Source organism: Lissotriton helveticus, chromosome 7 (genome assembly GCF_964261635.1).
Source record: "Lissotriton helveticus chromosome 7, aLisHel1.1, whole genome shotgun sequence".
Taxonomy (NCBI): domain Eukaryota; kingdom Metazoa; phylum Chordata; class Amphibia; order Caudata; family Salamandridae; genus Lissotriton; species Lissotriton helveticus.
The window spans coordinates 255,455,935-255,600,113 of NC_136068.1; the positions used below are offsets into that span (position 1 = coordinate 255,455,935).

The window sequence follows — 144,179 nt, forward strand, 5'->3', positions numbered from 1 at the left end:
TTTGGTATTAAAGAAAAGCATAGGTGGTTGCATGGGAATGCCTATGTACCACCCATGGAATGCTCCCTTGATGCAGGGTAATGCTTTGCTTTACTTTGGGGTAACTTTCCAGAGCAAAACAAGTTTTGGCTGGAAAGTAAATACAAATAAAAATAATTTTGTGCTTGGTTTGTGTCAGCATTGTGACACAAACACTGTACAAATTGTTTGTTAATCTGGGCCTGCCTCTCTATGACCCACAAAAGGGAGGGAACACATCAGGCCCTCAGATGAAGGAGTCTCAGCTCTATCTGGCAAGGTGTCAATGATAATTGAGGTCTAATTTTGATGGTCGTTTTGTATGAGAAATCAGAAGCCACCTCAGAGAACATCCAGTATTCATTGGCAGTGAATCAGTAGTTTAATCTATCAGACTTTAACACAGCAAAACAGACAGGCAGAAGGGAGGAAAGGAGGAATCATAGAAAGCTAGGAAAACAGTGGGAAAGAAAGGAACAAGGATGAAGAAAAAGTTACAAAGTGAGATGGAGAGACAGGAAGTGGAAGGTGGTGGAAGAACTCCAAGCTAGGTAGCCTTGGTATCTAGCAACTCTGGCATTCATCAGCACCCACAGTGGACTTCTGATAAGAACTTTCAATCCCTGAACTGACTTTTGTTTGGAAACAAAATACAATTTTTGTACATCATTTGGGTACTACTGGTGATCTAGGTTTGAAATGACACCCACATTCCACACTCTGCTAAGAATACTGCAAAAGAGCACTGAGTGCAGCTGTATTGGTTTCCCGTTTCCATCAAATCACTGCAACATCTCTGGAGCTCAAAATGAGGATTTAAATTAATTGGTTCCTACCTTTCAATGGAAAACTAAGTGCCGGAACCCACTATTCCCTTGTGCCAGGGGGTATCACTTGTTTTCTTCTGATAGGACAACCAACGTTCAAAGAGGCGATATCCGTAGAATTGTTGAAAATAGCATGAACTGTTTTTAATTGACTCTTTATTGCATTCAGTAGTGTACTACCTAGCAAAACATTTAGGGCCTGATTCAGACCCCACCACAACTGAGGTTCATCCACCACGATTGCAGGGGCCCTTTGTGAATCAGGCTCTGAGTCTGTATGAAGGATCAAGACAAGACATATAGGTCAACATAGACAGAGGAACCACCTGGGCCCAAAAATATAATACATTTTCCATTGAATGTAATTATCAAATTGCAAGGGTGGAAAAGACTATATCAGATATGCTTTTGATTCAGGGTTGAATTTTAAGGTAGGTCCTTCTTCCTGGATACAAAGTTGTGCACAAAATATGACCATTCCATGTAAGGTACTTTTTTTGCTTTGCAGGAAAAGGAGACCAGTATATTTAAGAAATAACATTATAACTCCGTTAGGCTTAACATTTTGTATGAGAAGGCAAAAGTTTTGTTGAGATGGTAGACTCTTGGTGTATTATTTTGAAAATAAGAGTCAGAGTTATTTTCTTTAAAATGCCATTATGCATGGTTTGCTCAATAGACTCTAACTCTATCAAAACCTCATGGGATATGAAACGAAATGAATGGGTCTTGCCGCTTTCAACTTCAGGCTGGCCGCCACAGAGGACCACCTGACACAGGCTTAACAGGCTTAATTCTAATACCGACTGGGAACAAGACCACTGGCACATGCAGTCTACCATTACGAAACTCGAAGACAGGAATAGGAGGGACAATCTGTGGCTTTCTGGCATACCTGAAAACTCTGATGAGCATGCTATTATAGCCAGAAACATAAACTGGAGCATGGTCCTAGACCCCTGGCTGGATAAGTCAGATAGACACATGGCTTCTGCTCATAAGGACAGGCATATCCTCAGAGACCTCCTGACTGATCACTCCCTGATGGACTCCTGGAGACTGACCCACCCCACGGCCCATGACTACACCCTCACCTCATGTGTCCATGGCACCAGAACTACAATTGATTACTATCTTTCCTCACTGGCTCTTGTCCCCTTCATAGAAGATGTAGATATTATCCGAAATACCATCTCGTAGCCTGATCTTTTCCAGCGCCATACCATGATGTTTGGCAGCTCCCCCTTGCGCTCGGTCTCATAATCCCCCATCAAAGTCACTGTTTTAATACATCCAGGTTCCGCAGCCCAGAGGCAAAATCCAGACTGCAACAAATTACCACTACATACCTTAGAGAGACCGCTAATATAGTGGCTTAATCCCATTCCTTGTGGGAAGTGGGTATAGCGGTCATACAAAGAGAGCTGGGACGGAGTCAGCCATTTTCAAATGGCAAGCCTAATCTACAGAACACTCATTAGAGCGCCAGATACACCATCTTACGGCTACATGCAGTAGAATTCACTCCCTTGACAATCTAAGTGACGCGCCTAGCAAGAAAGATGTAAATAAATAGCATATTTACAATTCAAGCAGAAACATCTATTTTCAGTCTGAAACAAAGGCACTGAAAATAAATGGGGAGAGAAAGTCAGATGCCTACTGGCTTTCCAATTGCAACAACAAGAAGTCTTTCATTCACACCCCACCATTAGAACCTCTGCAGGGCAGATGCTGACTCACCCCTCCGATATCTTGCAGGCCTCCGCCTCATCTATGACAAACTTTGCATGGCGGAAAGCCGTGAATGAATCCAAGTGGAAGAGGAATTCTTCATGAATATAACTCTCTCTAGTATATCTACAAGCAAATGATGGCAGTGGAGTTTCTACGATGGCCAGCACCTCTGTTATGTTCGCACATAGGTTAACTAACTGTAATCTTTTTCAAGGCGTGCTCTATGTCTTTGCACCGTGCCACCCACAGTGCTTATACCTATATACAGAAGCCTCCATATATATGAACAATACAAAACAGGGACAGAGCACAGCACAAACAAGTATACAACTGACTATCCCCAGTCAGAAAAGGTTATTCATTACAATAACGATTGTCCAAATCCCTATTGCGCCCTCAGCAAGTATCGATACTTGCTTAGGGCTAGCGATCGTCTGGAGGAGCTATCGTACTCTTTCATTAGGTGGACAATTAGCGGGCCAACGGCGGCTGATCCCTGCCGCATTTACTTATTCTGAAGAATTGCTCAAATACTAGAACCCGCTGGGCATAGTGCTGGTCTACTATAGGACGTCGCAATAGGGATTTGGACAATCGTTATACTTATCCCTACATGGTGAATGATCGTGGTTCTTAACAAAAGACCCTTTTTACGTAGAAGCCTTGAAAAAGTCGGGAATGGTGACGAAACACATGTCGGCTGTACCATTGCTGTAAAAAATCTAACTACAGTGGTGAAGATCATTTGCTGGATACAGTGTTCCTATGTTCTATGTATTAAATACACTTTCCTGACTGGGGATAGTCAGTTGTATACTTGTTTGTGCTGTGCTCTGTCCCTGTTTTGTATAACTCTCCCTAGACTGAGTCCTGAATTGACAGCCTGACTGGCGGAGAACTTAACCGAAGAGGAAGTAAGCCAGGAGATAGATGGGCTCCCAACTTCTAAAGTCAACTGAGGTCGATGGTTACCCAGCGGAGCTCCATAAGATAAACAGGACTACGACAGTCCCTTTAATATCCAAGATGTACAATGAGATCTGGGATGAGGCTGCCCTGCTTTAGGGCGCAATCCAGATGAGGAAGTGGTATTGCGGAAACTGGTTAAGAACCCATTAGAGTGCGCAAGCTATAGACCAATCTCTTTGCTCAACTCAAACCTTAAGATCTTATCCAACCAATTGAAAGAACTCTCACCAATACTAATCCACAAGGATCCAGTGGGTTATATTCCTCACCAATCCTTGGAATTCCACCTGGGAACAATGAAACACGTACTCTGGCAAATGCTAGATGAAACCGAGTACAAAGTGCTGGTCTTGCTTGACGCCGTAAAGGCCCTTTACCAGGTGGTATGGAGGTACCTTTTCCATCGACTCACCTCGATAGGGCTATAGTACAGGGGGCATATTTATGAGCCCCTTCTGCATCACTCTTGCACCACGCAACATGGTGCAGGAAGGACACAACTTAGAAATTAGATTTATGAAGCCACGCAAGATCACCTTGTGATGCCCTTAGTGGCTTCACAAATCTTGAGTAATGCAACGTAGAGCAAATCAATGCATTGCATTACTCTGCACCAGGGAGGCACTTCTCATGGGTGTTTCAACGCGACACCCATTGATTTTGTCACATTCCCAGATTTACCAGAAGATGTAGACCTTGGAATGCGCCAAAAACCTTCACCTCCCCAGGTGATGCGTATGAGGAGAAATACATTAATTTCTCCTACATTGATCCTCCTTCTTATTGTGCTGTCTTGCACTTAATTCCCACAATCCTAGGTTATAGTATGACAAACAGAGCTGCAGCCGTCATTAGCCCAGGAGGATTGGTGGCTCCAGGACCTAGGGGTATGGGAGCAATGACTCCCCAATTATGGCTGCCTTTTACTACCCTGAGCTACAGGAGGTTCAATAATCCAATCTGGCATTAGCAGCAATGACACCCTTAGTGCATCAATGAGTGTGTAGGTTTAGTGTGGTAGTTGCATTTTTAGTTTACACATATAAATTGCTTGCTAGATGTATTTATCACCTTAAGAATCAATTTGAAGGGCCTAATAGATTTTTACGGCATTTGCAATTACCCCACCTCTAAGTTTTTCAGATACCAACAAACTGCAGAGTTGTGCAAGAACGGGGCACACACAGGTGAGCTGGTAACACACATTTTATTCCACAGTGACAGGGGCGAGCAAACAAACAATACAGCCTGCATGAGCAAGCCATTACCTGCCTGATACAACTGTAACACTAACAATTCTATCCCCTTCAATTTCTTCATTTTCCAGATTCATACCCATATCCGTTGGGCGGTATGCAAACCCCAAAGAAAGATCGCACCACTATCTCCTCTGAAAAGAAAGATTCTGCAGCATACATAGAAAGAGGAAAAAGCCTCAGGGGATTGTTTTTGAGCAGAAAGGGTCTCATTCCTGCACAAAAACAATCCTTCTTACAACTCCGGCACCCTTGCACCATGGAGCAAGGGAGCCTCCTGCGTTGCTGCTAGGTAACAAGAGGGCACCAGTCCAGGGGAAAAGACAAGAATGAATCTTATTGACTTAAATACAGTGTTTTCCTGTCCTTTCCCTTTCAAACAACGTAGCAATGTGACTTTTTGTGCTTCACTGCTTGAAGGTTTATATCCAAGACTAAATGGCTGCATGACTCACCATCTGCAGTGTTCTCCTGTAACAGCCATAAGCACAACCCTTTGACATCTTCAAGCGAATGAGGCAACGGTGTCCACTCTCTCCCCTGATCTTTTTCTTGTCCTTGGAACCACTGGCCAATGCTATCCACCAACACGGGAGATTCTTGGCATACACACCCAAGCGGGGTACCTAAAAGTGCGCTCTGCTGGGATGATATCTTGCTAATTCTATTCACCAAGAAGCATCTTTGACACACCTCACATCCTTAATCTCCAAATTCGCATCCTTCACGGGATACTGCATCAATCCGGGGAAGTAAGTGGCCTTGCCTTTGTCCCTGCCTCTCCATTTGAATTGCTTTGGGCCACTTCCCATTCTGATGGAAACTTAAAGTACTTAGGAGTCCTCTTAAACCCAGATCTTTCTAATGTTGTGAAAGACAACCTCCGCCTGAACTCTCAAGACTTCAGCTAGACATGGAGAGATGGCCACTTGTGCCCTCTGCTAGAGCGAGATGCCCAAGAAGTGGACCCTTGGTGTGACATCAGTTGAATTCCTCCATGAAGAAAAGGAGAAATCCTAAAGTTTTGGGCTCTTCGCAAATGGGCCCATTTGAGCCAAGAATTAGCTGTCTGTTCTGCCCACCAACGCGGGGCTCCAGTGAACCCAACTCTTTGTGTTACAGCAACCTCCAGCACTTTGTAGTACTGCATTGACAGCCAGGCGTGATGGCCAAAGTCAATCTCTAGCAACAATCATCGGCGACGTCCGACAGGATGGTGGTTCTATAGCGCAGACTGCCTTCGATGCTCTTCCTGCTCTTTGCGCTAAAGCACCAATCAGCCTTGAATTTCTCCTTGCTAATCGCTGTCTCCTCCACTGTGAACTGGTCTCTTTGAGCTAGACTTTAGAAGGTAACTTTTTCAGCATGACTAACCTGGTCCCTGCAGCCGGCCCGTGCTCCACCGTGGTCAGACTGAACTTGAGATTTTCACTCTGTCTCGCACGACCAGCAAGTGGGGCTTTGTGCTTTTAGGCACTATACTTACCTTAACTTTTTCAAATGAACTCTCAGCTTCTAATTATTAGATTTTTGCCATTTTGTTGTCAAATAATTGATTATATTTTCTAAATTGGTGTGCTGCATAAATACTTTACACATGTTTTCCTCTAAGTTAAGCTTGACTGCTTGTGTGCCAATGTACCAGTGGGTTAAGCACAGGCTAAATATACTGACTTTTTGTGGTTCAACATGACAAGGACAGTGGCTGATGCTTGAGTAGGGCTTCACCCCCTCCCCCAACAACCATATTTCTCACATCGGTGTTCATTGGTAGGATTCAGTACTTGTGTTTGGGCAGTGCCAACCAGTGGTTTTGTGTAACACTAAAGTCCCATATTAATAATTTTATATTGTATTCAACATCTTTATAATTTCTCCTTGATTGACTCTTTTTTGCTTTTTCTAAATGTACTCTCATTCTGCCTCTCTGAGGTAGTGACAATACCTGAACAATTAGGATTTAAGCTCATCAATCTGGAGAGCTACACTATGGCGGAGCGCAAGGAGTTCTGTACAGAAAGGGGACTTCAAACCAAGATGAGCACAAAGAAAATGGAGCTCCAAAAGGCTCTGCTGGCATGGACGGAGGCTCACCAGTTACTGGAAACAAAAGAGGACCAGGATGAGGAGGAGGCTATGGGGATGCAAAAGGTGGACTTGGACACAGATCCTGAGCTGAGCACTCGGAGAAGGAGGACAACTCACTCCCAGGAGTGGAGCCCACCCCATTGTCAGGGCAAACAGCACTGTGTCTTCCAGTGGGCTGTCCTCAGAAGAGCTAGAGGACAGAAAGACTGAGAGAAGACTCAAAAAGCAGCTGGCCACGTTAAAATTGGAGGCAGAGGAGAGAAAGGCAGAGAAAGACTTCTCAAGCAAGAAGGTTGAGAGGGTCATGGCTGAAAATAAACTATTACTGGCTCATGAGGTGAACATGACAGAGCTTGACCTAAAGCAAAACAAGCCTCAGAGTCCAGCAAAAATGGTGGCAGCAATAACCTAGTGCCCATTTGAAAAAAAAAGAATCCACATTCTCAAGGATCTGGTGCCTTACTTTAATGTGGAGGATAGCACAAATAAATGATTTGAGGCCTATGAGGTTGCCATAGAAAGGCACAGCGTCCCCAAGGAGGATTGGGTGGCAATCTCTGGAGGTACATTCCCAGTAGTAAAGTGAGGGATGCCCTGTTAGCTCTCGGGAAAGAAGACAGGATGAGGTAACCCTCATGATGGACACTCTCATCAGGAAGTATGGGCCTCAGAAAAGTATAAGCAGATGTTTAGGGACAACCAGAAATTGACACATCAATCCTGAGAGTATTTTGTGGATGTACCAGGCACTGGATGGGTGGGTGAAGGGCAATGACATGAGTGATTACAAGGGCCTGTACAATTTGTTTACTAAAGAGCACATGTTCACCAATTGTTATCCAGTGATGCACCACTTACTGATAGTAAGCTCTCTGACCTCAGGTAGCTTACAAAGGAGGCGGAACATTGGGTCAGCACCAGGGTCCACGAGAAGGTAACCAGAGGGGGACTCCCAAAAGGGTGGTCAGAGGTCCCACAAGATGAAAGAAGGGGAGAGAAAAACGTAAAAATAAGGAGTTCTTTAAAGACACCCAAAATAATTCCTGGAACAGTATACAGCCCCAATCTGAACCAAAGGAGAAGGGCTTCTATGAGAAGTGGAGGGGTGTTTTGCCCCCCAGTGTACTTAGTTTTACAAATATAGGCAAGCCAAGGGGGACAACAAGGATCATGGGCAAGTATTTTTGCTGTGCTGCTCTATGCCCTATGCTAATTTGAAAGGGCAGGATTGCACCGTACTTACAAGATACAGTGCATTCCTGTCTTTCCTGCTTGCACCAGCGCTCAATTTGGTGGCTAGCACCATCAACGTCATTTGGGAGTAGTCAAGGGTCACACAGGAAACATTTACCTTCTCTGAGGCCAGGGGTCACAAAAAATTTAAAAAGAAAAATGCGAAAATGCAAAAAGAACAAATGATGGACAGAATGCAGAACAATTTCATACATTCACCCGAGTACAGCGACCTGGGTCTAAATCCATAGTTTTTTTGCTCACCATGCCATTCCAGTTTGAAGCCAGCAATATGCAAATTAGTCTTCACCCTGTGCCCAATGGGTACAGTCCAGCCCGAACTGCCAGGCCAGGTCCTCCCTGGGCTGGAAACAAGCATACTAGGACCGGTTTCAGGTTTTTAGAAGAAAGTGCCAGGAGCAACTGGGACCAGACTAAAGGTCACAGCTGTGACCCATGACTACTCCCGAATGACATTGATGCCTAGCGTCCAATGTAGGCACTCCTGCACTATGGTGTAAGGGTGTCTGCATTGCCAACAGGATTGTTTTTGTCCAGGAAAGAACACCTTCCTGCACAAAAACAATCAATGGAGGCTTTTTCCTCTTTTTATGTGTAAAAGGATGAGGGAAAATAAAGATATTTCTCCTCGCTACACCTCCTCTGGGGAAGCATACAGTTTTGGCGCATTCAAAGTTTTACAGATCCTTGTAAATCTGAGAATGTGTCAAAGCCCATGGGTGTTGCATGGGAACACTGACTGCAGCAGCCATGGAATGCCCCCCTGACGAAGTGTAAGTTAACTCAGTGACTTGCGCTGTGTTGCCTTACACCTTATCTACGAGGCCATGAAAAGCCCCGCAAAGTGGCTTTGCATGGCCTCGTGGAGATGGGTCTGCACTCTGCGCCACTGGAGCGTCATAATAACTGATGCACCGGCAGAGCAAGGGGCTTGTATATATGGCTCCACTGGTGTGCAGGCTCCTGGATTGGCAAATACGGCCCTTGGGTAGAAGGAGCAGTTAGCTTGAGAGAGAGAGAGAGCAGGCAGAGGTTACCTAGTTTCCCTAGCAGATAGAGAGATGGTGCTAAAAACACGCATGCCTTCAAATACTTCCAATTATAGACAGTGGGTCACCATCAATGGGCAAAGGGTGGAGGCTCAGAGAGACACAGGAGCCAGTTAGACTACTGTGAGCTGTCATCTGGTGTCCTCAGGCCAGGTGATCTCAAATACATTCAACCAGGTTATAGTCGTAGACAACCGTGAGAGCCACTACCCAGGGGCTCTGGCTCCCTTAGAGTGAGGGGGAATCTCAGGTTCTCTAAAAGTTGATGTGAGCCATGCCATGCCTGCAGATTGTCTGTTGGGAACAAACTGAAGCACGCTGCCTGGAAGGGGATTGGAGCTCAGGTCACACCTGGAGATGTTCGGATTGGTTGAGTGGGTCTGTATGACCATAGGGTCCATGGTTGCCCTAGAAAGAAATCAAGGAAGCCTGAAGCCTGGATGAGTGGCCCAGGCAGCTGCCCAGGAGGGGAAAAGCAGGAGGCATGGGATATGTGCTTCTGAAACTCCCACAGTGACAGTTTATGGGGCATCTGAGAAAGCCATCCCAGAGTCTACCAAGTGGGGAGGACATTTCTGCCCTAGGAGACCTGCCTGAGCTTGCTGGTTGGCAAGATTAGGGTGGGCCCAGCAGGGAGTAATTCTGTAAGGCACAAAAGGAGTACCCAACACTGGAGGGCTTGAGACGGCAAGCTGGGGCCCGGGCAGCAAGTAACACCTCTGGAAATCACCTTATGTCTTTGGAGAATAACCTCCTGTATAGTGAGCCTAAGATTTCTTGACCTGGGGCAACCCAAAGGTTGGTGGTCCTCCATATTTAGAGTGCCTTCCTACTTTGACTGGCTCATGATTTACCCATGTCAGGACATCTGGTGTAGGGTAAGAACTTTCCTAGGCCTATTCACCACTTCTTTTTGCCCCTGATTAAGGCACCCTCAGATACGTTCTGTAGGTCGTGTTTCACTAGTGGCGAAACAGGGAAAAAGCCAAAGGCTCCCCTATTTCCATCACCCCTCATTGGCACCCACTTTGAAAGGGTGAGCATTGACATTTTTGGGCTCCCAGACCCCAAGAACTGCTTTGGGAAACAAATGTATCCTGGTTTTGGTGGGACATGCCACTAGGTACCCAGAAGCCATCCCTGTGATGATGGTGACTGCACCTGCAGTGGCCAGGACCCTGATGGGGACTTTTACCCAAGTTGGGTTCCCATAAGAAGGGGTGTCTGAGAGAGGCACGTCTGTGTGCATGAAGTCAATGTGCGATGATTGTGGGATAACCGATGATTTCTCTAAACCCTAACACCCCAAACCAATGGATTTGTTGAGCGAGTCAACAAGATCCTCAAAGGCATGAGTAGGGCAATACCTAAGCCCATGAGGCTGAGGTGGGATGTCCTCTTTTCATGCCTACTCTTCACCTACAGGGAATTAATACAGAAAGGAGTTGGGTTTAGCCCATTTGAACTCCTCTATGGTCACATTGGAGGGGACCTCTCCATCTGGTAAAAAAGAAGTGGGAGCAAGCTCCCAGGAAATTCTCCTCAGGAAGTGGTTAGCTACATTCTGGCCCTCAGAAAGTAGACTTAGATATTCTGGAGGAAGGCTTCTGAGAATTTAGAGAGCAGCCAGGAAGTCATGCAACTCTGGTACAACCAGAAGGCCACTCTTGTATAGTTGCAGCCTGGCCAGAAAGTGTGGGAGATGGAGCAAGAGGAGGCCACTTGCCTTGTGGACCACAAAACCCCTTTAAGCCCCCTAAGGGGGCTCCATATCAATTACCTCAAGCCACCTTGAAGAGGTCTGAGGTCAATATGCTCCTGGTGACAGATGATGGGATGGAAGAGGGAAGGGAACCCCTCCCTTAACTCCTATCCTCCCAGGAACACAACGGGTCAGTTGAGGATGTCAACCTCTCCTCTACTCTATCTCCAGCAGAGGGACTGCCAGCAGTTGTTGGGTTAGTTTGCTTTCCTGTTCTCCTCCACCCCTGGGCTTACACATGGGCCTGGTGCAACCTCTCCAGGCCAAGATTGAGACTATCCTGGCAACTCATCAAAACTCAGACGGAGGTGAGGGCATTCCTAAGCCTCACCGGCTATTACAGGATGTTTGTTTAGGGATATTGCACCATTGTTGCCCCCTTAACTGAACTGACTTCCAAGAAGCAGCCTAAAAAGGTGATCTAGACAGAGGGCTGTCACCAAGCCTTCGACACCCTTAAGGATGCCAGACTCAAGATCAGTACTCTAGGCTCCTGACTTCTCAAAGAAATGTATTGTGTAGACAGACGCTTCAGAGCATGGCATATGGGTACTCTTAGCACAGTTGAATGGCGAGGGCCTTGACCAACCTGTAATCTTCATCAGTATTAGGTTACTTTCTCGGTAACAGAGGTGGAGTACTATTCAGAGGGAGGCGATTGCAGTGGTCTGGGCACTATAGAAGCTGAGACCATAAATGTTTGGAACTCACTCCTAGGTACAGACATACTACAGACTCCCTCATATGGCTCATGAAAATGATGGGTGAAAATACCAAACTGTTAAGGTGATGCATCTCCCTACAGGGAATGGACTTTACAGTGGAACACCACCCCGGGTCAGACCATGCCAATGCTGATGGTCTATCCAGGTTCTTCTGCCTTGGTGATGAGAACTCCTAATAGGTTGGGTAGTCCTACCCACTTCCAGCTGAAGGGACATGTGTTAGACTTGTCAGTCTTAAGGTGGTCTTCCCACAAACATTTTTGCCTTCAACCCTCCTGTTTTGCTAACTTAGATGTTGTTGGCTTTATGACTCAGTACATTTGCATATTTGCACATTTTACCCATGCTAAAGTGCTAAAGAGCTAAAGTGCTTGCACTCTTTCCTTTAAACATGGTGAAATCAGCTTACACCCAATTAGCATATTTAATGTGCTTGTCAGTCCCTAGTAAAGTGGTACTACAGGTACCCAGGGTCTATACATTAAATGCTGCTAGTGGGCCTGCAGCACTATTTTGCCGCCCACTCAAGTAGACCTTTTAAACCTGTCTCAGGCCTGCCATTCAGCCTGTGTGTGTAGTTTTAAACTGTCATTTTTGACCTAGCAAAATAAACCTTTCATCAGGCCTATACCTCCTTTGTTAATACACATAAGTCACCCCTAGGGCAGGTCTTAAATGGCCCATAGGGCAGGGTCCAGTGTATTTAAAAAGTTGGAGATGTAGTTTTAGGTATAACATGTGCTGGTAGTGAAAAACTCCTAAATCTGTTTTCACTACTGTGAGACCTACCTCTCCCATAGGATAACCTTGGGTTTCCTTATTGCATTTAATAAGTGTAACCTTTGATTGAGAGCAAGTAGGAAATTCATATTTAGTGTCTGAGAAATCGTAATTTAAAACCCTCTTAATGGTAAAGTTGGATTTTAAGTCACAATTCTGAAAATGCAACTTTTAGAAAGTTGGCATTTTCTTTTCCTAACCTTTTGGTACCTGTGGCCGGTTACAGGGTCACATCACATGGGGTGGTTGGCATTTGGCCAATGTGTATTCTGCCTAGACAGTATCACAAAGGAGGGTCTGGGTTTTGGCAGGGTGGGCCATCTTTGACTTGATATGGGGCGCAGATTTTACCTACCACACTTGCACTTAAAAGACACTGGCTCAGCTCACACAAAAAAGGACTTTCCACTAGCCTATTGTGCCCCCGTAACAGACTGGAACCAGGGCAGGGAGGCAGGAAATTCCAGAGACCTCTGTAGGGGGAAACGCAAGAAACCTCTACCACTTCAAAGTGGGTACCAGGTATAGAAAAGGCACCCTAAGACCCACTCTTCAGTGTGCTTCTAGACCTATGGAGACTACAGTAGATGGAAGCACTGCTGCCATGTCACTTGAGGCCTGCCAAGCTTGAGAAGGAAGACTGGACCTGTACCCTTCATCCCAGGCTGAAGTGACTACAAGGGTCAGCCGACTGACCTCATGTTTATGGTATTGGGACATACCAACATCCAAAGGACTCTCTGCAACTGCTCAGCTGACATGCTGTGCTGGACCTGTCTGGACCTGCAACTGGTCCTGCTTGAGCCCTGCTGTTCTCTGCTGGAGTGAGTTTCTGATCCCCAAGATGTATACCTCAGGTCCTGGACCCTTTTGTGTGTCATCAGTTAAACTCCTCCTTGAAGGAAAGGAGTAATCCTGAGGTTTTGGGCTGTTTACGACCACAAACAGGCCTGTTTGCGCAAAGATCGTGCCACCTACTCCAACTGCCAACACAAAGCTCTGGTGAACCTGAGCCTTCATGCTACAGCAACCATCAATGATCCCCGGCAACAAGAGAGCTGCACTTCACGCTACATTGTTGACAACTGGCAATGCAAATCTCCAACAACAGCAGTCCTTGATGAACAACAGGATCTTCGCTCTAAAGTGACGACCCTCCCAAATATGTGGCCTGCTCTTCAAATTACAAAAATTACCATCCACAGTGCTCTCCCTGCTCCTCTTGGCCGTCTCCACCGTGAACTGGACTCTTTGCGCTAGACTTTACAAGGTAACTTTTACAGCTGGACTAACGTTGTCCCTGTTCCGGCCAGCGATCTAGCATGGTAAGCCTGAACTTGTGACTTTCACCAGGTCTTGCACAGCCAGATAATGAGGAGTGGCACTTTATGCTTTTAGGCACCATACTTACCTTAAATCTTTGAAACTGGATATCTCCTGTTCTACATGTTTAACAGATAAAGAGATATGCACTATGGACCACCTCCTGTTAAATGGTAGACTCCAGATTTATCAAGAGGCAGGCATGGCTTATCCTCTTACGCTGCACACATTTAGAAACACCGCCAAGTGATACACTGTTTAAGGTTGACTCTAAGTCTCCAATCCATGACTTTTGCACAATCTTCAATACACTCCGATGGGGCACCCTTAAAGGAGTGGTTTCGGGACTGTACCAGACAATTATCAGTGGGATACCATCATACCCATTGCGGTCCCACCTGCGGGAATGGTGATCTGCCAGATTGGGCATTGCTGATTATGCTGAGGAAGATTGAGCTGAACACCTTTAGCACCAGGACAAACAACTGGGGGAAGCACCGCTTAAATTGGGTATTACAAAGCACTACACCAGTGGCACTGGTCTTCTTCCAGGTCACACCAAGCAAAGATTTTGGGAGACTCCACAAGTACATATCCTATTGGAGTGCCTGAAAATTCGATCTCACCGGGCGAGTGTATGGAATGAAATGCAGCATCAGTTCAAGATTGGGGGAGACCTAGGAGCTCTGACGGTGTTTCTCCATGGTTGCTCACAATAGCGAGAACTCACCCTTGACACAGGTAATTGTTCACCACAGCACTGTTGTTGCTAAGCTCTGTATCCTACAGCACTGGAAAAAAGGCACTGTCCTCGTGGTAGAGATGTGGCTATGAAAAATGTTCTAAATGGCCTCCTAAGGGAAAATGATATACAAGTTAGAAGAACAACTTCAAGTGTTTGATCTGATGTGGTGCAATTTCGTTCTTTGAGGATGAGTTCTAAGGCTTCAGATAGTGAGGGTTGACATAACCTTGTCACTGTATAATTTGAGGATAACCAAAGTCATGATAGCCTGAACACCAGCTTACTCTCTGTCTCTCATGCCAGTAGGTTTCAACTCCTACCGTACTCCTCTTTGGTTCTATAGTATCACGTCTCTTCACAAATGCAACTTTCGGACAATTAGCCCAGTCAATCTTTTGGATGAAGTTTGTCAAGGGGAGAGGGAGGAATAATGGGATTACCAGGAGGTATCCAGGTTGCAGTTTTTTACTTTTGTGGGGGATTCAGCTGTAGTTTTTTTTATGTCTATTCTGCATAAGGAACAGCGCGTAATGTTTTTCAATTATCAAGATATATATGTCTACTGCTGAATAGTTCTGTATATTTGACGAAGTCCTTTATCTGCAGTTGTGACGTACACTCTTGTATTATATGCTTTATAATTTTGGAAAGGGAGATATACCATTGTCTTTTTGTGCTTGGTGAATATTTCCACGGAAAATCCAATACAAAGTAACTATAAAAAAATGCTATTTTGACATCACATTCTGCACCCTCTGGTAAGCATTAGGCTAGGATGACTATCTCTATTCTTTAGATCTACTGCTTGTTTTTTTAACTGAGAAATGCCCATTCTAGCCTGGATGCTTTACAGGATAAATATATTACATAAATGAAGGGGGTGGCTGAGAGGGCCAAAATGGTGAACGTCTCTTCATGAGCTCCCGGCTCTCTGGATCTAGCATCTGCTGTAATTCTGTTGTTTGCAGACAATCTGGTCCTTCAAACACCCTATTATATAGCATGCACCTCAGGAGACCTCTGTGGAACTGGTCTGGGCCCCAGCTGTGCCCCCACAAACAATTGACAATTGATGGACTGCCTGGCGAACACACCTAAGATGACATTCGTGTTGTAAGAGGTGTGAGCTGTAGGCCTGAAATGGATTAGAGCGGGGATCCTGGGAAATCGGAGGTTCCCTGTGACAGCACTGCGGGGACAGGAGGTATCTGCCGCTCAGCACTAGGGCTTTGGCGCAACCGAGGCTGGGACGCAAGGCCTGCCAGGGGAGTCCTGCAGGCTGGAGGCAGGGTGGTAATAAAGTGCTATGGCCCGATCGGCAGATGTGAACTGTAAGGATGGCCTGAGACTGGTAGTGCGGTGAAGGTGCCTATTGGGGGCACCACTTGAGTAGGCAAAATCATTGGCCATGTATGCAGCCTGCATTTATAGCCTCCAGAGAATTAAAGCAGTGGGAGATGTATGGTGTCTGACTGCTCGTGCGGCCTTCTGGGCTAGCGGGTCAGAGCCCTGTCCCACGTTCAAAGACATCTGAGCTAGCAATAGCCCTGAGACATGTATGACAGCACATACAACCAGGTTATGCATTGATCTCTTTTTGCCCGCCGCAACTATGTCCGCCACAACATGAGCTTTTATTTTATTTTACCCAGCAGGATCTCGGGCCACTCGCCAATGGGGCTACTAATGGGAGGCCCGGACACTGTGGAAGAAAGTTCGGAATATGTTCATGTATAGGCCTGGATGGGTAATACATAGAAACAGTTACACGCCAAAAATATGTAACGAACTTAACCGCTTTTGACGTGATGAAAAAGATGTGAAAAATTATGATGAAAAGTGAAGAAAAATAAACGGACTAAAATTGATTACTTGGGTGAAATTGTGTTATGTTGAGACACAAACGTGCATACGGCTGTGCAACCCGCTGCGACCTGCTAAACCAGCAGGCCAACACAGTTGATCGAAAGATACCTTGGTGCAAAAGGAACGGCGCACTGAAACGGGTGCATGCACGCCAAACAAGGAAAAGGTTGACAAAACTATCTGTATCGGAGAACATCAAGGGTGTGCTTCAGGAACATTCTACAGTGAGTTATAATACAAGCCGTTTCACCTCCCGGCAGCACACTGACAAAAAGCATGACAAGCCATTGAGTTTCAAATACGACAGCGCGTTTCACGTCAAAAGTAGTTTTTTCACGTTTTGATCAAGGAACATTATGAGGATGGACTGTTTACTTCACAGATCGTGGATGTGACACACACAATAGATGCTTATTTATTCATTTACTCGTTTAAAAGATGCACTGTTTTACTATGGGATATTTATTTTGAAGCAACATTTTGCACAGGATTGTGGGTAATTGAGTCTGTACATGCAAACGGTAGTAAGGATATACAGCCTGATTCATCAAGAAAGGAAACTGCGACTCTCAACTCGCGATTCACAGCGAATCGCAAATGGAAAGGCGCAGATCGGAATTCATCATAGTTAGCGAGTAATTAAAGCGAATCGCACACGGGCGCAAAAATCGATAGCGAGAAAATAAAATCGCCGAAAATTCGCTATTACCCAGATATTCCGTCTCTATTTAGCGCTATCGCAAATCCCCATTAGCGACATCTCGCCAGTAGCGAGATCGCACCAACGGGAAGTCGCTTTTCGAGCGCCGTGATGACATCACAACCAGGAAGCAGGCAGTTCCCACCCCCATTCTGAACAGCGAGGCTGATCGCGAGGCTGCAGCTAAACAGAGAGCTCCTACCGGGACACCTCCAAAGTAGCGCAATTCACCCATTAGCGACAGTAGCAATGTCAGAGGAGTCTGCACCAGGGCCCAGTGACACCGGGCGCAAGAGAAAGCTCAAGTTTTCCGAGCAGGAGTTGGAGCAGCTCATCGAGGGAGTGGTTGAAAACCACGCAAAACTTTTTGGAAAGGACTCCCGGAGGGTGCCAGAGATAGGGAGACGTCGCATCTGGCTAGGAATCTCAGCTAAAGTGAACGCTGTGGGCGTGACACACAGGTCACTGGACGAGCTCAAGAAGAGGTGGTACGACCTCAGAGGTCGTGCCAAGGAGAGGGTAGCAGAGAGGCTGGGCGAGACATCTGGTACTGGGGGCGGAGAACCTACTGTCCCTCCCAATACCCCCATGGAGGACCGCGTGGAGGACACCCTTGAGACAGAGGCGTGCATAGGTGTCACCAACCTGGACTCATCCCGACCCAGCCAAGACAGCCAAGGTAAGTGGCATGCGACTGCGACCCTGTCCCCTACCATTGGTCATGGCCCTATAGCCTCCCATATACATTCCAAGTCATACAAACAATGCACATAAGATCATGGCCACAAGCATTGTGGGACATGTAGTCTGCCCATAATGTAAAAGAACCCCAATGCAGCCTCACATATCCCAAAATAAGCTATCGCTAAGCCAGGCAGGGAATGTCAACCAGCATGCATGTAGCAACTGTACGTGTGACAGATACATGCTATTAATGTAAGTCCAATTCCCCTCACAGGTGGCGCCGACTACAGCAGCGACAGCGACATGCTGCAGATCGATGAGTCAGAAGAGGATGCGGAGGAGGTGCCAACACCAACACCTCCTGCACCATCAGGCGTAGCACCACACACCGCAGCCAGGCCAACACCAACAGCTCCAGCACCATCATTGGCAGCACCTAACCCTGCAGCCAGGGCAAGACAAACAGCGCCAGCACCATCATTGGCAGCACCTAACCCTGCAGCCAGGGCAAGACAAACAGCACCAGCACCATCATTGGCAGCACCTAACCCTGCAGCCAGGGCAAGACAAACAGCGCCAGCACCATCCGGCGCAGCACCTAACCCTGCAGGCAGGGCACCACCAACAGCGCCAGCACCATCCGGCGCAGCACCTAACCCTGCAGGCAGGGCAACACCAACAGCACCATCATCGGCAGCACCTAACCCTGCAGGCAGGGCAAGACCAACAGCTTCAGCACCATCAGGTGCTGCACCTTTGCCAACCACAACTCCACCACCAGCGGCACCATCTACTTCTGGTGCATCAACTGCGGTGACTGTGCACACACCCACTGTGGGCAGCCAGCAGAGCAGGCATGTCAGGGCTCGCCACCGTGACACATCACACAGCGGCAGGAGGGGGATGGCTGTGCGCATGCCAGGCATGAGCACTGAGCGCCGGATGCTACGCATTCACCAACAGCAGGCACGACGGCAAGGGGCCATTCAGCTGCAGCTACACAAAATTGGCCGCAATGTGGCCAATGTGGGTGATAGGATTGAGCGCATGACGGCAGCCATGGAGGCCAACACTGCTGCACTCATATCGCAGCGCAACTCCGCCCGCCGACGCCACCGGCAGCTCCTTACGCGCCTGACAGCCTACACCCGCTCAAACTACATAATGGGGAATGCCACCTCCCAGCTCTCACGACGGTGCCTGGCGCAGCAGCAGCAGCTAATACAATGTGTCGAGGATGTTGGACGGGTGTTGGAGCAGGTCACCACTGCCGTACTGGCACTCCATCCTACTGGTGAAGGCAATGTGGGGAGGGACGACACCAGTGAGTGCGCCTCCAGTGTCAGCAGCCTGTCTGCCTCAATGGTTGGCGTGTTACGCCGCAGCACCAGGCCCACTGCAGGGACACGTGCCGTCCCAGAGGAAGAGCCAGAGCGTCGTTTGGGGGCTGCGCGCCGGAGGCGCAATTGAGTTACTAGAACATTTCCTAGATAATGCTGATGATACAAGCATGTCCAGTGGCTAGTTAGGAGCAGTATGGCGCAATACTGCTGCAATATTATGAATGTAGACATTACGTTATTATTGTGGATTTAACAATAATATTTATTCATGCAACATACATGGGCCTCCAGTCATTATTTACATTGCCATGCTGGAGTGATTGTTGGGTGAGTGGATTGTGGGCTTCAGAAACTGTTCATAGTGATGTGGTTGCGCCGTCTGTGTCCTTCAGCAGGGTTCTCCCCGCGTGCATGACGCACATGTGCTGGTGGACGGTCGTCCCCTTCAGACTCACTGCCAGAGATCTCTACTGGTATCCGGCGCTTGGTTGCAATGTTGTGTAACATTGCGCAGACAGCCACAATGCGGCAGCACACATCAGGACTGTAGTACATGGCCCCACCTGTCTTGTGCAGTATGCGGAACCGGCTCTTGAGTAGCCCGAATGTCCGTTCGATACAATTCCTTGTCCGTATGTGAGAAACATTGTACCGCCGTTGCTGTGGAGTAGCCGGGTTGAGGTATGGGTGAGGAGGTATTCCCGGAGGGCGTAGCCACTGTCTCCTGAATGAGAGGAGCAGAGGGTGAGTGCCTGTGCTGCGCAGCTACATCATTGCAATGTGTAATTGTTGACAATGTGTACTTACCAAGTAGGTGTCCTTCCCCAAATTCTCCCCTGGCCAGTCGTGTGTGGAGGCCGCTGTGCCGGAATATAAAAGAGTCATGGGTACTCCCTGGGTACTGGGCCACGATGTCAGTAATGATAGTCTTGGCATTGCAGACCATCTGTATGTTTAGGGAGTGGTATGACTTCCGATTCCGGTACATGTACTCCGTCGCAGCTGGTGGGCAGATGGCAATGTGGGTGCAGTCTATGCATCCTATCACAGATGGGAAATGGGCCACATTGTAGAAGTTTAACTTTGTCAAGTCCAGTTCCTGTTGGCTGGTGGGGAATTTGATGTGTCGGTGTAGCTGGGTGAGCATTGCGTCAACAAAACTCCGGAGGCAGCGTGACATGGTGGGCTGGGATATCCCCCCTGCAGCCGCTACTATCCCCTGGAAGCTCCCAGAGGCCAGGAGGTGCAGGCTACACAATACCTGTACATGTGTAGGCACAGCATTGGTCCGCCTTGTTGGGTGCTGCATCAGGGGGTCAAGGTCGTGTATGAGTTGAATTATCATGGCCCCATTTAGCCGGTACTTCGCATAGATCTGCTCCCTGGTTTGTCCCAGCAGGGTGATCCGCTGGCGGAATATCCTCTCCTGTATTCTGCGTCTCCTCCGTGCTGCTCGCTGTAGCCTTTGCCGCCTGACCAGCATGTACATTCCTGGCATTCTGAGACACCAACTGCTGCTGCTGCATCTCCTTATGTGTGTTTGGTCAGCCCTTTCCCTGTTCCTGATTGGCCAACGTTTTTTCAAAATTTTCGCTAATCACTTTTATGGTTACCACCTGCTTTGGGTTGTCCTTAATTTGCGCGGCGCTAATGGTGAATTTGAGGTTTTTCGCTATTAGAGAATTTTCATGAATTCCGATTGCGCTTGTATTGCGGATTCGCTAAATTTATTCTCTAATTCCGTGCTTTGGCGCAAACCTACAGGGATTCTGAGAATATATTAGCGAATTCGCAATCTTTGGTTAGCGCTTTGGTTATTTTCTTCATGAATGCCGATTTGGGAAATTGCGGGCGCAATGGCATTTTCGCTGCTATTGCGCCCGCAATTTAGCTTGATGAATCAGCCTGTTAGAGCGGGAGGTGGTGAGAACACGTGAGCCGTCTTGCACCAATGACCATAGAGGTGGGGAGGGTAGGATCTATTTAAATTTGGGACAAATAGCATAGTCGCTCACAAGCAACAACGAGCGTGCAAGAGGAGGTTCAAGAGTTGCGTTGTTTATATCAGGTATGCATGGGGGTAGAACATGGTGTTACACCCAAGATAGGGAAGTGATGGAGTACGGCCTCGTGGGGCGGTAGTTTAAGAATGTCACTAAGGTGTTATAAGGTTGAAAGGGGATTATGTTCGGAGGTTAAGGGGCAGGTTATTTTTGGGACATGAGGTCAAAGAAACAAGTTCTGTTTGATTTCTTTTTTTTTTCGGAAGAGTGTTTAAGTCAGGAGGGAGAGGGTGAATTAGACATTATATTTGATGCACGATAAAACTGTAGGGAGTCACTTTATGCACAACCTGTTTTGCACTAACAGAAGCATGGGAACTGAGGGGGATTGTTAATTTAGATCATGTGGCACGGAAATGAAATGTGACTTATAAGGACATTTTTATAATTTGCAGATACTCCTGATGAAGGTTTTTTAACCGAAATGCATTGAGTAGGATACGCATAGAATCAAGTGGAAGAAAGTTCGGAATATGTTCATGTATAGGCCTGGATGGGCAATACATAGAACAGTTACACGCCAAAAATATGTAACGAACTTAACCGCTTTTGACGTGGTGAAAAAGATGTGAAAAATTATGATGAAAAGTGAAGAAAAATAAACTGACTAAATTTGATTACTTGGGTGAAATTGTGTTATGTTGAGACACAAACGTGCATACGGCTGTGCAACCTGCTGCGACCTGCTAAACCAGCAGGCCAACACAGTTGATTGAAAGATACCTTGGTGCAAAAGGAATGGCGCACTGAAACGGGTGCATGCACGCCAAACGAGGAAAAGGTTGGCAAAACTATCTTATCGGAGAACATCAAGGGTGTACTTCAGGAACATTCTACAGTGAGGCCTGGACACTATCCATAGGCCAGTATGGAGACTTGGGGCATGGCATCCTACAAATGAAGAGGCATAAAGTTGCAACTTTTGCTCTAATTTTCAATTGCTTCCTTTAACATCCACAGCACAGCTCGACTAAACTTGGAACAGAAACTGTTGCATGCCAGAACAGATGCTTGAGAACTAACTCACAGAAGTTTGAAAGCATGATTTTGCTTACTGTATGAAATTATCTTATTGTTCATATGACTAAAACTTGCAGTAGCTTAAAAAGAAGCTACGTATCCTGCCTTACTTAATTCTACTGGATTGCATATTTTTACCTACTACATCATCTCCATCCTATGGAAGACGATCATTAGGACAGAGTGTTCTGAAACTCCTGATGATTTCAAGGGGTGTTAATCCTTAACTCCTGGAGTATAATTGCTCAGATTTTGGAACTGAACTGTGTGTGCCTGTTTGTTTGATTTGCTTGTTCACCCATTTTGCAGCAATGAAGACTAACGACTTGGACATCTAAGGACAAGGTGAAGTGTGATGAAATACTGTGACCTGCTGCCAGGTGGTAAGCTAGCAAGGTGGAACCTTATCAGCTGAAAGGGTTCACGTCATGCTGCTGTGACTTTGACAGACTGAGACAGATTTCCTATTTTTAACAATCTGGAACTGCTCACTTGGAACTATTGAATTTTCTCATGGGTTTGTATGAGGCTTAACAGATTTCCTATTGATCCCAATGCTATATCGCCATCGGCTGAGAAAGATTTATCCCTTCATCTTTGGATTGCGCAGAGTTTGATATTCACTTTATTAAATCAAAATAGTTTAAAATAGGATTGTATGTCATTTAATTAAATCTTTTTTTTTTGCTTTGAATGAGATACTAAACTTTGAGATATAACTGAACTCTGCTGATTCTGATATATAATTTGGTTGTGGGTATGCCCTATGCTTGATACATCTTTTAATTCTGAAAATAGACTTCCTAAAGCGATGAAAGATAAATATATGAGAGTAGCAATTATCATATTCCTGGTCTTTATTTGGTAATTGCTCAGCCTCCGAATATTCCAGTCCCTTTCCGCACAGAACAAGATCCACCAGAAGACCAACACATATTGACGGAAGCTAGAGGCTAAAGATCCTAGTAAAAGCCCTAGTCCTATTGGGAAGGAGTTTTAAGGCCCAGTGAGCAAACACAACAACACACTTGCCAGGGTGGCATTGCAACAGCTGTCCCTGCAGAATGTTCGACAATGCTGGATGATCATGCAGAGTAGGATAGATGAGTGGGGAGATGAGTCCAGAAAATTACTCTATTGGCTGGCTACTCGGGGTAGTAGAGAGAGTGATTCCAAGGGTAATAAATCATCAGGTCAAGAAAACAGAGGGAACCCAAGAGATTACAATGGTTTTTGCGAACTACTATGGCTTCCTCTAATGGGAGCAACCACCCAGACAGACTGATTTCCCCGAATTAGAGACCTGCCTCTCGCAGTGCTGTGAGAGAGAAACTTGATCAACCCTTTACAGAGGAAGAACTCAATATTGCTCTCTCAGATATACTTACTGGCAAGACTTCAGGTCCAGACAGGTTCCCAATTGAATACCATTGGGGAGTGGCATATAACAATAGGATAAAGGGTGAAACTCATTCATGTTGCTTGACTCCGAGAAGGCGTTTCATGCACTTGATTCAGACTTTTGATGGATGTGCTAAACCGAATGGGATTTGGAAACAGATTTTTATCATACATACGAGTCCTGAATATGACGCCTAAGGCCCAGGTGCGGGCCAATGGTGCCCTATCGGATCCATTCCCCATGAGTAAGCGCATCCAACAGGGTTATCCATTGTCACCTCTTATAGCTATAGAGCCGCTTGCGACATGGGCCTGCAGTGATGCCCAACTGCTAATATTCCTGTGGGGAGATGGTGCATACCGTTATATGTCGATGATGTGCTGTTCTTTTGGGGCTCATCTGGATTTTACGGGCCCACGTATTCTTCATATGCTGTTCGATCTGTGTGTCCAGCCCTCTAGCCTGCATGTAGATTGGTCCATGTCCCTCTTGGTGCACCTTACGGGCGCCAACAACATCACACAATGGCCGAACCAAATCCCCCTTTGGGGACAGAGTTTTAAGTATTTAGGCATACACAAAACTCTACTACCAGAATTAGTGTGGTCCCTCATTCTAGCACCTTTGACAACTAGAATGCAAGCGTATCTCAGGCAGTGAGTCAGACTCCCCCTCAACATACTGGCAGAGCCGCATTATGTAAAATTATGGATTTACTGTGTTTTCATGTGTGTTCCAAAATTTCCTGGGAAGTGGTTTCAAGGAACCCAGGGGATGGTGCTCTCCGATGTATGGGCCCAAAAAGTTTCCTGCATTGTGTTTGGGAAGTGCCCTTAATCTATATATGATAGAGGGATGGCAATTGCAGACCTACACTTATATTACTTGCCCACCCAGCTTATCATGGTAAATGATTGGCTTCCGGGAGGGTGGAATGACCGTGCCTATCAGTTCAAAGTATCTTTCCTAGGAGTTGATACTAATATAAGCATACTCTACAGAGCACCTCTCCCCAGTTCACTCCCAAAGTTAACCAAAGTGGCCTTTCAAGTCTGGGGAGCAGTCCAATGCTAAATGGGATGGGATAGAAAGATCACAAGTCAGACACCCCTATGGAGAGGGCGATGGTTGTCCTTGACTGCGCAACTGGAGGGATTTCATAAATGGAACCTCATTGGTATATCTCAATTAGGAGATGTTTGGCAAGGACCTCACATGAAGTTGTTCCAAGACCTAAAAGAAGAGTTTCACCGACACGAATCTCAGTTCTATAGAGACCTCCAGCTTCGACATGCACTGTCAACCCTTGAAAACCTGATTAGAACACCTCCCGAATTTTGCCCACTGGTGGCTAGGCTGTTGTTGTGAGAGTTAGTAAAGATGGGGCCTCCCGTACATATAATTCGCTATGTATTAAGTCACCTGACCTGTTCACTCCCGTGCGGGTCAAATGAAAGGGCTGAGTAGGCGCCCTGGAGGATGGGAAATGGAGGGAAACCCTTATAACAGAGAGAGAGAGAGAGATGGCGATCTCATCCATGTTACAACTGAATCAACTTAAATATCTGCATACTACATATCTGACCCCGCTGAGGTTGTGTAGGGCCTGTAGGCTTCCCTCATCCTCCTTCGTACACCGTAGTAAGGAGGAAGCGGACTTACATCATGTCATCTGGACATGCTCTGTCATATTCTGACATTGTGGCTTTGTTTTCCATAGCCTGTCCCGGGTATGGGGGAGCCCAAAAGAGAAGACAGCACGTATTACACTTTTGGGGCTGATGGAGGACCTGGGGGGAGAGGCGGGCTGAGCAGGCATTGATGGGGATCACTGAAATAATATCGAGGGAAAGAATATCGACCAACAAAAATATCGTTGAGAAAATATCGAGAGACAAAATATCGAGTTTCTATCTACAAACAGGTAAGTACAAAAACATCGAGTAAAAAATATAGTTTACAAAAATATAGTTGTAAAAAATATCGACTTTAATAAAAACAATGTTTAATTACATTAATATAAAAAATTAATTACTAAAATATACTTAACAATACTTAAAATAACTTTTAATAATTAAATAATTAATGAAAGTAAAAAAATAATATTTTTTAATCATATTTCTTAAAACATATATATATATAATAACACAATTTTATTAAATAATAGCCAATATTATTAACGTGCAAATACAAAACAGTAAAAATTACTATTCCCACTCCAGTGGGTGCAACAGTAGGGAAAGCGTTGGATAGCGTAGGGGTTAAAATTACTATTCCCACTCCAAAGAGTGCAACAGTGGATATATGACGTTACAACGCACTACCATTACAACGTAAGTATTGGTAAGTATATAATAATTTTTATAATTTAAGTTATTTAAAATTAATTTAATTTAATTTCATTTCATTTCATTAAATTAAATTAATGTAAATTTAATTTTACTCTATTTTTACACTGTACCCCTGTACCCCAAAAACCCAAAACTGACCCTGAACCCTAAAAATAAACCCTTTACCCAAAAACCCAAAACTGACCCTGAACCCTAAAAATACCCCTTTACCCAAAAACTAAAAACTGACCCTGAACCCTAAAAATACCCCTTTACCCAAAAACTAAAAACTGACCCTGAACCCTAAAAATACCCCTTTACCCAAAAACTAAAAACTGACCCTGAACCCTAAAAATACCCCTTTACCCAAAAACTAAAAACTGACCCTGAACCCTAAAAATACCCCTTTATCCAAAAACTAAAAATTGACCCAGAACCCAAAAAATACCCCTTTACCCAAAAACTAAAAACTGACCCTGAACCCTAAAAATACCCCTTTACCCAAAAACTAAAAACTGACCCTGAACCCTAAAAATACCCCTTTACCCAAAAACTAAAAACTGACCCTGAACCCTAAAAATACCCCTTTACCCAAAAACTAAAAACTGACCCTGAACCCTAAAAATACCCCTTTACCCAAAAACCCAAAACTGACCCTGAACCTTAAAAATTCCCCTTTAATTTAACATAATTAGCAATAAATCAATTAAATTAAATTAATTACCAATTACATTTTAATTAATTAACACATATTTTTTAATTAACAATTAATTCAATATTACTACCAATTATTAAATTTACATATTTAATTAATTATAATTAAATTACTTCCCACCCTATTCCACTATAAACCCACAACCCGCTACAGGAAATAAATTATTTTAATTTACATAATTAGCAATTAATCAATTAAATTAAATTAATTACCAATTAAATTTTAAATAATTAACAAATATTATGTAATTACCAATTAATTAATTATTACTACCAATTAATAAATTTACATATTTAATTAATTATTATTAAATTACTTCCCACCCTATTCCCCTATAAACCCACAACCCGCTACAGAATAAAATTACACAATAATTTAAAAAAAATCATTAATTAAAAATAATTATAACATAAAATGACACTTTTCACACATATTATAACATAAAAACACTATAAATAATTAAATATTATTTAAAAAACGATATTTTTTACTATCTAGATTATATACTTGGATATTTTCACTTTCTATATTATTTACAGTCGATATTACTTCACTTACCTTAAAAACGATATTTTGGCTGTCGATATTCTGTCTTGTCGATATTTTCTCCAAACGATATTTAAAACTCGATATTCTGTCCAAACGATATTTTGGAGTCGATATTATCTCTGCACCATTGATGGGTACACTAATTGCAAAGAGACATTGCCCGATGGTAAGAGTTGGCCATGCCCCCACAGATGGCAGATTGGTACAGAGGTATAACCCATAAATGGAAAAACCCATATATGCAGCAAGGGGCTGCCCATGTAAGCATAAAATATTTGGGGGTCAATGGTGGAGATTTTTATGCTCTGGACTGACACACAACATGAGATTGTGTATTATCTGCTGTCTCATGTAAACCTGATTTTGTGCTCTGTACATGCTAATGTTTACATTTGTATAATGTTAAAAACAATAAAGTCTGGTGTCAAAAAAATATATTACATAAATAATCCTTTATTTAAATTCACAGATTCGGTTTTCCATAACAACTCACCTTTTCTCAACCTATTGCAACGTTTTGCACACAATTGGATCTATAGACCTAGTTCAGACTGCAACTGCTGCTGGATAGTTGATTTTTTGAAGAGGCTCTGGTATCCATGCTGGGAGAGACCCCCCCAACACCACCCATTAATTTTTGAGGAGTAGCAATGACATGAGGGTTTGTCCATTACATGGACATCCTAGTCATTGGGTGAATCTTTTTCAATTTGCTTGGTTAATCTAAGCTTTTATTTACAAATTGTATCTGTAATCATGCTTTTCTTTAATATAACCGCAACTAGGCACCAGTCAAGGTCAGTTACGAAAACAATCATAACTCAAGCATTAAATAAAGTAGCGCAGGACTGGTAGACTCTTGGAGAAATGACACCCCCAGTTAGGATCTATCCTTATTCGACTACTTTTTTAAAAAAAAACAAGACCTCAAAATGTTTGGAGACATTTACATAAGTATGTTTATCTCAGATTATTCCTGTTGCTGATGCCTATTATTTTTTTTACAGACTAGAGTACATATAGCTACGTAGAGTCCATAAAAGAAGCCCTGACATACAAGGCATATGAGACACATAAGTGAATGTTCACCATTAGTTTTCGTTAGCAAAGCAGAGAATTACGAGTACTTGAGCAAATGAGGGGAAGCCTTTCAAGTGGCATTAAAGGGGGATGGAATATCCGAGATCTGTGGTACAAAGAAGCAGGTAAAGGGTGTACTGAGAAAGGATGACTTGAAAGTCTAAAAATTGAAGAACAAAGTGGTGACAGCTGCTTTAAGGTGTTGCAGCTAATAGAGGTTAAAATACAAATTAAAGAGACCTAGACTATACTGCAAAAGTATACACATACCACATAAAGACAAAAGTTACATAGAGAGGGCCGAAAAATCAGGGTGCCTTTTGGCATGGCTATTAAAAAGGAAAAACTCAAAATTAAAATTTTGAAACTAAAGACTGAAACAGATGAATACCTCATGATTCAAACATAAATCAATGACCAATTTATGGCCAAACGGTCATATCTTTATAAACAACCATACAGTTTTGTGTACACAGAATAGTGAAATACCTTAGCCAAGTAAAGCTGACTAAACTAACAGAAGAACACATGGTGGACTTGGAGGCCCCACTTACCAGATTGAAATATTAGACGAGGCCAAAGAAATGTAATTGGGTAAGTCTCCAGAATGTGATGGTATCCCAAGATATATGTATCAGAATGTTATTAGTACCATGGTAGATAGATTAGTGGAAGAGTATGAAGATGCTAGGTCAGTGGGTTTCTGACTGCAAACTATGGGGAAGTATTGATCAAACTGATCACAATATTCCCTATGGTGGATAGAGACCCTACATAGATCTGTGTTACTAAATGCAGATATAAACATTTTAGGTAATGTATTAGCTAATAGTAAATGCAGGGATGTGGTAGATTTGTGCATGCAGATCAATGCAGATATGTGTCAGGAAGAACTACAATGCAGAACCTGAGACAGATGGCACATTTTATGGATTCCTAAGCATGAGACGAGACACCTGGTGCTTTCGTTGCCTGATATGGTGGGCTAGGACTATGTGTGGGCAGTACTGGAAGGGATGGACTTCCGACCATCCTTCTTGAGTTGGTTCAAATTGGTATATATGCTTGGCATATTCTTAAAGAAAAACTGCTGAACCAGACCATAGTACAGTCTCCACCAGACATACAGCAAGCTGACATGGACTTGCCACTTTACTGCAGCAGACAAACCAATGAAGAAATGCGGCAGGCCATCAAACATCTGAGAAAAATACTAAGCAATGCCTGCTACACATTGTTCCTTAGAGAAAAGGGTATAGAATTACACAAATGTTTGTGGCACTGGGAATTGTATTAGAAAAATGCTAAATAGTGATTCTTTGAAGTAAGGAAATGGAGCTGATATTTAAGGGATGAATTAGAGATATGACAGAGTGGGTGAGAGTGGAAGAGCAGAACAACAACAGATCCACATGAGATGAAAATGTTATTGATTACCTCACGGAAGGGGATGAAAAGCTAAGAAAGGTAACAGTTCCACCAGATGCCAGGCCACTTTGAAACAGACCATGATCTGAAAGCTAATAAATACAGGTCCTGTATTACAGAAGTAACCCGGGGGTGCAACAGGCGTTTGGGCACAGTTTGTGCGGCCCCAGGGAACTTTGGTATTACAGAAGGGGCTCCTTCTGTAATACAGATAGCTTTGGCACACATGTTGCACCAGTGCTATCTCAATAGGGTGATCTCCTATTTGCATGAGGGCATGGCCCCCAAGCAAATGAGGGAATCTCTTTACCTCTGTGTACAAGCCGTATTATGGACAAGGGCGCAGAGGTAAAGAAGTTGTCAGGAGGCGCCACAAAAACATAGCTCACTGTCATTGCGCCCCCTGATGGTAGCCCTCTGCAGGTGGTCATCAGGGTCCTACGGACCACCCAGACATCCCCTTGCAGGCAGGTGCAGTTACTCTCTGCGTCCACCTCCAAAGGTCTCGCTTACTCCTTATATAAAGTGCAGGTGAGTGCTGCCCGTACTGTGAAAGATAGAGCGTCTTTGAAGGAGCAACTCCGTTTTTCACTTGAATGTGCTACCCCCAAGCCAGCACGTGTTCGCGCATTCCCCGGAGGCAGCGCATTCAACCCAATAGCGTGCACTTTCCCTGTTTCCTCACGGTGCACTTGTTTGAAGGTGTGCCATGACGCAAACAGGGGAAGTGTGCCCTGTACTGAACGTTAGTAGAACCAACTCAGAAGCACAGTTTTAAAAACAAACAGGATGCAAAAATGTATGTTTGTAACTGTGGTACATATTTTGTATAGGGTGGATACATTAGGGACACCCAGTTGTTGATTGAAGTGATTGGAAGTCTATGTTATTCTCCATGTTCATAATATTTATGATGTAATGCTTATTAACACAATAAAATATATCTTAAAAAATTACAGCAGACACGTTTCGCTTCAGCATGTTGCACAATAGAGCTTTTCAATGTAAAAAAATTAAGGCATATTGATTCTAAAGAAAAAGACAGCCACATTAAAGTCCCCTGTGAATTAATTTCTCTAGGAACCATAATATTTTGTTTGATACCATCAAAAGCAAGGAGGTGATCATGTTACCATTTCATTTATACATACCACCTACAGCAATCAAAGATGAACTAATTGTAAATCTGTCTATAACAAGTTGTTGTGTAGTTTTTGTATTTCAATAATGTTAATAACAGCAATGTGTCTTTGAAAGTGTGGCCTGTTTGAGATGTTTGAATTGCATGAGGAATGAATGAACTGACCGCAGAGATGTTCGGAATGAAAGGAAAAGTAATTGCTATTTTTGGATGCCATGATTAAAAAATGTTTAAGAGATTCAATAATAAAATTAATTAAGTAAATATATTAGCATCTGTTCACACTGTGATTGATTCGTCTGGCCTAGGGAGATTTATTTTTGATATTCTGTGGAACTGTGTGCATTTTCATTTAGGTCAGTAGAAATGTGAAAATGTGTCACGTATTATTGATATACAATATGGCCTACACAATCATCTGTGCAGGAGTGAAATACAATTGTCTTAGGTTAATGCTTATAGACTTTCAGTGCTAAATGCATACCTATGCTGATAATAATTGGTTTATTTCTAGTTGATAAATGGGGTAAAAGACTTCCACCAGGTTTTAAAAAGCACTAAAAAAATGAACGACTCTCAGTGTATCCAAATTTCTGTCATAACTGCACGCCTAGTGAACGTTATTTTATCTCAGCATTTCAGCCATTTCAGCAGGGGCAGCTCCTCCTAAATGGTGGTGGAGCATTGCCACTCCGGCTGTGAGCGCCACAGGGAAACACTAATAAATAAAATGCCATAATAATGCCATTTTATTTTGCCACCAGCTCGCGCTGTGTACAGCGCGAGCGTGAGACAGGGGGTGGGGCTGAATCCTGCTATTGTAGGAATACTGCTGTCACTTTCAGTGTGCATGTTGGGTTGGCCAGCGTGCTAACTACCACCAGCCCGACATGCACACTGTACACCCAGCAATTCCTGGGCTGTGAAACAGCCAGGGGATCGTTGACACAGGTCCCCAGTGCTGGGTTAGCCTGCTGTCGTCCCGAGCGCAGCACCAGGATTGGTCAGGATGTGTGTTCTACTGAGTATGAAGTGAAGTCCTTCCCTTTCCTGTTCGTGGACAGCAAATATCGCCGGGAGCGCAGTACCGCACCAGGCGGGAGCATCTTTTGTGGTGAGATGAGTGCATCATGCCACCCCATATTTTTGTATTGCCAGCCGCCACTGCATTTCAGTAACAGTGATTATGGGCCAGATGTAGGTAATTCCGATTTACCTACTCTTAACCCCTTCAACGCTGATGACGAGCTGGGCTCGTCATGAGGTAGCCTCCTCGCACGCTCATGACGAGCCCAGCTCGTCACGTAAAGTGCGATTTTGAAAAACCCAGCGTACGGGCGGAATTCCGCCCGCACGCATGCGGTTAAATACCGAATCATACTGATTCGGTATTTAGGAGTAGGTAAATTGGAAGTAGTCAGATGTAGGTAATTTTTATTTTACAATTACCGATTCTGTAAGATTCAGTATTTACTGATTCGGTAAATACCGAATCGGTATTTCCCATTGATTCCTATGGGCTTTGAAGCCCATAGGAATCAATGGGAAATACCGATTTACCGAATCCTGGCAGAGGGAACGGGGTGTCACTTTGACACCCTGTAGCACCCCAATTGCAGGCTTGTGTGCCAAGTGGCACACATACATGTCCTAAGGGCATGTCTGTGTGTCACATGGCATAGGTGTACATGCACAGATGTGCATTTACACTGGAATTCGGTATTTTACCACCCAATAGGATTGGGTGGTAAAATAAGAAATCCTAAGGGCCTGTGGCACTGCAAACTGTGCCACCTACATATGGGTTAACAGATTAGGTATATTTACCGATTCTGAAAAATACCGATGTGGTAAATTTACCGATTCGGTAAATATACCGATTCTGTAAATTCCGAGCCACCTACATGTCAAAAGCCAAATACCGGTTGGTAACGGCCGAAATCGGTCATTACCGACCGGTATTTGGCTACCTACATCTGGCCCTTTATGTCTTCAGTGCTTAACTGGTTACCAGCAGCACTGGTTAAATCGGTTTGAGATGGCACAGATCTCCCCATAGCTCTTGAAAGGCTTGTTTGCAACAGAGCGTCGGTCCTCTATATCTTTTACAGACATTAGATTATTGCAACATTATCATTTTGGTGATAGTTTGTAAAAATGATGCAATCAATGTAATCTAGGGAGCCTTCTTACAGAGAGCAATAATGAGGTGTCTCCCAAAAGTCAGAAAGGTGTGATCCTGAGCAGGACAGCAGGGGAGTGAGCCCAGTGCTACGACTGTCTTTGTGAACCTCTACTATGAGAGCTCAGGCCCTCTCAATACTGCAAGTGCTGCACCCTAAGCTATTGACTGCGGCCCGATTCACAAAGAGCCTCCGCACTCGTGGTGGACTCTCCCCAGTCATGGAGGGATCTCCGCACTCGTGGCAGTTTTGTGATGATTTTAATTAATCAAGCAATAAACTTTAAACTTGAAACTCGTGGCAGTTTCCCATTGTGGAGATCCCGCCGCGTGTGCGGAGATCCCGCAATGACTGAGGAGCCTCCGCCACAAGTGCGGAAATCCCACCATCACTGAGGAGCCTCCACCTGGAGTGTGGAGGCTCTTTGTGAATCGGGCCTGAACGTCCCAAAACAGTGTTACAATGTAATGCTTTGGGGAAGGAAGGTACCAGGGCACTGGAAAGGAACCTGCGCCTTCTAAAGACATGAGCTGGGGCAGGAAAGGGAGCTAGAAGGGTATTGGAGCCAGCCAGTGTGTCATGGACCACAGTGCAAGGAAGAAAATGGGCCCCCTGGCTGCTGTTTCAATTGTCAAATGTAGCAATAATGAGGAATTAGAGAGACCCTCAGGCCTCTGGCTCCTGTTTCCCGGTGCCAACGCACCTGCTGTACGAATGGAAGCAATGTCCCTGTAGAATAAACTCAACAACATAATGTATTACATCATCTAAATATTAGGGGCTTGATTGATAGTCCATCCAGCAATGATTAAAAGAGAAAAAAGAAGGGAAATCAAATGTGGGTGGGGCTGAACCAAAGCCCACCGTGTCTCTCTCTAGGCTTCGTTTATTATCGGGTTTTTTTAAGTATTGAAGATATGAGATCTTGCTGCAGACAGCTAAAGCTCTCTCTAACCAGACAAAATAGAACTCTTGTGTTGCAATTGCATTTATATAGCGCTTACTACCCCTGACGAGGCATTGAAGTGATTTTTGGGGGGGTAGCATGCTACCCTGAAACCCATAAAGGATTAGTGGTGAATTAGTATAGTGAAATAAGAAAGTAATTTGAGTGGTGGATATGTTAGGCAGTTATTTGAATTCAGTAGGATAGAGGTGAGATAGAAGAGAGAAAGGTTTGCATTGATGTAACGCTTGCTAACCCTGATGGGGTGTTAAAGTGCTTTTTCGGCGAGTAGCACACTATTCCGGAACCCATAAAAGATTAGTGGTGAGTTAGAATTGTGAAATATGAAAGTACTTTGACTGGTGGATATGTTAGTCAGTTATTTGGATTGAGAAGGATAGCGGAGGGATAGAAGAGGGAATAAGGTTTGCATTCATATAGCGCTTGCTACCCCTGATGGGCTGTAGAAGCATTTTTTCCAGCCACTATCACGCTAATCCGGAACCCATAAAGGATTATATAAACAGAAATGACTCACATTCTCTGGGCACAGTTTAAGTAATTGTTGCCTCATTTCCTCTTCTGCATTTTTCTGTTATCTCCCCTACAACAGAAAGGGTATTGCAAGATGTTCCAAGTATTTGCAAACCAGACTGTTTCTTCGATTGACAAAAAGTTCTAGGAGTGTTGATGGAGCTAAACAAAGGGTATTAAAAAAACCTGAAAAAACACATAGTTGTGCCCTGCAAACTTGCAAGCAGTCGGGAAGTGTTTGGGGTTGTGACACACCTAAACAAATGCATTATTGGCTTGGCTGTTGGGTCTGGAAGCCCCCAGAGTCGGCTCTGCTATGTATATGTTGTTTTTTCTCTTATTACTGATTTCACAAAGGGGTTTTAAATGTTTCATTTTGTATCAAAAATGTAAATATATATAGTAACCTCTTCACTAAACAAGTAGTACATGTGCACCCACATAAGTACTCCTTGAATGGGTGCATATTTACTATTTTTTGGGAATTCATAAACATAGTAGTAGTAGGCTTGGAAAGCTGTGCCAGTCCTAGGTTTACAGGCATACTACTGGCAATCAAACACTCAAAAAGCAATCTGATGAAAGCTTACAAATAGATTAACCACTGGCATTTGCTTGGGGTAGCATTCCAACCCATTATTTTTTGCCCTGTCTGACACAGTAGAGAGAGGGCCTGATTTAGGGTTTGGCAGATGGAGGAAATTCCGTGTGGTGAAGGACTTAACATCTAATCCCTGCCTTTATTGCTCCAGCATAATTTAGAGATGCATACACCGCTAAAGTGGTTCCTGCCAATATAGGAAAACAGAGCGAATTGCCTACCCGTGCTATAGCTTAACTAGGAACTCAGTGGCAGCCGGCATGGATCGGGGGTGCAGCTGCGGCGGGTGAGGGGGTAAAGGAGTGCAAAAAATGAAAAATACATGTACCTCCTCGCCGCTCCGTCCAACGTCATCTCTCCTCTGTCATTCGAACAAAAAGCACCCCTGAGCCAATGACAATGCCTTTACAATGTGCAGCATTGTGATTCGCCTAAGCTCCATAATTCAGCACTCAGACCGGGACTGAGGGCCTGGGCATGTTCTCCGTGCAGGCTGTAATGCAGACTGGGTGTAGAACATGCTAAGTGAGCATGACTGTTTGGCCGGCCCGAGTCGGCCAGCCAAAGAGTCATGCGCACTTCAGTGTGCCCACCACTCCTCCCCTGTCCTGCTCTTTGAGCAGAGCAGCCCCACCCCGTCAGCATGCTGCGGCAGCAGTAACGAATAAAATGATAATAACATCACGTTTTTATCATTTTAATTTTAGTTTCCCTCATTGCTGCAATGCCATATTTGCAATGTTATGTATCATGAACTTATATATGACAAAAGTTTAAGTGTCCAAAGTGCAAATATACACTCATTTACGCCTGAAGCATTCGCAAACAAGTAGACTTGAATATGTGTTTTAGATATTAGAAAAGGTTTTGTCATCCTATGTATATGTTCATAAATTGTATAGCAAATTCTGTGACAGGAGGGAAGGCTTCGTATTTTGCACTTCTTTTGTCACCCCTTACGCTACCAGGTTTTTTTTGCGAACTTCTGTGCCAGAGTGTTTTTCCGAGAACTGGTATTGTTTTTTGAAACACATGTACCTCTTTTTTCTTCCTGTGCAACCCTAAAAGCAATATTTTTAATTTTCAGCATATTCTGACCATGTAATGGTGCAAACCCTGCAACAATATCTCATTTTGGCCGGAAGACATTATGAGAAATGTCGAGAGTTTTTCATTTTTCAACAAATTAGAGAAACTTTTAGTTTTATTTCTCAATTGGAAATGCAGACATCACAGAACGCAAAGCAAGGCACTATTTCTCCATATTTCTGGAGTTTGAAAATACCTAATATATGTGGATTTTCCTCGGGGTCAGACTGAGACAGAAAATAGACCCAGTCACTAAAATAAAAGTGTCCCCCTTTAGTAAATTAAATGGCTTAAAAAGTAGCTCACATTTGTAATTTAGGCAGTTTTGAAGTTGAAAAGACAAGCTGTGTAGGTGTTTTACAAAGTAGCTGAGACTGCATGCATTTGTGCATGCTGCAGACAATGTTTGTGTCAATATCAAGAAAATAAACAGTAAAAACCGGTACACCAGACCGTAAAACAGACCCACAAACAGCCCAAGAAAATAAGAAATAGCCACACATTGACCTGTTTAAACCAGCCCATCATGCATAGCCTGATTGTCTGATAGGCCAGTCTGACACTGGTTTTCCTAGAGAACAAAATCTGGCCAATCATTTATGTAATATTAGCACTAAATTCGGGTAAAGTGTCTGTTTGTAAATCACTGTTCTTATGTGTCAGATATCCAGTTCAAGAAAATAAAGGCAATTTAAAATTGATATACATTTCAATTATTTACAACCTAATGTATTTGGTGGTGCAAGCAAGACCATATTCACCCTGATTAGCTGACATAGAGGATGCGCCGATAAATTTGACAGATTTTCAGCAATTATTTTTCAAAATGTAGTTATTGTCACCTATCTGCCCAGCAAAAAAATTGTACCTGCTAGGGCTTGACCAAAATCATTAGTTTTTAACACCTACAGACCCGAAGGTTTCTTTTGTAGGTACCTGACACCCCTCGCCATGATTGGCTGGCTGGGGGAAAGATGTGAACATGATGTTTGACTGGTTTTCTGCAATATTTTTCCAAAACTCAGTTATTTACTCCTATCTGCCTCACACAAGAACATATACCTACAAGGACTGCTTGACTCATAAAATTGATCCCATGGTTCTTCTTAGGGCCAGATTCCAATCTGGGTCAGAAAGCTCTCCGACCGAGCCAGATTCGGAGTGTTTTTTGACTGAGCCGGACTCCTGCAGTCCAACCGAGCGAGTAAGATACGGCCGCATGCTGCCGGACTCGGTTCGTTCGGACTTTCATAGAAGTCAATGGGAGGCGGTCGTACAACGCGTACATGGACACCCATTGACTGAATGGGTACGTCTCGCATCAGGGCACCCCCTACAGTGGGTACGTGCCGGTGCCATCCGCACCGTACATGCCTGTGTTGGGGAGACCCTGGGTCTCCCCCTGTGTCTGAGTCGTCAGGCTGCGGGTGACAGGGGGTCCGACGTGGACCCCTAAACGCAACTTCCCAGACGGAAACTTTGGCTCGAACCAGCTGTCCAACGCGTGCATCGTGTTGGCTCGGCCGGAAATCGCATTCATTGCACGGCACGGTTTGCTTACGGACGAGACTTATGGAACGGTTCGGACCCGGAAAAGATTTCGGTCAGTGAATTTCGCGTTGGTCGCATCGTACTTGCTCGCTCATACAGCTGTACGAGTCAGGCGGAAAACACACATACGGCTCGTACTTTTTCTGTCCGGATTTCTTTCGGTGCCCTTCCGAGCGAGATCGGAATCGAGCCCTAGTGTTGGGATACGTTATGTATGTGGTTTCTGCAAGTTTGGGGACAACAGGTGGTAAACTGTGTGTAGTACATTTTCGAAATATGGAAAGCACCTGAGAGCAAAATGATAGTTTATGTTTAACTTTTAATTGCTACTGACACCACTGAGGCATTTGAAACCTAAACCATATATTTTTCACAACTATACAGCCTAAGGTTTATTTTTATTTATTTTTTATTTTAAAAGTTTTAGATAGTGCTAGCTTGACCCGTAGGTATCAGAGCGCTTTACATACACACTGTAAAAAAAAACAGATGGAAATTGCAGTAGATAGTAGGCAGGCAATAAGAAAGCAAACCAGGGATAAAAAATACAGCATGAAAAATAAGGTGGTTAACACAGTCTGGTCACCAACTATCCTTGACTGTCAAGAGAGAGGAGTAAACTCGGATATTGAAGTCTAGATTAGTTGACTTTGGTCAGGAAAGTATTTGTTAAGGAGATGGAGTTTCAGGTCCCTTTTGAAACAGTAGAAGGAGGGGTTGCATCTGAGGACTCTAGAGAGAGTGTTCCACATCCTGGGAGCGTTGCAAGAAAACAATCGGTATTGTGTGGTTTTCTTTTTCAATTTCGGAGGAATAAGAACGAGTGAGTTGGAGCTTCTCAGAGTTCTGGATTGACCTGCTCTTACCAGTTTGTTGTTCAGGTAGTTAGGGGCCGGAGAGTGAAGGGTTTTGTGTGTGATGCAGGCCAGCTTGTAAATACATCTCCCTTCCATGGGAAGCCAGTTGAGGGAGTTTAGAGCTGGAGTGATGTGTTCAAATCTTTTTACTCCGGATACAAGTCGAGCGGCCATGTTCACCACTGTCCTTAGAGGGGCAAGGTGCGCTTTTGGAGTCCCTGTTAGGATGGCATTCCCGTAGTCGATTTTAGAGAGAACTAGAGATTGGACTACTGTCTTGAGGTCATCATGGGGAAGAAAATATTTCAATTTCTCGAGGTTCTTGAGGTGTTTTAGAGAGAAAAGAGCACTTTTTGCAGAGTTTTTGATGTGGGCCTCCATAGATAAGTTCTCGTCAAGGGTGATGCCTAGAGACTTAACTGAGTCGGATAGGATGATGGGGCAGTTTAGGGCGACCAGATTCTTGAGCCACTCTTGGATTGGACTATGGTCACTTTTTGGAGAGAAAGGTTTCTTTTAGTAGGTACTAAATGTCCTCACCCTGGTTGGCTGGGTGGGATAACACGCTGAACATGCTCCCTTGCAGATGAATATATGCCTGCCAGGGCTTGTTTCACATCGGTGTTCCCACAGGTCTCCTTAGTGTGGGGATACCAGATATGTATGGTTTTCTGTGAGTTTGGGTTGCTCACAAGTGATAAACTGGGTGTACTTACATTTGGAAACCGATTGACAGCAAATGATGGTTTAAGTTGCATATATTTTGGGGTAATATGGAATGATGCCAAAACCAATTGTTTTCAATATCTACACACTCTAAAGTCTCTATTGATATGTGCCAGACCTCCCTGGCACTGATCGGCTGCCTGAGAGAATATATATATTTTTGTTTTAGAGTATTATATAGCGCAAACTAGACCCGAGAAATCCGCTATCAGAATGCTTTACATGAGCACCTCCCTCTCAGACTTGATTTGGGCCTTAGATCTATTGACGAAGAATTGGGCCTAAAACCACTAACATTCTGGCGACGACTCTGGAGCACTCCGGAGCTCTTGATTTATAGGAAGGAACTGAAAGAGATTTTGAGCTTACCAAATCTGGTGAATATTCCCTGGCTAAAGTACATAAAAAATGAATGCGAAAGGCTGGGAAGGCCAGAATTATGGCTAGACCCTGAAAATGTCTGTAGCAAGGTCTCACGCAAATGTTTAACAAAGGAATATTACGATTTAAAATGAAATATCTTATTAGCAAATTCGCGGCTGGGGATTTTAACTAATACATTTATTCAATTTAAAGAATCTTATCACTTGGAGCAGGCCCTTGATGGAATCTGTCCTGTATTGACCAGGAAGTTATTTTTGCAGTGGAGATATGGTACTCTCCCGATCAGAGCATTTACAAGTACCTGGTGTCACTCTCCCTCCACTAAGCAATGTCCTGCATGTTCTTATCAGTTGGAAAACGAAATACATGTTCTATTCTTTTGCCCTGCCTATCAAAAATCCAGAAAGTATTGGCTTGTTCCCCTTCTTAAAAACCTAGGCTTTAGACACTGCAATCCAGCTTACAGAACACTCAAGACAGATCTATCACCCCCCCATTGTATTTGCGGTAGCTAAATTCTTAACAGCAATTTGGCACAAGCGTACTCGCCATATTCGGAACTCCGAAACGCACTTGGTACAGGCACTTTAAAAATCATAGTACTGACCAGCACAAATCAGAAGGGATTGTAATTGGTTTTATTTATTATGACAAATGTGATTTTTAAACATAACTAGAAGTCTGATTTTTATCCTGCACAAGCACTTTGAATTTGCACCATAGAGCGGCACCAATCGGAGGGATCGCAATGTGCTTATCTAACATGATAACTGTAGTGATTTTTAGACTCTATGTTTTATGAATATGTATCATTTCTGTCTGTTTTAACTTTTGGTGTATATCTTTTATGGTCCAAGTGATCGAAATAAAGATAGAAAATTTTTTTTTACAAAAGGACATATTCATTTTTGTTAGGCACCGGGAGATTAAGTGATTTACCCAGAATCACAGGATGTTGAGCGTTGTTGCCGAGACTCGAACCCGGTTCCGCAGTTTCAAGGTCGACCGCTCTAGCTGCAAGGATGCATCCTCTCCCCTCCTATGCTGTTGATTGACAGATTTTCTGCTCTATTCAAACACAATAATTTTTTCATATGTCCCTTACACAGGAACATATGCCTGGCAGGGGTTTGACTCACATGGGAGTTACCCGGCAGTTCACAGCATTGGGATAACAGACATATATAACAACTAACATGAATACAAATAGCTCTAAGTTATTACTGATCTTTTCATCTAACTATAACATTAGTTTAACTTTTGTCTTTTTCTTTGTCCCAAAGTGAAGACACACTTCTCATGCAGGCAAACTTTTATTTATTGCAGCTTGAACTATTCCAATGAGTCACATTAATATGAATTGGCCATACGAGTTTCAAACAATTACACTCCTTGTTCACTGGCTCCATGCTCAACTCGTTACAAACTTCAATTAATAGCAGTGTGGCCCCATCAGGTCTCAAGTGAGCAATGCATGTTGGTATTAGAAGTACAGGAAAGAACAATACAGACCCAAATGGGCTGAAGATGTTAGGCATGTCGAATCTAAAATCATAAACCCTTCCAGTGGACTTAGTGACTTGCAGAGTCATTCAAAACAATGTTGTACCTGCCATTCCGTGTAATCAAGGAAACTTGCAAAGCCATTGACCCGCTCTTCTGTGGAGGTGCGTTCTCACAGCTGGACAGCTGAACAGCCGTATATACATCCAAAGCACCTTTGTCCCAAGATGAAGACACACTCCTCATGCAGGCAAACTTTTATTTATTGCAGCTTTAACAACTCCTGTGACTCACATTAAAATGAATTGGCCATATCTATTACAGACCATTACGGCCCTTGTTCATTGGCTCCATGCCCCATTTGCAACAGGCCTGTGCACACATATAGAGTACCCAAAGAGACCTCCTTTAAGTGTAGTATAAGGTCGTAAGAGAAATTTAGAGAAATACATGAGGTAAATAATATTAAAATCGTGATTGTTGGCATTTCTTCTTTATTCCAAAACGGTTGCCCAGCCATGCTCAACTAATCATGAATTTCAATTAATAGCAGTGTTGCCCCAATCAGGCCTCAAGTGAGAAATGTTGTTGGTATTGGAAATTCAGGAAAGTCCAATATTGACCCAAATAGGCTGATGATGATTTTAGATTTGACATGCCTAACATCGCCAGCATCGTTAGCTTGATGTCCCTGCCCACTCCTCCTGTTATCAGTTGCCCTGTCTTATGCCCCATCATTGCCCTACTGCTTAGCCTCTGTGCTTAGGTTAGTGCCCATTCTCCTTCTCCCTGCTCTCCGATGTCTGCGTATATGCCCCTGCTCCCTACTTTCTGCCCACTATGTTCCATGGACCTGCCACCCTCCTATCTACTCAGTATTCTGTTGATCTGCCACTGCCCCTCCCACCAGGCCAGCGTGGTCAGATGGCTGCCACCTTTCCCTGCCAACTCCACCCTGCCTGTCCAAGTTCCATGCCCCTAACCCCTCCCTCCTGTCCTCCAAGGTCCATTTTGCTGCCACTCCCTTTTACCCTTTGTGCTCTGTTGTGCTGCAACTGCTCTTCCTGTCTTCCCTGCATGTTCTGTTGTGCAATTCCTTCCCTTGCCCTCTTTTGCCAGTGTACCACCCCTACCCTCCCTTCTGTCCTCCATGGTCCTTTGTGCATGCCCCTGGCCCCTCACTCTAGCCCACCATGGTTGTTGTGTTACCACTAATCCTCCTGCTTGCCATGCATGGTCTTCTGTGATGTCACATCCCCTCCCACCTGCCCTGTGTGGTCAGATTGATGCTCCTAACCCCCTCCAACCTCTCCTCCATTGTCTGTGTGTATGCCGTTATCATCTCAGTGTTGCCCTCCTTGTTGTGTTGTGCTTCCAGTGCCCATCTCACCTGCCCTCTCTGGTCAGCTTGTTGCTCCTTCTCTGCCCCCTTGCCCGCTGCCCTCTGTTTTCCATGTGCAGACCCCTATCCCCTCCCTCCTTGTCTGGTCCGCAGTCGTGCCCCTGTCCCCTCCTTCCTGCCCTTCGTGGTCCATTATGCTGCAACTCCCCCTCCTGTCTGTCTGGTATGGTCAGCTTCCTCCCCTTGCCTCTTTCCCCTCTGCTCTCTGTTGTTCATGTGCATGGCCCTTTCTCCTCCCTATTGTTTTCCATGATGCGTTTTGCTGCACTGCCATCCCACTTGCCCTGTGTAGTGTATTGTGCAGCTTTAACCCCTGATGCCTGCCCTGTAAGGTCAGTTTAGTGCCCTGCCCATCTCCCTCCTGCCCTCTATTATCTGAGTCCATATCCCTACCCCATTCCTCCCGCCCTCTATGCTGGAATGTGCCATACTTGCCTGAATTTTAAACTTGGTAAGAGGGAGACTTTGAAAAACATACCTGGGGAATTGATTTAACCCATTGACTTACATTGAAAAAGTGGATACTTTAGGCAAGAGACAGATATAAAAAAAGCCCTTTTTGGGCTTAAAAACATTGGGAGTCTTCTGCTTGAATTGAGACTATTGGCATGCATGTTTGCACTGCCACTGCTTCATCCTTCTGCCCCCAATGGTCTAATCTATTGCCGCAGCCTCTCTTGCCTGTACTGCATGGTTGGTTTGTTGCCCCTGCCTCCCTTTCCCCTGCCCTTCTTAGTCCGTTGAGCTGCCACTTCCCCTCCCGCCTGGACAGCGTGGTCATCTTGTTGCCTCTGATCCCTCCTCCATGGGAGGGTCTTATTCCCATAGAAATTACGGGGAGTGCTCTAAACAAACAAATGAGGACATATTTTCGGAGTTCTCAAATAGCAACAAAGCACTTTTAAATAATTTCCTATCATTTTGTGTTTTTTATCCAGTTTATCACTTGATTATATTTTACACTTAAGGGAGAGGATTTGACGTTACGGCCAGAGCTGCAAACTTGCAACTGGGGAACTAGGTTCCAGTTTTGGTGTCAGCTCGGCATCCTGTGATTGTGGGCGATTCACTTTATCTTCCGATGCCTTTCACCAAAATGAATGTGTCCTTGTGTCATTTAACTGATGCTCATGTAAAGCCCTCCTATACCTTCTGGCCAAGTCTGCACTTTATAAAACTACAAAAAAACAATTAAGTGTTTTCCATACTTCTGTCATTGAGCTATACCTGGGCTACATTTGGTTGATGTGTGTGCTATATTTGGACTCTTTTCTTTTGGTTGGCCATCTAGGTAGACTTATTTGTTATGAAGTTCCCTAATTTCCTCATTTACTGCCGTATCCTCAGTAGAAAATGCTTTCAGTTTCCTACTTCGATTCCATCAAGATGGCATTTTGATGTTCCACACTTTTGGCATATATTCTGAAGATTAGTGTAATGTACCACCTCCACCTTTGTGAAGTGTTTGAATAGATTACACCTGTGTGTGTAAGCACAATAGAAGAGTCCTGCCGGACATAGGGGGACTGTATAAATAAAGAGGGCAGGGCTGAAACTGCAGTCCCAGAGTATGCCCAGTAAAGTGAACCTCTGAATGTAGTATTCATTTATTTATAAGCCTGCCCGTGATCCGGGCCATATGGATAATTAGTGATCCCGACATAGCCTCCGGGGCCATCAATGCACTGGCAATGAGGGGACCACCAACCCTGTGGTCCACCACACCAGTTCTGTAGTACCGATCTGCTGGAACATTGACTTAGGGACAAGTGCAGCCAGTTCCACTGCCAGCAGACCCACATCTGCATTGAGCCGTGCCACTGTCATTGTAGCCGTGATGGTAGGGTAAGGGCATGCTGCCTACTGACCCACCTGCCATCACCTCCGCCGGCCCGCGAGAACCGTAATCCCATCCCTGCTGAGGCCGCTCTGCCTCACAAGCTGCTCTGCCCCGTAAGATGGCGTTCGGGCACAGCCACAGTGTCCAGAGCAATGTGCTGCTGTGTCTTATACACCATCCGGCCAACCTTCTCCAGGCACGGCATACGCTCTACTCCAAGCCCAACTACGTGGGAGCTCTCCACAGTATGGCCTGCTGTCTGTCTGGAGACAGGGATGTGCATCACATTTGTTCCTTCATGCCTTCCTCAATCCATCTGATACACTGAGGAGTGCATTTGCCAATATGCCCAAGCCACATGGGCCCAGCGTGGTCTTTGACCTATTGTTTCCTCAGGCCCCACATCCAGTGAAGACACCTCTTTTGGTTCACAGTCCCCAACACTGAGGCATCAGTCCCCAACACAGGTTCATTCCCTCGGTCAGGCGGCTGTCCTCAACCCCATAAGAATAGGAAAGTGCCCGTGCCGCAAGGTGTTCCAAGAGGGTGAGGCCACGCCCGTTGTCTGTCATGGCAGCTATCTCAGCCATGGAACCATTTGTAGTGGATGATGCACCGTCCATGCTGGCACCCAAGTTGAAGGACTAGACAGAGAGACTGCATTTCTATTTTGAGGGCGCTGGCATCTCTCTCTCTCTCTCTCTCTCTCTCTCTCTCTCTCTCTCTCTCTCTCTCTCTCGATAGAGAGAGAGAGAGAGAGAGAGAGAGACGACGAGCCTTACTACTACATCTGGAAGGAAAGGATATCCACAGAATTTACAAAACATTGGTGACAGCAACACCAAAGACATTCAGGACACTTCTGAATGCTCTCAATGATCACTTCGAGCCTATGGCCAAAAAGAGATTACCAACATTTTATTTTCCGGAAGAGGCTGAGGAATCCCACAATACCTTCCATGGTCGATTAAACGAACTGGCAGCTCGTGTGGGTTCCAAGTTGAGCAGAAACAAATTCGCACTCAGATCATACAAGGGTGCTACTCTGCAAAATTACGAGAGGCAATGCTCCAAGAATAAGGGACATCCTTACAGGACACTCTGACGATAGGGAGGTCTAAATATTTGGTGGAGCGCGAGCCTCGCACATGGAGGCAGCTCTCAACTGACCCATAAAAACAAAGCAAGCCAATGTGACTAAGACCCGCCCCACGTCAACACCTCCCAAGCACTTCCAAGAAAGGAAAAGAAGGTGAATACTGCAGAGGATCTCCACACAAAATGAGTGACTGTCTGGCCAAAGGCAAATTATATTTCTACGTGTGGGAAGTATAACTAATTTGCAAAAGTGTGCAGATAACAGCGCATGTAGCGTTAAATGTGCCAGAAAGCAAAGAATACATGGATGACTACATTTTTGCAGTGGGGACACCACCTTCCACTCGCATCCACCTCCCAAGATATCAAATCACCAAAGGCACCCAACAGATCACCGCCACCATAGACACCGGGGAATCTATTGAGCTAAAGTCAGTGCCCACATACAGTGCCATGGACCAGTGCTAGTTGTTCATGGAAAGATTCAGAGTGATCCATCAAGCGGGGAATGAGAAAAAGGGGGTGGTCAATAAAAGTATGTTTCCCATGTTAATTCCCTTAGAGTCTTTAGACAAGACTGCAGCCCGAACTGCTCAACAGAATTACACCACATTTGGCAGAAAGGTAGATTTTTTTCCGGAGTTCACACTTTCTGTTTATTGGTGTAAATCCGTTAAGTAGTTTTTGAGATATCAAAGGAAAACCAAATTTGTATACCTGAGCAGAGCCTAAGCACATATCTCATGGTGAGATCTGATTGAATGTCAGAACTTAAACTAGGAAGTGCTGGCAGCCATCTTGGGACCAATATACATGATAGCACCCCATTTAAATGCAGTGTAGTGAATGGTAGGTTTTGAGGGTCACAAAAAGGAGAACACACAAAGGGTGATAACAGATTTTAGATACAATATAAATAATTTGTTGGTGGGACCATAATGTTTTAGGAATTGTGATGTCTTATAAGGTGATTTTACACTGTGAAAGAGCCCTCTGCTGGAATTTCCTGAATCATGTTTGAGAGAAAACTGTTTTCTTATGATTTTCCCATAGAGGTTATGGAAAGAGAACCAGAAGCTAAAAATAGAGCATTATTTCTGTAAATCCACACTATCTTTCTCAGCCATATGAAAATGAAGTCTGGCATTCTCAGTAAAATCATTTACTTCCTACACAAGCAGCCTTTCAGTTGATTCCTTTGTGTTCTACTGCAGCCTCCAAGAGATTTTTAAAGAACAACTAGAGCATGTTACTTATGACAAACGTATGGCACACCTGAAGCCATGTTGATTGAATCAAACTGCTAAAACTTAACACCTTCAACCCGGCGGACATTCCACTGCGGTGCTGAAAAAAATGGCGCGTGCGCAGTTTGGATGGCCCTGGGCCGTCCGACGCACACGCCCACCGTGACGTCGGATGGCTGGGGGGCGTCAGACGCATGGAAGGGGTTAAAACATTTAATTTAGACTAAATTAGGGGGTTCAGTTTGTCTTCATCGAAATTATGGTCAGTACGGAAGGAGGGAAAATTAGAACTCATTTTAAGTGAGTTCTCAAATATCTTCCTCTTCATTTTCAGTAAAACATTCTGACATGCACACTGAAACATGCACTTTCAGCAGCAGCAGACTGCCAGTTAACTCCCTGGTAATCACCAGCTTTACTACAGTGTTCTAAAGAGCATCTAGAGTACAAACTTTCAGAAATTATGCCAACAGTATGGGACATCTATACGCCATTTTGATGGAATAGAAGTAGAAAACTGAAAGCATTTTCTATTGAGGATCCTGCAGTAAATTAGGAGATTAGGAAGCTTCATAACAAAAAAGTCTCCCAAAAAGGCCAGCAGAGAAAAAAAAGCACAAATATCACCCAAATGTAGTTCAAGTAAATCTCAATGACAGAAGTGTGCAAAACACATAATATTTTAGTTTTAGACATGGGGAGATTATGTGATTTGCCCAGAATCACAGGATGCAGAGCTGATTCTGAAACTCAAACCTTGTTCCCCAGTTGCAAAGTCTGATGCTCTGGCCATAACTCAACACCCTCTCCCTTACGTGTAACAAATAATCAAGTGATCAACTGGATAAAAAAATCATAAAGGTGGCACATTTTTTAAAAGTGCTTTGTTTCTATTTGAGAACTCAGAAAAAATATTTCTTTGTTTTAGTTGTTTAGAGCACTAACCAAGTTGCAGAGGTAACAAGTTGACCATGCGCTGCAGGTGGGAGAGGAAGTGGCAGCACAACGGACCATGGATGGCAGGTGAAAGGGAGGCAGAGGCAACAAACCAACCATACAGTACAGGCAAGAGAGGATGTGGCAATATAAGATACCATTGAGGGCAAAAGGAAGAGACAATGGCAGTAAACCTATACATGCCAACAGTCATGATTCAGACAGGAGACTCCCCATGTTTTTAAGCTCAAAGGGGCTTTATTTTATCTGTCACCTGCCTAAAATTCCTCTTTTTCAATGTAAATCAATGGCGAAAATCAATTCCCCTGGTTTTTCTTTTCATAATCTCCCTCTCACCAAGTTCAAAATGTTGGCAATAAGGTACGTTGGATCACGGTGGGCAGGAGGAGTGGAGTAGGGACATGGGTTTGGATAAGAGAGGGCAAGAGGGAGATGGGCAGGGGCACCAAATTGACCTTACAAGGCAGGCATCAGGGTTTGCAGCAGCACAGTACACCGCACGGGGCAAGCGGGATGGCAGTGCAGCGCAACGGACCATGGAAAGCAATAGGGAGGGGACAGGGCCATGCTCATGGACAACAGAGAGCAGAGGGAAAAGAGGCAAGGGCAGCAAGCTGACTGTACCAGACAGACAGGAAGGACAGTTACAGCATAATGGACCATTAAGGGCAGGAGGGAGGGGGCAGGGGCATGACGGCAGACCAGACAAGGTAGGGTCTGCACATGGAAAATGGAGGACAGGGGCTAAGAGGCAGGGCAGAGGCAGAAGCTGATCAGGAAGGGCAGGCGGAATGGGTGATGAAATCAAAAGATGATCAATATGTGTAATTATTCGCTATTTGTGCTATTTCTCAGGGTGGCTTAAAAAACTATTGTGGCCAAGGTGGTAGCTACGACAACTGTATGATTGTTGCTTACTTTCAGATTCTGGAAAGCAAACTTCATGAGTCCCTAGAGGGAGTCTGAGTAACGATACCACTCTGATAGGGAACAAAAGGTAGTGTGCACAAGGATTAAGGCAAACATGAGAACCACAGAGGGTTCTCACTTTGGTGCGAGCGCCCGCTCGGGGCTCGCTCACGGCGGTTTCCAAAAGTGAACAATGGGTCAGGGACTCCCCAAAAACTACTTACTTGGTGCTGTCTCGTGATCCGCTTCTTCACCTGTTGCGGCCGTACAAGGACTCCGTCGATAGGGATACGGAGTTCCGGTTTGGCTTTAAATAGTTTTCCCATGCCGCAGCTGTTACTCGTTACCTGCAGGGCGTGCCTCAGGACGTGATTAGCGTCTGCAAGGAAATGGAACAACACAGAAAACAGATTGCCTCTATGTTTGAGCAATGGGAAAAGGAAAGCAATTTCAGTAATGCTAAAAAATGCTAAAAGGTGTTCGGCAATGGAAGCGGAGCATTTGATGCGTTTTTTATGTGCGGTGCATATAAAATTAAAATTAAAGTTAAGGACAGTACTTTTGTGTTGGCCGCGTTAAAATCTCGGCGTCCTGACCTCAAAAAAGTATCTTAGTATTCATGAGAAGTACATTTAGGCTGGATGCCTGTGCTGCTAGTATGGACCACTATGCATAGTGTTTGCGCTGGTCCTAAAGAGTTTAAAGGGCATGGTGTGTGCTTACTGTGGTCTTGGTTGTACACAGAGCAAGGTTGTACACAGAGCCATGTGGAGGGTTATGTCTACCCCCGTGTAACTAGGAGTCAACGACTAAGACTTTTCCAGGGTATGCCGTCATTTAATCCATGGATTTGGGTTGACAGACGGTAAATCCAACGTTGTTCCTTAGCCAATACGAATCTGTTGTTGTTACTGTTGTGGTTGGGTATCTGTTCGATTACCGTCCACGACATATCATTGGTCCATGAGTCCACTATTCATTTTCTTACATCGGATAGTTCTCAGTTGTTCTACGATCCTTGTTCTTATTTTCTGGGTTGTCATTCCTACGTATCTGAGTTTGCAGGGGCATTCCACGAGATATATTACGGTGGTGGAGTTGCAGTTAGTATGTCTAAGTTGTTGCCATGTTTTGCCTGGTTCTAGGTTCAGTCTCTTGCTGGGTTGTGTCAGATGGAAGACACTGCAGTCACCACATGGGTGATGTCCGACCACGTTCGGTAGGCCCCAAGCGTTGTGAATGGTGTTGATCATGGGTTTGGCACTGATTTTCGGGCATGTAGATACCAATCTGTCTTTCAGGCAGCTTGATTTCTTGTACGCAAAGAGTGGCTGTGACCAGTTTCTATTGCCTGTGTTATCAATCCTCCAATTTTTGCGTAGTATTTTCCCCACCTGATTGAAAATGCTGTTGTGCGTTGTGACACAAGTCAGGGGTGTGGGTGTGCTGGGTCTGGCTTTCTTCTCCAGCAGTGCCTCTCTATTTTGGTTGCATGCCCGTTTTTTTGGTGGTTTTAATGATTTTCTCAGGGTAGCCCCGTGCTTGGAGCTTCAAGGCCAGGTCCGCCAATTGGTTCTGAGTCTGTTGTGGAGCTACAGTTGAGTCTAATTCTTAAAAATTGCCCAAAAGGAAGGTTCTCCTTGGGGGGACGCAGGTGAAAGCTCTCATATCACAACACACCCTAGAGGGCAACAGTGAGACTATAATGCTGGGGTCTTCAAACTGGGGTGCCTCGGGTGATCCAAGGGGGGGCTCCAAGCTCTGGCTTCAAGAAGCATTATTCTCTGTAATGGGCCATCCCTAATATCTTTTGTTATTTATATACTAGCTGTGAGTATGTGCAAAACTCCCAGCCACACACTGTGGATATTTTTAATAGATACAATTTAATAGAATAATAGTGAAAAATTCAGAAGGGGGGGCGATGATTTTTTTTCCACTGGGGCATGCACCAAGGAGCAAGGAGGACAGAAGGGTGGAGTAGGAGCTGGACACAGGCAAAATAGGGCAAGGGAAGGAGCCCTGCTGGGCAGACAGGTGGAGCAGTTGCAGCACAGCAGAGCATTGAGGGTAGAAGGGAGTGGAAGCGAAATGGACCATGGAGGACAAGAGGGAGAGTATAGGGTTATGGAACTTGAACAGGCAGGGTGGAGGTGGCGGGGGCAAGCGGAAGCCATCTTACCATGCCAGGCAGGTGAGAGGGGCGGTGGCAGCTCAATAGAACACTGAGGGGTATTTTCACAAGAACGTGTGTTAACTACCGCAAGAGTAGCGTAACACAACTTTCAACATCGCAGACTATCGCGGGAAAGTAATCCTGTGTCAACGTGGAATTCACAACGCGGCGGTTGCATGTGATAGACACCAGACAACGCGGCAAATGACCAAATGAAAATCAACACCACCCCAGACCTTGGCTAACCTCGCTGGGGCCAAGAATCTACTACAAGAACTGTCTGGTCAGACAGGCACCAGCGAATACAGCACAGAGGTGGCACAGAAGCGGAGACCAATGGAGACCATGGAGAAGATGCCGGCTGGAAATATGTCTCCCACGGCTGGACACTAGGAGTAGTAACTGGGAACGTCAATGCCCTGCATTACTTCATCTTGCCATTGCTGCCACTGAGCCACTCCCAGATGACTGCAGCGGGAACATTGACACATACACAGCTCCGACCCCTGATGTGTCGTGGTACACAGTGATGCTGCCCCTTCACACTTGCAATCTGTTGTGTCAGTGGCACACAGTGATGCAGCCATCACCCCACCACACACACCAGACACAGAACCTGTATCAGGGGAGTAAGAAGGGGATGGGAATCACTGTGTGAGGAAGGAGGCAGTAGCATCCATCACCGCCATATGCCCTGTCCCTGCCTGGTGATGACCTATGCAGCATGCCCTGGGAAACACCTCCTGCTGACCCCCGGAACACTCAGCGACATTCACCCAGACCCCGGCACGGACTCCCATTTCATCACTGCTGGCCAATTACACAGGAATCCTGCTGCGGACTGCACCCTCCCACTTCCTAATCACTTCTCAATCCCCAAAGGACTGTGGTTTGCAAACCACTGGGCTTGGATGGCCATGTACAGCTCCAGCCCTGTCAATCACCTGAATGTGAATAAAACATTCTGAATCACACAGATGTGTCATTACCATGTTCACTCACGTATGGATGTATGGCTGGATGTAGGGACAATGATTGCACATGAAGGTACACCATGGTAACTCTAAATACCAAAAGGGAACCGGGGTCTAAAATGCCTCAAATCAGGCAGGTCTATCGCGCACTCTCACTAGTAGTGTGTTGTCTAAATAGTACAAAGAGTACACATAACACTCGGACTCAAAAGACCAGATCTATATAAGGGAGAATCCACACATACAAGAATCTGAATAACCATCAACTCTTCAAGGTAATCAGTTTTATCATTTGGTCATTCAGTTTAAAGGCTGGTGTGCCTCTTGATCATAGAGAACACCATACCTATATGCATTAGGCTGGATCCTGCCCAAATATATTCTGAAAAAATACAGTGAACCATACTCTACTAGATCACTGAAAAAGTTGAAGCAGTGCAAAACAAAAACATATGAATGGTGAATTAAAATAGGGTGGTGTGCCCCAAATTAACAAACTTTATTCGATGTGCGGACACTACCCCCTAATTAAAAACAGAACAGTACAAGGCGCAGTATAAACAAATAACTGCAAAAACGGGCCAACATGTTTCAGCCAAATGGGCAAACTATCCCTAGGCTTTCTTCAGGGCCTCTGCTCTTTACTCTTGCTACTGCATTCATGAAACAAAATCTTAGTGAAAAATTAATCATGCAAAATACTTGCTGTGGTACACCAATGTAATGACGTGAATAAATATAAACATAATCCTCCACGTCAAGGAATGCAATTGGCATCCAGCTTGACTGGGGACTGGACCTCACCTCACCTGGACCGTGCTCAGGATATCGAGGCCCCGCTCTCTCCGTCAGTGCCTCGGGACTTCACTGAGTCCATGGTAACTGACATCTATGCTCATGTGTATCCCTGAGACACTTGGCAAATTGGATGACTGTCCAGGTGAGTACTAGCTGTGGCCCCATTTCACATCAACAACAATCTCATGAACCCCCAACATAGGCACACGTCCATATGTTGAATAGGGCTATGTGTAGGAGTGACCAATTCGGTAGCAGGCCAGGAGTGGTGTCCTACTGCACATGGACAACAGAACTTCACGAAGCATACCTACTTACACACATCAGTGTGGACACATTCTGTTATGATATATGACATTGCTCCACATGGTGAGAGGTTGGACACCATACTCACATTGCTGAAGTCACGTAAGTGCACATGTGGGCCAGCACCTATCCATAAACAATGTCTGGCTCACAGAACTTGAGCTTGCAAAAGGGCCCCACCCCCATTGCACATGCGCCAGTCAGTTCCTCCCTGTGTTGGGACGATGCTCATTGTGGCACATGAGTGGACAATCAAATCAACACACCTCAGAGTTAGACACCAGTGGGGTGGCATAGACTTTATTGAGATGTGTGTGTCAGTGTGGACAACGCAACGGCCACAACAGTCAGGGACAGGCTTGAGACACTTGTACGCAGCATGGGTACATGTCAAGGTTCAGGAAATGGTGGTGTAAAAATGTACAACAATCATCACAGATAGCAACGCTCCCAGCCCACCTTGCCTGCTGGATGAGCCATGTGTTGTTTGGCATCTGCCCATTGCTCTGTGTGAGGGGGCATGACTCACTGCCCATGGGATCTGCATAGTGCTCTGCAACCGGAGTGCTCCGATTGTCTGCTCTGCTAACAGTGTTCAGGTGAAAGGGTCCGACAGGTTCACATGTCGTGTTACATTGCCATGTGTGTGCTCTCCCCCAGCAGTGTATCTGAATCGGCACATTGCCAAACAACGCTGTGTTGCTCCGACCATGGACCTACATCACCTTGCACAGGTGTATGTACACACACGTTGTGCCACGCACATGCATCCAGAGTCCGGACAATGGCAGATGTGTTCTCTGTTATTATGGGATATGTGAGCAATCCCCACTATGCAACAAGTTGTTGGGACATGTGCTGTGGGTAACAATCAGATGTTGCTCCAGGGACATAGTTACTCGTCCATGAATGCCTGCACTGCTTCATGTGCAATGTGTTTCAATAGTACGTCATTGTCCTGTTCGAGGAACACCATGGTGAGCCAATTCATTAACTGGTCCGGGCAGGTGTGCTCAGCCAATGCTGTTCCGCCAATCTGCAATACAGCCCAATAGGGGAGCGCCTCTATGTGGTCACTGCACATGAGGAATTATGCAATCTCCCATGCACAACTGCCAATACATACGCAGTATGTCAAAGCATCCCATGCATGACTGTCTCGGTTACACTCCTGTTCGTGTTCCAACAGGGGGCGCACACTCAAGTCATAGTCCAATTCATCTACGGTTGTGTTGGATAGGCAGACATCCATGGGACACTCGAATGTGACGTAGGCAATGTGGAAGCTGACCCGGTAACTGATCTGCAGCACTACCAGTGGCACTGCGCCCAGTAAATGCAACATATGTGCACAGTAGTGTTCCACGTGACAGGTGTTGTGCATGTGCCCGGTATGGCCTGCCATTGCCAAGGTGCGTCTCGTGGAACCAGCACTCTTCTAAACTGCGGCAGTTGTGTGGAGGATATGCCACAGCTCTGAGCAATGATTGGAATGTGTGTGCAACATTGGGCTGAATGGGTTGCTGTTTTCGTGAGTGTCATGGGCATCCCATGCAGGGGTACCTCCGGCAGGGGCTTCTGTGTGAGGGGTGTGGATGAGTCGGATATTTTATTTGCGCTATGCGTGGTGTGAGAGTTGTCCACAGCTGCCATGGCATTTCTCTCAGGGTGTTCCAGGCGCGTTGTGGACCAAAGTCAGAAGTGGAGGTGTCCTCCCACCTTCTACATTGGGACAATGAAGCTTTCATCCCTGATGTTTGTCGGTCTTCTACTTGCGTTTTTGGAATGTGATGTGGCTTTGGTGCTGAGATTGGAACACGGCCTTGGGCTCATGGTGTACGGATGGTGATGCACACACACACACCTCCAGTAAGCGCCACAGAGCTGCATTGCAGAGAGGTGTAAAAGGGCGCTTGCCCTCTGAACACCTCTCTGCAACGCAGCTCCCTGACGCATACTGGAGGTACCTGGTGGGCTAGTTGGCCCCCAGGGACTCTCAGTATTCAAGGGAAATGAATTCCCCCACCTACAACGCGCAAGGGAGCGTGTTTGCTGAGTGCTGCAGTTAGGGGGCATGGTCTCCGCTGCGATGCCTGCTTTTTTTTTTCAAGGGGGACTGTATGACCCTCCTCTTTTTAAATTATTTGGAGCCCTAGGGATTATTCTTTTTAAAGGAGGGGGGCTGTGTATCCCCCTCCTTAGGCCTTAAGTGGCCCCGGGGTCCCCATCCCCGGGGATGTGCCTCATTTTTTATTTTTTAATTCATTGATGGAGGCGGGTCGCGTGGCCCCCCTCCTCAGCCACTCATGGCCCAGGGGACCCCATCCCCTGGGGCCTGACAGGAAACCTGCTCTCGCTTACAAAATCCAAAGCAAGTGTGCTATGACAGGGCGGGAGCCACACGGCTCCCACATTGCCATAGTAAACAGCAGTGTTCCGGGGTGGTCACACCGCGCCGGCCCTGGGGGGTGGAGGTCCCCAGGGCCATGAAGGGCTCCAGGAGGGGGGCTGTGCACACCCCCTCCCACCTAGTGCACAGCCCCGGGAGGTGGTGGTCCCCAGTGCTCGGGGATCCATAACGGACCCCCACATTTGCATATTAGTGCCCCGGGGATGTGGCGGTCCCCGGGGCGTGTGGAGGCTTGATAGAAAAGCAAACAATTGAGGTGAGCACATCTAGAGTGTCGGTCTATACCAGAGCTACTTTCCACCTAAACTTGAGAACTACCCAGAGTTCTCTGCTTCTTTTTTCCGTTATTTATGTATCACTCTATGCCTTAAAAGGTATTGTTTTGACTTATACTTTGTGCTCCCTTGTGTCTAAACAAAGCTATACCTCTCAGAAGAGATCTAATGAGAGCAAAACACATGTCAGGGGTTGCTTTTATTCATTTCAGGTTGGCTTGGTTGGTATTTTACCGATTCAAAGCTGTAATACTGTGCCTGGAGTGGTAAAAGGCTTTTGTAATTTTATAGCTCGGCATGGACAGCACTGTGCTAGTCCTATTCTTAAAGAATTTGATAGAAAAGCAAACACTTGAGGGGTGCAGATTTAGAGTGTCACTGGTGTTGAGGGTGCTCTATACAGGAGCTGCTTTCAACTTAAACTTGAAAACTACCCAGAGTTCTCTGCTTCTTTTTTGTAGGTCTTAAAATGTATCTGCAAAATGAATAAAGGGGTCAGGGTAGATGTCACCTGATCCCCTAGGAGTATTAGAGGAGTATGAGAGGGACCACAGATCTCCTGTGGGGGTCAGTGAGGCCCTGTTAATCTGTGACGGATCCATGAATCCTGATGCCCTTTAAAAAAAAACACTCTCAGACTCACTCAGACACCCACAGAGATATTCCCACACCCATTTACTGACCTGTACAGGCAGTCACACATGCACTCACAGACCTACAGAGGCATTCACACACCCACATACACACCCTTACAGCCACTCACACAGCCACTCGCAGACCCACACACTGACTCACACACTCACTCACAGACCCACATGGCCAGTCACACCCACTGACAAACCCACCACACACTCACACACCCACTCACACACCCAGGTTACAGGGACGTTATAGTTAGGAAATAGCATTAAAAACATAGTAATTCACTGAAAACAATGAAGGTTACAGGGACGTTATAGTTAGGAAATACAATTAAAAACACTTTCGAAATTCACTGAAAAAAACAAAGGTTAAAGGGACGTTCTAGTGAAGCTCAGATTCTACACACACAAAACCATAGAATTTCAGCAGTTTTAGTTACCTCAGCTAACTATAACTTATGCCCCCGCCATGTACTGCTTATGACCTGACATATTACATCACTCATGACACGATCAGTGAGACCACTGATGACATCACTGATGACATCTTCCAGTGAGGGTATATGTTTCATAAATGTTTATGACAGTTAAACATATATATTGAGCTTTTACATAAGTTACATTATTAATTGTTTTCTACTACTAATAAGTCATACTATTTCTAACATATGTCATATGAGTGCTGTGTCACTGTGTGTATGAGTGTGTGAGTGGGTGTCTTAGTGGTTGTGTGGATGTGTGAGTGGGCATGTGAGTGGCTGTATAGGTCTGTCAGCGGGTGTATGAGTGGCTGTATACATCTGTGAATATGTGACTGAGTGAGTTTTTTGGATGTATGAGTGGCTGTGTTAGTGCTTGTATGGATGTGAGTGGTTGTATGGGTTTGTGAGTGGCTGTATGGATGTGTGAAAGGGTTTTATGAGTTTTATATTGGTGTATGAGTGGGCATGTAAGTAGTTATATTGGTGTATGATGGGGTGTTTGAGTGACTGTGAGGGTGTGTGAGCAGGTGTATAAGTGGTTGTATGAGTGTGTGAGTGGGTGTGTGATTCATTGTATGGGTGTCAATGGGTGTATGAGTGGTCCTATGGATCTTTAAGTAGGTGTGTGATCTGTTGTGTGGGTGTGTGAGTTGGTGTATGAAAGTGGCTGTGTGGGTGTATGTGTGTGGGTGGCATGTCATGAGTGATGTAATATGTGACGTCATTAGCAGTGCATTGCAGAGGTGTAAGTTATAGTTAGCTCAGGTAACTATTATGTCTGCATTTATATGGTTTTCTATGTCTATAATATAAGATTAACTATTACGTCCCTGTAAACTTTGTTTTTACGGTAAATATATATATATACACACTCAGCTTAAATTTACTTACGTTTTGCTGTAAAGGAATGTGTGGGAAGGCATATTCTTGGTAAAGACAATGTGTGGTAAAGGCATTGTGTGGTAAAGGGTGTATGGTAAAGGCATGTTGTAAACACTGAGCTGTTATGTAAGTCTCCCATTGGCGGGTGCTGAGTATCAAGGCTTTTGTAGGTAGGGCATACTTTTTTTAAGCAGATTCTGGTTTGTAAAAGCAACCATTTGGAGTTCATATTCCCAGTGCACATTTTTAGGTTGAAGTGTCTGGTTTGCTGAAGACATCTTGGGGACATTCAGAAAGCTTCCTTGGGAATGCATTCTGCCCATTGCTTAGCATTGGCTTTGTGGTTTGCAAGTCACATTTGCTTGCTTTCTTTTTACTGGCTTTACTGGTTTTAGGCAGTCCAGCTTGAGTTAGTCCATCCGGTAGGGCATACCCTGTTTACTGTGTACTGCCACAAACTCACTTTCTGTAAACAGGCCTTTCAATTTTGTTCATAACTTGTCACATTTGCTGTGCATTCAAAGACATAGGCCGAATGCCAGGTTCTGTCTTCTAAGGGAGCTTGATGTTTACTTTTCTTTCTCTGACTTCAAAATGAGAGGAGTATGTGACTACCCTGCTGGGTGCCCATATGAGATGAAAAGCTTTAAAATGTTGTTTTTTGCTAGCACAAAAGAAAATGTAAATGTCTGTAAAGGCTCTGTGCACATACTTCAGAATATATCAGCATTAAGAAAGCAAAAATTAAGCAAATTGTTTGTAATTCTGAAGTGTAGAGGAAATATATTTTAATACGATCAAAACAAATCAATACACTTGCTAATGCCATTTCCACACACTATATATTGTGCGCTGAATACTTTTATCAGTAAAACTGTATCTTTGTGCAAATGTTATGACCATTTCAATGGAAACTGTGTTGTCTATAATGGCAATACGCTATCACACCATACATACTCCACTCAAAGCAACTCCACTCTACAACACTCCATGGCATACAATGACATTCTACTCCCCTCTCTGATATGCCACTCCACTCTATGACTCCACACTGCTCCACTAATGTCTACAACACTCCACTCCACTCTACATCACTCACCTCTACGCCACTCCACTCTACATTACTCTATGACACTCTGATCCACTCCACGCCCAACCACTCTACTCCACTCAGTGCCACTCTATGCAACTTCATTCTAGGCCACTCTTCTATATGCACTCTACACCACTCCACAACACTCCACTCCATCCCAATCCATGACACTCTATTCTAGGCTACGCCACTCCCCTATGACAATCTACTCAACTTCACGCTAGGCCACTTCACTCTAGGCTCTCCATGCTACAACATTCCACTCTACGACACTCTACACCTCTCTACGACGCTCCATGTCACTCCACTCTATGTCACTTTACTCCATGTTACGCCACTCTATACTATGGCACAGTACTCTATGCCAATTTATTTCACTCTACCCTATGTCACTCCACTCTACGACACTTTACTCCACTTAACACCACAACACTCTACACCCCTCCACTTTATAACATGACATTCTACTCCACTCGACTACACTCTACTCTACCATACTCTACTGTACCACACTCTGACTCTCCAATCTAAGACACTCAATTCCACTTTACTCCATTCTATGCCACTCTATGATACTTTACTCCACTGTATGCCACTCCACTTTACTCTGCGGCAGTCCACTGTGCTCTAGGGCACTCCACTCCACTCTACTCTACTCTTATACACTTTACTCCACTCTGTGCTATGCCACTCTGTGCCCCTACACTCTACGTCACTCCACTTTGTTACTCTATGCTACTCCACTCCACTCTATGCCTCTCCACTCTACGAAACAAAATTCCACTGCACTCTACAACACTCTACGGCATTATGCACCACTCCACGACACTCAATGAACCTTCACTCTACAACCCTCCACCACACTCTAGGATCCTCCATGGCACTCTAAAACCTGACACAAAGCCACTCTATGCTACACCACTCTATCCCACTCCACTCTACGCCACTTCAAACTATGACACTCTACTCCACCCTGCGACACTCTACTCCACTCTGACTCTTCACTCCATGCTACACCACTCTATGCACTCTACTCTCCTCCATGACACTCTACTCCACTTTACAACACTCTACTCCACTCCATGTTACACCCCTCTTTGCCCCTCCACAACACCCTACTTCACTTTACAACACTCTACTGCACTCTATGCCACAACACTCTATTCCCCTCTACTGCACGCCCTTCATTCCAAACCCCTCCACATCACTCCACTCTACGCCACTCCAGGCTACTCTACTCCATGCCACTTCACTCTAATCCACTCTACGACACTCCACTCTAAGACACTCGATGTCAGTCTACTCCACTCCATGACACTCTAATCCACTCCACTCTACGCCACTCCAATCGCCACTCTCCTTGATGTCACAAACGTTTAGCCATGCTGAACAGCAACCACACTGGTGTACAACATGGCAAAAACATATTTGCAAAGCCAATAGATCTTCCAGAGAAAAGACCTATTGGCTGTGCCAATGCTTGTGTGCTTTTTGGTATTATTTTCATTCTTATTACTATTAATAACAAGTTTTATAGGTGTACAGCTGGCCATAAAGGGCTTCCCGGAGCTGACAGAACAAGTGAGAAAAATGAGGACATTGTACTGCTTAAATAAAAACATGAGCTTTCAACTGTTTCCTAAAACTCAGTAAATGTTTGTCTGATCTAACATGGATAGGAAGGGAATTCCAGAATTTAGCAACCAGGTAGTTAAATGAACAACCCCTGCATCCTGCTCTCTTGATTCTGGGAATGGCCAGAAGGAAGAGGCCATTCAATCTCAGTTCTCTGGGGGCACAGTATGCAATGATGAGATGTTGAAGGATATGTAGGCCCGAAGAATGCTTTATCCTATGGACATTACATAAGACCTTAAATTATATTATTTTATTTATAGGCAACCAATGAAGCTGAGCAAGTGCTGAGTGAGCAGATTGCATTTTGGGCATTCTGAGCACCCTGCAGATTTCTAATGACATATGAGGGGCTATCCAGGTAGAGTCCATTGCCACAATCCAGAGTGTCAGGCTTGAACCACTGTCCTACAACAATCCATAGCGGGCTATTTGAATGTTTGCTGAAGAGACCATAGAAAGGCAAAGCAGGTGCTTGCAACCTTCTTTGCCTGGGAAACCATGGTTAGAATGTTATCTAAAAGACTCCAGGGGTCATTAATTCAAGTGTAAGAGGGGGATGCTCCCCTAAGTAAGGGGGCCGGAGGAATTGATCACAGAGTGACAGAGTGTTCCCATTCACCATAACCTCTGTTTTATCCCTGTTTAACTTGAGACAGCTTGTAGCCATCCAGCTGGTCATCTGTACCAGGCAGGTAGTTAGCATTCCAAAGGTTAAGTGAGTATTGAGTGACAGGGAAACAATGATCTGGGTTTTGTCCACATAAGATACCATAGTGAAGCCTTGAGCACAAATGATATCTGATAGAGGCCGGGCGTACACATTAAAGATCGTGGGGCTCTCTCTGCATTCTAGCCAGTGTATCTCTGGCAAAAATGACCCTTCGCAAACCTGAAATCTCCTGTTGGCTAGGAACAAGGTTAGCCACTTTAATGCTGCCCCTGTAATTCTGACTTTTCCTAATCTCTGGCTTAGAATTAAGTGGAAAACTGTGTCAAATACTGCGCTCAAGTCCAAAGAATGAGTGCAGCTATCCCTCCCTGGTCCGGTGTTTTCTAAAGGTCCTGGGTGGCCAATTATATGGCTGTCTCTGTACTGCAACCAGTGCTGAAACCAATCTGCATCTGGTGCAGTAGGTTATTGGAATCCAAAAAGTCAGAGAGAACACCATTTATCAATTTATCCAGGATCTTGCTGACCCTGGGAAGTAGCGAAATGGGTCTGTAATGTTCCGTCTTATCAGGTCCAAGGAAAGTTACTTCAACAATGGGCGAATGATAACATGTTTTCAAGCGTCCGAAATACAACTGCTCTCCAGGAACAAATTGTAGATGAGCATTAAGGTAGAAGCAACAGACTTTCCTCCTTTCAGTAAAACGTCCATGGGTGCCGGGTCTAAATGTGAATCTGACTTCACTGTATTTGCTGCCCTCTGTATGTATTTTTTAGTCGGATTTGGGAATATTGGGAGTTCCACCACAGGTCTTTTGACTGTGGCATTGTTTTCTGTTTTAATATAGGGATATGTTGTTTCTGACAATCATAAACAAATTTGTCCTTTCCTAAAAAGTGATTGTCCAACTGCTCACAGCTCTATGTAGTCTTTTTACTTGGTATTCTACTAGGCCAGTAAGGATAATGTCGTACTCTATGCAGAAGTTGACTATGTTTACTACTACCAGGAGGTTATGTTGTGTTGGGATGAAGGAAAAGTTTTTTCCGAAGGTTTAGTTTGTGGATGGTAGGCTTTGGCTGAGGCCCTTATTGGTAAATTCAGGATCAGAATGGCATTCTGTATGGTCAATAACAGCTCTTTGGGCACATTACTTTAGTGCCATAGCCCAGAAAGCAACAAAGCCTTTTGGTCTTTCTTGTCAAGATGTAGGATGTCATTGACGGTCGTTTTATTGAGCCTGAATCTCTGAATGCATTACCACTTGGTATAGTCCTTTACCAGATCTTCATTTTCCTGTTTGCTTATCTCTTTCTCCAGGTCTTTGACTTGAGTATACTTCCAAGTCTGAACTGCATTCGTCAGAATTTGATGTCTCCAATAGCAAAGCCCTAGGACGGTCCACAAAAGCCTTCAATCCTGCGATGTGTATTGCACTGAGTGTGATCAGGGACATTTTAAGGATTATGGGGGCCCAGGGCCAAACGTATTTTGGGGACCCCTGTTCGGAAATGCACACCCTCACAAATTCTAAATGTTTTTCCATCTAATATTCAGGCACAGTGACGTGTTTTCAATATTGAAGGACAACAGCAGCTCACTAATATTACTACAAATATTCTGTGTGCCCCCCTCCCAACTCTCAAATGTGAGGTCCTGTCTTGAACTAAAAGAAACATTTTTATGGATGTTGCATGAAACATAAACACAATCTCTGCAAAATGTCCGTAAGAGACTCTCACACATCACCCACATTAAAAATAAATTAAAGGAAAACAGTATTTACAACAATCTGTTTAAGAATTATTCGAGGTCAGGGTAGGACTGTGCAGAACAGAGCTGGCTCTATCTGGGGCCCCCTAAAATGCCAGCGCTCGCGGCCAGAGCCCACTTTGCACAGGCCTTAAAACGTCTCTGGGTGTGATGTGGTTGGTGGAGCCTCCACTTGTAGGCCTTGTCTCCCTTTCAATTGTGCTCTGCTAATTTCGCAATTTTATTGGTAGCACGTTCACGTTTTCCTTGCTAAATATCCTCAGAATAAGGCCACTTTTTCATGTTTTGGGAAAATCTTTTTTGTAAACCGCATTTTTTGTGGGTTTTTTTTTGATGGGTGGAGCGGCAACATTTATTTTTTGTGCATTTTATATTTTGTAGTTGCCTATGCCTGTGTTTAGTCATGTGATTTACATATTGCTGCACTTTGGCTCACGTATTTGAGTAGTGCTCTCTTGCAGTGCCTTAGATAGGCATGGTCGTGCAAATTGGTTGAAAGAATGTAACACAGTCGCCTTTTGGATTTGGTAAATCTGATATTATTATTTTAATGCAATTAAATAATTAATTATTCGGCCTGTCAGGCAATACAAAACACAAAGAAAATACAACATTGTACAACAGACTAAAACGGCATCATACGAAAAAAAGGACCACAGTTCAAGCATCAATAAAATTAATATATATATTTGTTCAATGTGTGCTTTGTTTTCTGTTGGCAAAAATGGGGGAGTTGTGGTCGCGACCGACAGGCGGACACCATCTCCGACGTTTTTACTGATTAGACTTTGCTGTCCAGCGCCACAAATATCGTAGTATGTGAGAATGTTTTCTTCTAGGGAGTTCAATGCTCTCTCACGACTATGTTTCAACATCACCAGTTGATTCGTTTTTTGTATTATAGACACTACTTCCACTGTACGGCCAACAGTGAAACATTATGAAAGTGCAATTTCCTTTTCCGTTGCAGAATTTACTGAAAAGCGGTTCTTTTTCATGAATGGGAAGTGTGTGAACACTTCTTACGAGCAGGCTGCTAAGAATATTCGCTAACCACAACTCTCATTGACTTTACTCACCGGATATGAGTCTTTGTAAAAGTTTCGGATTCCAAATCAGAACATCCACCTGAACCACGAGAGAACAAGCGCATTTTACAAAACAGAAACCAAAATCAGTGGGTTCAGAAAACTTCGCATTCGCTTACCTTAGCTGTGCTTACCAGCATAATTCAACGAGGTTGGAATTGTAGTTGCAATATAACACCCTTGTTTCTTTTCTCCGAAATTTGGTACAGTAAAAATTCTCTTTCGCAATCTTATTAAAATTATGTTCCTCCCAGAAGACATTTTTTGTTAGTGCTTGAGTAAATTTGATGCATTAGTTGATTTAATCAAGTTGGTGGTGATTCAAAAAATTCTGTTTGCCAATTTATGCTCTTTGGAGAACGACTGGGAATGGAAAACCTCAAAGCAGTTTAATGAACCTCTTCAAATAGGTCTCATTCCGAACTTTGATGAAATTCTACTCAGCTGTGTGTAAAACATGTTGACAGTTAGCTCAGCCAATCAGGATCCGTGGATTCTGAATAAAATCTCAAATGTGAAATCTTACTGGCTGACGTCTCTATCTTTGGTTCACAGACCACAGCTCAGATCTGTGGATTTTACAGAAGACTTGGGGCCAGATGTAGGTAGCCAAATACCGGTCGGTAACGACCGAATTCGGCCGTTACCGACCGGTATTTGGCTATTGAGATGTAGGGGCACGGAAACAGGGCAAATCGGTAATTTTACCGATTCGGTAAATATACCGGTCGGTAAAATTACCGACCGGTATATTTACCGATTCGGTAAAATTGATATGTAGGTGGGACTCTTCTGAGTCCCACAAGGCCTACAAAATCAGTATTTTACCATCAAATTCAATTTGATGGTAAAATACCGATTCAGGTGTGCATGCACATGTGTGCATGCACACCTGTGCCATATGACAGGCAGACCTGCCCTTAGGGCAGGTATGCCTGCCACATGGCCCCCGAACCTTTTTTGGGGGTGCTAGAGGGTGTCAAAGTGACACCCCCTGCACCCTTGTCAAAATCGGTATTTACCGAATCGGTAAATACCGACCGGTAATGCCCCATTCATTCCTATGTGCTTCAAAGCCCATAGGAATGAATGGAGCATTACCGGTCGGTATTTACCGATTCGGTAAATACAGATATTTACCGAATCGGTAAAAAACACATCTGGATGGACCTACATGTCCACCCTTCATGTTTACCGATTCTTAATTACCGAATCGGTAAAATTCGGTAATTAAGAATCGGTAAATATTTTTTACCTACATCTGGCCCAAAGCAACTAAAATAGTGTATTTGATACAAAGTTGAGATGTTATCGCATCTCTCTGTTCAACTTTAGCTAAGAGCCTGGATTGTGGAGGTGTGTGCATATTAGCCAAGGCCACCAAGAGGTGGACCTTGTGCAGGTGAAAGTCCATATGTGGGACACAGGTGCCTCAAAATCCACAGCATATGAGTACAGCTGCAAAACACTTCTTGTGTCTACTCAATAGGTCTCCCACACATGAAGGGTTTTGTCAGTCTGTGGTTTCCGTTCACTGTACAGATCCTATAAACATGGCGAGCAGCTGCAGGATGTGGCTCACGTTGACAACACAAATGTCCCACGAAATAGTACAGCTAGGCAAATCTGCATTATTTCATCACTTCGAAAGGCACCATGCCCACATGCTAAGGCTTGTTCTTGTGTTTAGTTGCCTGCCTGGTCTTGTGCATCTATAGGTCCTTGCTAGACGTACGCTGTATGATGCTTGTTGTATGTATTGTATACCTGAAATTATGGTGTACTTTTCAGCTCTCGTACTTATAGTGTTGTAAGAGTAGTGTTTGTGTGTTAACCTCTTTTAATTTATTGATGGTGCCTTAAATAGTTACATAGTTAGTTGGATCAACACATGAACAATATTAAAGGGATAATGATTCTAGTAAAGGACAGTCTCATGTAGAAAGTAGTAGTTGGTATCCTTTACAAAGCAGATAATGTTAATTTCGAATCAAAATCATCCAATCACTGGCACCGAGAATGAAATGAGAGTCTCAACACACAACAGAACATTGTCTCTGACAAGAATCAGTGCCATGCATTTAGCTCAAGAATAACAGAATCCTGCTTGTTTTCTCCAGCATCTGCTATCTCTGATATCAACTTTTTAAAGCCAGTGTTTATGTTGGGGAGGTTGATAATGGGTCATGGGGGAGTCAAATGCCCACATGCATCAACGTTTTTTGCATTCGCAAACGGTGCGAATCGGTAAAATCGGCCGTTTGCGAATGCAAAATCATTATTTGGGATGCATCATTTATTTTCTATTTTCGCTATTTAAGAATTCGCAAATATGGATAGCGAATTCCTTAAAAATTCGCATTTCGTAAGGAATCGCATTTCAATGGTGCAAAAGCGGATGCATCAAAATTCGCAAATTGCGAATTTCTAAGGAATCGCAAATAGCATTTCTTATTTTTAGAAGCCCTTTGACCAGGTGGTAATTTTTTTTCTAAACTTGAAAACAGGTGAAACTCATTGATTGTGCATAAAAGGTCTTAGAAAAAGCTGCAGACACTTTTCTACCATGGCTGCTGTCATCGCATTTGCACGTCGGAGGAGGCTGAGAGCTGCTGCAAGGGGGAGAATGATGCTGAGTGACAGGATTTTTAGAGTGCGCATAACTTTGTTTGGGCAGACTGAGGCAGAAATTTATGATAAATACAGGCTTAATGTGGATTCCATTTTAGAGCTAATAGCAGATTTGGACCCATTTCTTCAAAGACAAACCCTGAGAACCCAAGCCATTCCCACTCATGTCCAAGTATTGTGTTGCCTTCACCTTCTTGCCTCAGGGTCTTTTCAGGGTGTCATTGCTGTTGCTGGTGGTGTGTCGCAAAGTGCCCTATCTAGATTTTTCAGAATTTTTTTAGATGCCATGCTCCATAGGATCAGGCATTACATCTCTTTCCCAAACACACAGCAAGATTTACTTCAAACTAAGCTAGACTTCTATAACATTGCTAACTTCCCTCATGTGATTGGCTGTATAGATGGAACACATATCCCCATATGCCCACCCTCTGAGAATGAGTACATATTTCGCAACAGGAAATGCTACCATTCCATGAACATACAAGCAGTGTGTAATGCTAAAACAATATTCACAGACATAGTGGCAAGTTACCCTGGTAGTGCCCATGACTCATTTATTTTCAGACATAGTGCCATCCATAGGCGACTGATTGCTGGAGAGTTTCATGATGGTTATTTACTTGGTGAGTAATGTACTTTTTGGAGAATTGAGAGCAGATGGTATTTAGGGTCATAATTTTAATAATTTATTTTCCATTTGCTTAAACCCAAAGGTGATAGTGCATATGGAATGAGATCATTCATACTTACACCTTTTCTGAATCCATCTACCCGCAAGGAGCAGCAGTATAACCAAGCCCATATTGCTACTCGCAATGTCATAGAGAGGGCTTTTGGTGTCATGAAATCCAGATTTAGAATTTTGCATAAAACAGGAGGAGCCTTGCAATATAGACCAGATATATGTTGTAAGATTGTTGCAACCTGTGCCATGCTTCACAATGTAGCCACCAAGAGAGGCCTGGAACTTGATGTAGAGGATGAATTTCACAACATTGACAATCAACCTCAGCAACCTGTACCAAGAGCACATGGGCCAGACGCAGCAGAGGGTAGGAGGAGGAGGGCGGAGATCACTCAACATTATTTTTAGTAGAGGTATGACGCATGAAGGGTTTTGAGTGTGCTAACATGTTTGGTTTATTAAGTTCATAAACACAATTGTTAAAGTTTATAATGATGACATGCAATTTCTTTCACTACCAATGAAATCTGAAAGTATTACTTTATACAGTGATAGAAAACTTCAAATACTCCAAAACAAAAAGATGTAACTGTACATGACAATCTTTTTATTTCTTTCTACCACGCACCCCTAATGCCTTAGCTGATGCAGTAGCTACCCCAATGTTTTTACTTTTTCCAGAGTCACTTTTCCTATGGCTACGGCGTTCCCCAAATTTACTAGTACTTCCTTCTGCATTATTACTTTCTTGATCATTACATAGAGAGCCTTCCTTACAAAGACTGTTTGAAGTAGACTTTTGCCTGTCATTTGCAATGGTTTCCAGTGCATTCATTCCTCTGGTTATGTCCCCACAACACTGGGAGACATCTTTCTGCATGTCCAGAACTGGTTTAATGAGCTGAGCATTGGTGCGGCACATCATATTCATTGATCTACAACATGCCTGATTACTTAACATTGACCTAATACATCTTTTAGCATTTGCAATTTGTTGAGACTGCATTATGTTACACATTGCTTCCATGGCAACTGCCATGCGGCCCAGTTTGTTAGATGATTCAGAATGTGCTTTTTCAAAAATCTTGGTCATGTGAGAGAGAGTTTTGCTAATAACACTTATGTCCTTTGTGACTTGATTGAATTTACCCTTTATCACCCTTATGTCTTTTCCCTGTAGACGTTGCACTTTGAGCAGCTTCAGCTCAACTTCACTGGCACTTGTATCTCCATCTGTGGCTGATTGGTGGAATGAAGAACGTGCCCTCCGCCTCACAAAAGGCTGAATCCTCTGTCGCCTGCCTAGTTGCCTTTGAACAGGGGCTTGACTTTCAGACAAATTTTGATTTTCAACAGTTACATTAGGAGCCTCTTCACTATCTGACTCTTGAATGTGACGCACTCTGCGCTGTGAAGTTGTTGGCTGCACTGTGGGAGAAGTGGATCCAGAATTCATTTCTGCAGATTCCAGTAGATTTTGAGTGAAAGACTCAGCATACTCAATGAAGTCAGTGGCCACCTCTGCATCTAAGATTAAACAGAGTATATTTTAATATGAGTTTGTGAAGTGTTAAATATGTGTTGTCTGCTCTAATTAATAAATATTTCAATGACATTCTCTTGTGTCAAGCCTATTTATTATCCTACAGTAATGCATGCATGAATGATGTTTTTAAAGTTTATGAATAAAGCATATATGTCAGGTTATTTGCAGGAAACTACAACTCCCAGGTTGCACTACTTTCATCACTAAATAACTCATTACAGTTTCAGACATTATCTTGAAAAACACAACTGCTGCACAGTGTCCAAGTCAAGGGCATGTGTGCCACAGTGACATTAACAATTGCATGAAAAACAAAAATGTCTTACCTTGTGAGGGTCCTGCTTGATCTGAAGTATCAATGTCAATGACTCCAATGACCGCTTCAGTGGTAAGGGTTCCTTCAATCAGGTCCTCCAGAGGTGTGTTTGGTCTGTCCCTGGGAGTCCCACCACCAGTTTTCTTGGCTGACTTGGTGCGTGTCGCAATCTTCTCTTTGGCACGACTACGCAGGTCATACCATCTCTTTTGAAGGTTGTTGATGTCTCTGTGCGCAACACCAACAGTATTAACTTTTGATTGTATTGCAAGCCAAATTTTCCTTTTGACCCCTTCAGGAACCTTCAAAGAGAGCTTTCCAAAAAGCTGATCATTGTGCGCAGTCACCTCTTCAATAAGAATCTCTAACTCCTGTTCACTGAATTTAACTTTCCTTTTCCTGACAAGTGGATCCTCAGAAATATTTTCTGCCATTTCAAAATCTCCAAAAACCACAGAGAGCCTCTTACTCCTCCAGCAGACAGCTTTCCAACTGAAAAAGCCTCACCAGCAGTTGAAAGTGGGCCTCAGGTGGGTCTAATTGCAAGCAGAGCTTCCAGGGTGTGATTGGTATGAGATGCATCATGTGCGGAAATTCGCAATTTGCGAATTCGCAATCTGCGAATTCGCAATTAAGAATTCGCATTTTTAATGCGATTCGGTAAAAATTGCGATTTTTACCGAATCGCATTAAAATTGCGAAAAATTTGATGCATACCATTTTGCGAATCGGTAATTGCGATTCCCTAAAATTCGCAAATACCAATTCGCAAAAGGGAACATTGATGCATGTGGGGTAATGTCTCATGCGATTTTCTAGCAATTACTCATGGTCAGAAAAATTATACTAATCGACCACCAGTTAATCTGGGTGCTAAGAAATCTATTCTCTAATAATGTGCAAGCATGAGGTATTCTGTTCTGCCTGACTTGAATTCAGTCTGCCAGCCCTGAATTCCCCAGTTCTGCCCCATCCTCATACTCTGCACCATAGCCCAGGGTTCATTTTTTTCTCCCACCATGTTTAACACGAATATGGATTGACCGGGATATATATAGTATGTTGAAGGCATTTTGAGACTGCACTATTCAAAGAATATACAACAGTATCTAAAGTTATCACCTGTCATACACCTCTTACTTGTGTACTATGTTGGGTACATTGCTTGCTTCATTTCACCTAAAGCTAAATCCTTTGAAAATAAAAGACCTAGGGGCATATTATCAAGAAAATGCGTTAACATTATCGCCGCTTTAGCGGCAGAAAACTGCCGCTAAAGCGGCGATAATGGGCTTGATAATACTCCCTAGAGAATGCCCTTAGAAGCCCATGTTCACACCAGAACATGGGCATCTATGGGAATTCACAAGGGCGTATTATCAAGCCCATTATCGCCGCTTTAGCTGCAGTTTTCTGCCGCTAAAGCGGCGATAATATTAACGCTGTTTCTTGATAATATGCCCCCTATTGCTCTCACTTTCACTCACCCAACACCATTTAGTCATGGCTGGGTGCATTGGTTCTAGCCGGCAGCTGTGGTGGCAGGAGCCAATTCTCTCAGAGTTTGACTTTGATCCTCTTTATCCTTTCATCAGCACCTCTTAAAGAGTGTTGGAGCTTAGAATACTTTACTTGTGGTTAATGCATGATTCTCCATGACACTGTCCACAAGATGGTAGAATCACTTGTACTGCTATGTGTCTAGGTCTGCAGTCCTTCTGTCAAATTTATCGCCATGAAGGCTGGTTTCGACTCATCTGATCACCTCTTTTAAGAGCCAAAAATATGGAAATCTTAAATCTATTATCAGTAAGCTTCATTGGCTTTGTCTTCCTACTCACATAATATAGACTGTCCGCCATTTTGACTTGAAGTCCACCTGCCTTATTTCTCCTTAGATTTCTGTGAGTTCTTGAGTCAGCTTTGAAACTACATGAAGTTTTTGAGTGCTTGGTCTTTCATCAGAGCGATTCTGCATTTACAATATAGGTAAAACAGTGAAATTTCTAAGTTTCGTATCAGAAAATAACTGAAAACCTATCTTGCTAGCAAGCTTCTGTCTTCTTAGGAAGTGGTTCTAGATAGAACTCATAAGTCTTTGATGTGTAGTGGGCAGGGGCCTAGGACAATTACATTCTTTCTCCAAATTGTATCTGCTGTTGTTTTGTGACAGTTTCATGTTCTTGTGTGTGGTTGTTATAAATTGCTCCTTTACCTTTGGCAAGTCAAGTTTCCACTATGTTAGATTGTTAGAATAAACACTAAGGGGCCCATTATGATGTTGTAGTGGAAACGAGACCACCCGACAAGGAGTTGACGGTCTCGCTTCCATTATTACGATGCAACCACCTTCACGACAGTCGGAAACTGTATTTTTTCTATTGTGGGTTGTTCTGCAGGCTGCAGTGCAAGAAATACACTATTAAAACATCCAAGCACTGTGTGGCAGACAGGATTGGGTGCCTGCCACACGGGGCATGGATGTTTGTGGGGGACCACCGGTGCCCCCCAGGCCTCAAAGCAGAGGCTGCGGGAATGGAAGCCCTGCCAAGAACCCCCAAAGTCACTTTCCAATAGCCTTTCCATGTTTGAAATGCTGACATGGAAAGGTTGTCGGAAAGTGACATTATAATTCTGACGGCGGTGCCTGAGCAGACAGTGCCGTCATTTGGGGGTTATCTGTCCGACCGATGCCCCAATGAGATCTCCGATCCTGTCGGAAGTGTCGGCCTTTCCCCCAGGCTGCAGAGGTCTGATGACTGCATTGAAATGCAGAGGTCGGACTGCTGAGTCCGATTGTTGGACGAACCTGGTGGCGATCCACCCGACATCAAAATGGGCCCTTAAATCAAAAAAATTAAAAAAACAGTGAAGTAGTAAGGCTTAAGAGTAAAAAATACTTGAGTAATATTTAGAAATATTTTTCATGGTGGTACCTCTAGTGCACTTTTCATAGAACAATGGATGCTGGAAAGATTCACAGAGCTGAAGGTGGATAAACTACCTTACAGCAAGATCGGTCAACTTTGCACCTGGGGAGCCGGGTTCGAGTCTCGGCAACGACGCTCAACATCCTGTGATTCTGGGCAAATCACATGGGGCCAGATGTAGGAAGGCTATTACCGGTCGGTAACGGCTGAAATTAACGAATTTCGGCCGTTACCGACCGGTAATAGGCTTTTCTGATGTAGGGGCCGAAAATAAGGATTCGGTAATTTACCGAATCGGTAATTTAGGGAATCGGTAAATTACCGATTTCTTAAATACCGATTCGGTAAATTACCGAATTCCTAATGTAGGGAGCACTTAAATGAGTGCCTATCCCATGTTAGGATTCCTTATTTACCACCAACTACAAGTTGGTGGTAAATAACGGAAAAAAAACAAAAAGCAATTTTATGCAAATTGCTTCAGTGCCATGTTGCAGACATTCATGCCCTTAGGGCATGTATGTCTGCAACATGTGCACCCATGCACAATTGAGGGGTGCAACAGGGTGTCAAAGTGACACCCTGCCACCCTTTAACGTTTTTCCCCATTTACCGAATCGGTATTTACCGATTCAGTAATTGACATTCATTCCTATGGGCCTCCAGGACCATAGGAATGAATGGCAATTACCGAATCGGTAAATACCGATTCGGTAAATTCCGAATTTTACAGATTCGGTAAAATTGACTGAAAAATTACCTACATACTATTTACCTATTCTTATATACCGAATCAGTAAAATTCGGTATTTAAGAATAGGTAAAGAGTATTTACCTACATCTAGCCCTTAATCTCCCAGTGCCTAACAAAAATGAATGTGTTCATCTGTAACGAAACTGGTGCTCATGTAAAGTGCTCTGATACTCGATGTCTCGGATCTAGTTTGTGCTATATAAAACTCTAAAAAAGAAAAAAGAAAAATTCTTCCACACAAAATCATCAAAAGTTTCCATTGATTTTGAATATTTGGGTCATATTTTCCAAATTCATAGAAACAGTTGAAGTTTGTATTTGTTGAAAAGAGTCCTAAAAAAAGAATCCTCAAATACCAGGGAATTCAAGAGGCACGTTTTTATCTAAAGAGAGGAATCATGAGCAAGCCTGTAACTAAGAATGCACAGATATTGGGTGCAGCTCTGTGGACCTTTTATCTATAATGGCATGTTCGGTTCGCGAATGTTTGCCTCATTTTAGAATCTGTGATGTGTTCTAGGGCAAACATCACTCCAATGTTTTTTTACATTGTGATCTCTGCTTTATAGAAGGTTTCCACTGAATGGCATGATCAATGCCATTGTCAGAAACCCTGAATTTGTAAATCCAAGACGATTTGACACCAAATCTGATACTTCAGCACATTTGAAATTTCATTTGGCCACTTAATTTCTCTGACAGCTCATCACTAATTTTCACTAAATGTGAAAGAAATGGCAGTGAAACTGAAGCTTTAAAATCACATTTTGTGCAGTTTAGTGTAATGATAAAATGTTAAAAAGGACCCAAATCTTGTCACATGTCAAATATGACTGCGCTAAAACTGTGTACTTCAGTAAATAATCATGATGACTGAAAACATGTATTATACATCCCATACAACATACAATTATTTAAAATTATGCATGCACAAGTTACCCATGTGCATTTGAGTCTCACTACCCTCACACTACCAATGGTCACGAACATTAGAAGGAAACAGTGGATGAGCCTAACTGCAGCTGAGTTATTTCATTGTTTCCTGTCTACCTAACGCGGATCTGCATAATAGCAAAGAAGGTGTGATAATTTAAAAAAAGATGACAGGGCAGTTGATGCTTTCCTGGTATTCTTTGGCCCAGATGTTAAGGGACAGAAAACCATGAGCTACCACAAGCCCCCCTAGAAATTGCATAAAGGGACAGGGCGATCTGTGTGACCCGCTCCAGTCCTGCATGATGTAAGATGTGCTGTGGGACTTGAGAAAACAGGGCATCTTACTACTCCCTATTGCTAACTTTGGTCCTTCATGGCCCATGAAATGCCGTTGGTCAGGAAGGTCAAAGACAGCTTCACCTGTCCCAACGGGCTGTTTGTGATCTCATTGAAAAAATGATTTCATGGAATACCATTACTGAGAAACCATTTAATCTAAACTGTTTCATAGAAATTGTAAGAAAGAATGGCATTTACCTTTGCGTAGAAACCAATTTATACAATGTCTTTTTGCCAACTAAAACCTCACTACACCTTAACTACACTCATCCTTGGAACCTAAAAGCCTTTCTACCTGAAAAATCACATTTCCTGAACCATAATATCAATTACTATCACTAACTCCACCCATTCCTGAACCCTAAAAACCCCTTTCTATGCATAAACCCCACACAACTCATACCCCTTTAAACACCTCATCACACCCAAACTCCACCCATTCCTGCACCCTAAAAATCCCTCAACGCCCTTAAACACCAGCCATCCAAGACACGTACGAACTCCTTATCACCCCAACAACTAATCCCTGAATTCTAAAAACCTCTTTCTGCATCTAAATTCCACCTATCCCTGAGTCCTTAAAACCCCACACCACCCTAAACTCCTCCCCATCCTGAACACTAAAAACTCCTCACCACCCCTGCCACTACCCATAATTGAACCTTAATACCCCTCACCAGCCCTAAAATCCACCCATTCAGGAACCCTAAGATTCCTTAACAGCCTTACACTCCACCCATCCCTGAAACCTAAAAAAACCTCAAACACCAAAACGCCATTCATCAGTGAACCCTAAAAACCCATCACCACCCCCACACTACAGCGTGTCTGAACCCTATAAATCCCTTTCCATGTCCAAACTCCAATTATTCCTAACCCCTAAAACCTATTCATCACACTAAACATTACCCATTGCTGAACCTAAAACCCCCACAACAGTCCTAAACTCCACCCACATTTAATGTAACTATGGATGTTTCCTTAAAATGATCCTGTCTTTAAAATGTTTACTTTAATTTTTGATTTTTTTGTATTTCCTTAAAATTGTCTTTCCTTAAATTGTTTTCCCTTGATTTGTTTTCCTCCAATGTGTTTTCTAAGTTGATGTTTTACATTAATTCATACACATCAGTCCCAGTGCCTTTTTCACAAGAGTAAACAGTGAGCCGGGTCAGCAGTCAACTGCCTCGGCCCTCTGTGGCCCACAATATTTGGAAAATCATAAAGGAACATAACAGCTCACAAATCTTCCAGTAGCCTGTTCGCAACTCTCTGCAAGGTTTCATACAAAAATAAATTTAGTGTTTTTGAGATGAGCTTCTCTAGTACAGACTCCAAAATCATGTCAGTGTGACTAAACTGTTTTTTCAGCAAGGCACCCCTTATTCTAGCACAATAAAAATTCTGCATGTTCTCTGTGATTTATTTCAAGGAGTTTAAGTGTTACTGTGTTTGTGCATGCAGGAAAAAGGAGCAACAAGAGGTTAAGTAGGCTCAGATGCAGACATATTTAAGATGGGATACCACTGTCATAACCACCAAAGAAACCTAATGTGGAAAGTCAAAAAGGGAAGATTTACTTTTAGAAGAAGTAGAAACTCAAATTTACTATGAACTTCATCAGCGAGACAGAAAACAACAATTCATTTAATAGTAGATCAAGGTTTCTCATCATTTCACTTGGTGGATCTAGATTGCCCTGAGTCACAACCAAAGCTACAGATGTCATACTGGTATTGCAATCCAAAAATATTGAGCTGCATCTTATTGCATCTGGTTTAAGCCCATTGTGCCTCATCCAATTACAGATGAGTGAAACATTTCTGAACACTTTTACAAGTGGCTACTGAGGGTGTAGAAAGAGCAGTTTCATATCCTGTTTTTACGTGTAAAGGCCGAATCTAGATGTATTAATAAGATTTTCAACTGAGTGTAAAAACACATCGAAAAGAATATATAATATACAGGTAATGTAGTTTTGTAGTCTTTAGGCATGTTTTATCAGTTGAAGCACTGATCACTTAGTGGCATATGTATCAAAGGATACATTTGTAATTCTCAAATAGCGATTTTTAGAGAATCGCTATTTGAGAATCGCAAAACCCCATGTATGTAGGATTTGCAAATAATTTTGCGAATCCTACCTATTCCTTAATTGGGAATCGCAAGTTGAGATTCGCAATAAAAGAATACCTCCCCATTCATTCCTATGGGCTCGCAAATTGAGAATGCAATTTCAAGGGTATCAAAAGGACACCCTGTTGCATCCCTGAAATGTACATGTGTGCACATGTGGCATACATTACATGCCCTAAGGGCATGTATGTGCGCCACATGGCACTTTAAAAAATGCAAAAAAGGGCATTTTTCAAAGAAGCGGCAAATTACCACCAACTTAAAGTTGGTGGTAATTTGCAATTTCTTAAGGAAAAATCACACAACTTGGGTGCTTTTTACATCGCATTTAAGGAATGGCAAATTGCGATTCCTTAAATGCTTTTGCAAAATAAGGAATCGCAAATTTTACGATTCCCTATTTTGCAAGGGCCTTTGGGATGATACATCCCAGAAGGCTTCTTCCCGTCCGCAAACGGGCCGATTCTGAGAATCGGCCCATTTGCGAACAGGAAATGGGCTTCATACATATGCCCCTTACTGACTTACGTCTGGCCTGCCTTATGGGGAGGGAGGGGGTGACTTGACCCAGTGATGACATTCACTCTGCAGCCCTGCAATAATTCTACTGCCCACCTTTTCATCCAAATTGGACTACTTCTGATGGCCTATCCCTCTGCCCTCATAGTCCTTTGGACCCTGAGTAGAGTCCACATGCACATTGCGCATCCAGGGGTTCCACTTGGCCTTAAGCACCTCACATCCTATCGGCTGCTCGTGCTGACCTTTCATGGGGTTAGCGGGCCAAGTTGGGGCACAGATCCATCTTACAGACACTGTTTACAACACTGGGGTGCAGGGGGATGAGAGGTCTGGCAACCCTACATGATACACCCCTTCTGCCGCCCATCAACATAGTGCCCTTGGTGGAGCCCTACCACAAACATTCTCCAGTCAGGCACAACACGAGGAAGGATAAGCCTCCACTCCGAGCTCCCAACCAAAAATTGACAAATTCGCCACTCCAACATCCTCACAAAAAAAGGCAGTATCTCCTAATATCCAATGCATCCTTCAGGCAAGCCAAGCATCTAACGAGACCCGGGAATTTAAAGGTGGAAGGGTCAAGGTAGATCTAGCCCTGCTGAGGCAGGACAGCCACAATGTGAGTGCAAGGCAACAGAGGTAGAAGACTGCATGTATATCAACTCTTGAAGACAACTTCTCAGACATTAAATCCAAAATGGCTACCCTCCTAGCAAGAGTCCCCTCGAAACTAGGGTGGAAGATGCTGAAAACTGGTCCCAACAAAATAACCTTAGCTTGGTAGGGTTTCCAGAGGGGGGTGGAGACCCCTCACTCAATGACCTATATAGAAACCTGGCTCCGTTCCTGGATGCCGGAGGGTTCTTTGTCACCGTGGTTTGTAGTAGAGAGGGCTCATCCCTCACTGACACAGAAACCCCCTCCTGGGGCTTCCCCCCACCCATTAATAATACGCATCCTCAACTTTCAAGACTGGGACACAATCCTTCGCGAGGCACGTACCCAAGGTAAACTTCATTATCAATCTGCACACATAATTATATTTCTGGACTACATAAAGGCAACCCAGTTGCAATGTTAATCCTTTGAGGCAGTGAACTAAAGATTTAAAGCCATGTCTGTCCACTATGGGGTCGAATCCGATTCGGGAAAAAATGCTCCGAATAGCCGTTCGGAGCGTTTTTCCCGTACGAATCGTACCCTGCAACGTCCCCCGTACGTACGACGAAGTACGATTCGTACCAGGAGCCGTACTCCGTACGAGTCGTACAAGACACCGTACGACTCTAATCTCCGTACGATTCTCCCTCGGAACCCGCTGTACGCGACATCTGTATGGTTCGCGGCTGGTTTTTACGACCCAGCAAGTACGATACATGTCAGGTATCGACCCTTTTTCTACAGTAGCTGAAAACAGCCGTAAAAGCAGAGTTTGCGCCGAAACAGGTACGGAACGACCCCCCCCGGGTACGGTCCGTACCCCCATAATCGCAGGGGTATGCACCGTACCCCTGCGATCATGGGGTGTACGAGCCGTACCCCCATTGTACGATCGGTGTACGAGCCGTACCCCATTTACGATCGGTGTACGAGCCGTACCCCTATTGTACGATCGGTTTACGAGCCGTACCCCATGTACGATGGGTGTACGAGCCATACCCCATCGTACAAAGGGGGTACGGCTCATACACCCATCGTACAATGGGGGCACGGCTCGTACACCCATCGTGCATGGGTGCCGGCTCGTACACCGATCGTACAATGGGGGTACGGCTCGTACACCCATCGTACAATGGGGGTACGGCTCGTACACCCATCGTACAATGGGGGTACGGCTCGTACACCCCATGATCGCAGGGGTACGGTGCATACCCCTGCGATCATGGGGGGTACGGACCGTACGGTGTGTATGTGTTTGGGTGCTTTTCCGTATGACTCGCCCTTACCTGACGTGGACCGTATGAATCGCGTCCTCATACCCCGGTCCGGATCGGACTCGTCGGGTCGTACGGCATGTGTACGAGTCGTACGGTATGTGTACGAGTCGTACGGTTCACGGTTTCAGCCTTACAATACGTACGGATCGCGACAATTCGGACGGATTCACGGAATACGGATCGTACTTCGCGACTCGGACGGTTGGGTATGATTCGTATGGAGAGGGCTCCGGATACAAATCGTACGGACGGTTTGTTCCCGAATCGGAATCGACCCCTATATGTTACTCTTTCCGGCCAACTTCGGGTGGTACATGGCTCATGCACCTACTTCTTTGACACCCCGGAGGCGGCCTGGGAATGTGCTACGGAAAAACGTTCTCTTCACAGCCATAACCCTCCAGGAGAAGTGGTCAAAAGTCCTCCACGCTCCCAATCCAAGGGGTGCCACAGACCATGGGGAGAAAGTGGGGCCCTGACCGGCCCCCGCATCATTTCACTCGTACCACCCTAGACTACACTACTCACCTGATGACCAAGCTTGTTTAGCTAAATTAATCTTGTAGGCATTCTAGCTCAGTCAGCTTGCACCCTAGACAGATATACTTGTGTTGCAGACTCACTTTACTTTTCTACAGTATGCACATGGGGCAGCTGTATTACAGAATTATCTATTATGGCACAGTATGTTAAATCAAAGGCAAATGATCGATTTCACTTTCACCCTGACTACTACAATAAGGCATATGATATGATTGATAATATGAATGATGATATACGTCACAACGTCACGTGACACAATGTACTACAATTGTTTGCTTGTAACCATGCAGCAGATAGGCCACCCATGGCTGACATGGTCGAAATGACATGAGTGGGTAGCGGGAGTGGGCCTCGGAGTCGGAGTGAGGCAATTAATGATGGGCTGGTACATACACAATAAATGTGTTGTGCTTGCAAACTACTGTGAATCAAGGGAGTATTCTGAAATACAACATCAAACCTTTGAATAAAAAACCTTCACAAAAAAACAGTCTTTGTTTATTCTTCTTCCCTGGGGTTTTTCCATTTATCATTGCATTGCTCTATTAGCATTATTTTTATTCTCCACCCTTGGCTTTGCTACTCTGGCACGGGAGGGAGAAAGCATGCGTGGGAAGCTTACCTGATCAAGTTAGGTAAGAAAGGAATAAATCGTGGTAAAGAGCCAGTGTAGTCATTAATCCAGAGGCTGCAGGAATTGGTGAGGTAAAAGCAGACGTGGAAGTTTAAGACGACCCGCTTGCAGGAATGTCCATAGGCTGGAAGATTCAACAGTCCAGGACCGGAACCGGAGTAAAGCCGATCTGTAGCTGAATGAAAACAAACCATAATGAACGGGGGAAGGGAGCAGCTGTGTGCACGTGGGGTGAGAGCGGCAGCATCAAGAGTGACAATTTACCTCAGTAGAAGTGAATCCGGAGAAACGTGAAGGCGGATTGAATCCATGAGGGCTGAGAAACCGTCGCCTGGAGGAAGGGTGAATCTATGGGCTACTACGTAACCGTGCCGAGCGTGTGGGTGGGGGCGGAAGAAAGGAGGAAGAAACGATAGAGGGGCCAGGTGGGGACGGATGGAACCCCAGGGGTACAAGTAGGGAAGGTCAAAGGGACAAGAGTTATCCTATCACAGTATAAGGAAGGAAGGCGAGCAAAAGAGGGGCACGGGTACAGTTAGCACCAGCAAAAAGGACATAGTTATATTACAATTTTAACAATACTAAAAGAGCCAAGAATACAAATGGCGGTTTCAGTGGAAAAGATGGTACAGGATAATGATGCTTACCAGGTATAAAACAATCGGGGGAGAACAATGGTTTAATCGGCCATCGGATTGATAGTTTGAATTGAAAGGAGGAGATGTATCAAAAACATTTGAAACCAGGAAAAGCATACATTACTGAAAATAATAAATATATAAATATAAAATAACAAAGTAGCACATATAAATGGCAGTATGCAAGAAAGGGAGAAAAACATTTAAAAACAGGAGAAGCATATATTGCTGGAAATAATAAATAATTATACATTAGCAAGGGAGCACATATGTACGGCAGTACACAGGCAGGAAGAACAAGGACATTGGAGAGAGCAACAGGAGAGATACATGTGAGAAGCCACTGGGGTTAATAGACATCAAAGGTGGTATTCCATTCGTCCAGTGTTTTCAGCCCATAGTTGGCTGTGTCACAGCGTGCGAGCCACCTACATTCACTTTTGTTTAGGAGTGGGTGTAGATTGCCACCCTGCATGGGTGGTGTGAGTTGATCCATGACCTGCCACACAAAGTAAGTTTCTGAGTGCTTTTTTGCCACGTAATGTGTGACTAAGGGGACAGTCTTAATTTTACATTTGATGCAGTTTTTGTGTCGTATGATGCATAGCTTCACCATTTGATTAGTCTGACCAATATATGGAAGGTTGCACGGGCAGCGAATGGCATATATAACATTGGTGGTGTGACAATTGGAGAATTGTTTCAGTGGGTATGTGAAGTCCCTGTCCCTGAACTCTTTTGTGCTGATAGTGAGGGCACAAACAACACTGTTTTGACACCTATAGTGGCCTAATGCCGGTGGAAGGCCCCAGGTGGAGGTGATGGTATTTATATTTGGGTTCTTCTTTGGCCAAGTGACAGCCCGCACCAGTTGGTCAGATAAATTGTTACCCGTTTTGTAGGAGAACAATGGAAGTCCCTGAATGGTGCTGGGTATGCAGGATACTCCACTTCCGTTTAATGATTTTATTGACTTTGGTGCTCCGGGGCTAAATGTGGAGATAAAGGGAATGTGTGTATTAGTCAGTCTTTGGCTGGGAGAGAGCAAGGTCTCTCTGTGGCAATTTTCCATCTGCAGTATCTTTGGATACGAAGAATCTGACAATATGGAAGTCCGTCGCTGAGGCCCCTGTGGTGGTAACTTGAATAGAGTAAGAGTGTGTTGCATTCTGTGGGTTTTCTGAAAAGTGATGCCACAATGTTGTCTTCCTCAACATGGAGGGTAAGGTCCAAAAATGGTAAGTCATTGGAGCTGGACTCTAGAGTGAATTTGAGATGAGGCTGGAAATGTTTAAGCCAAAGTGTAAAGGACGATACATTTAACGCAGTGCCATGCCAGAGTAACAAGATGTTGTCTATGTACCTGCGCCAAAAATCAATTTGGTTGAGGAAGGGGTTTGATGGGGTGAGGATGTGTGTAGTCTCCAAGTTGTGAACATGGAGGATGGCGAAGTTGGGTGCAAAGCAAGCACCCATAGACACTCCCTTTATCTGCAAGTAGAACAAAAAAACAAGCGCAGCCACCTTCGAAAACAAGGCCCGGGGCTGCACCCCTTCTGGGTGACGCCTTCCGCATGGAAGGTGGCTCCTCTTTCCCCGGGTCGCACTTGCACTCTGCATCTTCTTAGCCATGATTCTCGGAGGGTCGGGCGGAAAAGAAAATGTAGGGGCATATTACCAACAACTAGCGATAATTATCGCTATGTTGGTTTAGCGGTGATATTTTTATCGCCGAGCTGCGGCGATTTTTATCGCTTAGGAACCTTGCTATTATCAAGATTTATCTCCTAAGCAATAAAAATCGGCCGAAATGCATGAATATCGCTGAAAAGTCAGCGATATTCATGCATTACCGAGCTAATGCTCTTAGCCATGTTATCCACCTACCATTGGATAACATGGCTAAGAACTGCTCAGGGGCAGGTGTTAGCTTTTGGAGATATTCGCGCTTAGCGCGAATATCTCCAAAAGTTGGTAATAGGAGATAGCGATGTTAGCGACTGTTTCCAGTCGCTAACATCTTGGCACGCCCACTTTGCATGTCATTAGTGATAAATATCACTGACATGCAAAGTCGGGCCCAAGATGGTCGCTATCTCCTACTAGCTGTCGCTAACTGGTGTTAGCGACAGCTAGGTAATAGGGAGATAATTTTATCTCCGCTTTCTTGGCTTTTAAAGCCAAAAAAGCAGAGATAAACCCCCTTGATAATATGCCCCGTAGAAAGTAAAAAATTAAGTGAAAGGAAGAAGAAAGGAAGTAGAAAAAATGAAAAGCAAGTAATAGAAAACCAGTACAAAAATGCGCTAAAAAACACACAAAAAGTAGAACAAAACACAAAATATACACTTAAGAAGGGAGAGGGATAGATAATACACAAAAAAAGATCAGAAAAAAAGTTTTAGGAACAAAGGATTGCAAAGATTTAGGGAGGATTAAAAAAACAGGCCCAGAACCATAGCTGTCAAGAAAAACAAGATGGCCGCGCCCATGTGCAACTGCTTGGTGACGTTTGTGCGATATTTGCACCCGAACACGCAATCCGTGTTGTCAAACATCAGAAACATCTTGCGAACGGGCAGAATAAGCAACTCCGCCTGCTTGTGGAACTCCGCGTAGCGCTGCAGAGTATTTTTTACCACTTCGCGGAGTTCCGCGTAGTGCCACTACGCGAACTTCACCCAGGCTTAGGCAAATTGTGATCTGAGGCATTTTGGTAAGCTGTCCATCAACGTGGGATAAGGCAGAAAGACCTTTGCGTACTACTCAGGAAAATGGGACTGGATCAAATTTGCGGATACTGGGCATTTGCATACTGAGGGTAATTAAAAAGGAGTACGATGGACTCTGCTCTCAAGGCAAAAAAGAAACCACTCGTCACAGTCACTACATATCAGATCGCACTCCAATAGATCAATGATGCAGTCACCTTTATTAAGGATTTCAGATTGTTTTTCAAATGTGGAATACCAGAGGAAACCCACTTGCTTTGTATTCACCAAGCCCAAGAAGTTAGGATAATTTGTGCTTTATAGAAATGTAGCTTCAACTGGGGCACCTGCTGTGCTTATATAAGTGCTTCCTGTTGTGGTATAAATTATGTGAAATGAGCATCAGGGCCAGAATGGAACCTGATTTTTTCCAAGAGTCCATAGTTTTGCCAAAAATGTCTACCTAACTGGAGTACTTTCTACTGATTACTTAGTAAGTGCTACTTCGTAGGGTAAATATCTAGTGCATAATCTTCATACAGCTGCGTAAAGGACCCTGAGGTAATGTCTCCAGTGACCTTGTGTGCATGTAATTTCGTCAATGTGATTGTTCCTGCACTGTCTTCATCCACAAATCTGTGATAACATGAAACCTCAGAAAGAAAAAATGACGAGACTACAAAGAGGTGAATCTCTACCCAACAAGGGTACTTCTTATCAACTATATGAAGTAAGTGCCTGTTTGTTTGGTTGAGATGGCCTTGTGCTCCTCTGCATCAAGACCTCGTCACTAAAAACAGCGTGAAACGCACTCTGGGGCCTTTTGGTAAATGGCCCATCAACATGGGAAAAGGAAGGAAGACCTTTTCATACTACCAAGGAAAGTGGGAAGGGTCAAATGAGTGGAACTTACAGATGATCTGGGGCATTTGTATACTCAGGGTAATTAAAAGACAAAACCATGGTCTCTGGTGTTATATTTTTCCAAGGGGAGGTGGGCCTCATGGCCCCCCTCTCCGGGCCGATTTCACCCCAGGGACCCCATCCCCCATGGCCTGGCCAAAAATCAATGGGTGAGAGGGGGTCGTGTGGTCCCCCTACTCATGCTGATTTCAGACCCATCTCCAGAGGCCTGGCCCTTTTATGCTAGGAGCCCTGGAGCCCACACAGGGCGCCCAGTCTCCAGTTTTGGGAACCATGGGGTGAGCCTTAAAGCACTGTCGTCCCTGCCAGCAACCCAGCGCCCCAGCGCCCCAGCTCCAGTGGGAGACTGCATTGTTTCCACATGTAGGGAGCAGCAAAAAATACTGCTCGCTGCCTGTGGGAGAACTTTTTTCTTCTATTTTCCTGCCAACTTGATAGCAGGCAGGAAAACAGATGAAAGGTCCGCTCCCAGTGGATGGGAGCAGTTTTTCTACTCCCACCCACTTGGAGCAGACTGACAGTTTGCTCTCACTTGGCGGGGGCTGTCAAAGGGTCAAGGGTAGCAGCATCCATGAAGCACAGTTATTAAAGTTAAGTGTATTATGTGGAGGAGATTTAGTGATGGCAAAAGGAATTCAGAGCACCATTGTCTAATGGTTAGACCTGAGAACAGAGACAGATGACCATCATTTATCACATGAAGGCTACCAAAGAGTACGTCCAAAATAATGACCATTTTATGAGCTCTGGAGCTAACGTTGAAAAAAACAGCTATTAGAAACATGCATCACTCTGCCAGACTCAAAGTTTCATACAGAGCTCTTGTACATGAGAGCTTTACAAACGTATGCCTGTAGCCCTGTACTCTATATGGTGGTGAAGTAAGTAGATGATGCAAGATCATATGCATCAAGTGAAGATTTTAAAGTTTTGAAGTAAAGATTTAGAATTTTATTCCATTTGATACATATTTTCAGTTTTAGCCATAAGTTGAGTTGAGGGTTTGCCCAGGATCGTATAATTTCAGTCTAGTACTAAAGCCAGGACTAGGTTAAAGATCCTCAGGAGTCATAGCCACATGTCTATCCCATTCACATGTCTTGAGGTAAACAGTCTGCTGACATAAACCTTCCCCCATTTTCTGGAGTTTCACGTTATTGAGTGTTCTCAGGACATATGTATTTGTGGAGTCCACAAACATTGGTAACGGATGTATGACATTACTACGCATGCTTTTACATCGCATGCCTTTACAACGCGGTTTTTACAACGAAAACCTTTACAACGCATAGCGCTTTGGGGTGCTGGATAGTGAATAGTTTAATTTACTATTCCAACTCCAGTCCCCGTGGACACTAGGGAAGGTGTGGGATAGTAAATTAAACTTATTCCCTATCCTAGAGCGCCCCCCAGTGCAATACGTTGTAATGGTTTGCATTGTAAAAGTTGCGTCGTAAAGGCACTGCATGGTAAAAGTTGCGTGGTAAAGGATGTTTCCCATTGGTAACAGTAGGCTTGGAAAACCTCACCAGTCTCAGGTTTCCAAGAACACTACAGCTGATCAAAAACCCAAAAGATGATAGGACAAATGATTGCAAATATTTTAACCACTAGCAATTGCTCGGGAGAGCATTCCAATCCACTGTACCACTCTAGACAGAGGACCTAATTTAAGCTTTGGCTGATGGAGTAAAAGTAGGCAGGGTGGTGGAGGATTTTCCACCCACCACCCTGCCTTTATTCCGCCCACCAAATTTAAAGATATCTGCTGGCCCCATGGACATTTATATATATTGGCAGGAACCATTGTCATTGCTGTTCCAGTCAATGTAGGAAAGTTTGACAGGAGGTTCCATCAAACATGACAGTTGGTCGCCAAACTTGTTTACATTTTATTATTTTTGAAAAACGAGCTCCTATTATGGGCAAAACTAATGACCCCCACACCGTGGGAGTTAAATCCCATGATGTGGTGGGTATTTTTCTTTTTTACTTTCCCTCACCTCCAGGTTATATCTGGCAGTGACAGGCAATAAAATAAAAGCCAACCAACCATCCACTCTAAATAGGGTGGATGGTCAGATGGCCTATCTATGAAGGCCACTACTCTGCTGTGGTATTGGAACAAGTTTTACTGCGATGCTGTACATTTTACTATCTCGGCGTTAAACTTACTGTCTCCCCCACTAAAAATTTGGTGTTTGGACCTTGAGTTTGGTGGACAGGGTATCTCGTTGTTGATGCAATGGAGTACTTCTCCGCAAACTGTAAATCAACCCCAGAAACTCACCTAGCTCAAATCAGTACTGACAGTGCGCCTCATGGGAGCATTCCATACCGAACCTTGGTCAGCTCAATCATTCTCCCTGTAGACCACTGCTTTATCGGCTGAAAGATTTTAGATTCATAACCCTGAATATCAGTGATTAAGCTATGCAGGCTAATATTTGCAAAAAGAATTGGTGCATGTTAATCTCCACAATTAATAATAAACACAATGGGGCTTGGACTGATGAAAAAGTCATGTAATGCAGTGCAGCAACTAAAGTTGCTGTGCCATGCTCCATTGTATGAAAGGGAGCTGGCACAACAGAGTCTTATATACTAATTTGGCCCTGTCTTCCTCTCTCCCTGCTCTGGCACACATTAATCTTCCATGCACCAACGCAAGCACCCTTGCACAATAGTGTGAGGTTGTGCGCTCTATAAAGTATAGTTTTTATACTAGAAGGAGACACTTCCAGTGCACAAACTATTCTTTAACACTCTTCCCTCTTTACATGTTGTCTGTAAAATTAGCACACATGAAAAGGAGGAAATACAAGGACAAATGAAAATATTTCTTAATGTTATGCCAGCCTCAAGGAGGTGTAAGGTTTTGGTGCAAATTATTGCCTAAGAATGTTTGTAGATAGGGATTTGCACCAAAATTCTTGGGTCTTGGGTGGTTGCATGGGAATGCGCATATATCACCCATGGAACACCCCCTTAAAGCAGTGCAATTCAAAGTAGTCCGTAGTGCAATTTTGCATTACTTTGGAAAACTATCCAACGCAAATCCTGATTTGTGTTGGATTTGTAATCTAACCTTAACTCTTTGTGTTGGGTTTCAGTTACACAAGTAAGGCAACCCTGACACAAAGCATCAACAAATCTTGGCCTAGATGTGCAGATTGTGGCAGAGTGTTGGCTGACCCATTATAAAGGAAAGTCGGTCTGCACTGTCTACCTTGAAAGGTGATAAACGGAGTCACGCCTAAATAAATAGGGATCATGCACACTCGCATCTCTGAGACAATATGGTGGGTGTTTATAAATAGACTTTAATTGCAGGATTACTTGGATTTTAAGACAGTATTGTAACCAGATAGCAAGACACTGAATCACCAGGTAGAATTGTATTGACGCTAAATCTTCCAACCGGCATATGTCAGAACCAACACCTCCTAATTGGAAGTTGGCTGCTTCCCAGCCCAAATCAGTCTTAACAATAAAGCTCAAAATCTAGCATAAACCTGTAGTAAGCTCTGCAAGAATGTATTGAAAGTAGTGCAGAATTATTCATTCTCATTCTGTAATTATGGCCTATTATAGATAGGAGATTTATACCAAGGTAATCATTTCATCAAGCTTCTTGGTGGCACGTAGGGGTTCCACCTGTCCAGTTTTCTTTTTACCGACATGGTCTTTATTTGCATTCTGCAGCACAATTAGCAAGAGGATAATGCCTCTGAGGATTATGTTGGTGCAGTAAGGTGTCCCTTTCTGCACAAAAACTATCCTGCCTAAAGGAAGATACCCTTGCACCATGGTGCAAGGGTGCCTGCGTTGATGCTAGGCAACAGTTTGTGCGCCAGCACAGGCAGATAGCAGAAATGCAACGTTTAATGTTAAATAAGGAGCATTTCATGTAGTGCAACAAGGTCTATTGTAACTTCTCACATGAGAAGATGTTTTTAATTATGTGTGAATTGTAATGTCTATTCCGTTTTGCACAGATGATTTTATGAAATAAACAAAGCTTTTATTTACATATTGGTTTTATTCTCAATGCAATTTTGTTAAAATAATTCAGTGCACACTGTCCTATCTTATGTTTTTGTTGATGGTATTGAAAGTGAGAGAGCGCCAAACAGAAGTAAAATTTGTAGGGGTGTATCATATGTACAAGTAGTTAACACCCGCATATATAGAGGATTTAGTAATCGTGGTCAAATGAAATGTAGGGCTGAGAACTAATTTGCTTGGTATCAGAATTACAGGGAGAGCTAATGTTAAGAGTTTGAAACTCAATAAACGTGATAAAATTGCTTGAGATAGAAAATGTATTTTGCTTTAAAGATGGAGGCTTAAAGAACGAAAGATATTGTTTATGCTAGGATGTTGGGCACATAAGCGTGCAGAGGCCCAGTACATGAAAATCGTGTAGGCCTGATCAAAGATGCCTTGCTTAGCATTAAATCGTAGAAATGTTTTTGGAGAAAGCTGCCTTTAGCTAAAGTCAATTGCAACATTAAGAAATTGTGAGCCGATTCACATGTATTCCTTTGCAGGTGCAGGACCAAGTAGATAGTGGAGTAGAAGGGCCCATTGTGTATGAGCGTTGGGATACTAGGCTCAGACATGGAGGAGTAGCCGAGGAATTTAAGGAAGCAACTTGAAGCGAAGGAGAGCCTGGGACCCAAGGACGTTTTAACGGACAAGGATGGAAAGGTGCCATAATGGAAAAATCTGAAAACCAACACCTTCAAGAGGGGCGTACCTGAAGGCGTGTCGTCCGCATTGTGGGGTTTTGTATTAGGGACAGCACCCCGAGGGAGGAGGTAGAGTAGATGAGCCGAGGAACGAGAGGGAGCGGTTGACCAGGCAGAGAGCTTACTATGGCTGAGGAGTCTTTAGACTAAGTCAAAGAAAGAGAGTGAACTTCTTTGGAAGTCGCCATTGCTGACACCTTTATTAGATTGGGCTATTGTTGAGTAGGGATGTCACTTAGTATAGTGTAGGGACAGATTAACCTGAGTTTATACCTTTTATCAATGCATACTAAAACTCAGGTTATAGAAATTCTTGTTAGCCTGATGATTCTTGAATTGATTCTTGTATTATTCCTGAGCCGTCTGAGACTCTTCTGTAGGATTATGTTTGTATTAGTGCCTGTTTATCTTCTAAACCTTTTGCTGAGGTGTTTATACATTCAGTTGTTTTTGGCTTTGTAATAAATCTTCAAACTTAGTCCTTAGTCGGTGGTTCTTTGGGGGAAACAGTGGGAAATCGTTGAAATTGATTGACTATTGGTAGATAGATTGCCTGATTCATTCTATGACAGGTAAAAAGGTCCAGTCGACCTGAGACGGGATTCTAGAGAATGAGATGCAGACTCTAGAAGGAAAATCCCGCCCTTTCAAAAGCATTGGTCTACAGTAAAGTATATGTCTGGTTATAGCACATGAACCATATTTGAGGCAGACTGTTTAATACGGAGACTTTTGCCCCAAAAGATTGATTCTGGATCAGGGACTACATGTTTTTTTCTAACTTCTACTACGTCCCTTTTCTTAGAATTAGGGGAACTCCCTCCTTTTTTTGCTATATTTTTAATTACACAGTTGAGTTTTATTAGTTTTTGTGAGATACATTTTTATTACTTTAATGTTAAGTAAGTTTATTTACTTGTTACCTTGGCTTTGCTTTTTGTTGATTTGGTAATATAGTTTGAGGGTTTGTTAAATTGAAAGTTCATTTATTTTTGGGAGGGTTGCAGGCTCTTTTGGGGAATAGGGTGTGATGTTTTTTTGAATATTTATTTTTAATTGATTATACATATTTTATAAGTTTTTATATGAATATATGACCAATAATTAGGTAAATTATTGTACATTACTTAATGATTAATAAAACAAAATATAATTAGTTAATAGCCAAATTGTCAAAAACAATTAAATAGTCTGCATATCATTTATTACCAATTACTATATTTTCTTTAATTTTTCTGGATATTAATTAGCAATGTTTTGTTTTAGGTTTCTTCTATACCATTAATTTTATAGTGTTATGATTTTGCAAAATATTGTGTATTGCTATTTATCATTTTACTAATTATATTTGGTTTCATGGTTGTTGGATTTTTAGGGTACTACAGTAGATAGCTTTTAATCTTTACATCATTATTTAAATTGATCCAAAATGTCAATATAATTGTATGTATTATTTTATTTGCTAATTTTGAGATTTTTAGAATTTAATTATTCATAATAAAATACATGGTTTTATATATACTCATGGGAATATTTTTCAGGTTTATTTATTTTACATATATGTATGCTTTTGGCAGTGATTTAGGATTAAGAAAAGTAAACCTGAGTTTTCTAAAGTCGAACACTTTCTAATACTGTTGCACAAGGTAGAGTGAGAATAGGAAATTCGACCTCTTCACAGTCCAATACTTTTCCTGCTGTTGCTCAGGTTGGAGTGAAAATAGTAAATGTAACCTCTAAAAAGCCCTACATTTTCCCTACAGTTTCTTGGGCCTGAGTGTACAACATTTTTGCTACTGTTGGTCAGGTTTGAGATGGAGTACTGAATTGAAACCCTATTGGCCTATTTTAATCTACGTTTTTAAAAATGTTTCAATATATTTTTTGGGTTTTAATTTGGACTTTTATTATTTATTTTTGGGTATTTTTCATTCTTTATTTTTTATGTTTTCTTTTTGTAGTGTTTGCAATTATAAATAATTATTATTAATATGGTTTTATTTATGTATAAATAATATTTTTTTATGTTATGTTAATTATTTTTTGATTATTTTAAAGTATATATTTTTATTTTGTTTGTAGATTCCAGTTTAATATTGTTTTACAATATATGTACTTTTTAAAAAATGCAATAGTATTTGTACAGTTAAAATATGTGTTTTAAAGTTAAAATACAGTACAATAATTTCAAATATACTTACCTATTTTATGACACTATTGTAGCCTTAAATATTTTTGTTGTCAATATTTTGGACTTTACATACAAATTATTCAAGTTAAGACGTGTGCCCTGGATATTTTCTGGGCAATATTTTTGTCACCGATCCTTTGTTTTACAACCAAACAGTTATTGTAATAGAATCATGTAGCTCTCTAGATGAAAGCCCAGTAGCCCCCATAAGATGCTTGAACATCGTTTTCAGTAGTTCTTAAAGACTTTTTGGCCACCTTCCTCAGTGCCACATAAAAATCACTAGATTAATGTGAATTTGTAGGGGATGCCATGTCGTGTATCCCAATCATATAATGAATTAATAATTAACCAAGGTCTTTCAGAATCTCAATTAATGTGAATAGTGAGTAACAATCAATGTTAAAGTGAATACAGCACAATGTAAGCAAAAAATGAAGATTCAGCGTAATAGAATTAGCCAAACTGAAGTTTGTATCCTGGATGACTCTAAAATGCCCCGCAAAGGAGATGATCTATTTGTGTGGTACCAATGCGGTTAACATTTATCCATTAAGCAAAGTAAATGGTCCACTCTTGGAAATTGTGGGGTGCCCTCACACCAAAGAGGCGATCACAAGACTGCTGCCATATCAGGGTTTTATCAGGGGCCATAGCAGCAGTCACAGAAGCTGCTACATCATAAATAATAGTAGAAAAAAATGTCTGCACTTGTATATTGTGATAAATGAGGTTCCAGCCTTACTGTGCCAACCTTGATGCACTGTCATGCTACCATCCCAAATTTGGGTCTTTCCCAAGAGAGAGATAGAGTGTACTTTTACAACTTATTCATATCCGGCAGAACATCACATGGTTTGCACATATATTGTCCCTTCCTAAAAAGGCAAATCTAATGACACCAAACAGAAATGTAGAACTTCTCTACTACACTAAAAACCCCGACTGTCAGGATTTTGATCATTACATCAGCATAATACAAGTGCTTAATTTGTGCCTGAGGTTGCTGGTTCACAGCATCAGCAATTATTCGTGGTAATACATTGGTGGGTTTATATATAAACTTACCTATGTAATGTTAATGATTTTGCCCACAATGTTTTTTGTTGTCAATAATATTGGTCTTTATATTGTAAGTATGTAAAGTTGATAATTTGGACAGCAATATTTGTTCTCAATATTTTTGTATCACATCTTCTTGGGACGGGTATTCTGTCACGCTTGACCTTATGAGCCCATATTATATTAGAATTAGAAGTCAACGCACAGTTGGTTCCAGGACATTTATAAGCAGTCAGAATGTTAAAATTAAAAACATTGCCTAGTCCTTGAAAAATCAATATAAGTATGCTAATATGCCATTATATTCCATTATTTTTGGTGTTTATACTTCCAGTTATGTAGTTGTAATTAAAACCAAGAAAGGCTACAATGACCAAATTCATATTTATTGCTATACACCTTGCATTAAGAACAACTAAAAAACAGATTTAATGAAGCAACGCATTTGTACTAATGGCAGTTTAAGATCATTTATGCATGGAGTCGTGCACATCACGACCCAAGATCACCGCCTAGCTACGGGGCTCCGCACCGGACATCGCGGTTGCTTCTTCAGGGGCTCCAGCTCCTTTCTTGACATTATGAGGGCACATTCTTGAATCAGAACGCTTACTCTACAGGAGGCTATCTTTTTTATCCTTCATCTCCATGGATATCTAACAAAATTATGCAGGTGACTCTTTAGTTGCTTTGCGGATGCCATTTTGTTTTTTCCTCTTCATTTTTTCTCCCCAAATTTCTTCGCATGGTGCTCTGGAAGGCTATTTATTGATGTTTTCTTTACCTTTTCACCTTTTCTTCGACTGAGTGTCTTTCCACATTGGTAGGTCTAATTATGTAACGGACTTGCTGAAGTTTGTGAGGTAAATTTACCTCTATCTTTTTTGGTGCTTATTTAAATAGGCCTTTTCCTGGTCTTTAAATGTAACGTTTCATGGGCAGGAGCACATTTTTACTCCACTACACTAAGAGACAGATGTCCAACGATCCAGCAGCTTGATTTACCCATTCTACAGCTCCAAATAATTCCTCACACCCCTCTGAGGTTTTGGAGCAAAAGGCTTGTTCTAGTAACACAGCTCTATTGACCATGGCATCCAAAGCACAACTACCGTCAGCTACCGTTACGAGAATCAAACATGACCCTCCTTCTCCTCCTAAATCTCTGTCTCCAGTTTCTTTGGATATTGTTTCGGAGGAAATCCGCGCCCTTAGACCTTTCATCAAGGACACTAATTCTCGCCTACAGACCTTGGATAATAAATGGTCATCTATGGAATCCCGCCTTACTTAGGTGGAATAGCATCTTAGCGATGTACAGGATTCATCTTCCAGAATCTCCTCTTAGGAGAAAGAGGTCCTACAACTGAGAAGATCAACAGAGGACCTTAAAAATATAAATTGTTGCAATCACTTGCGCATTTATTGGCTTCCTGAAGGCCTTGAGGGGGATGACCCAGTTGCGTACTTTACTTACTTTCTTCTACAGTTCTTGGGTCTCCCTTCTTCGACCAAATTAAATATTCAATGAGCACATAGACTAGGTCCACATTTATCCTCCTCAGCTGCTCCATCTAAATCTCGTGGAATAATTCTACAGTTCATGAACCTCCTACAAGTGCTAAGTGCAGCTAAATCCAAAAAAGCTGCTGACTTGGCATTGCACAAAAGTATTTATCTCTCAGGATGTTTCAACGGCCACCCCAAGCGGCAAAATGAATTCCTTGATCTTCGTCCTGCTCTTTGCTCCTTTGGGTGCGGTATGGATTATTCGACCTGTGCCTGTTTAAGGTCACCTTCTTAAACAAAACTTCTACTTTTGAGGATCCGACAGATCTCAGAAAATGTATTCAGTCTCATTCTACTGCTTCGATAGAGATTGCTGGTCCTCCTCCTGACACTTGACTTTTATGTCTCTTTTGTTGTGTTATTTTCATTGATTATGCTGATATAGGATTATGGTATTTAGTTCCAATGTTTTTCTTGTTCTTACTTGCCTAACTTTTTCGTTTCCTAATACAGGCTTTTTGAATTCCACTGTGTTCCTATTTCATGTTCCCGCTCCAGTTTTTGTTTAATTGACGTCCTGATGTGGTGCGTTGCCCTTTGTTGGGTGTGCTGTTTTCGTTTGTCCATTGTTGCCTCTCATCCTTCCCTTTGTTCCCCGTGAGGTACAAACCAGTCGTAATTTTTGACATGTAGTGTCTTCTCTTACTCTTATTCTTCCTTCCCTTCTTCTCTTTCCTCTTTATTGTATTTCCCCCCTTTTTTCTGGTGGTATTGCATTCTTTCTCCTATATGCTTTTATCTCCACATGATTTCTTAACTTTCCTCTTTTATGCATTTTTCCTTCTCCTTGACACCTTGGCAGTTTTTATCTCTTCCTCTTTCTTCCTCTTCTTTTGTCTTATTTCAATACTTCATTTTTCATTACTTCATTTCAGCACCAAGACGACTCCGGGTATACGTGCGCTTTACAAATCCATATAACATAACATGACATTGTTGAACGCATTGTTCTTTATTTATCATTGATGTTTTTACATTCAGAGTTATTTCTTGGAATGTGAAAGGTTTTATTAAAACCCAATTAAAAGACAGGGAATATTAACACATCTTGCCTCTTATAACCCTGATTTGGTTCTGTACAAGAAACTCAGCTTACAGAACCAGAGGCATTGAAACTGAAAAAATGAAACAGATTGGGTTGTTTCAGTTTTAGTCTCTCCTACCGCCTCAAATAAAATGGAGTTCTAATTTTATGCCACAAAAAATGAAATGTAAAGTTTTATCGCTGGAGATGGATACAGAGGGGAGATGGTTGTTAGCTAAATTGCTTATTAATAACATTTCTTTGACTATATTTAATGTTTATAGTCCTACTCAACCAGATTACTCTGTTTGGCCTTTGGTCACACAAAAATGTATTTAGTTTAGAGATGATCTCTTTATTCTAGGAGGTGATTACAATCAAGTTGTTGACACCTTTCTTGACCGCCAGTCTCAGGTACGCTTCATTCCTCATAAATCCCATAACCATTTTCTTGCTTCTATTTCCCAATCACACCTCGTTGAGGCGTGGAGGCTCACTCACCCTGATACTATTGACTTTTCTTTTTTCTCTCCACCTCACAATTCTCTTTCTCGTGTAGACTATATATTTTTTTTCTCAATCTTTATCTTAAAATGTTTTCTCTTCCTCTATCGAACCCATTGCCATTTCTGACCATGCTCCGATTGTGGCTGATTTTGATCTGCTCCCTCCACATCCCAAATCCTCCCATTGGCATTTTAATAATTCTCTTCTGCTAGACCCTTTTCTCTCTTCTTCATTAATCTCCTTTGCTAAAGACTTTTTTGAACTGAACAATGATCATAACACTTCTCCCCATATATTATAGGACTCCTTTAAGGCAACGCCTAGGGGCTTTATTATAGACTGTCTCACAAAAAAAAACTTTCCTTCAACAACACAAAGCTTCTCTAGCAAATATTAAGGCCCTAGAGCACAAATTTTACACCTCCTCGTCGGACTCTGTTTTACAAGATCTTGTTTGTGCTAAATTAAGCTTTAATAAAGCTACTACTGATAACGCCTCTTCTATACTTCTCCGAAGCAGCGCTCGATATTAAGGCAGACGTAATACAATTGGTAAACTGCTGGCCTACTACCTCAAATCTCGAAAAGACCGTACTCTAATTGACTAAATGTATTCCTCAGATGGTTCTCTTATTCATAAAGATCAGGATATTCTCAATTAATTTATGCTATTTTATAAAGATTTATAAACCCCAGAATCTCCTCCTTCTAGTCCTCTTATTCAATCTTATCTCAATAACATTCCGGCCCCTTCTAATGGCCATCTTAATTTTGCTACACTTGAAACGGATTCATGCCTTAAAGAAATATCCAATGATTTAACAGTTTTAAAGAAAGGCAAAACGCTCGGACCGGATGGTTTTACAGTTGAATTTTATTGACATTTTTCTAATATATTACTTCCTAAGCTCTTAGAACTTTTTCATTCATTTTTTCTTTCTGGTAAGACTTATGGCACTTTTTTTCAAGAAGCCACAATTTGTTTGATCCATAAAGAGGGTTGTGATCCCATGTTTTGTAAAAATTATCGTCCGATATCCTTGGTCAGTGTAGATTATAAAATATTCACTAAACTACTTGCTTTACGTCTAGAACCTCTCATGCCTTTAACTTGGTTGGTAAGGAGCAGTGTGGTTTTGTCAAGAGCAGATTAACCTCGGATAATTCTTGTCTATTTCTTAATGTCTTTAACAAAATCCCTTCTCTTTCCACATCCTCAGTGGCAATTTCCGTTGATGCTGAAAAAGCATTTGATAGAGTAGATTGATTTTTTTTAATTTTAATCTTTGAAGTGGCATGGTTTTGGTCCCAAGATGATTTCTCTTATTTCCTTAATATATTCTGCCCCTAGAGCCTCGGTGTTAGTTAATGGTTGTATATCTTCCTATTTTCCTTTACAACGTGAAGTCCGTCAAGGTTGCCCTCTTTCCCCCCTTCTCTTTATCCTAGCCCTAGAACCCTTTTTATCATCCATCCGTAATAATGACTCTATATCTATTTCTGCTTTACTACACAAATTATCTTCATTCTCCCTGGTCTCTGGTTACAAAATCAAAGTGGATAAAACAGAGATTCTCCCTCTTACAAAATTCTATTTTCAACATTCCTTTTCTTCCACTAGGTTTTAAGGAATAGTACTAAAATGAAATACTTAGGTATGTGGTTCTCCAACTACACTGCTACGTCCGTTAAATTAAATATGGTTATGGCTTTATCTTGTATTGACAAATTATTTTCATCCTGGAATCCTCTTTTTCTTTCGTGGTGGGGTCAGTTAGATTCAATTAAAATGATGATCACTCTATTTTAATGTATACTCTTTCCATGCTCTTTATCTATATTCCATCTTGTCATTTTAAGAAGACTGATTCTCGGCTCTCCTAAATTCTTTGGAAAAATAAAAAAGCCAGAGTATCCTTATCTCTTCTTCGAAAGACAGAATCTCATTGGGGTGTTAACTTTCCTGATTTTCATACTTATCATAAATCCTTTTGTCTCCGTCAAGCTTCGAAATGGCTCCTTTCTGTCTCTTCCCCTTTTACACCTTTATGGTTTTCTATTGAACGTTCTTTGCTTCTACCCTTTCTTTAAAGGAAGTTCTGGCCTTTTCTGCCAAAACTCCTCAAACTTCTCTTCCCTTATTTAGACACACTTTTTCTTTGTTGAAACCTCCGACCCAACCAAAGATTATTTCCATGGAATACTTTCTATGTTCACCAATATGACATCATTTTCTTATTACTATAAATACATCTATTTTTTGGAAGTCCTGTAGATTAAAGGGAATAGCTTTGGTCAAGGACCTATTTGATGGTTTGACTCCCTGTTCCTTTCCCCAATTTCAATCCACCTTTGATTGTCCACGTTCTTTTTTACAGAAATTCTCTACTTTAATGTCAGTTATTCTTGATACTTTCTATTCTCTTCCCTCAATTCCTCTTTCCTCTGAAGAAAATTCTCTTCTTAAGATTCGTATTGCTCATCCTACGGCCTCCCTAATATACAAGCACACCTTATCTCCTGATCCAGATCGTCCTAAAAGTAAAGTAGAACTTGCCTGGGATTTGGATCTGGGATGTGAATGGACCATCAATTTTTGGGACAAATTCTGGTCCCATTCTCCCAGAATTTCAAGATCTGTCTCTGTCACTCAATCTATGTTTTTCGTTTATCAAAGACTTAATTTCCTCCCTAACTCTATAGCTACTTTCTCCCACTCTACTGACACGAAATGATGGACTTGTGGTGCCCCCGCTGCTGATCTCATGCACCTTCTTTTTCTTTGCCCTCCTGTTATTTCTTTTTGGAAGAAAATGTGGTCCTATATTTCTTGTATGTTTAACATTCTCATTCCACTTTCTCATCCCATTCTTTTTTCTGGGAGTTTGTTTGAGTCTTTTGATCTCCCTACTCATAAGCATGGCCTTTTTGACCTTGTGTTGGCTTTAGCTTTTCAAAAAATAGCACCTAATTGGAAAAAACTAACAAAACTCTGTCCAACACTGGTGGAATAACCTCTGCCATCTACATCGACTTGATATTGCTTTTGCCACCTCTTGTAAACCAATTGTTAATAGAGATCTATTTTGGTTGCCCCTTACATCTTATTTAGACAAAATAGTACTAACAAATAATTCTGTTTAAATTATGAAAATTGTAAACCTCCATAATTGTCTACTTTCTCTATTCTTTTTCTCTCTATCCACTTGTTGTCATAAAGTATTTTCTAATTATAATAGGATTACTGTTTACATTCATTTGTAGATATGCAATATTACATATTCTTCAGTTGTAAGAGTTGCTCCTTCTCCCTCTTTCTCCCCGCCCTTCTCCCCTCACCCATATTCCTTTATAAATCTTAAACAGCTTTCTTTTTGCTCTTATGGCTAGCTATTTTCTGGTTGTATTTCTTTTATTATGACCTTTTTGTATTTGCTGGTCTTATGTATTTCATGTTATTATCTAAATAAAGATTTTTAAACATAAAAAGATCCTTTATGCACTAAAGAATCTAGAAGGTCCAAATAAAACATATTAGGTTATAGATGGAGTGTTTGTGATGTGTGGTCTTCATTTTTCTCTGCAAAGAAATGATACTCTATAAAGAAATAGAGAAACCAAATTTAGGCATGAGACAAAAAATTGATAATTCTTTCCTCCATTCTATAAATAACAGCCTCTGAGCTCAGAAAAAAACTATAAAGCAAAATCAAATGCACCCAATATTTGATATTATTATACATTACAGGCCCGGTATTAAACTGCTTTTTAATTATATTGGGAGTGTCAAATTCTGTAGTAACTGTGCCAGCAATCATTTCTACAATTTGTGAAAATGTTTTATATTTTGGGGAATAACTGACAGAAATATTTTTAAGCCTGTGAATACAAGTCTTCAAGTCTCCTATTGCAGCAAAAGGCTTTCAAAGATGCCTAAGGACGTTGTTATGACATTAGCGGTCTCAGAGTGGGGTCGCCAGGTTGCCGCCCTGCTCCGAGACCGCCAAAGCCATTAAAGGCCACCCACCAGAGTACTACTTATTTTAACTCTGGTGGTTGGCTCTTTGGCGATCGCTCTGTTGTGCCTTTGAAAAAGGCACTGCAATGGGAGAATCAAACCCAGTTTCTGCAGGGTATGGACTGTCAAATCCATGCCCTGCAGGAACTGGGGGTGCCTGCACACAAGGGGGCACAACATGTGATCCCCTGAATTCACCCCATGGTGCAGAGGCAACATGGGGCCCTATAGGGCCCCCTTTGTTTCCTCACCACCACACTTTTTATGGTGGTGGCACCATCATGAAAAGTGTGGTAGTGAGGAAACCCCAAATATACTTGGTGGTGCGGCAGCGGCACCACCAGCATATTAGGGGCCTCTGACCACTGCGCCACTGCCCTGGCGGCAGTAGCAGTCCCATGGTGATCTAACCGCCACAGTCCTAATGCAGCGGGTAGACCGCCAGTCCGGCGGTCTGCGGCTGGCCACCATGGGTTCAGCGGTCCATTGGTCCGCCAAACTAGTAATAAGGGCCTATGACTTTTCTGGAAATCAACAAGAGGTGTGCAGTGTACTGTAACATCCCCCAGTAATTTCCGAAAATGATGGTCATGTTCTAGAGAAGCAAACATTCTGATAACTTAATTATTAGACATGATTTCCTTTCTGCAAGGATCTCCTGCCTCACTATGGTGAGGAAACTCCAGTGTGATGTTGGCATCTTTATAATGGACAGTAGAGGGTATCCAATGGTCTGGATAGCTCAGACCACTACCATTCTCACTTTCGATAGTGGTTAGTTGTCGCTGCCACTGCCCGTGCCTGGGAAAAAGTCTAACAAAATAATTTCAGGGCAACGATACAACTCTTTCATATACTTTAGAGAAGCAAGGAGTGCTGGTCATTGCACAGTTTCCTAAGCACAAAAGGATGACAACACCTTGCTGCTAGGTAACTTTCACAATAATATACCTAGTACGTTACTGGTGGGACTGGTAAGTATATTGTGGAAAAGTAAATTTTGCCATGTTATATGTGCCTACGTGTTCCCCATATTAAGCTATATGTGCATGATCGATATGCATGTATTCCCTTATGATCGATTAAAGACGCAATTATAGTTGTGTCCAACTCTAGTATGCCAGTTTCCAGTTCTCGTGAAAACAACGAGTATTAGGCCTAAGTTGCCACCTTTTTCAGTGTGCACGTTAATTCATTGAATTGTCCCCGTTTCTAGGCCTCAAAAGGGCCCGGACACCAGATTCAGCTCCAGTCTCCTGAACCCTCTCCGAGGAGTGATGCAGCCCCCACTTGCATCCCTGACCCTTCACTTACTTCCTGCCTCGCAGTGCCCGGCCCGGCCTGGCTCTGCCTCCCAGTCTGCCAAGAGTATGTTATGCTTTTAGTTATCAGTCCAGCCCTCCTTCTCTGCATTCCTAAGCTACTGAATCGCATCAACAGTTCCAGCTATGGTCTAGCCTTTCTGTCTCCATGTAAGAGAAATACTGTATTAATATTCATAGAATATTCCTAGCACACGCAATACATGTAGAATTATGTATGCACCAGTCTTAGTGTCAAGTAGCCTCTGCCCTGATAAACTTTTAGTTTCTATCAACATGTATTCCAAACACAAGATACCAGATATGATATAGGTACAAGTCGTCTTGACCCTGCAGACTTTAGTCTCCTCTTCTAGTGTAGAAGTCATAGCCCCCAGTTCTCCCTGGTAACACGTCATTGCCCGTTTGCGCGCACCACTAGGTTAAAGGTCCCAGCTGCTCAGGTAGCCCCCTCCATGTTTCCGCCCCATTTATGACACTTCCATGACGTCTACATCACATGTCTATGTATACGCCCTGTACACGCCTTCTTGTTACACCCATTTTACTCTTATCTTTCGCGACTGCTACGAGTTACGCCTACTGCTACGCCTACTGTATTGAATGTAATGTAATTGTTTTAGTATATATACTGTGTACTGTTACTGAAAGTTACCCTTATCCCCCCCATGCCATTCCCATTCTCTGGCAGCTGCCATCCTTTCTATTTCCGTGCAGGCTATCCCGTTCCTGTCCCTTCCCTTATGCCTGATTAAAGCCTGTAAGACTCAAGATACCTCGAATCCTGTCTCTTATTTATTGAGCTATCTGTTTTATTCACTGTATTCAAAAATAGTACCGGTAATTAATTATTTATTTACCACAATATCACTAAGGCACTCATTACAAGTGGCCATGATTTTAAGAAATATTTATCACACCTAATAAAAAACGATATTATAGGGTTGGTTATTTATCGGATGTGATAAATAGGACATATTACAAGACTTCCGCCAAAATGCAGTATTATATGCAGACTTTGGTGCTGACTGCACCATCATCTATCAGCATGTCCCTTATTGCTGGGAATTTTTCCCAAATACATATTACCAGGTTTGCCTTGCTGAAATTTAACTGGTAAACGGGTTCTATAGCTCCAGGGTGTGATAAAATCCACAAATATAATTCTGATACGTGCATTAACAGGTATCAGAATTTATTAGGCCATTCTTAATGGCGGACTAAGGAGTGTCAGTCAACCCATTTTGAAACGCTAGAGTGTTTTAAGTGGCTGATATCAGTTTCCTGATTTGCGAAACCATTTTCCATAACAGCCTTTATTTCTGAAGATAAAACACATCCTATAAAAGGTCATAAGCTTGGACTACGTTTCTCCACTAGCATCTTTCCAAAGTTTTCTACGTGTTTTACAGCTTTGTGACAAACACTTATCTCAGCCGGTGTGCACCCGGATTATGAACCCCAGAAAAGCAATGGGACACAAATCGAAGACAAAATATAAAAAAAACATCAACAGGTAAGTAAGTCTAGATTATTCACACCTAACTTCATATATATGAGAGAGAGTGTGTGTGTGTGTGTGTGTGTGTGTGTGTGTGCGCGCTTGGGTGTGTGTGTGTGTGTGTGTGTGTGGGTGTGTGTGCGTGTGTGTGTGTGTGTGTGTGTGTGTGTGTGTACCTATGCGGCGCATATATATTCACGGGACATAGATGTGGATTTAGGAATAGCAGGTCTACACTTCTCTATATGCACCTACCTACCTTTCAATATTCTGTCCCTCGAACTTCTGTCCTCAATGTTTTTCTACCATGATATTCTGGGGGTTGATAATCAGTAGTACAATCATCTGAGACAAAGGGCCATATGTATCAAAGCAAAATGGGTTCGCAAACGCCGAAATTCGCAGAATTCAGGCGTTTGCGAACCCATTTTTGCTAAATGGTATGTATGAAACATTTTTTGTGCAAAATAAGGAATCGCTAAATTTGCCATTCCTTATTTTGCGATTGCATTTAAGGAATTGCAAATTTTGCGATTCCTTAAATGCAATGTATCAAGGAAAAAACATTCCAAAATGCCATTAAGGAATCGCAAATTACCACCAACTTCTAGTTGGTGGTAAGTTGCGAATTCTTTTAAAAAAGCATTTTTTTAAACATCAAAAGGTGCCATGTGACGCTCATACATGCCCTTAGGGCATGTATGTGCGCCATATGTGCACACATGTCATTTTCAGGGGTGCAGCAGGGTGTTCTTGAGACACCCCTGCACGCTTGAAAATATTCACAATTTGCGGTTAGCAAATTGCGAATCGCAAATTTCCCCTTCATTCCTATAGGCCTCCTGGCCCATAGAAATGAACGGGAAATTATTCCTTAATTGCAATTAGCAATTTGCTAATCGCAATTAAGGAATTTTAAGGAATCGCTAAAAAGAAGCGATTTCCTACATACATACCATTTTGAGATTTCTAAATAGCGATTCCTTAAAAATCGCTATTTAGGAATCGCAAAACGGAATGTTGATACATATGGCCCAAAGTGTGGTGTCAGACACCACAACCTTGGCTCCTTGCATTTGTCGTCCTAAGGTTGGTTCGGTTTTAAACTACACTCCTGTCGTTTTTCATCCCAAACTGTTTGTGCATCACTTTCTGCTGCCTTGACAGCATAAATGGTTTTCCTGTAAAATAGAGTCAAGTCTGCCAGAGTTTAACCCACAAGTGCTTTCCAGAAGGTCATCAAGATTAAAGTGTCGGATTTATTTGTCTACTTTCATACCTTCAGACATTCCAAACCATTGATGGCTCATGTTTATTATTCTGTGTGGCAAATATCACTTAAATGGCATATGACAAGCTGACGTAAGCCATGAATGTATGATTCACACTGCACAAGCCTTTACCAGTCTAAGAATAGTTTTGTTTTTAAAACAAAGGGTTAGGTCTTTGTTTCTCTCCGGAAATGCAATGGTATGAGCTTTTTAGGGTGGTTTGGTTCATGCACTCTTGAATCAGACATAAACCTCTAGCTGTCACCAGGCCCATATCAAGGTGTGGGATCCTCACCGCACCACTTGTCTACACTATGCACGAGGGGCTTCTTGTAGGATCATACTAATAACCACAGCAGTACAAATATTAGCCCCAGAATCCAAAGTATTGTTGGTCGAAAAATAAAATGTGGCTGAAAGTCACCTTCATAATATCGGACAAATTGACAGCTTTGTACACTTTGGGGTGCTAAATGAAAGAACGGATGGCCAAACCCTTGTGCGAGGAATTGATCTTTCTGTTCTCTCTTAACTAGGGTATGCCGAGCAAGGTTGCACCACAAATAGTAGTCTTACTAGGTGGCACTACACCTCATTACCAGTGGTTGACATTCATGAAATAAATCAGTGGGCCCAATTCACAGAGAAAGTAGTAATTCCTCAAATGTGAAAGTAGTCGTATGTAGAGGTACAGATTTTACGTTTTGGGGAATTCACAGATATACCCAAGAGTTGGCCTGAAAAGCTGTGCCAGCCTTAGGTTTTCAGACGTGATACCAGGAAAGTCTTGTAACATGTTTCCCAGACTACCAATTCCCCAATCGGCAATTCGTCATAGTGTACAATCATGTACAGTGAAAATGGAGCCCATTGTGTTAATGCACATTCCCCCCCATTTTTTTATCTGCAGGGAGAACATTGTTCCCTTGTGTAAACAAATCCTCATCTACTCCGCACCAAAAGCTCCTGTTACAGCAATGGCGGTCAGCGACTGAAGGAGTAACGGACGATTGTCCACAACACAGAACTGATATTCAAGACACTTGCTGAAGAAAATAACGACTAATCAATATGCCCTGATGAAGTTCACAGAAGTTGGACAAAACACGTTGGCTGTTTTTACCTTACTCATTTGAAGATTAAAGAACAATTTTGGATTTGTGCTGATTGGATGGACTAAGTTAATATTGGATCTTGTGGTGCACTTCACAATTGAATTACTTGTGTGATATTCAGGGCTACTACAAATATGTGAATCTGCTGCCACAGAGCTTTCTACATTATTGCGGATTTGCTACTTCTGCCGCATAATCTATCATGTGCTACATACATTAAAAAGAAATGTAATTGTTTCCAGCTCAAATGGTTCAAAAGTTACAAAAACAACTCAATAACACGTGTGCCACACAATGGAAAGCCTTTCGCAATGGTTGACATTTAGTTGCATAGACCTGTATTTCGGGTTTGCGACTAATGAGGTGAAACCCTTTCCTAGGTAGTGTTAACAGGTGCAAAAATGACAAAATTATGAAGTAATACTATGACAAAATTGACCACATTATGCTGCCCACTTTGCCCTTTCTGCCTGCATAATTTGCTCAACCTTGCCACCTAATTTTGCCCTTCCCTGCTGCATAATTCCAATGGCCCGGTTTATGGTATGCACTTCCTCTTTCCATTAGCTTAATCCCAGACCTTCTTCTGATAAGGAAAAATTAAAAAAACAGGTTGTTTCCTAAGTAAACCTTCTTTTCTCGATTTCTCCCCTCTGGCCTAGCGCCTTGATACAGCCGGGTAATTGCGTTAACATAACATATAACCCTGCATAACCTTTGTTATACAGCATTACCACACCACGTATGCATCCTAGCAAGACGATCACATAATTTATGCTGCCCAAACTTCACGAGATCAACAAACTTGTCTTATCAATTCTCCATTATAAGACAAAAATGACCCTCAGCAGTAATATTCAGACCTTGCCTACTGGTCACAAAACAAGCAAGAACAATTCAGCCATCCCTCATTGCAAGATCAGTAAACTGAGTAACTGTTAATTGGGCATTAATAACGTGTGTTATAAGAACTCGAGCATGTGGAGTGAGTAATGGTGACCGAACATTCTTGGTAGTACCCCAACCCCAAGTCAGTGGTTAAGAACCTGGGGTTATGGATGGACTCCTCACTTAGTTTTTGAGACCATACTAAAAAATTTGCCGGCACCTGCTTTGGCCTTCTTTGGGGTCTTAAGCCACTTCTGAAGTTCTTTGATCCACCCACGCACCAGCTGATTGTTCAGTCTGCTATTCTATAGAGACTGGACTATGCTAGTTCTCTCTTACTGGGGCCAACCAGGCTGAAGTTCTGCGGTTGCAGCGTGTTCAGAACGCTGCCGCCAGAGCCTTGCTGGAACTTCCACTGACCTGCCTCTCTACTGGCGCTATCCGAAGACTTCACTGGCTACCTATGGCTAAACGCATTCAATTTAATACGCTGTTTCTATCTTTTAAGATCTTGAAGCTTGCCTCGCCCAGTCTGCTAACTAATTTGCTTACCCCGTATGTTCCTACCCGCCAGCTGTGCTCCTTGGGGCAGCACCTGGTTAGTGTTCCCCGTGTGAAGCGTCTTCGGGCCAGGGGTCGCTCCTTCCGCTGCTTGGCAGCCAAGTTATGGAGTTCCTTGCCTCTTCAGATCCGAAGCATGGAACATTTGCTGGACTTTAGGAAAGCAATTAAAACCTTTCTCTTTCCTTAAACCTAGTCTTTTCAGTCTTCTCTCCTGTTCTTGGCGTCTTACTATTTTGGTTCCTAGGTCCGTTATTCTGATGCTGGCAGAGCCGGGACGCCTCTTTACTGGGGCAGCTGTGCGCTATACAAATCTAGGTAACATATATATATATAGCTGTTATAGACGTCTGACTTGCAATATCAAATTCTAGAAAAAGAATCATTGAAAAAGCAGGTAGGTCTGGCTTCAAGCACAAAAGGAGGCATGTTGGACATAGATACATCACAAATTATCTGTGACCATTGTGCATTTGTACGTGTTAGCACGTTAAACAGATGTGGTCCTTGCAGGTAACAGTGGTGGGGCCGCATTGGGGGGGAGGGGATTTCGAGGGACAATGCAGAGGGGAAATTAATTATTTATTTATTTTTCCTCTGCATCGTCCCTCGACATCCCCCCTGACCCCACGCGCCCCCACCGCTGTTACCTGCACGGACCAGCAGCTGACGTTAAAGCCAGACCTACTAACTTTGCCAATATCTGTTCCCGGATTCGTCAACAATGGTTTACAGTGTGTACAAAGGCCTTTTTTTTTTGACATTGGCAGATCACAAATTTAAATTTGAATGATCATAAATAAAAAGCAGCCAATCTCTTGAGAGGTGAGAGAGGGTGGAATTCCAAGGCCAGCAGTGGGCTAAAAATAGCAATCTTCAGTAAGAATCCAGTCTTACTCCCACTTCAGTGTCAACATCTCCAGGACTGACACTGACTCAGAAACCGGCGTTCTAAAAATAAACCTTTCTAATGCACAGTCCACAATGTTGCTGCACAGCTTGAAGGTCAACGCTGAGTTTTATCTCAAACGGAAAGGTCAAGTCTTAAATGTGTTGACCTATGTTCCTTTTTTAGATTCTCTCAACCAAGACTCATCAATCCAATAAAAAGCAAACGTGGTGTAAGACAAAGTCAGAAATACATTTGGCCCATGCGAAATTTAAATTATGTCATCGTACTTTACTTACTTTTGGGAACTTGGCATTATGCTTCCTAAACAAAATTCCTGAAATTTTCATTGCACCTCATCACGTAATCATGCCACTGTTGTCTACAGCCAAATTATAGCATTGGAGTGCGGGAACAAAGCAATCAACCAGAACACAAGTGGTCGTTGTTTATGGAATTGTGTTTTTTTCCATTTTTTTGTATGAAAGGCATCCTCGCCGCGTCAAAAATATAGTGATACATTACTGTTTTGCATTTTGTGTAATTATGGTACCTCAAGTCATTTTTCCAAAATTTCACATAATCACACAAAAGCAAACAGTGTGAATTTTGTACACCCTTGCTATAAATTTAACCTCGTGGAAAACATAAGTCAGTTTTCCCCGCTGCTTTGGTTCTTTTGAGCGCTCCAAAGAGGGCTACAACGAGTAATAAGACAATTTACAGAGCCCGAAGGGCTCCTTGGAATAGAAGTTCTTAGTCTATTTTGTTACCCAGTAGACAAGTGTTCAGCAAGATGGATGCATTTTGGACAGGCAAGTTGAAATTATATCTGGGCAGGGCACGCGTAAGGGACAAAGAAATATTTTGAACCACGTGACCGGGCAAATGGAGCAATGCAAACACCAGCATCACGTAAGTTAAAAGTAACTGCTCATTAGTTAGTGGGTTAGGAGTCAGAATACGGCCCTGATCCACAAAAGACGATACAGAAAAGGGGGTGGTGATGAACAGAGTGTCTGAATTAAGCAGACCACTCTTACCCAGTCCAAAGATCAGGGCTTGATTCAAGCAAGCCGGGCCGACGACGCCTGAAATGGCAGAAACCGGTCCCCGAAAGCTTGTTTCCTTCCCAGTACAAGAATTGGCTTGGTAGTTTGGTTTGCCCTGTTCCCATCATGCACTGGGACAGGAACAGACTAATTTGCATATAGCCAAGTTCTGAGCTGGGATGGTGCAGTGAGCTAGAAAACGGTGATGGATCAAGCCCTGATCTTTGGACTGGGTAAGAGTGGTCTGCTTAATTCAGGCACTCTGTTCATCACCACCCCCTTTTCTGAATCATTTTGTCCACCATAAGCGTGGAAGGGTATACTCAGATGTGAGTCCCTTGCTCATTGCACCATCAGGATTCAAGCAAGCCGGGCCGACGACGCCTGAAATGGCAGAAACCGGTCCCTGGAAGCTTGTTTCCTTCCCAGTACAAGAATTGGCTTGGTAGTTTGGTTTGCCCTGTTCCCATCATGCACTGGGACAGGAACAGACTAATTTGCATATAGCCAAGTTCTGAGCTGGGATGGTGCAGTGAGCTAAAAAACGGTGATGGATCAAGCCCTGATCTTTGGACTGGGTAAGAGTGGTCTGCTTAATTCAGGCACTCTGTTCATCACCACCCCCTTTTCTGAATCATTTTGTCCACCATAAGCGTGGAAGGGTATACTCAGATGTGAGTCCCTTGCTCATTGCACCATCAGGATTCAAGCAAGCCGGGCCGACGACGCCTGAAATGGCAGAAACCGGTCCCCGGAAGCTTGTTTCCTTCCCAGTACAAGAATTGGCTTGGTAGTTTGGTTTGCCCTGTTCCCATCATGCACTGGGACAGGAACAGACTAATTTGCATATAGCCAAGTTCTGAGCTGGGATGGTGCAGTGAGCTAAAAAACGGTGATGGATCAAGCCCTGATCTTTGGACTGGGTAAGAGTGGTCTGCTTAATTCAGGCACTCTGTTCATCACCACCCCCTTTTCTGAATCATTTTGTCCACCATAAGCGTGGAAGGGTATACTCAGATGTGAGTCCCTTGCTCATTGCACCATCAGGATTCAAGCAAGCCGGGCCGACGACGCCTGAAATGGCAGAAACCGGTCCCCGGAAGCTTGTTTCCTTCCCAGTACAAGAATTGGCTTGGTAGTTTGGTTTGCCCTGTTCCCATCATGCACTGGGACAGGAACAGACTAATTTGCATATAGCCAAGTTCTGAGCTGGGATGGTGCAGTGAGCTAAAAAACGGTGATGGATCAAGCCCTGATCTTTGGACTGGGTAAGAGTGGTCTGCTTAATTCAGGCACTCTGTTCATCACCACCCCCTTTTCTGAATCATCTGATCCACAAAAGAGGCTGTTTTCTTCTCCTGGTTTTGCACAACATTGTGGCCTTCTCACCATTTGCTGAGCAAATAATGTTGAAATCCCTCCCAGTGCAGGGGGACTTTTCGCTGTGTCACTGACTGCTTACCTCAGTCATATTAATCCGCATGTGATTGGATGGATGTCTGGATGGGCAGAGGACCTACATCCCAGCATTCGCAATGTGTCTGTACTACAACGCAGGGGGCTTGTGTGTCGCTTTTTGGACTCACCGGCGGAGAAGTCTGCCGTCCATATGTACAAGGCCACATAAAGCCACTCTGTGTGGCTTTTCATGGCCTTGTAAAAATGTCCCCCTTTCACGCGTTCCATGGGCCTTCTCACACAACATCTATGGAACTTGACATATTCCCAGATTTACATCATGGGAGTGAGTCAGATTCAGGAGGCACAACGAGGAGGATTACCTTTATTTCTCCACATTGTTCCTTTTCCTATGCATTCTGCAGAAAACACAGAAAGAGGAAAGCACCTATTGGTATTCTTTCTGTGCAGGTTTGTGTCCCTTACTGCACAGAAACAATCACCCCCTACAACGCAGACACCCTTGCAACATGTCACAAGGTTCTCTGATTGGTGCATGGCAGCCCATTGGGCACCAGGGCAGGAAAAAAGGACAGGAATGCACTGTATCTTGTAGATTCAGCATATTCTTTCCCTTTTCTTTTGACGCACGACTGCGCAGCAGGAAGGCTTTCTGCGCTGCGTTACATCAAAATATTGTAAAAGAGGCCCCAGATCCCTAAAATAGACAGCGGGTCACTGTTTCACAAACAGTGGCCACATTGTGCATTTGACATCATGTACTGCATGCACTGGTCCATGAGGCAGATACCTCCCAATATAGCCAGTCTGCATGTGCACGGTGTAAGCTCCCTCATATTAGAAGAACTACACTTTGTGAGTGCTTACAGCCTGCCATCAGCATCAGTTAACTGTTTCTTACTTTGCAGCATCAAAAGTGTTGACAATGCATTTGTGCATACAGTTGCAAATATCAAGCTGAGAATGCCCTTTTGTTCTGTTTCCCTTGTGACACACAAGGGATCACAACATTTGCAGTGTGATTCTTTATGGAAATTGTGAATCACAAAGTGCTTTTGTGACTTGCAAAATTAGAACCTTGATTTCCCAAAGTTGCTTGCACTGATTGTGTGAATGCAAAGTGTTTTGTGCATCAGTCCCTTATTTTGTGAACTAAGAGCCTGATTTAGGCTCTGGCGAATGGTACTTCAGCTGTGAGAGTGTCAGATGAATTACCCCTGCCACACTGATGGACTACGTGCGCCACATTTCGGGATGACCGCCAGCACAGCAGTCATCTCTTCACCTTGAAAGGAAACACTGTTGGTTTTGATGGTTGTTCATCAAACTTTGGAACTCTATTTTGTTTTTCAGGAGTTGTTTTGGAAAAATAAAATAAAACTAATGACACCCAAAATATGAAGTTTTCTCCAAGGGTGTGGGAATCATTATTTGTTTTTTTCCTTTCCTCACTGCCAGGTTTTATCTGGTGGTGACGGAGGGAAAATAGAAAACTGTTGTAAGGTTTTTCTTCTCTTCTCTCTTCGCTCCTTTACCCCACCTTCTGTTCAGCCTGCATGATTGGAGAATTCTGGATTTCGTCATGGAATGTTGGAGTGTGGACTGGTTGAGGGTGTAAGTTGAAGATGTGAGGCTGAGCAGAAGGAAGCTGCTCCTGGTGGGGCTACAATCACAGCTTATTACTTACCATCTTACTACAACTTATCATCTATCTACTACCTGGAATTTATTACAATAAAGTACATCTTGGAACCAACCACCCTGTCTACAATTTGGACTTCTTTATTTACAACAAAAACATTACACTGTCCACCCTAAATAGGATGGGCATTGTAACGCTCTTCCTCTAACAGCCTCTAATCCATTGGTCTGTTGAAGGAAGCTCTGGTTGGCTCTGTGGATAGAAAGTGTACACTATGTCCATCTGGAAATGAAGCGGACGTACCAAGAGTTTGGTGCACAGGTTACTCCGCTGCATTTGCAATGGAACGTCCTGTCTGCCAAACTCTAAATCAGAACCTAAATGTTAAGCAGCCTGAAAAGGTTACATCACCAACAATATACATATGCACAATTCTTATTAGTGTTCATGTGTGCATTCACTTCATAGAAATACACTCAAAAATTAAGTAAACCAAGTCACATGGGTGATCATAGTAGATATTGAGCACTGGGTCCCCAATGAATGTCAAGATGGTTCGTAACAACTCACCCAGGGCCTAAGCCAGGATCGCAGATGGACGACAATCGATAGGCACATAGGATCCACTGACTCTAAAGGGCCAAAAGGAAGTGGTCAGACACTGAGTTAGCACAGGGCAGACGTGCTTATCAATTTTCCAAAATTCAAGGGAAACGTACATGAAATCACGTCTTTTGACCCCCAGCTCTCAAAAGCATCACTAGGTTGACCCTCTTCTCAATCAACAACAACCTTCTATTTGTAAATGTGGGATTAGGTCAGGGCACGCAGTGGATTCAATAAACATGGCTCTCAGAGCTCTATGCAGTTTCTATTCTTGCTATTACCTGTGTGACTAGTGAGACCGGGGTAGTAAGGCTGCGGCTGGGGTACCAAAGAGCAAGGCACAGGTAGCAGCTAATTGATCTTTATATCACACTGTTGAGTGGTATATGGGTGAGCAGTAAAGCTACAGTGTGACGCCACAATGAAGGATTTGAGAACTTCCGATAGCCTTGTTAAACCTCCAGATGCCTCTACTTAGTGAGAAGTTGATGTGAAGCAGCATGCTTTCCCCCTAGATCCATATAACCACTGTATGCAAAAATATTTCCTTTGACAAGTGCCAGTGCCTAAGGTTTGATAAGAAACCTAAAGCTGGCGGTATTAAATGTGGGTGTGCTGAATGCAGAGGCTGTGTAGTCTTAAATCCAACTCATGCTTCTTTAACCATCACAGACACTCCCTTCCTCTTTATCTTGCTCTTGCAGTTTTTTTTATCATTCCTGCTTTCTCTGCCAGTCAATATTTTTCTATCTTTCTCCTCCTCCTTTCCCCCACGTGTGATTTTCTCTCTTTCTCTGGGACAAACTCTGATGAGCAGAAATGAGTGTTGGTTCTAAAAAATGAAATCAGGTGGGACCTACGGGCAACTACCAGACGAAATTAAGCGCTATATGCAAATATTAATTCTAATTCAATCCCAGACAGTTAATAAGTATAAAAAAATGCATTGGTTTTTTTTATTGTTAACTTCTCTGTTAGATGGTTTACAGTTGAGATCATCGCAAGAGCCTTACAACAAAGGGACATATTATCAAGAACGGCGTTAAAATTATCGCCGGATTAGCGTGCAGAAAACTGTCACTAAAGCGGTGATAATGGGCTTGATAATATGCCCTGGAGAATTCCAAAAGAAGCCCATGTTCACACCAGAACATATAAAACTCTGGTTTAGGCAGTTGTGTAATAAAGGTACAATGGGCCCACATGCCAGGAAGGAGAATGAACCCCGTCCATGGTCTTCATTTAGGGGTCACCTGGGGTCGCAGCTACAACTTTTGACTTGTGTTTGAGACTCCAGGAACTACCTTTGCAGCCCTCGCCCCAGAGGGGGCTAACATAGAGCCACGAATAGAAGGACACCTGCTGCTACAGGCTTTGGGCCTCCACACTCCTTGTATTCTGTCCTTCCTCTAGTAGTGAAAAGTGAAAAAGTCTATTATTCACTATTTGTGAAATTGTAAAAGGAGCATCAGGAGCTGGGACGTTTTCTTCGCTGGCAGTTGTAGTAAGAAAAATGCAATTATATTAAATGCATGTTGTATGCGTGTGTGCTATGGGAGTGTGTTTTTGACAGAAAGTGTATGCATGCGTGAGCATGTGTCTGTGAGTGAAAGAGAATAGGTGAAACTATCTTTTCGTCCCCACATCCTGGGACTTGTAGGGAAATGCTTTAGCATCCTCAAGATGCTCAGAAAATTTCTGCCCCTGCTCTCTTTGCAGTACCGCAGGAATATAGTTCAGGCGTTGGTGGGTTCTCGCCTGGACTATGCAAATGCGCTCTTTGCGGGCCTACCTAAATATTTGATATCTAGGTTGCAGGTCACACAGAATTCGGCGGCCAGAGCCATCTATGGCCTGCCGAGGAGAGCAAGAGCCTCAGTGCTCCTAGCCAGGCTTCACTGGCTACCAATTGCGGAGAGAATTAAATTTAAACTCCTCACATTGGCGTTTAAAGCTCTCCATGCGACCGGCCCTTTCTACCTTAGGAAGCGCACTGCTTTCTATGTGCCACGAAGGTCTCTGCGGTCGGCGGACCTGGCCAAAATGGAGGTGCCTGTGGTCAAACGTGTGCGGATGGGAGGTCGCTCTTTCCAACACGTAACAGCTTGCCTGTGGAATGCACTCCCTCTTTCCCTCCGGAAAGCAAATAATCTCTTGGCCTTCAGGAAGGAGCTGAAGACTCTGTTCTTCACCGAGTAACCCGCGTTTCTGTAGTCTGTTTACCTTTTGGTTTTTCTGTTTTTAGGGGCATCTTTGCTAAAGCGCCGGGACACCCTTTGGGGTAGCCGTGCGCTCTAAAAGTGTGCCTAACATTAACATTAACATTTAACAAACTGAGTGATGTAGTGAATGGAAACGTGGAAAGCGTGCAGAACCTTATGGCAACTCAGATTTATTCATTTTGAACTTGATAAAAAGTACACAAACATACGAGGTGAACAACACAGTTGTGAAAGCTAATGCATGAATGTATTCAAATCATTCATAAAACCTAAACAATACAAAATGTGTTAAAAACTAATTCACATCCACACTCCAATCATAGCTACATTCACACTCAGTTCCACCGCACAATAAAAACACGGTACACAAACAAGAACTTGAACAAATATGTAAAGTAAAGCACTAAAGTTTGTGCTTAATACTTGTAATACAATAATGTTCCTTAGGGACTAATGATATATAACAAGTAGAATTTTTTGATCAGAAAAACAGTTGGTGGCTTAACAGTAGAATTTCTTTTGTCATCTACGTGCGTTTCGGCACTGGGTGCCTTCTTCAGGAAAACCACTAGGAAGACTTGTACGGTACCTGTAAATATATAGAAAAACATTGTCCTTAAGGGGAATACTAGCAGCATGTACGATGGGACCCCCTCAAAAGAACAAGTTGTGGCCAAGGAACAGAGGGGAACAAAAACACATCATAATGTAACGGGTTGTTCCTTCAGTGGCCATACATTTCAAATATAAGTATACATCCACAGATTTCGAAATGGGTGACAGAAAGAATTTATACTAAACAGAAGTTATTCAAAAATTATTTTATTTTCTTTTTTCATTTCATATAATTACTTTTTTTAAAAGAAGTTTCATGAAAAGTGCATCTATTTATTTAGAAGAAAGTGGACCTTGGACCTGGTGCAAGGGCCGAAAATTACATCTTGGGGCCCGAGTATTGGCATTGCGATCTCGCCAACTATAACCCAGTTCCTTTTCTTCATTCTGAGATGTGATTTGATTGTGGTATGAGTGTTAGTATGTGAGTAGTTTTGATTGGTATGTCTGATAGTAAGGGGTATCTTTCTGATGATATTGTTTTTTTGTTATTGTGTATATTTATGACTCAATTGTGCTATTATTGCCTACACGTATGAAGTAAAAATCACTTTCTTCTAAATAAATAGATGCACTTTTCATGAAACTTCTTTTAAAAAAAGTAATTATATGAAATGAAAAAAGAAAATAAAATAATTTTTGAATAACTTCTGTTTAGTATAAATTCTTTCTGTCACCCATTTCGAAATCTGTGGATGTATACTTATATTTGAAATGTATGGCCACTGAAGGAACAACCCGTTACATTATGATGCCTTAAGGGGAATACTACACAAATTAGAAAAAAATGTACATTGTTTGTGTCTATAGGCCAACTAAGATGAAAAAAATGAAAAGAAGATGAAAGGAAGATTAATAAAATAGTGCTTGATATGTTACCAGAGGTCAAAGTGACCGTGATTAAAGGTATACGATGGGCCCATACTTTTTTAATTTACGTAAAAACGTTCCCCACTTTTTGTGAAAAGACAACCCTTCCAAACTAGTAATTCTGATACATTCCAATAGTTTCAATACTTCAGCTGAAGTGTCATTCAGGGAGTCTCCTGTGCTGTGAAACCGAGATGGAGCAGACAGCTAAACAAGCCTTCCCAACAGGGTGCCTGCTACCTGAAAGAAATGCAAATGTACAAAGCTTTTTTATCTGCAAACTTAACGAGTGTTTGGGAGCAGTACAGGCTTTAATTGATGGAATCACTCGATGCTTTGTGATTGCAAAGATTTATTCTTTTTGAGTGGTAGTGCAAGGAAGTTACCAGCTGGGCTGTGAAGTGTGTGGTTCTAAGGGACAATTATAATTTAAAAATTACGTGCAATCTGGCATTACTAAAATCGTCATTTTGGCAGCAGCCTTTTATCTTAAAACGTTATGCACATTTTGTAGCAGGCAGGCTAAGCAGGGCCTGTCCTACCCTGCGACGACATTGGTCCTCTTCCTCGCAGGGCGCTCACTCCTGGGCTCATGCCCGTACTATCCGATCTCCAGTTGCAGCCCTTGACACCTCTTTGACTTTATGCCCTTTCTTTCTCTTCTTGGGTGCTCTACACTGGCGCCTTGCACTTCCATGCTTTGCATTAGTCTGTGTTCACCACTAGGACCTGTCTCCTTTTACCGGGGACTTTCCCTGCCGATGGGTAACCTCTGCATTCTGACCAAATTCACACTGTGCACCCATCTCCTGCTGCATTTACAGGAGTTACCACTCTCCTCTGCTGCCTTTGGTGTCACTCCCTTTTTTTGTCACCATACTCTTGGCAACTTTCATGTTGTGGGCTTCTTTGAGCCTCTCCCTCGACCGGGGCGCCCACTTTCTCTCCCCACTCTGCAGCCCACATGGGTCACGCTACCCTCTCAGCAATCTCTTGTCTTGGCAGTTCTTGCCAGATGGTCCAACTACCATTGCCACAGCAGCTTTCCTAGTGCTGCAGGCGCTTTTCTGTGCCACAGATGTCCTTAACTGATACAGTGACTACCCATGGCCTCTAGGCGTCAAGGCAGCCCTCCTCATAGGGCCTGGCAGCCTCTCTCCTCATTTTATATAATTTGGTTTCTCTGCCTTGGAGCCTGCCAGTTCACAAACAGTCTCTTTGAGGGGATCTAATCTCGCCCCAATATGCCTGTATTAGGCCGTGCTGTTTCAGTCCTCTGGGTGCCTTCACTCTGAGCACGCGCTTTTCCGGCAATCTCTCTGGGCCTCAATCTGATGCAGCAGCTGATGGCACAGTGGCCCTGCGGTCACCGTCCTCCAACGGTCACAGATGCCAGCTGCACCGACAGATGAATTTGCCCACCCCTGCAGGTAGGGATATGCCATGCAGCTGCATTCCCAAAAGCACAGTGGCACCCTACCGTCAGGGTTCACTGGAGGTTTCCTCCTCATGAGCTCATTGTAGCCGGTACTTCAATCTCGAGACTCCATAGACAGAGCCTTAAGTCTCGTCATAGTCTCAGCTGGCAGATGAGTTGGGGGCGCTGGAACTCTAAGATGGCCGCCAACTCACTAGCTGATTAGCAGTCTAGTTTCTTGTAGAATTCTCCTTGTTGGTGAAGCGTGCGCTAACATTCTACTGCGCACATCACCGGAGATTTTCGAGAGTCAACAGCTTACCTGCGTTCTTCCGTCGCGCCCTTGTCAGAAAGGGTAGTGTCGTCGGGGCGATGTTTAGCTTCGCCAGTGCCTGTTTCCCCTGAGTTCCTGTTGTCTAGAGGTCAGTGCCTTCAGCGCATGCCCCAACTTTCACTAGCTCTGAGGTTTTGCGCATGTTCGTCTTAGAGTAGTGTTCCGAGCTACGCATACGGCATATTAGTAGAGACTACTTGTGTGTGAGAATTTCCTCACTTCACTTGCTTATCCTGTTATGTATTGGGCTGCTTAAGGCAAATATTCTCATTTGGTATTCCATGAACACTAGAAGTGGTTCCTGTAAAAGTATTGGCATTTCCAGCTGTTGAGCTTGCGAGAGGCTACAATAAACAATAATACATAAACTCTAGGCATTCTCTAAATAGGTCATAAATAAGAGGTTACGTTTATCCCGACCAGTTAGAGCTGATACACATTGACACTTACCTGAGAATCTCCTGGTTGAAGAGTTTCCTGAAACGAGGCATCTTCATCTGGTGCTTCCTGTAAGAGATAAGAATTAGCTAATTATTCATTTAAAACTTCTCCCGCTTCAAGACATTGCAAGGTCACAGTTATTTCTGCAACAGAAGATCATAGAAGAGAGGCAAAGGCAAACGGCTATTCTGGTAAGATTATTAGTTATTTATCATGCTAATGTAGCAAGGCTCAGAGTACAAGAATGTGCTTTTTAGAACTGTCAACTTTTCAGCTATTCAAAAGAAGAAAGAAGAAAACGAAACAAGAACAGGCAGAATACAAGAGCATTGGCAGTCTCTTCTTATCCCCATCCCCTTTCCCCCCTTGGTACTTACATGTGAAGGTCTACTAGAAAACTAGCAGAAACGTTCCAAAAGGGGCACTGGGAATTTACCTTTTTTCTGCTCCTGTGCTGGTTGGGAACTAAAGAGAATTGGTCCTGACACTTACGCTCCCTTCTTCCGTTGCTGGGCCTGGTTCGGGTTGCTCTCCTGAGTGGTGCTGAGCTTTGTTGGCTGGAGCTGGGGATTATTGACATTCCGCTGGCTGCAGGGTGGATGTATGACGTTACAATGCATGCTTTTCCACGCATGCTGTTACAACGCAAGTATTACAACGCAAACCTTTACAACGCATTACACTTGGGGGTGCTGGATAGTGAATAGTTTAATTTACTATTCCAACTCCAGTCCCCTTGGACACTAGGGAAGGTGTTGGATAGTAAATTAAAACTATTCCCGATCCTAGAGCGCCCCCAGTGTAATGAGTTGTAAAGGTTTGCGTTGTAATACTTGCGTTGTAACAGCACTGCGTGGTAAAAGTTTCATTGTAAAGGATGTTTCCCCTGCAGGGTAGTTTGTCCTGAGCTACCTCCAGAGCATCACCTCTCTGGGCACAGTTACATCAGCATAAGAGGCGGGCTAGCCTCCATGCCCTATCTACGGTGGCAGCAGGGATGCCTCATGAGGCGCACTAGCCTCCGCTGCAAAATATTTGGTCCCGCTCCTTTTTCTCTTTTCCGGGGGATACGACAACGGTGCAGGAGATGCTGGTGCTGGGCTTTAATTCCTTTTGGTACACGCCCATGGCTCCTCTTAGCCGGAGCAGCTGGCGGCAGGCGAGGCAACTTACAAGTGCCTGAACAGGTAAGGATGTTACTGCTGCTGGTGGTACTGCTGCTGTGCATTTACTCCTCCCTCATGCCCCTCATGCTGGCAGCATTGTGCTGGGCCTCCTTTACCATGCTACAGGGATATCCTTCATGCTGGGCGTGGCAGAGACATCACATTTTTTAACACATATTTCAGAAGCTGAGCTTGCCAGCCACCCGCAGGCACCTCACACATGGTGCAGCCCGCAACCCATACTCAATTTCTTTTCTTGCCTGCTGCGTACATTTATGCTGGCGGACTCACCTCATGCCCAGTGGTCCGGTCCTGCCTTCTTGGGGGTCATAGCAGGCACGCAGCTGCAGTACATATGGGTTGGACACCGTCCCCTTTTCACACAGCCATGGTGCTGGCAGCAGGTAGGGGGTGCGTTCGCTTACCAGACTACACATCTCTTCCACCAGGAACTACGAGGGGCTGCCAGCTTACATGCGGGGCAGGTCCCACTCGTCGCCATTGTAAGGTGTAGGGCCCTAGGCCCCCATACCGTTAGAATAATCACACAAACACAGTGGCATACTATCTGGAACTGGCCTAGGGCATGCGGCCCAGACCCTTTTATTAGCAAGGTCACCTGACCGGTGACACCTGTGATGGATGGGTGTGGGGTCAGAGTGGAAACCAGTCCTCAAGGAGCGGCTGGTGGAAACACAGCATTTGTAGGAACACAAGACCGTGACCAGCCAGTCACTACCTAAAGATGAAAGACCAAAAAGAGTCTAGAAGATTTGGGCTTTTAGCCATACCTTTGAATCCGCCCCATTGCATGCAGAATCACAGTTCCATACTTTTTTATGCTCTTCGGCCACTGTATGTTACACAGCAATGGCTTTAAATTAAACAGATTGCAGTAAAACGAAAATCATAAGTATTTCTAACAAGAGAGAGAGTAGAAGGAACTGAATTGGAAATGTATTTATTTATTTATGCATTTTTATAAAGCGCGGACTTTACCCGAAGGTGTCAGAGCGCTGTACAATAGAACCAGTTACGTTATATGAGAGAAATGGTACACAATAGAACGTACAAAAATAGCAGGACACAGAATCAAACACAGCAGGCAAGGGGAACACAATATCAAACACAGCAAGCAAGGAATGTACAAAAAAATACATAAATATTACAAACTTAGGCCCACATGCATCAAGCATTTTTGTAGTCGCAAACGGTGCGATTCCTTAAAATCGGCCGTTTGCGAATGCAAAAGTGCTTTTTGGGATGCATGAAGCAATTTTAGAATTCGTAACATTGTTGCGAGTTCTAAAATTGCGGGTGCTTTTAAGAAGTCGCATATGTGCGATTTCTTAAAAGCAATGCATCATTACTTTTACAAGTGGAAATTCGCAATTAGGGTGCCAAATTTACCGAGTGGTTGAACCACTCGGTAAATTTGGAAAAAGTGTTTAAAATGGTGAAAATGTTTTTTTTTCAACATTCATGTTTCACACACACATGTCCTTAGGACATGTGTGTGTGAAACATGATGCGAAAAATACATTTCAGGGGTGCACCCATGAAATTTTCTAAGTGCCACTCGCAATTTGCTGATGCCTTCCCATTGACTCCTATGGGCCTTTTGGCCCATAGGAATCAATGGGAATTGCGAAAATTTACTTAAGAATTCGGTATTCATTTGGGATTCGGTAAAAATTGCGATTTTTACCGAATCCCAAATGAATACCGAAAATAATGATGCATAGCATTTTGCACTTCTTAATTTGCGATTCCTTATTTTTCGCAAATTAGGGAGTGCAAAATGTTACAATGATGCATGTGGGCCTGTATGTCCTTGCCTCTACTGTGCACTGCGATTATTAAGGGTATTCTCAGCTGGACGGCGCACTTTTAATAGTAAGCGCTCTCATAGCTCGGGTCGAGCTCACGCTATATAAAACTGCAAAACACAATTTCCGGAAAAAACTATGCTTACCAGCCACACCTCAGTTTGTGCGTGCATTTTAAATGGCTGGGTCTGTTAGTGTTTCTGGGTTTGTTCTCTGCAAACTCTCTATCCGAACCTTCAAAACTGTCCTCAAATCTCTTCTCTTCCAAAGACACTTCCAGAATTAATACATCCATTTTTATGCCCCTCAAGGAAGTTCTTACAATGTTGGTATTATGTAATATTTGCCTGAACATTACTCATCCTAATGTGTTTTTGTTTTCTGTGTGACTGCCACCTATTGTTTTATTTTACTTTTTCATTTATCAGAAAAGCAGACTAGACACTGGGTTAGAAATAGAAACGAAATGAATCAGATGCTTGAGAACGAAACATGAGAAACTATAGAGAAATCAACGGAAAACACAACTGAAGCAGAAGTGAAAGTAAAAACTGCAGCTAGTTAAACTGAAAACGGTGATGGGGGCCTAACTAAAATATCTTACAAGTTTAAATGCTGCTCTGAATTCAGTATAAAATTCTCGGTATGGCTCCTCCTGCCCCTCCCCCAGCCTCCAAGTCCCCCTTTGGAAAATATTCGGAAATATGTTTCTTACAATCAATGTGTAAAATGTAAATAATTTCAGACGAGCTAAACCTGTATGGTCGCTCTGGTTGATGTGGGGCTAAACGTCGACAAAACTGAATATACGCATTTTAATTTCTCACAAGAAGAATGTGAAACTGGCCCACTGAAATGAAAATCCTTTGAAGATTTCTCGCGGCCCTTGAGAAGAGCCTGGGGGGAATTTAAAATCAAGACATCACTAAGCGTCCTTTCTAGGAGAAAGTCAAGAAGGGGGACCGACACGGTAAATGGAATGGAGCCACTTGAAAGTCAAAATGATGCTGTTATACCCCTGGAAAACCAAGGCCACATCTGCAGTGCTAGGAGAGCGCAAGGAAGGCCATGAAAGTTAACAGCGCTTGAAACTCCAGTATGGTAGGTACAAAGAGGAGAAGAAAAACAAAGATTACACCTAGAGCACCAGAACGGCCACTGTTGGAACTGGCCCTTCTTGCAGGGTCATCCTCAAACTTTTTGCTTCTTCCTCCCTCATTTTTCCTGACCCGTGGCTGTTGGCAATAGGACTCTGCGCACTTTACCACTGCTGATCAGTGCTAAAGTGCATATGCTCTCTATGTAAAGTGTTATTCTGATTGGATATACATGTTTGGCATATTTGTATCACCATGAAGTCCCTAGTAAAGTGCACTGAGTGTGCCAGGGCTGGTGATGACAAATGCTACTAGTGGGCCTGCAGCACTGATTGTGCCACCCACAGGAGTAGCTCTAAAATGGTGTCTCAGGCCTGCCACGGCAGTGCCTATGGGCAGTTTAGACCTGCCATGTCCTCCTGGTCAGTGTCCCCACTGACCAGGCCTAACCCTTCCCTTTTCGTGCACATCAGTCACCCCTATGGAAGGCCCAAGGTACCCCCCTGGGCAGGGTGCAGTGTATGTGAAAGGTAGAGCATGTACTGGTGCAGGTAACATGTTCTGGTAGTGAATTACAGCCATTTTCGTTTTTCACTATTGTAAGGCTATCTTGGTCCATAGGTTAACATGGGGGATGCTGGCTACAGTGGTTAACAGCATTTCTTCCCATAGGAACAAGATAGGACATAAGTATCTAGTATCCCTGAACTCAGAATTTAATAACACATCTTTTAGGAAAGGTTGTTTTTAAATCCTGTGTTTGAGAACAGCACTTTTAGAAAGTTGCTGTTCTCTTGTCTGACCCTTCTGTGTGCCTGGGCCTGTTTGTGTATTGACTGTCTGGTTTGTGAGTGACAGGGGCTGGGGAATTCCCCAGCAGAATGGATGAGTCAGCACTAGGCTGAATGACTGCAGTTGCAACTGGAGTGGTGGGAGGAGTTAGCACCTGGGCTGAATAGGGCTGTGCCTGCCTTCCACAATGCTGGCTCCACCCCCCTGCTGGGCGGCTGAGGACCCTGCCCCTCACTCTGAAAGGAAAGATGCAGCCAGCAAAACAAAGTACTCAGGATCCACCCAGAACTGGTTCAGACCGGGCACAGGACCCACATGCACCAAGAGAACAAAGACTTTAGGGGTATAAGTACAGGACCCCTGACAACAGAAAATTAGATCATCCTGGAAATCAAGAAGGAACCTCTGCCAAGGAGAAAGCTGACTCTGAAGAAGGAAGATTGTCCTGCTGTTGCTCTGCTGGACTGACCTGTTGCTTTGCTGCCAAGGAGAGGGGAAGGACTTTGCTGTGTGCTGTGTCCCCTGTCTTGAAGGAATCTCCAAGGGCCTGAGAAGAGCTGGCTCCCTGTTTTGAAGTCCCAGGAACAAAGGGACTTCACCCCCAGCTTCCCTGAACTCTGCCGAGAGAGTTCTGTCCCTCCTAGAGTGCTTGATCCAGTTGTGGGGCCTCTGGAGGTTGGACCTGTGCTGGGAAGCTTGAAACTAAGCTTGAGTGACTTTTGAATCTGAAAAGTGTCGCATCGCTCGCTTGCGGAGCGCATCCCCGACAGTGCGAGAAGTTTCCCGCCGCTACGGAGGTCGAGATCGTCGCAGCGCCTGACGCCGCTGCCAGAGACGTCGCATCCTTCGTTTGCGGGACGCACCAGACCGGTGCGGGAGAATCGAACATCGCTGCGAGTATCGTCGCAGAGCCTGTCGTCGCTGGGTGAGAACACCGCACCGCTTGCTTGCGGACCGCATCACGTCGCTGCGAGGGTCGTCGCAGAATCATCGCATCGAGGAGCTGCGAGAGAAAGGATCCCCGCTGGACCGCGCATCGTCGCCCCAGAGATCGTCGCAGCACCTACGAGATCGTCGCATCGTGCCTTTGCGAGAACAGACTTCCTACGGAACCTACGCACCGGAATCCATACAAGTGGCCTTCCTCCCCATACAGACCGGATTCGTCGCAACACGCCCGCTGCTGCAGCGGGGCTGTCGCAAACGCCTCCCCAGGGTCTCAGGAGCAACGCATCGCTTGTTTTCCACCGCACCAGCTTCTGCTTTTGGAACTTTGTTGCAACTAAAGGTACTGTGAGTAAACGTGACGCAACTGTGAACTTTTCACGCATCTGTGGTTTATTTTACCGCAACTTGAAGAATTTTAACGCAACCTTAAGAACTCTTTTTGAAACCTTATTTGAACTGTGTATGTTGGATTTTTATCGTTTTGGTCTTGTGTAGTTTTAGATTAAATACCTTTATTTTTCTAAACTGTTGTGGAGTCAGTTTGTGGTGTTTTCACTGTGTTACTGTGAGTGTTGGTACAAATACTTTACGCATTGCCTCTGATTAGCCTAGACTGCTCAGGCCAAGCTACCTAGAGGGCGAGCAGGGGTTATCTCAGAGAGTTATCTCCTTGTCCTGACTAGAAGCAAGGGTCCCTATTTGGACAGTGGTACCTACCTCTGCCAACTAGAGACCCCCAGATCTAACAGCCACTATAGCACCCAGAGCCGAGCTAGAATAGTAAATTCAAGAAAGCTGAACTCGCACCGTGACCTGGAAGAACAAGATGGTGGAAATCAAACTGGACAACCTGGATAGTGAAAACAAAGCCATGAAACTAAAATAGGGAGTGGAAAGCTAACATGATGTAAGAAAGAACCGGAAAAGACATCTGGTAAGACAAAAAAAACGATTACAGATATATGGCCAGGATTGTGCAAAGAAAGTCATAAAAGCTAAAATAGCACCTGTCAAGGCGGGACTGGGAACAACAACCAGCCCTGGCAGATTGCTGATCAACCGGCCCTGAGAGGGGGTAGGGGTGCAAGCAAGTAGCACTTCTCTCGCTTTTGTTACAGGATGCCAATAGTTAAGCACAGCTGCAAAACTCGCCCCCAGTGACAAAAAGGGCCCCACAGGCACAAAACTGGCCCCACCCCACCGGCTCACTGGGGAAATGCCCGGTGCCCGCTACTGCCAATCCGGCCCTGGCACCTGGTAGGGCAATATGGTGCAAGGAGACTAATCAAAGTCAACATTACATCTGGAGAACCATGCTGGTGCAAGTAGGCAGGGCCGGACTGGGAGCGCAAAGCAGCCCTGGCAATTTTGTCAGACCAGCTCCACCGGCGGCAAGTATGAAGCACTGCTACTTTTGTTACTGGGGGCCACTATTACAGTACTCCTGCAAAACTGGGCCCCCAGTAACAAAACTGGCCCCACTACTTGAAAACCAGCCTCCACCCTTCCACACTCCCGGGGAAACGCCCGACGACCACTACGGCCAGTCCGACCCAGCGAGCAGGATCACTATAGCAATAAGAGCACCTGAAGAGCCAAGATGGTATAAGGAAAGTCAGGCAATCCGAATAGCACCTTGAGAACTGTGATAGTCCTGAGAAAACCTTGAAAGCTAAACTAAGAGCTCGGAAGTTAATGTGTTGCAAGAAGAGTCATGAAAAGGAAATGTTGTTCCCAATAGATCCCACCAACTTCAAACACTGAGGGCGTCCAAGAGCAATGAACAAGTAAAAGAGACTTTGTTTGTTTTCGCGTTGCCACTAGAGCATCAAGGGATTGCGCTCTCTATCAACAGAGTATGGAGTTGCTCAGGAGATGCAGAAAAGAGAATATGCGGTCGGTCAATTGTCTAAGGGAAGGAACAGGGGCTGCTTCTTTAAGAACTAAGGCCCTCACACACCCAGATGGGTGTCATGCATCATCCTAGGGAATACTCCTCGTCTGGACGGCGATGCAATGCCCAACGGGTACCCGCAAAGGGGCTTTCTATTTTTTATTCCAGATAAGCTCCTAGTAAGGGTAGGTTGCTCGACTTGTGCTCGCTCTGTTTTCAGTGCGAAAATAGAGCGAGCTCAATTCGAAAAAACTGCCAACTTCAGGTCTACGAGCCCACCGGTCCCCCAAGGAAGCCGGACTTGGGAATTGCAAGTTATAGGTACTATTGACAAGTAACTTAAAAGAAGTGTAAGTCACATTCCCTAGCCTTACTAGGAGCTTAATTAGCTACCTCACATTCGAAAAGGTGCTGAAACATGTCGACCTCTCACATGGACAACAAGGTACTATGGAACATTATTATTTCTATGAGAGCACCGCACTGCTTTTAACCTTGCCTCTTCTCCAATCGAAAACGTTTTCTTGGGAAGGAGTTGTAGGCAATTTTAATTCACTTCACCCTACATCGCCTTATCACTGATCTTGTAAAGGATACACGATGATTCTGCAGGAGCGTCAGGAATCCGAAGTATAATCCGCAGCCTTCCCCTGTAGCCTTCCGACTCTATCAAGCACTAGAGCACAGGAGGCAAAACAGGGGAAAACAGGGGGAAAAAACAAGGAAAGGTTGGGGGTAACAAGTGGGTGTTGAGGGTCTTCAGACTGGTCGTCTCAACCTTCTTGTGGGCTTGGCAATCAAGAGAGACTGTAATGCAAAGGGTTATATTCTTACATCTGAAGAGGACAATCACATTCCCAATTATACAACATAACCTTTCATACCTAGCTACTTGTATATGAATGTTCCTGAATGGATATGAGAGGACCTCTGGACAGGGATATAACTGGAGCTGTAGTGAAGAAGACAATACCTTCATAAGTTGAATGACCTAAAGTATACTTGTATATGGTGTGACTAACAAGATATACTGCTCACTCTGATCTTCTGTCTTAACTGCCACGAAGCACACCCCAAAGGATTAATTGAACATAAGAATTCGGTTGTCATATCCTGGATAGTGGAAACAACATCTACAACAAACAAAACAGAGAATCATACACTGCAATACAGTAGTACTGATACCAATTACAATGTGCAGCGCAAGGATGCGCTGTTACCGTGTTTCTGGAACATGTAGCTGTAGCCCATTCCTCTCTGGTCCACGCAAGATATCAAGTCCAATGAGGTGAAGAAATCACCAGAGCTGAATAACCCCCAAAAGTAAGTGGTGTGTGAAGGGATAAGGAAAAGCCCTAACTAACTAAGGGCAGCACACCTGTAACAACCCGGCCGCCAACGGAGCAGAACCCGGCTGGCAGCGGAGCAAATCCGGTGTGGTAGGAAGAAGGAAGGGTGAAGGTGTGCCCGGCCCGTCAGCGGAGCAAAACCCGGCTGACAAGCGGAGCGGTAAACGAGGCCAACAACAGAGGGAGGAAGCCCGGCTCGCCAGCGGAGCACAAGCCCAGCTGACAAGCGGAGCAGCAAAGAGGCAAAGGTAGGGAGAGGAAATCCCGCCGGATGGCGGAGTCAAACCCGGCCGCCGGGCGGGATATCAGAACACTGCACAGCAGCCAAAATAGGGAAATGACACGGAACGTGTCAAATTGCACAAGCGCGGTGGAGAGGCGCTTTGTGAACGAGAGAGGCGGCCCGCAAAGGTTCTTAACCGAACCAACAGAGCCGAAGTCAATCTCACTGCGGGAGAACGCCAGGACGGAGGAAAAACCGGAAGTCAGGCACAGGAAGTCAGGCACAGAAACGAACCCAACGGAGCTAGACGCTAGAACGTGAAGCGTCGCTCCCTGGGTTAAGGATACCTTTATAGCGCACAATTAAAGGGCTAGCGCACTGGGAGGGGGCTTGAGGCATGACAGTACACTCCCCCCACAACACCCCCACCTGGTCTTGGCTTGTCAGGGTATCTTTTATGGAACGCCCTTAACAGCCTGGGAGCATGGACATTGGAAAAGGGTTCCCATGTACGCTCTTCCACACCATATCCCTTCCAATGAACCAAATACTGGACCGTACCCCTCACTCTACGGGAATCTAGGATAGTCTCGACCTCGTATTCCTCCGAGTCCTGCAGAGTGAACGGAGTAGGTTTTGCTGGCAGTGTAGTCCCGGGCTCAACCGGCTTTATTAGGGAAACATGAAATACCGGATGAATCCTGAATGAAGGCGGAAGTTGCAATCTTATGGCAACGGGATTGATTATTTTGTCCACCTTATAGGGACCTATGTATTTGGGATTGAACTTGCGTGGACCTCCAAGAGTAATGTATTTGGTGGAAAGCCAAACCTCATCTCCTGGTGTGTATATGGGTTCTAATCTTCTGTGTAGATTCGCCCCCTCTGTGTACCTCACCTTGGCCATCTCTAGACTCTCCAATGCCTTCCTCTGTATTTCAAGCAACATCTCTACTCTATCTGCAGCAGCAGGGGTTGGACAGTCCAAATAACAACCAGAGGGCAGCAACTTAGGGTGATATCCATACAAGCAAAAGAATGGAGAGACCTTGATAGAGGAGTGTGTGCTGTTGTTATATGAGATTTCTGCTACCCAAACCAATTCATCCCAGTCCACCGGAGACTGCAACACCTGATTCCTTATGTATTGCTCAAAACACTGATTGACTCTCTCCGTCTGTCCATCTGACTGTGGATGGTGACTCGAGGACAGACGGACGTCTATCTGGAGCAAAGAACATAAACTCTTCCAGAACCGTGACACAAATTGGGCTCCTCTGTCGGAGACCAAAGCAGAAGGGAAACCATGAAGTCTCACTATGTGTTGCATATATATGGAGGCTAATTCAACTGCTGTGGGTAGACGTTGTAACGGTACAAAATGAGCCATTTTGGTGAACATATCCACCACCACCAGCAACGTATTGTTCTTTGCCTTGGTGAGCGGTAGTTCTACTATAAAATCAAGGGACACCGTATGCCAGGGACCAGGAGGAGAAGGTAATGGCATGAGAAGGCCTACAGGGTTGAGGCGAGAAACCTTAGTTTGTGCACACACATAGCAGGTCTTAACAAAGTGTTCTATGTCTGCCAACATAGTAGGCCACCAATAACGGTCACGCACAGTGCTAATGGTTTTCTTAATCCCTGGATGACCCGCTATGGGATGTGTATGATACCACTGCATGACCTGTTCTTGGAGGTTCTTTGTCGGTATAACCACTCCCCCTTGTACACACACAAGGTCTCCCTTCTTGGACATGTCTTGCGAACCCACTATAGCCTGCATGTCTGCTGACGCTTGACTACACTTGACCTGTGTCAGGAATTCATCCTCTGACCTAGTTCCTCCTACAATATTCATTCTAGGGATAATCGGTGTAGGCTCAATGGGATCTGTAGGCGTATCAAAACCCAACCGCGAAAGGGCATCTGCCTTTCCATTACGTCTGCCTGGTCTGTACTGGACAGTGAAGTCGAACTCACTAAAGAACTGAGACCAACGCAGTTGCCTCATGGAAAGTGCCTTTGCTGACTTAAGATATTGGAGGTTGCGATGATCGGTGTATACTACCGCGGGATGTCTAGCACCTAGGAGATACTGCCGCCACTCTTCGAATGCCTTCTTGATAGCCAGAAGTTCCTTGTCCCCTACCGCATAATTGTATTCCGCAGGGGAGAGTTTATGAGAGTAATAGGCCACTGGATGACACTCACCGGACACTGCATCCGCCTGAGATAGAACACCTCCCACTGCCACTTGCGAGGCGTCTACCTCCACCACAAAGGGCAGAGCAGGGTCGGGATGATGTAGCACCGGGGCACTGGTGAAAGCATTCTTTAGCATCTGGAAGGAACGCTCTGCCTCACCGGACCAGACGAAAGGAACCCCCTTTTTCAACAAAGAAGTAATGGGCGATACCAAGTCCGAGAAATTGCGAATGAATCTCCTATAGAAATTGGCCAGCCCTATAAAACTCTGGACTTCTTTGATTGTCCGCAGAGCCGGCCATGCCAAAACAGCCTCCACCTTGGAGGGATCCATGCGCAGGCCACTAGGGGAACCGATGTATCCCAGGAAAGGAACCTTCTGCGTGTGAAAAGTACATTTTTCCAACTTGCAATACAATTGATTGTTAAGTAACCGTTCTAACACGTTACGGACATGCTGTTGGTGTATCTCCAAAGTAGAGGAAAAGATCAGCAGGTCATCAATGTAGGCGATTACGTAATCATCAAGAATGTCTTTCAAAACTTCATTTATAAAGAATTGAAACGCCGCTGGGGCATTACAGAGCCCAAAGGGCATTACAAGGTACTCGAAGAGACCATACTTGGTGCAGAACGCCGTCTTCCACTCGTCTCCCTCCTTGACTCGTACCAGGTGATAAGCGCCCCGCAAGTCCAACTTGGTGAAATATTGGGCATTGCGAATTCTGTCAAGGAGGGAGGCTATGAGAGGAAGAGGATAACGGTTTTTTATAGTCACTTCATTGAGCTTCCTGTAATCGATACAACATCGCAGGCCCCCTTCCCGTTTAGGTATAAAAAACAAGGACGAAGAGGCTGGGGATCGCGATGGTCTGATGAATCCCTTCTCAAGCATCGAGTCGAGATATTCTCGTAAATATACATTCTCCTTCTCAGTGAGTGCATACACTCTGCTACAGGGTATTCTGGCTCCTGCCTCGAGATCAATACGGCAGTCGTAGACGCGGTGCGGCGGAAGAACCTCCGCTTCCTGTACATCAAAGACTGCTTGCAATTCACGGTAACAGGATGGTAGAACAGGACAGACCTCCTTACATTCCGCGGCTGTGTGTGCCTCTCTATTAGAAACCCCTACAACAGGCCCCAGAGCCACCGGAGGAAAGGATATAGTGGATGTTTCCCAATTGATGACAGGATTTTGCGTTCTTAACCATGGGATACCCAGAAGCACCGGGAACTGTGGGGAACTGATTAAATCAAACATTAAATCCTCATGATGATCAGGTGCTATAACCATGTGCATCGGGTTGGTGTGATGAGTAACTGGACCAGAAAGAAGGGGACTGCCATCGATGGTAGTGACATTACTGGCAATCACCTTTTTAGTGTTGGTTATCATATTCTCCCTAGCCCATTCTCTGTCCATGTAGTTTCCAGAAGCCCCAGAGTCCACCATTATCAAAACATGTAAACCAAGAGTGCCTTGTGTGAGATATGCTGATATGTACAAATGGTTAGTAGGAGCGTAAGTGTAATCGGAAGAAGAGACTGTTGATCCAGACCTACCTGAGTTCCTCGTCTCACAAGAACTCAGGCTGACTAGTTTCCCGACACCTTGGACTGAGCGGGTTTAACTGGGCATTCTCTTAGGAAATGACCCGCTTTCCCACAATACAAACATAACCGAAGAGTTCTTCTTCTCTGTCTTTCCTCGGAAGTCAGAGGGCCTCGGACTATGCCTATCTGCATGGGTTCGCTGTCTTCCGTGGCTTTTTCTGGGGCACTCTTTTTCTCCTTCAGAGCAACATACCGATACTCATGCTTCCCTTTCTCTTTCTTTCTTTCATGCAAACGATGGTCTATCTTCACTACCAAATCTATGAGAGCATTACAGGAGGTAGGAAGATCGACTATCTGGGACAAGGCGTCTTTCAGTTCCTCCCGCAACCCCCTGTAGAACATGGTACTTCGTTTTTCTTCCGGCCAGTCAGACTCAATCACCAACCGGCGGAATTTGGTAATATAGGCCACCAGATCCTGAGTACCCTGTCTCAATTCTAACAATTCGGTATCGGCAGAATGTGTATACATGTGTCGATCGAAGAGCTTACGGAATTCTCGTCGAAATGCTGCATAGTTATGTAACAGGGGGTCATCTCTGTCTACTAAGGGAATAGCCCAATCAGCCGCAGAACCACTGAGGTACGATATTACAAAAGCAACCTTAGCCTGATCAGAGGGAAAACATTGAGCCTTGCAAGAGAAGTGTAGTTGGCATTGACTAAGGAAAGCCGCGCATCGCGCTGTTTCTCCTGCAAAACGCTCAGGGGGTGCCAGAGGTATTGAATGTGGAGTGGTCACCTGCACAACCGATGTCCCTCCTCCTGTAGCACCAGAAGCCTGCTGTCTCTGCAGGGTGTCCATTCTGGCCATCAATGTCTGAGTCTCAACCTGCAGGTTACCTAACATACCTGCCACATCCGCCAATGTGACCGCTTCGAGATCCATGACGCTCGGGCAGAACGAACCTCTTGGGCTTCACGTTCTGTAAAGGATACACGATGATTCTGCAGGAGCGTCAGGAATCAGAAGTATAATCCGCAGCCTTCCCCTGTAGCCTTCCGACTCTATCAAGCACTAGAGCACAGGAGGCAAAACAGGGGAAAACAGGGGGAAAAAACAAGGAAAGGTTGGGGGTAACAAGTGGGTGTTGAGGGTCTTCAGACTGGTCGTCTCAACCTTCTTGTGGGCTTGGCAATCAAGAGAGACTGTAATGCAAAGGGTTATATTCTTACATCTGAAGAGGACAATCACATTCCCAATTATACAACATAACCTTTCATACCTAGCTACTTGTATATGAATGTTCCTGAATGGATATGAGAGGACCTCTGGACAGGGATATAACTGGAGCTGTAGTGAAGAAGACAATACCTTCATAAGTTGAATGACCTAAAGTATACTTGTATATGGTGTGACTAACAAGATATACTGCTCACTCTGATCTTCTGTCTTAACTGCCACGAAGCACACCCCAAAGGATTAATTGAACATAAGAATTCGGTTGTCATATCCTGGATAGTGGAAACAACATCTACAACAAACAAAACAGAGAATCATACACTGCAATACAGTAGTACTGATACCAATTACAATGTGCAGCGCAAGGATGCGCTGTTACCGTGTTTCTGGAACATGTAGCTGTAGCCCATTCCTCTCTGGTCCACGCAAGATATCAAGTCCAATGAGGTGAAGAAATCACCAGAGCTGAATAACCCCCAAAAGTAAGTGGTGTGTGAAGGGATAAGGAAAAGCCCTAACTAACTAAGGGCAGCACACCTGTAACAACCCGGCCGCCAACGGAGCAGAACCCGGCTGGCAGCGGAGCAAATCCGGTGTGGTAGGAAGAAGGAAGGGTGAAGGTGTGCCCGGCCCGTCAGCGGAGCAAAACCCGGCTGACAAGCGGAGCGGTAAACGAGGCCAACAACAGAGGGAGGAAGCCCGGCTCGCCAGCGGAGCACAAGCCCAGCTGACAAGCGGAGCAGCAAAGAGGCAAAGGTAGGGAGAGGAAATCCCGCCGGATGGCGGAGTCAAACCCGGCCGCCGGGCGGGATATCAGAACACTGCACAGCAGCCAAAATAGGGAAATGACACGGAACGTGTCAAATTGCACAAGCGCGGTGGAGAGGCGCTTTGTGAACGAGAGAGGCGGCCCGCAAAGGTTCTTAACCGAACCAACAGAGCCGAAGTCAATCTCACTGCGGGAGAACGCCAGGACGGAGGAAAAACCGGAAGTCAGGCACAGGAAGTCAGGCACAGAAACGAACCCAACGGAGCTAGACGCTAGAACGTGAAGCGTCGCTCCCTGGGTTAAGGATACCTTTATAGCGCACAATTAAAGGGCTAGCGCACTGGGAGGGGGCTTGAGGCATGACAGATCTTACCAGTTGCACATGAAATTAGTGTATCAATCTTAACAGTAAGTGACCCCAAATTTGCTCTTAAAAGGTAGACTTCATTTGTTAATTTCCCAATTGTTTCTTGGAGCCTCCTGGCTTCGCTCAGTCATGCACAATTAAGACATTCTTTGGTATCTCCAACCTTTCCCTTAACTCCCCCGCCCATAGGTTCAACAATACATGGAGCAGCAACATTGTTCTCAGAGTCACCATTCAGATGAGGTGGGGGAGAAAGCAGTTTGACCAAGGAATATCTTGGTCCACAACTAAGGTCGAGGTAGTGCCCCGTGGAACATTAGCTGATGTGTCAGTGGCTGGCATTGTATGGGAAATTTCAGCAGCTCCTATGCCGCCTTCTGTAGTTGCAGACCCTTCTTTGTTGCCAACTTCATTAACTTGAGGCATTGGGGACACTTTCCCACCTGAACATGAAACAACAAGTTCTTTCTTTTTAAAGATATCTGGAGGTTTCTGTCCTGTGGTGCTAGATTTATAAGAGCACCCTCCATTAAGTAGAGACTCTGCCTCTTCGATTAAATCGGCAATGTCGTTGAATACGCATTTATTAGCTGCATCAGGACCTGATAGTTTAGTCATATTGGTAGTCTCCAGGGGATTCCCTTTCACTATTCTTTTACCCATGCTGGCAAGAGAACCAGCCCAAGAATCAGATGGCCGGGAGTATCACAAGAACATCCAACCGCCCTGCTTCGTTCAAAGCCATCCAAACCTGATTTAAACCCAACTCCTTCTTATGGCCAAATCGAATGATTTTGGTCCCAGTTGCTCAGGCAAAAATATAAAAGTGATGCAGTTAGGTTACCAAAGTGACTCAGGGTTTGGGCAGTTCCAGGAGGGGAAACCTCTAAGAGATCAAAAAGGATTTATAAAATACCCAAGCACAGTACCTGATTTCTTCCTCCTTTAGATCACTAAGTGGTCACTCATAAACGGCATATATCCAGGCGCCAAGGGAGGTGGCCCAACCCAGCCTCCGATGGGAATGGATGGGTCCGTCCTTGACCCTGGTGTGGTCCACGCATCAGGACTGCAGTACTCTTAAGTAGCACTTCACTGGCCACAGTTGATGATGAGGAGTGGGTTGTGGGACAAGGAGTCGCCAGTGGCTGCACCAGCGGGGGCCCACCTCCCTGCATGCAGCTGAACCATGGGAATCCAGAATAAATGCAATACAGAGTTAGACAAATATTTATTGGTATAACTTATTCCTAAGGCAAGTCCATTTGCATCTGTTTGCGCCCAAATGGGGCCAGGGATCCTGCTGGTTCCAACTCAGGTAAATATGTAATTACCTATTCCCGTGATAGCCACCTGGATTTAGGTAAAGTATCCAATAATAATACTTCCAAGTGTCTAGGCAGACAATTAGGGGAGGATATGGGTATGTTACAATTCAAACAATGCATGACAGGCCAAACCCCCGCAGAGCAGGACATACATTAGATCTTTTGTTTTCTAATATTTCGTCTACAAAATTATTAAACATTTTCCCCCTTATGTGAACAGCTCATTCTCTAATTACTTTCTCGCTCATGCTCCCTGATGTTAAAAGAAACTTTGATGGTGCCTCTTCTATCCCCAGTAGATCCTGGAGAAACATAATAGAAAAAACCTCTGCTAACTATTTTAATGCCCCGAAGAAGGATGCTAACATCTCCTTTCCAATCTAATCGATTCCCTGAATGGGGCTATTCTAGACTCTCTAGATAATTGTTCTCCATGGAAAATGTATAAATCCACCAGAAACTCACCTTCAGAAAAATGGTATTCTGTGAACTAAGAACTTTGAAAAGAAAGAGTAAAAATCTTGATCAAAAGTGGAGGTTTGCTGGAACTAAAATAGATCACTTTAACTTTGAAGACGAACAAAAACATATTATAAGGTGTTAAGGAGAGCAAAGGAAGTTTACTTTATTCACAGATTACAAGAGAATAGTAGCTGCCCGAAAGAACATTTTAAGATTGTGAAGGAATGGGGCCAACCCTAAGTGCCACTAGCAGTCAATCCCCCTCAACAAACCTTCTGTGAGGAAATCAAAAAAATGTATTTGTCGTTTGAGAACCAACCATCGTCTTATGTCAATGTATAGACTTTTTTAGATCCCCACCCATATATTAACATACTTCTGGGAGCCTTTGAACAATTTTCAGAATCTCAGGTACTTCAGCTGATGTTGAAGGTCAAATCCAGCTCCCCATTTGACCCCAGCCCTCATTTCATATATTCTCATTTAGCTCATATATTAAGTCCCCATTTTACTAAAAATGTTAACAAATCTCTCGAAGAGGCAACCTACCCAAGGATTTGGAAGGAAGCAGTACCACTACCCCTGGCAAACAAAACTGGTATACACATGTCCATTCTTTCCAATTATTGGCTCATATCACTCCTTCCTTTCATGTCTAATATTTTAGAAAAAATTGCGAATAGCCTGCTGACCAATATTTTGGAAAATAACAAGAAATTGGATCATTCTCAGATGGGCTTTTGGGCAAACAACAGCATGGAGTCCATGTTGTTGGCAATATTGGATGATATCAGGTCAGTAGTTGATCAGGGCAAGGCCGCGGTCCTGATCCTACTTGACCTGTCTGCAGCTTTCGATACTGTTTCCCACAGTTTGCTGATTAATAGACTTCATAAGTTGGGTCTACATGAACATGCTTTTAAGTGGCTGAGCTCTTTTCTAATGAATAGAACTCAGACAGTACAACTGGGGACTTGTAGATTCGGTCCGCATATTACAAACTGAGGAGTTCCCCATGGCTCCTTGTTGAGCCCTACTTTGTTTAATATACGTCTGTCCACTTGCAAAGATCAACAGAAAAATAGGCTATGAGGTTGCGTCCTACGTGGATGACACCCAGTTTATTATCTCACTGGGTGAGAATCCTGACAAGACTCAAGGCAAACTTTATGAGTGCCTCACCGAAGTAGCAGGCTGGATGACCAATCACTGCTTAAAACTAAATGCAGAAAAAGTTGACATCCTGTTTCAGTGAGGCGCGGCTGATCTGGGATACCTCTTGGTGGCCGGCATCTTTGGGAGGGATGCCCTCCCCCAAGAAATTGGCAACAAAAGTGGGAGTCATCTTTGACGATCGTATTTCTATGCAGGATCATGTCAGAGTTGCCTGTGGCAAATGCTTTGGTATCCTCAAACTTTTAAGAAGACTGTTCATTTGGATTCCAATAGATTGGTGCAAATAATGGTCCAGGCTCTTATAAAGAGCATGCTGGAGTACAGTAATGCCCTTTTTGTAGGCATGGCGGACTAACTGTTCATGAGATTACAGGTAATTCAAAACGCTGCTGCCAAGTTAATCTATAACATGGGCAGATTTAACTCTGCTTCAGCTTCTTTAGTAGCCTTACATTGACTACCCATAAATCAAAGAGCTAATATCATACGTTCATGCTATGCACATAAAGTCCTTCATAACTCAGGACCTGAGATTCTTCAAAATGGAGTAGAATTCTATATTCCTACTCGCTACCTGAGATGGCGTAACTCAGCCCTTTCAAAAACCAAATACCTAAGGAGAACTAGAACTGGTGGCATTTTTTTGGCTGCTGCCCAGTGGAATGTGCTATGACTGGACATCCGGCATATTGATAACCACAGCAGATCTAGGAACAAAAGAAAATCCTGGCTTTTTCCCGGGTTAATGTATAGTATAGTCAAGTTCTTTCGTTGTATAGGAGTGATAACTACCTAGCGCCATGACATCCCCTAGGGGATAAGTATTGTGCTTTAGAAATACGAAAATAAAAAAGAAATATTCTAAGTTGTGCACCAATGCTACTCTCCTAAAATTACTCCTGACCGATTTCACCAGAAAAAGCCTGAGAAAATCTTCCAGGATAAAATGAAAAGATATAAATGCAAAACATGGAGTATTTAAGGTGGTAAATACCAATTCCCCTTCATTCTGAGGGAGCAAACTCAGGAGAACATAATTGCTTTACCAAATAAATACGCTACAGTCGGGTAGCAGCCATGAACATGGGCACTAATTATCAACAAAATTCCACACAACTTTGAATTTTGGCCTTAGTCTGCAAAAAAGTATTTGTGCTTCAATCATGATAATTTCCAAACAGGTACATTGCTTACAACAAGTTACTCTGAGTTTGCCCATTTTTCTACCTGCTGTAGCTGTACCTCATAGTGTCTAATACATCTTCACCTCTGTTTTTGCCCTGACAATACAATTACATATTATAAATGAATGAGGAGGATTGTGGAGTTGGTTGTGGAGTGTGTTGTTTAGACTGGATGTGTGATATGTAAAATGCCCTTCCCACTATTATCTTGTAGACAATGCCAAGGATGACATATAGAACCTTCTGGGCTGTTGACAAACCTGCTGGGGGCATAAGCAGCTGGCCACAACACTCAGGCAGAGGAGTGTCTGCCCTATTTAGAGATTCCCTTCTGCCTGGCTGAGATTTATGTGCTGTGATGGCAGATGCACTGTGAGCTTGCTTAGAGGGCATTATTTTTAAAACAGCCAGTCAGCCAACTTCCTTTTATTGAGAAAATAAAACACAAATTGCCTGACATGCAGAAAGCTTTCTTCATGCGGGCGGGAACCATTTTACATTTTCCCTGTCTGTATATAGCATGGCATGGCTCTATTAAGCTCCTGCTCTTGTGTTGATTCCTCTATTTGGAATGCACTCTAACTTGGCCTGAGCAAAATATAGGACACTTCTATGTTTAGGAAGGCTCTTAAAATGTATCTATCTTATTGATTATCTTCATATCTTTTCAAGTGCTCTTAGTGAGTTCAGTGTCAAGATGCCTTAGCGCATTCATTGCACTTCACTTTATAAGTAACAACTCAAAACATGTCTTGCATGTGTAGGTTTTCATCATATATAGGGGCATATTATCAAGAATGGAGTTAAGATTATTGCTGCATTAGCGGCAGGAAACTGACGCTAAAGCGGCGCTAATGGGCATGATTATATGCCATAGAAAATTCCAATAGAAGCCCATGTTCACACAAGAACATGGGCGTCTATGGGAATTCACAAGGGCATATTATCAAGCCCATTATCGCAGCTTTAGCGGCAGTTTCCTGCGGCTAAAGCGGCGATAATCTTAACTCTGTTTTCTAATAATATCCCCTTAGTTTGTTCCGTCAGGTACTAAAGGCAGGGCCGGTGGTAATTTTAGAAGACATTGAGCAGAAATGACTGGTTTGGCATGTCCTTTGGTGATGGAGGACTGTCACCTGAGGGATAGCTCAGGTGTCTATTCCCTGGCCTATGGGTACACTGAGAGAAAGCTCATCAATGTGATGCCTGCATATATACGGTATGTCTAGCCAGAGGCACACCTATGCTGCCTAAAGCAAATGTCTCAATGATCAGTTTCTCTGAGTGCATTGTAAGACAGATCGGGAATTTTCTCTAACGTACAGCTTGTGTGTTTTTCTCCAAGACAGTGTCACTGTAGAGGTTCTGTACCACCACTCCCTCATGTGTAGTAAGTGCACCGCTGTGCCCTGCATCTTCCAACTACTGTAGTTTGGCAGCAAAATGCTTGTGAAGCATTATTCTGCTGTCAAATTAAGCTTGGGTCTGTCAAACGCAGCAAAACTTGATATTGTGTTTAATAGATTACCAATGCAAAAGCATTACACAATGAAAATGCTACTTTGTGCACTACTTGTTCTAGTCTTACAGTGACAAACTAGTAACAATTTTGTCTGCCTAGTTTGTTTGTTGTGCCCCATTCAAGGGTGTCATTTTCACTACCCAAGCCTGGCTAATTGCTATAATTAGTATACAAATTTTGGAACAACCATTACACAGAATATGACCATTTTCTCAAAGGAATTTTGGAGATATTAATAATATATTTTGCATTTTATAATGCACTTTGGCCCTGCTGAATTTTAAAAAACCATCAGTATTTTAGTAGATTTGACACTTTATGTGCTGCAGGCTTCAGTACAGAATTAAAGGTTTTGTTATTTTAACAGAAGCTGTTAAGAGGCACATTTTCTATTTCTGTTGGAGCCACCTGTTTGAAGGACACTGCCCAATACCCACACATTTTATGTGTTCTGGGGCTTGAAAAAATATGTGTAGCCTTCCCATGCTAGAACACCATTCATTACAAAGTTATTTCAGGTCCACTAACTTTTTGCCAGTTCTTCAGGCCTAGTGGCCTCCTGCATGAATGTAGCTCTCCTATGAAACTGCTAATTGTGTGGTCAAAAATGTGAAATTTATTGAAGCTGCTTTTAAGTTGTGAAATTACTCATTCCCCTTTTCAGTGATCTCTATTAGTAGCATATACATATTATAAAATCCAATTAAGCAAGTGTATTGTAATCATATCAGGTTTGATCAGTTTGTTTGAAATAAACAAATTGCCTCTCTATTTTCTTGTACTGGCTCTAAGGATTCCTCCACTACATTCTCGGAAGTGTTAGCCCTACCTGTGTTGGTTGACTTTTAGACCCTACCCTGACCAATTGTCGAGTCTAATTGCAACCCTGGTAGGCAAAATGTAGGTAGAGCTAGGATTTTGTAAGAAAAACTATGACAGTGAGACACAAAACCATAATCACCAAGGCATCATGGTAAGGAGTTAACTAAAAAGTCACATAATTCCTTCCAGGGTAGCATCAATCATGGCTGTGACTCAGGTCAACACCGAGTCTATCCATTACCCTCATTTTTGGCTAGATAAAGGGATTTGTTTAAGCGTGTGAAAAGCAGTATTTAAATGGCTTAGATTTGGGCCTACCTGCAGGGTGAATCAAGACCAGCAAAATGTATATTGAGCCTGTTTGTATTCAAGGAGATTCTGTTGCAGCTCACTGTCCCCCTGGCCATCAACCAAGACCTTCCTGGTTGGTACTCCAGCTCCAAGGCAACCCTGATCCCTCCTGCCCACCTGTAGTATCCCTTAAGGTGTATGCAGGGCACCCCAAGACAGCCACCTCCATCTTGTAGCCCCAGCCTCTCTGTGCCGTACAGAGCCCAGTGAACAAAGAAGTGAGAAGGTGGTAAGAACCAGACTTGTGCTGTGTTTTTGAATTTTTAAAAATGCTGTTTTTTCTACATGACAGATTCAATTTAATATCTTGCCCAATGTGCAATTTAGACTGTTAAAAAACGGTGTTTATTTTTTGGCTCGTGACTGTTTGAATTGAACTCTTGGTTTCTGTGAATTGGGTACTGTTTAAACTTCTGTTTTTCTAATCGTGACTGTTTGAAAATCTGCCCTAGTTTCCCACACACTGTGCTTAGGCGTGTAGGGGCAATACCAAAGCCCCCCTCCTTTTGGGTTTTTGACAATTTAAAAAGGCCAACTACACCCTCAGAGGCTAAGCAGGGAGTATTTTATGAGACTGCTACATCTGCTTTAAAACTGTGTTTGTAAAGTATATGTGACCCTTGCTTTTGGCTAGAAAAAAGGGATTTGTTGAAGTGCACGAAAAACAGTATTTAAATTACTTAGATATGGGCCTACCTGCAGGGTGAACCAGGACCAGCAAAGTGTGGATTGAGCCTGTCTGTGTCCAAGGAGATCTTGTTCTTCAGGAGCAGCTCACTGCCCCTCTGGCCATCAACCTGTGCTTGAGTTCACACACTCCTTATATAATTTGCCATTGGATGTTATTTCTGGTCTTTGACCTGCTTTAGCTGGTGCTTCTATTGAGCTTAGGGTTAGGTTTCTGATTGACTGATAGGTCTGGGGTTCTGATTGGTCATTGGGGTAGTGATTCTATTGAACTTAGGGCTTAGGGTAAGGGTTGTGATTAGTAAATAGGTCTAGGGCTTTGATTGGTTCCTGGGGCTAGGGTTTCTATTGGGACTAAGCTTAGGATTTGGTCTCCGATTGGCTGCGAGGACTAGGGCTGTAATTGACTTTAAGGGCCTGGTCTCCTATTGGTCCTAGGGCTTAGGACTGGTGTTCTAGTTTGTTAGGGTTAGGGCTTGGGTTCCCACTGGACACAGATCACCTGTCCTAGGACTATTTAGGCCTAGGGCTCGGAGAGTCTCCGCCCAGGTATTGAGGATAAGGGTGGAGAGAACAAGGGCAGTTGCCTGTTTGGGCTGGTCGGGATAGGTTGGGCCTAGGGCCAGAAAAGCTGCAATTTTTTCCATTCATCAGCACCCACCTTAACCCATCCACAAACATATTAACAGATTCACACCAAATGCACTCCTCTCACACCCACCAAAAAACACCACAAACCACACTTATACACTCTTCTACCCAAACTACCACGCAATGGCACCGTCACTCACACACAAAACACCACTTTATCCTATACCTCTAACAAATCCACACATCACCAACACAACACAAGTCCACACTATATTTAACTATATCCCATCCAGACACACACTCCCTGCTTATACAAAGTACCAGCTCTTCCATCTACTTACTCCTAACAGACCCCCAAACCTATACTTAGCCTTTCATCATTTCATCTACCAACACCCTCCTTCTCTCTTTTACCAAAAAGCACAACACAACCCTTACATTCCACCCTACAATAAATATTACCTCTTCCAGTGATCAAATCTAACAAAACACTCTTAACTCTTGTCCACCCCCTCTCACACACAACATGCAATCTTTTCCAAAACACATCACCACCCCCTTTACCTTTCAGCTTCCACTCACCAACAATACTTTACACACAAATACTTTTCAGAAAACAACTACATCAGAATCTCCAGTCACCACTCCTCAAAATCAAAAGATACCTCACACACCAGCACAACAAAATCTCACATACACACTACCTTATAATAACTTTGTCACAGGTACAAACAAACAACCACTCCCACCTTCCTAACTACACACCTTAAACAACTCTACTTCCAAACGTTCTTCCTTCCCGCACACCTTGCACATATACAGTAACAAAGCAACTCTCTTTTAACAACCTCTCATCCATTGGACAATTTAAAACCTTACAATATGACCCACATGCTGTACCACCACACCTAACTTATACACCTTCTACCCTAAACAAATGCAAACAAAATAAACAACATGACACTCTACACAACTTCACATTGCCATGTCTACTGCACAATAAGGCTACCCTACAAAAACAACACAGCTCACCAACTCATTCTCAACCACCATCTCCACAACCTACCCATGCAGACCATCAAAATGCCTCCTTAGCCTGCTGGATGAGGAATATGATTCAGAAAAGCCACACTATTGCTATCCTCATACAGCTAATACTAGCACTAAGGATACACCTGCTACAACTCTATAAAATACAGATCGCTCTTCAACAAAACAAAGTCACACCATCACCAAAACACATTCTCTAAACTGCCTAAGAGTAAATGCTTGATATCTCTCTAAAAACAAACATCACATCTACAACATTTTCCTTGACACACAGCCTGACTTACTCTTCATAGATGATCATGGTTGGGAAATGAGATGGCTCTAGTGTTGAATGAAGCTGTTCCTCTTGGTTATAAACTATCATACAAAATCGTATATGGAAAAGAGGAAGTCGCCTACCTGTTGTATTCAAGCAAACATTACATATCACTAAAGCTGGCAACCTCTCCATACAAGACTATGAGGTACTCTCCACCAGATGCAACCCTACACCATCTTCCTCCTTTAACTTCCTCCACCAGTACAGACCTCCACCTAGTAATGCAACATTCCCAGACACTCTTCTAGACACTGTTTCAAGCCTGATAACTCTACACTCTAACCTGTATATTCATGGTGACCTAAACATTTGGTTTGACACACCCAATATGCCCCATCTAAAACCTATAATCATTGCCCTAGAATCACATAACCTACATCAGATAGTACACAAACCCACACACATCACTGAACACATCGTAGATGTCATTCCCTCACCAACGACCCCGCCACCGCCAGAGCCAACCTACACGAAGGGATGAAAGAGGTAGCCGAATGGATGAAGAACAGCTGCCTGAAACTGAACTCGGACAAGACGGAAGTCCTCATCCTGGGATCCTCACCCTCCGCCTGGCACGACTCCTGGTGGCCCCCCGCCCTAGGCAGCGCACCCAAACCAACAGACCACGCACGCAACCTGGGCTTCATCCTGGACTCCTCCCTCTCCATGACCAGACAAGTCAACGCCGTCTCCTCGTCGTGCTTCAACATCCTACGCATGCTACGCAAGATCTTCCGGTGGATCCCCACCGAGACCAGGAAGACGGTCACCCAGGCCCTCGTCACCAGCCGACTGGACTACGGCAACTCCCTCTACGCCGGAACCACCGCCAAACTCCAGAAGAGACTCCAGCGGATCCAGAACGCCTCAGCACGACGCATCCTGGACATCCCCCGTCGCAACCACATCTCCGGACACCTGAGAGACCTGCACTGGCTCCCAGTCAACAAGAGAATCACCTTCCGTCTCCTGACCCACGCACACAAAGCCCTGCACAACCAAGGCCCAGGATACCTCAACAGCCGCCTCAACTTCTACGCTCCCAAACGCCAGCTTCGTTCGACCGGCCACGCCCTCGCCGCCGTCCCCCGCATCCGAAGAGCCACCACAGGGGGTAGGTCCTTCTCCTACCTCGCCGCCAAGACCTGGAACTCCCTCCCGACCCACCTCCGCCTGACCCAGGACCACCTCGCCTTCAGGAAGCAGCTCAAGACCTGGCTGTTCGAGCAGTAGCGGACCCCCCCTCCCCAAGCGCCTTGAGACCCTCCGGGTGAGTAGCGCGCTATACAAATGCTTTGATTGATTGATTGATTGATTTTTGCTAATACAGAACTAGTTACATTTCAAATGAATATGCCAGTCACATGGTCAGACCACCATTTGCTTGCTTTCCAACATAAAACACAAAGCACCACCTAAAACAACCTTATTTGCATCCACCTATCGACCGCAGAACAAACTCAATTTTGAACACTTAGAAATACGACTAACATCCAATACAGATTTAAGCACAAAACATCCATTCAAAAGCAATATGAGTGGCTCCAGGAAGCTTTAGATATACTAATATCACTCTGAACAGCAAAACAGGACAAAAGAAAACAGGCACCTTGGATAAATACAGAACTAAAAGAGATATAACACAAATTAGAAAGCTGCAATGCACCTGGCTCAAAACAAACACCAATCAAGACAAAACTTCACCTACAGAAACTTAACAGATTATACAAGTCAGCAATAAAAAAAGCTAAAAAGGATACTATTCAGACAGGATTCAAAATGCTAAATGTGCAAAATAAAGAATTCTCACAGAATTTGTTTACCAAATTGCCTAGAAGGAACTCATCCTGTTACTCAAGAATTCACAGACAAAC

General features: G+C 43.8%; 1 protein-coding gene across 1 annotated transcript; it reads right to left on the minus strand.

Moving 5' to 3' along the window:
• Positions 1–14,630: 14,630 nt before the first annotated feature.
• On the minus strand, positions 14,631–69,503 carry LOC144769033 (uncharacterized). The gene is made up of 4 exons (XM_078653028.1): positions 69,080–69,503; positions 67,985–68,734; positions 48,906–49,060; positions 14,631–14,642 (listed from the first exon to the last, which is right to left on the minus strand). Exons 1-4 carry the CDS (start codon positions 69,501–69,503, stop codon positions 14,631–14,633), a joined length of 1,341 nt encoding a protein of 446 aa, XP_078509154.1.
• Positions 69,504–144,179: the final 74,676 nt, after the last annotated feature.

Excerpts from the sequence above, each read along its gene's own strand:
- LOC144769033 (XM_078653028.1), bottom strand. The coding sequence starts at position 69,503 with ATGGCAGAAAATATTTCTGAGGATCCACTTGTCAGGAAAAGGAAAGTT. Across the intron at positions 68,735-69,079 it reads TCAAGCAGGACCCTCACAAG|ATGCAGAGGTGGCCACTGAC; the intron begins GTAAGACATTTT and ends GTTTAATCTTAG. Across the intron at positions 49,061-67,984 it reads GTCTACTTCAAACAGTCTTT|ACGCTAATCACGTCCTGAGG; the intron begins GTAAGGAAGGCT and ends ATTTCCTTGCAG.